Raw genomic sequence first — 143100 nt, forward strand, 5'->3', positions numbered from 1 at the left:
AAAAATAAGGTATGATGGGCAGCTTAGCAGATTGGCATGTACCAGTATATTCCAGTAAAACCAATCTCAAGCACATGCATTAATAGAAGTACAATGGACAATGTAAACAAATAGTAATGGAGACATTCTCCACATACCCTCTCTCCTCCTCACTAATCAGTGTTTATCACAGTTATTTGCAAACCTGTTGCAACTCTGTTGAGATTACACACAGTGGTACGGTCTGCTATTGTGTGGGTTTGTGTGCACATGGGTGTTTGTGTGCCAAGCCCTTGATCTTCTCCTCACACTCAAGAGTGACCTCACAAAGCTGCTCACACCCACCATCTGCTCTGGTCCGGTCTGGTCTGGTCATATGCTGCGCATCGCATAGAAGAACATGTCTGAAAAATGAATGCATTCTGAAAGCTATCATATAAGTAGCTGTAAAATAAGATAATTAAGTGTATAATTAATTAATTGCTTGCTTGCTGAGAATAGAATGGGACTGCAGACATGAACAAAAGAGAAAGACATAGAAAGACAGAGTAAAGCTCAATGACATTAAAATGAAGGAACAGATAATCCTGTTAGAGAAAAAAGATTAGTGCATAAACACAAATGCTCTGATGAGTGTACCCACACATACACACATTTACTTATACTACTGAACACAGGAGGACCTTGACAGAATTTCAAACCTGTGAATAGGAAAGGAAATAATTCATTTTATGTATACACACTCACACACACACTCACACACACACACAGGCACAGACAGTGATTCATCCCTGAAACAACTGCAATTGCGAGAGATCCATCAGTTGGCTCAAGGCTGCCTGGACAGGAACGTAGGAGAGACAGATGGACTAGTTTAACCACAGTAAGAGAGGCTGACCTTCTAAAGAGTGGGAAGAGGAGGGGAGAGTGAGACAAGTGTGGAGAGAAAGCGAGAGAGAGAATCAGGGATGGTGTCAAAGACACAGACGATACTCTGAAATAGCTGTCATCAATCTTCAGTATCGCTACAGACACAGAAATCTCAGACAGTCGAAGACGTGTGTGAGAAAGAGATAGAGGAGGAGCAGAAGATAGAAAGCAATGACACTTACAGTGTAGCTGCGTAACTCCAAAATCAAATATGGAGTACAAAATTACTGAGGCTAGGGGCATAAGGAAGCACTAATACAAAAACACAGTACACTGTTGTGTGTGGTTTTAATTTGTCCATAAGAAAGAAAATAAACTGTCATCTATTCACCCAGAATCCATGGCTGTTGTGGCAGTTTTGCCTTATTAAGCGGTGCTGTTACCAAAGACTGAGATTAAGGAGGATCAGTCAGGATTTTCCACCTTTCTGTGGCAGTGCGTATTTCTATTTTTTATGAAACATTAACAATCTAAGCTATCCTGTCATTACAAGGTCCAACACAAACCAAACACATTTCACAAAGGGAAGGATAAAATGAAAACAGCATAGAAATGAATGCAGATGTTGCAGCTACATATAAGGGAGGGCAGCATTTATGTTATGTAACGCTCAATTCAGTATCTACAAAGGTAGACAGAGTAATAAGCGTTGTATTAAAGTAGTTTTATTTTTTATCTTTTTTTTTATTGTTTTTCAGCAACCAACTCATTTGTTTCCAGTTTTCATAAAATTCTGAATTTCCCGAAACAAACCTTAATTTTTTTTACCACGTTGATTGACATGATATCTTAAATGTCAACATGGGATTCAAAATCTACTCATCCAGGTGTGCTACACACACACCCACACACACATGAAAGGTTCTGAAAAAGTGGACAAAAAAGGCTCCGATCCCATCAGGAGTAAAGGTTTCAAGAAAACTGTACTTAACATCAAGGTTTAACGTGTTTTGCTTAGTTAGTCTTCCGTTGTAGTATGCTGTTTAAAGTCCAAATATAGCGATTCATTAAATTGTTTCACTCAGAGCACGGAGCACAAATCACTCATCTTCTTACAGTGCATAGACTGTCTTACCTCACTGTTTAGTTTTGACTGATGTCAACAAACAAAAATCTGCAATAGGATTAGTCCCTCTGACACATTAAGAACAAAAAGATGTTACTCAGTGTTGTTTTTGCCACTGCTTCAGTTCCTGTGCTATAAATGTTTCCTGGCATTACATTTGCCTTTTGAATTTTCTAAAATTCTTTGTTTGTTTCATTTTTTTTTACTTGACAATTTATTACTAAAAGCTGTTGTCACTGGCAACATGTTGTGCTGAACACCATCAGCTACAGTAAATGAAACTGTTGAGAAAGCCAGAAATTTAGAGATTGCATGTCTGGATCTGTGACTGCAGGTATGTACGACATGTCTGTTCATGACTAGCGTAGATATTTGAACTTTTGAGTCACCTGATTCCAGATCTTGTGCTGAGCGGGCTGACGAGAAGCTTGTCTTTTTGAACGCAGCATTGATTTTCAGCCATTAAATTGAATCATTAAATTACATTTAATCTCCTTTTGAAGCAGATATGAAGGAAACAATAGAAGATCTGGTGAACTTCTACTAATGAGAAAAACATAAAGAGCAGACCTGCACACATGTTGCCCATGTACCATATGATGTTATCAATTATTTCTTCAGATAAAAGAGGTGAGTCTTGCGCCACTTTCAAAAATTGTTTACTGTTTTTTTACAGTCCTCTTATCTCTTGGGTGTTCTTTTGTTTCCTTGTGTTTCCATTTTCTCCTGTGAATGTGTTTGTGTGTGTGTAGGTCTGGGCGTGGCAGTCAGCCTTGATCTGCTGTGTATTTGGTCTACACATGTAAAAATCATCCTCAATTAAGGTCTGCAGCACTTCAACCCAAGCTGGTCATCCACTCCTTGCCAGTTTGTCATATCTGTGTGGAAATTTCTGTACAGCTAAGGATGGTGACCTTCTACTCTCTGGTCTTCAGTAATTTTGCATAAATCCAAACTAATTTTGTTCTTTGTGTTTCAGGACAACGGTCCATTGGCTCACCTGCCAACTCTCTACAGCAGAGCTCTGCATCTTCCAGCCTGCTCAACTCACTCCAGTGTCAGCCAGCCTGACTTTCAGCCTTCAGTTTCAAGCTCAAACAATCTGTCACCACCACCAAAAATACTAAATATTAACAGATAATAGATCAATAAATAATAAAAAAAAAAAATATTCATTTTCACAATGCAGGCTGGAAAACAAATATGGTGTAATGGGTTTGTGTCCATTATGCTTTTTATTCCCCCAAAAAAGAAGAACAATAAATAAAAGTAGGACTGTTTTTTGACACTTCTCTTGGAGAGAAAAAAATACTTTCTGCTGAACATTTTAGCACGTTTGAGGTGGAACCTTCAGTTTTTTCACAGCAAATATGTGGCCCTTGTGCTCTGTCAATACGCACTCTAAGACGTGGAGCTCAAGTTATTAAGATAGAATGATGGATGCTTTAAGCTCCTCGAATATTTGCATGTTTGATCTTTGAAAACAGACTCTGAGGCCTGTAGAACCCACAGTTTTACAGGGAGCTGATACTTTATTTAGAGCTCCTCATATACCAGACACATAATAGTCTTTTTAAAAGTCCAAAGTAGGTGAATTTCTTCACAAATACTAAAACTTGAATAAGGGAAACAATTTTTCCAACTTACAATATTCCCCAGATATGACACCATGTACCAAATACAAGTTAGCTTTATTAGAAAGAGCAAATTGTTAGTATTATATCCAAAATGTTTGATGATAACTTTTTTGCCTAAATGAATTTTTGATATAGTCATATTTACGTATGCCATTCAAACACAGGAGACCAAAAGGTTATTTTTTCTGTCTAAGTAGAGAGGATATGTGGCATTCCAATGCATTCACTGGTAATGTTATAGAGCTTACTAGTACCGACTTCCTTGGATCCAACTTCCTTCAAAGCTGTCCTTAATCTGTGTGGCATAGATTTAACAATGCGCTGGACACGTCCCTGAGAGATTTTGCTCCATATTGAGATGACTGCATCAAAAGTTGCTGCAGATTTGTTGGTTGCACAACTGTGATGCAAATCTCCTGTTCCACCACATTCCAAAGGTGCTCTATTGGATTGAGATCTGTTGACTGTGGAGCCATTTGAGTACAGTGAACTCACTGACATTTTCAAGAAAACCACTTTGAGATTATTTGAGCTGTGACATGGAGCACTAGCCTGTCGAAAACAGCCATCAGAAGATGGCTTACATTGTGGCCATAAAGGGATGGACAGGGTCAGTACCAACGCTCAGGCAGACTGTGGTCTAAACAATGCTCACTTAGTAAAAAGGGGTTCGAAGTATACCAATAAAATATCCCCCGCACGATTACACCAAAACAGCACCCTGAACTGTTGATACAAGGCAGGATGGACCCAAGCATTCATGTTGTTTATGCCGAATTCTGATCTTACTATTTGAAAGTCAGAGCAAAAACAAAGACTTATCAGGACAGGAAATGTTTTTTCAATCTTCTGTCGTCCAGTTTTTGTGGGCTTGTCTGAATTATAGTTTCTGTTCTTAGCTGACAGGAGTGACACCTGGTGTGGTCTTCTGCTGCTGTAGAAGGAAGGTGGAAGGTGGCTGAAATGAATAGCTTGTCTCAGGCAGATGATGAACTGAGAGGCTGTGCCGAGGCCTAGTAAAAAGTAAATAAGGATCATTTCTGAACTGTGAATCATGAAAAGCTGCTTTAGCAGAGTTCAAGAATAAACGTTGTAAAAGAAATTGTAAATTAGTATAGGTATCCTCTCTGACATCTTCATGAGAGTCCCATATTATGGTTTGTAGTTGTAAAGCATATGATATTCATGGCCAGTACACCATGGATGAGGTCACTGCCCTCAACAAAAAAAAAAAGTTTAAAGCTTGCCAATAGACATGTTGTAAATGTATAACTGGTTCAATAAAGAAACATTATTACCTTCTGCGGTGATGTAAACACACTATATTTGTCTCATTGCAGCACAGATGAAGCTCAGACTATAGAACCAAAGGATGCAGAAAGTTGACTGGATCAGCGTCCAGGCTTGGCATGCTTTTATATATCTTGTATCTTGAAGTTTTATTCAAAATTAACACAATTTCAGAGACCCAGTGAATCTTTATTTCTGCAACCATTTACTACTACTACTAATAATAATAATACATTTTATTTATAGGCGCCTTTCAGACCCTCAAGGTCACCTTACAATAACATGAGAACAACAGCAGCAATAAAATATAATAAACATGGCAAAATAAAAATTTAGACAGAAGGTAAACAAAAAAAAACCCCCACAAGCATAAAAGTATAAAAGCAAGTATAAAAGCTGAACAAGGTAAAAGGTACTACCTGCTAGTTCTTCACATATGAACAGGGTGTTATTATTTGCACACCTCTTGATGCAATGCTGAGGCATTCACATGCTATTTTAACAGTATGTATCGAGCACTCTTTCTTTATTACTTCCCATCACATATAATGGCGATGAAACCCCATTACATGTTTGTGCCAGGAAGCAGAATGTCTTGCAACTCAGACCCAGACTGGAACTCCCTCCAGCTAGCAGCCATCCATGAAATGAGAAAATCTATAATGCACTTAATTTTCATCTCTGTAGATCAAGGTAGTGTCTCTTAGTGGTACTGAAGGGACTAAAAACACTGCATCAACCTTCATCAAACCCTCCTGCAATATTCAGACATACAGTACCTATTACTCACCCTGTCTTTCCCTGTCAAACACCCACTATACACATTCTTGCACGATTCCTTCTTTCCTGCTCTAAATACATTCTTATCTTCACACATACTGTGCTGCTGCAGTGGAGTCTCAGAGACCTCAGTATGATTGGCCTGCAAACCAAAGTTACTGAACAACATCTCTGGTACCAATTCCCTTTTTCCTAATATTCTAAAGCGGATATCTTCCATTATCTCAACATAAGATGCAAACATGTGCATTAGTATAAACAGGTTAGACTGCTTTTTCAGTCACTCAGATTCATCAAGACTTCATCCTGAAGGAATGCACTCAAGGTTTTAGTCACACTTCCTCACGGCAATCTACCCTCTAAAATATTTCAAAAGCAAACAAAAGAGAGCATTTTTGGTAAGATCTCACAGAATTTAAAGCTCATGGATGGCACTCTGGGTTATGTAATGCTAGTCATTGGTGAATTTGTTTCTAATTTACACAAGCTTATGAAATGCTGTTACATTTAGTTTGAACAGTGTAACCTGATGTTGGTTAAACTGTAAATGCAACTCTTTTGATGGAGGACTTATGTTCTTTGTAGGACCTATTGCTAATCATCAGTCATTATGACCAGTCGCAGAACAGCTGTAAAGTCTGACACTTGAAGTTCAAAAAATGGTAGTCACCAAATGCTAAATGGACAGACACATACTACACGATGAGTGTGCCCCGCCATTGTTGTTGACACTGTTTATGCGTATGTGTCACATTCTCTCTGGGCTTCTGCCTCACAATATTCTGTTCTGCTGTCCTGTGTGTCATGGTGGCTGGCAGGCAGGCCGTGCTTGATGATGTCAGTGTGGCTTAAATAACTAGGCCAGTGCCATGATGGTAGGTTGCATATCATCCCCCACGGATCGTTCACATCATTTTTCTACAAACAATGAAGGAGAGTGTTACAACAGATATGTAAAAGGGAGTTTAAGGGGGAAAGAGGATAAACAGCATTGTGCTGATGCGTTCTGCTAAATCTCATCAGTGAGATGAATTGGAGCAGATAAACAGATGTGGAACAGTCAGGGGCGATTCTAGGATTAGAGCTTTGGGGGTGCTGAGCACCCAGAAAGCTGCCCAGCCAGGCAAGATAAACTTTACACGTCACAATGAGACTTCTTCCCTGTCTCTGTCAGTCAAATTCAAATCAAATTCAAATTTTATTTGTCACACACACACGACCATACACAGTATGACATAGGGGTGAAATGCTTGTAGCTGTACAATGCCCGACCATTAAATGACAGAAAAAAGTTTTACAATATTTACAATTTACAGGTTACTACAAAATTTACAAATTAACTTAGAAATTTACAGTAAAAAATGTGCAAATAGCAGAAAGAGATTATAAAGATTATAAATTATAGGAAATGTGTGGTGGTGCGTGTGTTAATGTGATGTGTGTGAGAGTCCAGTCTTATAGTGATGTGACGTGTGTGGGAGAGTCCAGTCCTACACCTGGTTCAGGGCCCGAATAGCCTGGGGGAAGAAGCTCCTCCTCATTCTCTCTGTTTTGGCCTTAAGGGAGCGGAAGCGCTTCCCAGACCTCAACAGTGAGAAAAGTCCATTGTTGGGATGGGAGAGGTCCATCATAATCTTCCTAGCTTTGGACTTGCACCGCTTGGTGTAGATGGACAGCAGGTCAGGGAGCTCTGTCAGTCCCTGCATCCTTAAACGTCTCCAGTTGTCCTAAGTTCCCTCTGACTGTCTCCTGGGTGCATTTAAACCCCTGTTCCTCCCTGTCCTCATCGTCTGTTGTCTTCATTTCCGTTATCAGTCATCATAATTTTACCATCTCTGTGCAAGTCTGCAAATTTCTTTCTTAAATCATATGATTCTTAAATTCAACAAGTCTCTCTGTGCCTGGGTCCTCGTCTCAAAACATGACATCACTGTTTTGTACATTTTAACACAATTTAATCCCCACATTTGAGAAAGAAAGGCAAAACACTTTTTTTTGAAAAGTCTGTAACAAAACCATCAAATCTGATAAAGGTTATTTAAATGCTGCAAAAGAAGAATGGATTGGAATAAAAAAAAATACATATCCTAACCTTAATTACTGGGGGAAAATGATGAATGATGCTCATAGTGAGTAAGAAGTAAACTGAGTGCATTTGGACAGAGATTCACTTTTAATGTGTATGTATAATATAATACAGATACATGAAAAACACTCCCAAAACAGAATAAATTATTACAAATAAAAATCTTTACTGCAGATACTAATTTTACTAATTTAATAATACTAATTTTGTGTTGTAAGATTTATGAGTTTCATGCTTTCATAGTGATACTTGGGAGAGCTTGACATTTTTCTCAGGTGGTACACACTGTAAAAAGTTTGAGAAACACTGATAAGTGTATGTGTGCTTTTGGAAAACATTTAAAGCTGCTGTACAGAATCTTTGAAACAAGCTAGCTTAAAACACTTTTAGAATATAAACAGAGCACTATGCTTCTCTTTACAGCTCCTCACTCCACCAGGGCACCGTTTGGCACTTTCTGATACTGTACTGCGGCAGTCATACAGACAACTGGACGGTCCAAAAGTTGGCCTACCTATTACTGGCTGAGGTTTTAGTAGAGTTGTGGCTGAACCACATAAAAATATATCATTAATTTTAATCTCCCCAATCAATGATAATGTTATGTTGGAATGTTGTTAAAGAGGGTCAAAAATGTTTCAACCCAGTTTGTTTTGCAGATTCTGTATAGCAGCTTTTATATAGGGAGAACGCAACTTCCTGATTGTGTGAGTAAAATCAGGTTTTTTCTCTTTGTCAGTTTAACAGTTTCTGTTTTGCCTGTCACTGTTCCCATCTATACTTTTGTTGTTAAAATGTTATGTCTCAACCAAGTACTGTATGGTTTTTATATTTTTAGCAGTGTGTCACACAGACAGCAAATATTGTCCAAAAAAAGTAAGAAATCTTTGGGGGTGCTTTGATTCATTTTGGGGGTGCTGAAGCACCCCCAAAAATGGGCTAAAATCGCCCCTGGGAACAGTTATGCTGAAGCTCAGTCAGGTCTTGCTCACCTCCCTTTGTTCTCTGTTAAATGGTGCCTGAGTGAATCTCAAAATCCAAAAAGTACAAACAAGAGGCAGGACAGTTGCATGTGATCCTTTTATTCATTAGAACATTTCTTCATTGATTTAATATTATACTTCCACAGTGTTACTGGACCTACAATGGTATGACCACCTTTATTTTTCAGCACAGCCTCTCTCAGGCAAGCCTTTGTGCCATTTCTTTAGTGTTCAGGAATAGTTCTCCAGGCTTTTTGAAGGACATTCAAATCTCTTCTTTGGATGTTGGCTGCCTTTTGTTTTGTTCTCTGTCAAGATGATCCCACACTGCTTCAATAATGTTGAGGTCTGCGCTCTGGGAAGGCAAATCCATAACTGATAGTGTTCCTCTGTGTGTGTATGATTTTACTGCACCGGCAGTGTGTTTGGGATCATTGTCATGCTGAAAAATGAAGGTGTTGCCAATCAGATGCTTACAGATGGCATTGAATGGCAGCTCAAATCTTATTCTGTTTTTTCTTCGTTCATATACATACTATCAGCTTTTCAGGTAATATCACCTTGTTGGTGCAAAATAATATCAAACTGTTGCATTTTTCATAGCTTTAACTAAATAATTGGAAGCTTTTGCAACAGCCTGCTAGTAACAAATTGCCTAAATATACAATTTAAAATGGGTTCTTAACAAACACAAAAGCAGTCCATCTTTTGGGTTATGTGCTTCTTTTATGCTTGAATGATCCATAGGTCAGTGGCTTAACAAACAAACAGGCAAAAGCACACACAAACAAACATGCGTTTAACCCCCACCCTTCCCCCCAAAACAACGTACAGGTAAAAAAACTGGACTGAAAATGCATGAAATGACAGTCTAAAGAAAAAAATTGAAAGGCCTTGAGAAAACCTGAAGAACTATTGCTCAAAACCACTTTGAAAATTTCAAGATGTGTGCTCATTGGAAGCAAAATATCATGAAATAATGTGTGACTCAAGACTTTTGTACAACACTGGAAATTCTAATGTTAAAGAAATTGTTTGTGACACTGAGACCAAAAGACAAATACATTTTACAAAACTGAAGTGAAATTAAACAGGAAAAGTCTCAGTTTGGATCATCTGTAGATGTATTAGTTTTTGTCTAAAGAAAAAGCAGGGGTTTCACTGAAACATTGTGCAATATGCATCCTAAAAGAAACTAACTGCTATTTCCGTGACCAGTATGTCACGGAACCTTAAGTCACCTTCTTTCAGCTGGAAGTGGCGAACCACAAAGGAGAATAGCCGCAGAGCTCTGTGAATGTGTGTCTGATCAGTTATAAAGTGCCCTCACTGTTGTAATTTAATTTTTTTCTGTCCGCAGTATACACATCCTATTGTCATTTTTCTGTCTAAATTAAAACCCACCCTTTACCACTTTTGATTTAACCCGTGCAATTTGACCCCGGACCATACATTTACAAGCAATAAATTGAAATCCACAAAGATGGAGTCCCATACAGAAGAGTGCTACTAGAACAGCTGAACAACGTGACAGATAAAAGTATGGTTGATTACTGATATGAACTTTACGTCATTCTATAACATAGATAGGAGGACCTAAGCACACAGCTTTCTGAGTGAGAAATACGCCCAGTGATGCCTCACACACAAATCCAGCAGTAAAGATTTCCAGTCTAGGTTGAGCTATCTAGGGCTTTTCAGTCGTGCCTGGACAACGCTGTGAACGCGCATGTCAGGATCGCTGCAGAGATCCTGCTGCCTCGGCTCTCACGATTAATCGTCGGGATGGTGTTGACAGCGAGAGGCAGCAGGCGGCCGTTTTTACACGTTTAAATAGATGTCAGGACCTGATAAAATTTATTTATTCAAGTCCAAGTCAGGTTCTCCGCAACAACACCGTTTGTGGAGGAAGACGGTGCTGCCAGTCCGAGGACAACGTTAATGTTAATGATGGAATTCCCAGTCGCTGCTGCTAGATGGAGAAACCGAAAGGGTGGACTCGTTATAAATAATTAAAAAAAAAAGAGAGCCCATCTGCTGCTAAAATAAAAGGAAAATGCATCTGCACCAGGTGCTGACGGGAGCTGTGAACCCAGGAGACTGCTGCTATTCGGTGGGAAGTGTGAACGACATTCCGTTCACGGTAAGATTTTATTTTGATATTGTTTGCTCAAAGATGACACCCATTGAAGCTAGCGACTAAGTTAGCTAGCTGGGTAGTTAGCTAACCAGCGTTATATTGGCTGTAAATGGGCTGGCTAGCGAGCTAAAGCACTGGCTAGCCGGGTAGTGTGCTAGCCAAACTGCCGCACCGAGTGATTCACAAACAGTGGGTTGAGACTACGCGGGGCATCCGTGTCACGAGCTCCTTTTTTTATTTACCGTGACAGTCAGTCACTGACAAGCAGGACCCCACGAGTACATGGTCCGCTGCGGTGTTTGCATCTGCTATTTACGTGGAGGTTTTTGCCATTATTCGCCCCAAGACATTTAAAGACAGCCACTCAAATGACCTTTAGCTGCATCTCCTAACATTAGAATTACTGCAAGGGAATCCCTTTGCGCAGCCATAACATTTATTGGCAAATATTTGCAGTCGGATACGCGCCGGTGAAATTCGTTTGCAGTGCAAATTAGGGACGACTTGTGTGTCAGGGTTTGACGACATTGCGCACCGTCACAGAAGGAAAACGCTGTGTTTGGTGTGGTTGCAGAACTAGCTTAGCTTGCTCCCATTTGGCGTTAAATCCTCCTCACAGATCGTTAGCTCGCTGTCATCCTGGCATCAGCTGCGCCAGCCGTGACGTAGAGAGCCTTATATGGATACATGAGCTAGGCGGCTGAATGGCCGTGTTTTGTCACTGGGGAAAAACATAATCAGAAGACATCTGCCATTGCTTTGACTTGAATAAATTAGTTACATTTTTCATGACCAAGTGTTTGATGTTCTTTAGAGGTTTACAGTTAGTCTAACATCAATCACATAGACTTGATGGGTTTTTAGGCATCTTGATCAAACGCTATTACCTTGAGCTGAGACTGCCTTTGTTGTGTGTCAAAGATCTGTTAAGATCCGTCTCAAGTCGACCCTGAATACCTAGAAGACAAGTCAATATTTCGCTTTGTGCAACAAGACATGGCAAGAATCTATAATGTCACAGTACACAGTGCTCTTTCGCCCCCAACAAATGGACAGGCTGAAGTAAACGTGCAGCTGAATCCAAATCTGTTGCTCTCTGTGTTGGTGTTGTATCAATAGCAGAAATGGAATGATGACTTTACTGATAGCCTGATGAATGTACTTTATTTTGGATTATTACGGCTGCCAGATCTCTGCTTGGTCTGTTCCTGCTGCCTATTAATGAGGTGGTGTTTTGTCATTGTGCTTTGTTTTTAATTTTTTCAGAAGCATGGGTATGCTCTTGTCCTTCCCTTCTGATTGCTGCCATTCTGTTAAATTATAGTACAGTAGAGCATCGTGCTGTTTTTTACAGTTAAAATGATCTGTTTTTTAAATACTGGCAACAGACGAGGGCATTTTAAATGCAAAAAAAACCAGGCGTCTTTCAGTATCCTCAAATCGGCACTACAGCAAACGACAAAGATGATTTTGAAGCTAAAGCATTGCATATCGCTTTGCAGAAAGGGCCCGGTTTCTGTGCCTGGTGTTTTCTTTCAGTGTCTGAGAGGGTATTTGAAGAACACTGGGCTTCATGTCCAGCAAACACATTTACACTCCCACTGACCCTTAGGGCTTGGAGGCCAGATCCTGACAAAACGCACAAACACATACGTACATATCTAATCTAGAGCAGCCATGAGGGCACCAGCTTCAGCGTGGCGTCTGCAGTGTTTCATTCTAAACTATCTGCATTGACATATTGACAGAAATCAGAAGAGATATATTTAAATGGAGTTGGAGAGTGAAATACAGAGATGTTGCTTTCTCTCTGTGCAGTGGGCTGATAGATGGTGGTTATGTGCTGTGAACCCCGAACAGTTTGATCTATAAGTCGGAATTAAAAGGAACAGTACATACGGATTAAAAATCTGCCAACATTAAATATAATGTTGGCAGATTTCTGTGGCTAACACACAGCTGTAAAGTTTGGTTAGAAAGATCATTTTCATGTCTATTAAAGTAATTCTTAAGCCGTACTCGGTGACTTAATATCTGTAAAAAGCCTAGTGGGTTTGATATGCAGATCTGCAGATGTGTGATCTGCTAAAAATAGAATACATCTGTAAACCAAGCACAAGGAGAGGAGGAGCACCTACTGTCTCCCAAAGCTCCATATTTCTGAAAATGTTCTTATATTATAATTACTGCAATAGAAGATGGTGCTGTGCATTGACCAATTAAGATGGATGGGATTGTCTGAAATTACATAAATCTTGGCCAAAAAATGTTTGTTAATTATGTATCTACGTAGTAAAAGTGTCACTAAAACCGGTCCCCTGTTGTTCTAAAAGCAACCCGCCTGGCTTGCTACATTGATTCAGTTGAATATGCTATGACTAACTGAGAGAATGAAGAATGATTGAATCCAGATGTTGTGTTTGGTTTTAAAACACTCATTGTTTTCTTGCAATCTTGCTGCAGAGAACAGTAAAGACCATGCCGTGTGACTATAGGTGGAAGAGTCAAAGTACAGGTCTGTGCCGTAGGATTCGCAAGGGTTAATATCTTACAGACTGATAGACTTACCAGGTTACTGCAAGTCAGAATTGATCAATCCTTTAAAGAAAACAATGCACCAAAAGCTTTTTACGTTCACTGTAAGTCCTGCTAGCTTGCACAAATATGCCACAGATGGTAGCAGCTGGGGCTTTGGAACATGATCACGTGATTATGTAAAAGTGGCATTTGATGTAATGAAGGCAGAAGTGATCTCTCACTTTGTTCCTCATATCTACTTTCATTACCACAGAACGCAATTACATTCACTCCTTTATTTTAAAAGACATTAACAAATACCTGCCTGTCATTATGCAAATAGCATTTAAAATGAGACTGGCAAAATGTCCCTCATTTCTTTAGCTCTTATCAGTAATAACGCATGTTATAGATACCTGCGCTGTCTTTCATGAGGCTAGAAATGGAGTTTGCTGACTAACCCTTTAAATAAGGACACTGGGGTTTTTCCAGAGCTGGGTTAAGGAACCCAGCCCAGAGGACTGATTCAGGGACAACTGTTTTTAATACAACACACTGTACTATTTATGTCCTTTTTTCCTCACAAACTGAAACTTAGGCTAACGTAAAAATGTGTTATTGGGATAAGGGCTTTAAGGTTTAATTAAATAATTAGCTAATAATTGACCTTTGGTTGTTTACCAAAGCTCTCAAGTAAATGGTGCTCAAAAATACATAGTCTATACTCTGTATTTAACAGAAAACTGACAGTTTATTGTTTCTTTGCTTGATTGCAGCTCTTTCGTCAGTAGACAGACGATATTTATCCAATGGCGGCAACATTCTTCATATAAGCAGCTTATATGTGTGACAGGGAAGAAATGCAGCTCCAACAGGGTCACACTCGTTAAGTCAGTGGATTTAGAAGCTGTAGATACTTGAGTGTGATGATCCAAATATATTCAGATACAATCAGTGGCCGCCTAATTTAATCTTTTACTGAATCAAATTACTATCCTAAAAGTTAGCTGGACATTACATTGATTAGACTTTTCAGCAAACGGTGGTGTTTGCAGTAGGCTGCCATTTAAATAAATGTACTGTTGACTAAGTCATAGTGTTTCACATCTCTTAGTTGATCTACTTTAATCTTAGAATCTGTCTCGCTGCCTCTCTAATATCCTTTCCCTTCTGCACACGAATAATGTCGTGCAGACAGGTCTTTTCAGAGGTAATGCTTGTCAGAGGCCAAAGATGCTATAGACAGGAGATGTGATTGTCTAGAAGTGACCGTGGAATATGTCATTCCTTAAATAAATCCTAAATAAAAGACAAACCTGAGGTATAATCTGACCAAGAATCTCTTACCTGATGATGGTGACACTGTTGGATTTTTATCTTATTTATTCATTTAAATCTTCTCTCGGTTTGTTACACAGTGCCAGTCTTTGTCATTGGGTAATGATACATGTATTTGTCCCAAACCAGTGTGGGACCTTCAATTCAGAATGAGACCACTGTTTGCTACACCATCTATTTATGTCTATATACTCTAGAGTCAAGTTCCACCTGGATCATATTTGGCAGTGCATCAGTTGTCAGTTAGCAATAGCATGTGGGTAGGTTTGAAAGCTGAGCACACACTGTGATGATTATTAATCTTGTATGATGTGCTAACACCATGTTTTAATAGTGTCTTTCCACACAGACTATCACATTACACAATCACAAAGCAGTACAAAACACCATATATAACAAAAATATTATTTGCTTAGCACTCTATATTAAAATGTATCAAGTGTTGGCTTTTTTACCATGAATTTCAGAATTAAATTTCTATTACTAAAAAATGCACTTCGTTGTATGCCAACCCACTATGTGGATTTGAGGATGATTTAAAAAAACAACAACAGTGATGGGTTACCCTCTTTAAGTTGGGTATATTTAAGCTTACTAGCTCAAAGTCCTGTTGTGTCTAACTTAGTTTGCTGACAAAGATAGTAGAAAACACTGCATGTGTCAGTGTGAATGTGAGGGAGAGGGTGCAAAGCAGTCCTAGACAGCGCGTGACGGTGACCGCTTTTAATTCCAGCTGTAATGTGCAGAGGGAAGTATCGCAGTAAGAATGAAGTACACATTGCACCTCCCTTCCTCCTTTCTATGTGTCACTCACATTTTAAATTATAGTATTTAAAGTATGGTCCTATGACAGATTTCACTATAACTTCATCCCCTGATCGTCACTCAGTGTTATACCACTGGCTATAGTGTGTTATTGTGTGACCTAGTGGTTCTCGGCGTCTCCTCCTGTTCTCCTGAATAATGAAAGACACAAGCCGTCATCCTGACTGTACTGCTGCTGTGAGACCAGTTTGCTGGTGTCCCAGGTGCCGCTGCCATTCTGCTCATGTATGCCAGCTGCTGGCAATCAGCATCGTATCAATTTACCTTCCAGTCGATGTTCCAAATCTTTATGTTGTAGGTATTACATTGAGTCTGCACAAGTGTATAAAAATCCTTGCTGCCAGACTGTTGCTCATGCACCGTCCTAAAACACAAAATGTAATTATTTTGAACATGTAACTTTTTCAGCTCCTCTTTGGTTTTATTTATGAATGAGACTGAAAGTGTGACAGTTACAGTGTAATATTATTTAGTTTTGTTGCTCGCTCTTGTTCATCTGCCACGATGAGAGCGGAAGCAGAAGTTTTGTTCATGAGAGTTTGTCTGTTCAGCAAAACTGAAAACGAAACAAAAAATGCACACTATGTGGAGTTTACACCATGGATATCCTCCCATGGTTAAGTATTGCAGATGGAAAGGAACTTGTCTGGAATTGGTTTTATTTGATTTGTATGAGAAGTAACTAAAACTAGTCTCACAGCAGTTATTCGGCAATAGGACAGCATACATGTAATGGTGAATGTGATCGGTGGAATTTTTGTCTTATCAATGTTTAGCAGTTTTCTTTAAATATTGTGTGAAGTATGATCCACAAAATGTGTCTTAGACTATCTTAGATGCTGGGAATATGTGCCTCATATGCTTTTCTGTTTTAGAGCCTGATTGATTTATTGGCGGGATGATATTAGCTCCTTGCAGTTCAATCAGTATTGGCATTTATAGCTGCAGATAAATGAAAATTAAATGACTTAAGAAGAGATGGGAGAAACACCCTTCACGTATGTGGAGATTTGTCCACCAGAGGGCACTCTGCAACTTCCCTGTTTGCAACGTCACAAAAACAACAAGCAGCTGTTCTGAGTGCAGTCAGGCAGAGCATAAACGAGTAAATAACTAGCCAACAGATGTCGGGAAAATGTTTTGTTTCATGTATCTAAAGAGGGAAAAAAAAATGTTGGCCAGTACCAAAGTGTTGGATTTTCAAATCCCCAAACATTGGTCTTAAAAATCCTGAATTGGCAAGGCTCAGGTCTTTCAGATGCAGTGTCACATGTGCTGTTAAATGCTCAGTTCTTCATTTAGTGCCACATGAGTGATGTTCAGAAATGCTGTTTTCAGTTTTAATAAATCATGTGAAATCATGCTATAGTGCTATAAAATTACCACATATGTGCATTAAATGATATTATGATTGCAGTGGCTGATCAGTCCTGTGTGTATGCTTTATTTTCAAGGAAAGGATTTTTTTTTTCAGTGTGATAAATGGTAAAAACAAAAATGACCAATATCGATGTGTAATAGAAACAGATCAGGTTGTTTCAAAATCCTACAGCGACTGCAGAGTCACGCTGTTGTTTTTCTTTCTCCCCACCATTCTGCTACGAATGTAATTTCCTGTAGACGCCTCTTTCCAATTGTTGAGCTGTTCTTTCATGCCTCATGTGATTGACACAGCTTTTTCAGATATTGTGATATGCTTGGTCATATAAATATTTGAAGTAGTAAAAATAGCATAGTGAAAAGATTGATCTCCAGCTTCCAGACACATTTTAGAATAGAATAGAATAGAATAGAACAGAATAGAATAGAATAGAATAGCCTTTATTGTCATTGTACAGGGTACAACGAAATTGGAGTGCCACTCCCTTGGTGCAAAATGCAATAATAAATATAAATGTAAAATATAAAAGGTACAATAAAACAAACGTAAGTACTCAACAAAAGTAAGTATGATATTTACAGGATAGCAGCATTAATATAATGACAGTATGACAGTATGAATAGCAGCATAATATAATGACAGTGACAGTATGGTATGGCTAAGCAGGTTCAATTGTTTTTGTGCTTATTTACAACGGTGATAGCTCTGGGAAAGAAGCTATCCCTGAATCTGTTTGTCCTGGTTTTATGTGACCTGTATCGTCGGCCTGACGGTAATAGTTCAAACAGTTGATTGCTGGGGTGAGAATGGTCCTTGATGATATTGCCAGCTCTGCTGAGGTACCGAGAGTTTGCAATGACCTCCAGGCTGGGCAGAGAGCAGCCAGTGATCTTCTGGGCTGTGTTGATGACCCTCTGCAGTACTTTCCTGTCTGCAGCTGAGCACCCTGCATACCATGTTGTTATGCCGTACGTTAGGATGCTCTCTATGGTGGCTCTGTAGAATGTCACCAGCAGCCTCTCCTCCAGGTTGTTCCTCCTGAGCACTCTCAGAAAGTGGAGACGCTGCTGGGCCTTTTTTACCACCGCAGTGGTATTTGCAGTCCAGGAGAGATCATCAGAGATCTGCACGCCCAGAAACCTCATGGAGTGTACCCTCTCCACACGGTTCCCGTGAATGTAAAGTGGGGCCGGGTCTGCTCTGCCCTTCCTGAAGTCCAAGATGAGTTTTTTAGTTTTCGTGGTGTTCAGTTGGAGGTTGTTAACTGAACACCACTCAGTCAGTCTGTTGACCTCATCTCTGTAGTCCGACTCATCCCTGCTTGAGATGAGTCCAACCACAGTGGTGTCGTCCGCAAACTTTATGATGGTGTTTGAGAGATGGGTAGGGGAGCAGTCGGATGTGTAGAGCGTAAACAGGAGGGGACTCAGAACACATCCTTGTGGAGACCCGGTGCTGAGTGTGATGGTGCTGGACCAATGATGATGGTGCTGGACCAATGCAATGATTGTAATTTTAAATCTCAGTGGCTTGATTTCATTTGTTGAATGACTTAAAATGTGATTTTGTTTTTCCTATACTCTGGTATTTTCAGGCCTATGGCTCAGGATGCGATGTAGTGATCTTGGCTAGTGACTTTGAGTGTGTTCAGATTATCCCGGGAGCTCAGAATGGAAACATACAGGTGGGCTGTGTGGAGTGCTCCCACCAGCTTGGCAGGGTAAGTGTTAAATGCTCACAGACACACACTCCCACACACAGCTTTAGTTTTTTTGTCCTGTGGCTAAAAGATTTTATCAATTATGCTGAGCGGAAAGAGGTACATTTTGCCTCGTTTGCATTTGTCTTCAACTTCTCGTGTTCCTTTGCCATTTTGCTCTCTTGCACCACACCACACCTTCCTTTTTCCTGTGGGAGTGACTGTGCAAAAGCACTGATGGGGTGAGTAATGTTGTGATGATGAACACAGCTCTTTATTTTTAGATTGCTGCATCCTACGGAAACACAGTCTGCATCTTTGAACCTCTTTCTATCAACCCAAATAAACGCCACAAGGTGAGTACCAGCGCCAGCTTTGTAGGCAGATTTAAGGATTTAAATCAGTATGTAGCAGATTTAATTACACCTTTGTTCCAGTAACACTGCATGGTGTGTCGCTCTCCCACCACTAACAGCAGCTTAACTATCAGTGGCAAAAGACAGGACAGTTCTTCCTTGATGCCATCACCTACAACCTGGCCTGGGACCCACAAGGTACACAAATGCTTTCTATGATTACCAGAGAAATCATTGCATGATAAAGGCAGCTCCTTCTCCTACCACCCTTTGATTTGGCTGAAACAGCATGTGCATTATGTAAGAGCCACAGTTTGTATGTGGCTTTGCGTAGTGTAGTAGTCAACGTGGGACATGAGGTGTGTAACACAGTGCTTTTGTGTCCTCAGGGAACCGTATCCTAGCAGCAACCGAGCGACTCCAGCTGTGGGCACCTCCACTGACGGATGCCCTGATAGAGGAGGAGGATGGGCAGATGATTGACGACAAGCCCCACCCTGTCCTCAATGACTGGAACTGTGTCTGGCAGTGCAAGTGCGTTTTGGCTTACATACTGTTTAATTAAAAAACAAAACTTGCTGCTTCAGGGTGATGCACCTTACGAAGCTACAGTTTTAGGATAATACCTTGACATTTAACTAACCAGTAAATTAAGTGTTGAACAGACCAGATACTTTTTCCCCACCTCCTCTTATCTCTTTCTGTGGAATTGAAGAAGCTTTCTTCAGCCAAGTTTGTCTAATTTTAAGTGGAATCTAGAAATTATTTAAAATCAGTTTTGAGAAAGTTGAGGTGGATTTTTAGACCTCTGCTCTGACAAGGTATTATATTTTTGGGTTCTGTGTCTGTCTACCTGCCCCATCCTTCTAAACATGATAACACTCAAATGCAGAAAGGGATTTTCTTCAAATTTGGCACCAATCTAATCAGGAAGGAAATGATTAGATTTTGTTTGTCAAAGGTCACAAAAAAACCCTTTCTGGCCGTAACTGAATTAAATTGTCATTGATGATAACATTTAACAGGAAAAAAAAAATAAAATTTTTTTATATATATATATATATATATATATATACACAAATGTTCACAGGCCACCATGTTCTTCAAAAACACTTTACAACACACAGTGTAATATGATGAGCATGCCCAGACATGGATGTCGGCTGCAACAAGGCACTTATTCTAGTTTGTGTAGCATTGAGGCAACAGCTGAATATTTTGCATACATTACTTTTTCACTATTACTTTGGAACTAAACTTTTTTTTCCCTGACTGCTGATTGCTTGGTCATTTTCTCTTATGCAGTGAAGAGTTAATCACTTCATTGTGCAGAAAACGTCTAACCTGAAATCTTCCTTTTCCCTCATAAAACCTATAGTCAGTTACTGATTATTCAAACACATCTGGCCTCACACGAAGACTAGTCTTCTGAGTCAGCAGGCAGTGCCGCTCTCACACCTCTCACAAGCTGTGTGAGTAGACACAGACATATGAAACCACATTCATAACTGTCATATGATGACACACAGAAAACTACGAAATGGTGGCGACCAACAATACCTTGTGCACAAAGAAACAGACTGTTTCCATGGAGAAGTGGGTGTTAAGGGTTTTGCTGACGCTTGACCACTAACCATGTGAGGTTAACTTTTTGCTGCGTTGAACGTGTGAAAACTATGGTGACAGTGTAGGAGCATGTGACTAGAACGCCACTCACACAGGAATAGAGATCGATCCTTGGCCATTTGGCAAACACCTGTGCGAAGGGGGGGAAACGAGTATTTCCCAGAAGGTTGGAAGTTGTTGCTGGGGAAAATAACGGCTGAAGCCCTCAGTTACAGTTGCAGTCCTATAGACTGCTCAGTGACGTCTTGCTGTAGCACTTTCTTTGCGACGGATTTCACTCAACGAGAGCTTTCGATCTGATGGAGCTTCCTTATGGATGGAAAATCTTATTCCCTAACAACCATTGATTGCATTATGTCCAACATGGTGAACAGCTCTTGAGGAAAGTGTGTTTGGCATCTCATGAGAAACCTTAATAGCTGATATTGTTTTTGTTTCTTTTTCCTTTTCTCTTAGGACCGCTGCCTCTGTCCACACAGCCAAGTGGTCTCCTGATGGAGAGTATTTTGCCACAATTGGAAAGGTTAAAGATTCATGTTAACATTTTTACAAATGGTAAATTGTTGAACCATTTTTTGTAACTGAGTTTGCCTATATAATGATTCTCTGTACATGTACAGGATGACTGTTTACTCAAGGTTTGGTATCCCACTACTGGCTGGAGATCCGCAGTGGTGGTCCAGGACCTGTCTGATAAAAAGCCTCTTCCTGTTCACTTCTCCTTTGTTTACTTGGCTCATCCTCGCTCCGTCACTGGTGTGTCCTGGAGGAAGACCAGCAAGTACATGCCCAAGTAAGAAAGCACACATGATCACACAAATAATATGCTGTAAATGTGTTTATTTGTTCACTTTTGTTGTACGTGCTTGTTGTCTTTTAAAGCAAGACATAATGTTTTGGCTATAAAATGAGGTTTTACCTTCTTTGAGTGATGCGTTACTAGGCCAGAAAGATATTCAGCGCACTTGGCTAAAAATGTGGTTCAATAACTGGGCATCCAGCAATAATTTCATTTTAGTCATGGGGTATGCATACTTAACTCTTGTTATAAAAAATGGTTGTTGTGTCCCTAAAATGTGTTTTGACTGAACGTTTTTAATAAAGGAAAAATGAATCAAAAAAAGAACTACTGAAGGACAATTACATTCTTCTGTTATTTTCTAGGGGTTCAGTGTGCAATGTGTTGCTGACATCTTGTGAGGATGGAGTGTGTAGATTATGGTCGGAGACCCTGTTACCTGAAGACAGTCTGCTTGGTGGTCAGATCACTGAGAACACACAGTCCTTCAGCTCTAGCCTGCCAGGCCTGGCAGGCAATAAGGACAAGATCCAGCATGCTTTGGAGGTACACTTAGTTCCATCTCAGCAGAAATAATTCATAAATGACCAAAAAATTGAATATTTCTCAGAAAGGAATAACACAGACCTGTTCTCTTGCCTTTATTCCTGTGCTCCCTCTCTAATTAGTCAATCCACCACCTAAAACATCTGCGCCGTGGCCGGCGACGGTCCTCTGCTTTAGTGGCACACAGTGAGCTGCTGCCCTCTCAGTTGGGCACACAGGATGCACACACTCACCGCCACATCGCTCATCATGCCAATGCCCTGTGTCACTTCCATATCTCGGCCAGTATTAATCCAAACACAGGTAGTGTGTTTTTGTTGGACTGGGTTTTAAAATGAATCAGTGTGCACATTGAATGGAGCTGTAAACTTAATCTAAGCTTGTGTAATATTTGTGCTCCTGCCATGTTTCTGTCTGTCAGATATCCCATCAGTGCTAGCTGACTCTGCAGTGTTTAACCCAGACGATGGCACAGGTGGCGGAGGCTTTGTGGTTCACTGGCTCAATAATAAGGATCTTAGCTTCACTTCATCCATGGACCTTTTTATGCTGCAACTCCGTAAATTCTCTGAACAACAGCTGGACCAAACTACTGAGGACCCCTTGGATCCTGAAGGATCCCCAATGAAATTTGACTTTGGTATGACCAGACTAACAATATATAATACTGCTTAAAACGTACCATGTAAAAGGAAATGTATAAGACTAAATTATTCTTTGTTTTTGTTTGTTTGTTTGTTTTTTCCAGACCTGGATGAGATGTCTGACAAAGCATCCTCAGAGCAAGGAGAAGAGGGTGAGTCAGGGGAGCAGGGAAGCACCAAGGCATCCTCCCCAGGATCCAGCTCTAGCATGCCTCTGCCTTCCATGCTGCTAGAGAGGAAGATGGAGACTCTGATCACAGAGTGGAACAAGAGCCCGGACATGCTGTTTACTATCCATCCATTGGATGGATCTTTCCTGGTTTGGCATGTGAAATACTTGGACGAATTCAACCAAGGCATCTTCAGACAGGTTCAGGTGTGCACAAAAATTCAGAATATGAAAAACATTTTTCAAGCAAATCATAATCTCTTTTCCTAAATTGTAACTTTTCTGTTTTAAATTGAATTCAGTCGTTTACTTGCTCGTACACACCTAGCTCATAGCACAAACTGTGTGACTGTTTTTTCTCAAATATAAATTGACTCAGCATTCCTCCAGCCTTATTTGACATTCAGAATATATTTTTTCATTTTCTCCAATAGAGAATTATGGAGTGTACTCTGTGCTTTATCAAGTTACCCACAGAATTAATGTTAATTAGCAAAAGGTGTTATAACTTGCTGAAGGAAGTCTTTGTCATTTTAATCAAGTTAGAGCCCAAGTAATTTTTCACCTAATTTTCACTTTGATATGCAGCGAGAAGCTTGCACTGTAGCATCCGGCTGTCCTAGAAAGAGCAGCACTTCAGCACTCCTCTAAGGACGACCAAACAGGATATTAAATTTAAAAGGACTGAATTTTGGGCTTCAGCTGCACAGATGTTAAAATTTGTTCGAAAATATCCCTTTTGCATTGACTGCAAAAAATACAGTAGAGTATGCAAAGACTTTAATGCTCTAATATTAAAACATATCTACACAATACAAGTTAAATAAGCATTTGAGTTGGTTTAGCACAAAGCCAAAAAGAATATCGTTAGAAAGCTGAACTATTATGTTGGTTTAAACTGATGAGTGGATCTTTTAAGGGTTAAGACACTGAAGAAAATTTGTGCAACTCTTTCTTATGTTTTTTTTTTAATTTTCCTCCAGGTGTCCTTCTCCTCCCGTATTCCAGTAGCATTTCCCACAGGAGATGCCAACTCACTGAGTAAAAACATCCTCATGTACGCCTGCACTTTGACTGAGGGTGTAAGTGCTGGAGTAGGCAAGCAGGGAAGGATAGTCCAACATGTGTCCCACTCTGCTTCAGCCTCAGCTGGCCTTAGTTCTGCTGCTGTGACCTCCCCTCCCAACCCTCACATTAGTCCAGCTGTCATGATGGTCTCCAAGCATGTTGATGGATCTCTTAACCAGGTACAAAGTTGAGGTTAACCTCGGTCTTCTTTCTGAGGGCATTGCTCACATGTTTTGATAAATCGCTACTTTAGCCCAAGATGTTCCCACAGGCTTGACGTAATTGTCAGACAGTCTGCCATTTTGCAGTTCACACTATAATTTGATGTTTTTTGCATATTCTGTTTCCCTCACAAAAAGTTTTGATTCCTCTGTCTGCAGTGGGCTGTGACATTTGCAGAGCGTTCTGACTTCTCCAATGTACTGACAGTATCTCATAAGTTCCGGTACTGCGGCCATCGTTTCCATCTGAATGACCAAGCTTGTCACACAGTGCTGCCACTGCTGCTGACTTCCTCTCACCACAATGCCCTGCTCACCCCTCCCTCAGCCCCTGGAAGTCTGGAAGGAGAGCAGCCTCCTACCTTTCCCCTACCAAAGGGTCTTCCAAGGTATAGCATGGAGTAGAGGTAGAGAACTGAAGCAGTCAATAATGGGTTTAGCTTGCTGGTGATAGGCTAGTAATTGTAACTGCTATCCATTATTAAGGAAGCAGCTTCGTAATGCAGCTACAAGGACCTTCCATGACCCCAACGCCATCTACAGTGAGCTGATTTTGTGGCGAGTGGATCACATTGGACCCCTGTCCTGCACTGGAGGCGTCTCAGAATTGGCCCGTATCAACTCTCTGCACACCTCTGCCTTCAGCAATGTTGCTTGGCTACCCACGCTAGTACCCAGCACTGTACTTGGTAAATATACCGTACTTTTTTATATAAAGCTGATTTTTGAGTTACTATTATTATAGGTAGCTTAATAACAAGAATTTTGATTAAGAGGGAAAATGTCACTCTTGCTGAACCATCAGTTATTTTTTTGTCTAGGTGGCAGGATGATATTAAGTTCAGAATTTCTCAGGAACTACTAAACAACTGTCACAGCTACTCAGTTCCAGCAGTAGTAAACAAATCAGCAGTATGTTCCAGCTTTGCAGTCAAAATGCAGTTTTCTTCTGTCTTATTGATACTGATGCCATAAGTCTTGAAAGAAAAAAAACCTTTCTAATTCAAACCCATTCTCAATCTAGTTTGTCTAGATTATTGCTCTCTGAAGAAGTTTTCTTGGATGGCTCCATTTATGAGTGTCCTTCCGAGTTATTTGCATTGCCCAATATTAAGCCTGCAATCTTTGTGTTGTATCTATCAGGAACTTACTGTAACAGTGCCAGTGCCTGCTTCGTGGCGTCAGATGGTAAAAACCTGCGTCTCTATCAAGCTGTTGTGGATGCCAGGAAACTACTGGATGAGCTGTCAGATCCTGAAACATCTGTGAGTATATGCAGTTTTGTTATTGCTCACTGCAATGTGATAGTTTTCGTTTAAGGTTTATGTGAATGTATCTGGGTTTTCATTACTCACACTGCGGAACTTTAGAATTTGTCATGAGGGACCAAGAATTGAGTTAAAATCAGGCTTATGTGTTGCTTTGTTTGGCTTAAAGGTGTTCACCAACCATAAAACACAGCAGCTGTCAAATACACACATTATTCACAGATGTTAACTTTTGCTATAGGCCAGCTTTTAAATAACCTAACACCTATTACATCAGTCACACAGATCCTGAATTTATAGGAAATGTGGCTATGTTGTTTTTGAAGCAAAATATTTGTTTTCCTCATGCCCTTATAACAATTTCCAGACTTCATTCCTCTGTACAATATAAAAATATTATGCAACACTTTCTACCACTCCAATGGTTTTAAATGAAATGCAGTATGATGAAATACAAAGTAGATTACGTGTTTTTGTGTTTTATTTTTTCCTTGTATGTCTCTTTTTAGAAACTAGTGGGCGAAGTGTTCAATATCGTCAGCCAGCAGTCCACAGCCAGACCCGGCTGTATCATAGAGTTGGACGCTATTACAAACCAGGTTAGCAGCTGCTCTGCATTTTTTCTCACCCACTTCAAATCAATGACAGACCAAAATTCTTGGCATGAACTACTGAAACCTCCTGATCGATAGCATCACACAGTTTACTATATCTATGTCCATGTGCCTCCAGTGTGGAGCCAGTACACAGCTGCTACACGTCTTCCAAGAGGACTTCATTCTAGGTTACAAGCCCCAGAAAGAACCAGAAGCAAACACACCAGCCTTTCCTCCTGGGGGAGGTATAGCACACTGTTAAACTCTGTGTCGGTCTGTTTATTCCTATTTTACAACCCAGTTGTCATTAGATGATGATAATCCTGCATTTTACTCTATCCAGATTACCAACCTCCTCCCTTCTCTGAGAAGTTTTTCCTGGTGGTGATAGAAAAGGATCTCAACAGGAACTCTGTTCTGCAGATGTGGCATCTACATCTTAAGTCTGTGCAGGCCTGTGTGGGTAAGTGTATTGGTGCATGAAGCAAAGCATTTATAGGTGAAATTGAAAAATAATGTGAAGTCTACTTTTTTTAATTTAGATTAACTTGTCTCTTCTGATGTGTTGCCTCTGTGTGCAGATGAGCCAAGACCAGATTACAGCTTCCAGAGCCAGCTGATGGTTCCCAATCAAGTTGTGAATGCTGACTCATCTCCAGAGACTTCTCCTGTCAGACCCCTGCCACGGTCAACTTCAACAGCTAACTTGCAATCTGCTAGCAAACTGATCCTCAGTTCAAAGCTGGTTTACAGCAAACGCCTTGACCTTCCTCATGGGGTGGAGGTTACTCGGGCGACCCCATCAGCAGGTTGGAATATAAACATATGAGTATAACCATGCTGTTGTTGCTGATGTGTGAAAACATTTCTTTTTTTTCCAGTGGTTACTCAAAACATACTAAAAATCTTTACACATACTTACTGTAATAATTCAATGCCTGTCGACACAGTATATTCAATAGGTTGTGTGTCTTTATCATTCAGTTTTGAGGAAATAAGTTGCTTAATTGGTTTAAATGAAAGAATATGCTAAAGAAAAATATTCTTAAATGTCATTCTGTCTCCTCTTTCTACCAGGACATCTGAGTTCCTCCTCTATTTACCCCGTGTGCCTGGCTCCATACTTGATTGTTACAACCTGCTCTGATTCCCGAGTGCGGTTCTGGCACTGTGCTGTGGAGGGTGGTGATGGTAATGGTATGGATGGCGAGGACAACTGGGTATACCGCTGGGAGCCCTGGGCCCTGATGAATGAAGAGGAGGACAACAACAGTGCTGTGTGTGTGTCAGGCCGGCCTGTAGCTGTGTCGTGTTCTTACATCGGCAGGCTGGCTGTGGCTTTCAAACAGCCACGACAAGGGCAGGTAGGAAATTAGAATTTGGCTTTGTATTTGTATTCTGAATGTATTATACCACAAAAAAAGCAGCATAGAAATTGTGGAAATTACCTTGAGGTGAAAGAAAAATGCAATAAAAATGTAAATTGGGCAAAGAAACATCATTTGGCTGGACCCTGGATTTTCCCATTAATGGATACTAATGCCCTGTGTCTGCATATTATTTGACTTTTATGTAAAGTGGAGAATGATCAAGTTTTGCATTTGGGCTGCGTCTAGAAATGGTCAGCATTAGTGAGAAGGGATTAAAAACTAGCTAGATGTCACTGAAGTGCAAATAAGTTCAGGTTTAACATCAGCAGTCTGGCTTACAAGCAAGTCTGTGTATTTACTGTTAAGGTGCATGTAAAAAGTATTACTAAGAGCCTTACTGTCTTACTGATTTGTCACAGCAGTCATGTTAAATCAAATGGTCTTCTGTTGTCCTCAGAGTCTAAGTTCCAGAGAAGACTTCTCTATGCATGTGTCCATCTACGAGTGTGAGTCTACTGGTGGCTCAGAGTGGGTTTTAGAGCAAACTGTCCACCTGGATGATTTCGCCAGACCCTCTTCCACCCTGGATCCAAGAGTCAGTGTGGACTCGAATCTCTTTGTCTACAGCAGGTCAGGAACTATTACATTTATCATATTATGTCAGACTAAGTGTTTTGCTTGTATGTCTGATAAGTTATTCATTTTCTTCACCTCAGGTCTGACTTGTACATGAGCAGAGACCATAGCTCACCCAACATTAAGCACTACGTGCACTTGGACTGGCTATCAAAGGAGGATGGATCGCACATCCTCACTGTGGGAGTGGGCTCCAACATTCTTATGTACGGCCGTATCTCTGGCGTGGTCAATGAGCAGACTAGCAGCAAGGAGGGTGTGGCTGTTATCACCCTTCCTCTAGGGGGCAGTATCAAACAGGGGATCCGCTCACGCTGGATCTTGCTTCGGACCATTGACCTCCTGTCATCTGTGGATGGCACCCCATCACTGCCGGTCTCCCTTTCCTGGGTGCGGGATGGCATCCTAGTGGTGGGCATGGACTGTGAAATGCATGTGTATGCACAGTGGCATCAGGACAAGAAGCCCGGTGAGGGAGAAGAAGGCAACCTTTCATCAGCAGACATAGCCGGAGGTCAAAGCACAGTGTCCTCCTCGATCTTTGAAGGGAGGGCCAGGTCAAAGAGTGTGTTTGAGGGGAGTACTGCAGTAGATGAGGCCCTTCGTGCCCCGGCAGGACTTCAAGAAGGAGGACTCTTTGAAGCAGCTCACTCGTTGTCCCCAACTCTGCCTCAGTACCATCCAACCCAGCTGCTGGAACTCATGGACCTTGGCAGAGTTCGGCGTGCCAAGGTGAGTCCATTTCTACCTCATTCAGTAGTGAAAAACATCCAAGTGAAATCTAGTGAGTTTTTACTCAGTGTTTTTCACACGACGTGACGCGGATTAGCTGATTTTAATAAAGTCTTGGCCTTTTTTTGTGTTTGTCAGGCCATCCTCGCCCACCTGGTAAAATGTATTGCTGGGGAAGTCGCTGTGGTTAGGGATGTGGAGGCAGGTGAGGGCGGAGCCAGGAGACATCTGTCTCGGACAATCAGCGTTACTGGCAGCACAGCAAAAGACACCATAGTGTCGGGCCGTGACGGAGGCAGGGACTACACAGAGATCAACTCCATCCCTCCCTTGCCTCTGTACTCCCTCATGTTGGCTGACCTAGACACCTCTTATAAAGGACCTGAAGAGAATGCTAAGGGAACTAAAGGGACTGATGGTGAGGCAGCCCAAAAGTCCACAGAGGACCAGTATGCTGACCTCTTCCAGGTAGGCAGAGTTGAGACTTGAACAGATTTTGTTGTTAAAGGTTTACCTGCGTTGCGTGTAAGGACTTTAAACTCTTCTCTTCCTGCATTAACAGGTGCCAACAGTTACCACAGATGACTTTGTAAACTTTGCCACAGATAAACCAGAGAAGAAATCCCGAGTTATTAACCTCTCTCAATATGGGCCTACCTATTTTGGGCCAGAACATGCTCAGGTAAAAATAAAATAATCTACCTATGGAGAAGTAATATTTGTTTATCAGTTCTCTGCTTCACTTGCTTTCTTCTCATTTGTGTCCAGGTGCTGTCCAGTCACCTCATGCACTCCAGCCTTCCAGGCCTGACCCGCCTAGAGCAGATGTTCTTGGTGGCCTTGGCTGATACTGTTGCAACCACAAGTGCTGAGGTCGCAAGCTCCACTGATCAACAGTACACAGGTCTGTCTAGTTTGTGTGTGTTCCAGTCATACTTATATGTACAGGAGACTGTGTACAATATAACACATCTGACATGTGGCATAAACACTGTATTCCTTAAAAAGAAGTCAGAACAGCATCCTTACTGATATTGCACTCCAGCAGTAAGTTGATTACGGTCCCCCTCCTCAGTTCTGCTATACATATTTTCAGCAAGCAAATTGGTTCTAAGTCTTGGTATTTTAATTGAAACCTAGCAAATTGGTCCAATATTGCATTAAAGTTAAATAAATGTTATTAACAAACAGAATACGAATACTTTTCTTGAGTCATTCGCCAGCTATCAAATCATTAACATAAACAACAGTGGTTAAACTGTTCCTTTCTCTTTTTCAGTATCTTTTGCCTTTTTTACTTCAGTTTTTCGGTCGTTTTTATTTAGTCTTTTGTGAGGAAGACATTAGCAGCTTGTTCCTGTGCTAAGTAAGCAGAGAAGAGGGTAAGAAGGTTCAAGGACAGGAGACATATTGTGTGACAGGATCACATGAACTCAAGTGATACTTGAGTTTAAAGGTCTTTGCCCTCTTGTTGAGTGGTCTGTGGGGGAAAAAAACTGATCAACTGCTGGTATTTGTGTAGGTGGCGAGGCTCTTGATGAGTGTGGACTAAGGTACCTGCTCGCCATGCGTCTTCATACCTGCCTGCTCACCTCTCTGCCCCCACTCTACCGCATGCAGCTGCTCCACCAAGGTAAAGTACGCTGCTCATGGTGCTGCTGCTGTGACATGAGTATACAAAACGTTTTGTATGACAGTTATGGGGTATATTGCCCTTTTCATTATCCCTGTTATTCACTATCCCAATCCAACTATCTGCTTCTATTGCAGGCCTTTCAACGTGCCACTTTGCATGGGCGTTCCACTCAGAGGCAGAGGAAGAGCTGCTGAACATGATCCCAGCAATGCAGAGAGGCGACCCACAGTGGTCTGAGCTCCGGGCCGTGGGTGTGGGTTGGTGGATAAGAAACATCAACACTCTGAGGAAAATGGTGGAGAAGGTAACAGGATAAATATGGATATTTATATTCATAAAAATCAAAATGTAATGCTGATGATGGCAATATCTGTATAGAATGTCATTTTACTCAGATTTTGCCTCAGTTTCTAGTATTATAAACAGTGAGGTGAGTATAGGAACTAGAAAAGGAAACTTACCATCCAGTTCACTCTGTAATGTAATTAATTTCCTACAGGAGTTTTCCATTTCTAATAAATATCGAACCGCTAGGAGTTACTGTAAAGACTTTATGAATCAAAGCAATTGTGAAATATTGATAACTCTTTAGAAATAACTAAATAAGGACTATTGCTTGTTTATAATCAGTTGGGAAAAGCTGCATTCCAGAGGCAAAATGACCCTTTAGATGCTGCCCTGTTCTACTTGGCCATGAAGAAGAAAGCTGTCCTGTGGGGACTCTTTAGGTTGGACATTTTCTCTAAACGCATAATTAATTTGAATAGTTTTTACAATGTTCAGAACAAGAAGTTTTAAGTGAATTTTCTTACTAAAGCAGAATGGGATACCAAACTCTGTGGCTTTGTTCTTTCAGGTCCCAGCACGATGAGAAGATGACTCAGTTCTTCAAAAACAACTTCAGTGAAGACCGCTGGCGAAAGGCAGCTCTCAAAAATGCTTTCTCCCTACTGGGAAAGCAGCGCTTTGAACAGTCGGCTGCCTTCTTCCTGTTGGCTGGTTCCCTCAAAGATGCCATAGAGGTTTGAGGATTTTCAATAGTTCACAGACAACTTGCTGATGCTGTGTTTACTCCAGCAGCATATTTCAGTGTAACTTGCAGCAGCAATATCATAAAGTTGTCTCTCTTTAAGGTGGTATTGGTGCAGAAATCTGTGGATAAGAGAAGCCTAAATTATACTGATAAGATGCAGAACAGTAGCACATAGTCTTTGTTGCCCTAGATTTTTCTCACCACACAGTCAAAATGTACAGATAGGCAGAAAAGGGTTATGAGTTTCTGTTTGTACCTTGCAGAAATCATTAACTTTTTGCACTTGGCTTGTTATTTCTTTAAAAAAAAAAACCCTGCACTGTTAACTCATCACGCTGTTTCATGGTGTGTAGGTGTTGCTGGAGAAGATGGAGGATCTCCAGTTAGCCATGATAGTAGCAAGGCTGTATGAAGCTGATTTTGAGAATTCATCCACCTGCCAAGGCCTCCTTTATGAGAAGGTCTTGGGCTGCAACAGGGACGGGAGTGGTTACCACTGTTCCAGGTTGCACCCCGATCCGTTCCTCCGCAGCATAGCCTACTGGATCATGAAAGACTACACGCGAGCCTTGGACACATTATTGGAGCGAATCCCAAAAGAGGACGATGAGAACCCTGGTTAGTTGGTTGAAGAGATTTTAGTGATTTTTAAACAGCACCTTCCACTGAAAGCGGATTGTGCATTATTCATGCTGTTTTCAGCTGAAATAAATATTTTCTCCCTTTTCTTTCCACTTTTGTGCATCAGATGTGATGGTAAAGGCTTGCAACCCTGTGGTGTTTAGCTTCTATAACTACTTAAGGACACACCCTTTGATCATTCGCCGCCACTTTGCAAATCCAGCGGGCACAGCAACAACAGTAGGCCTCACTGCTGAAAAGAGCAGCGCAGACGAGATCAACCTCATAGAGCGCAAACTGTTCTTCACTACGGCCAATGCACACTTCAAGGTGAGTCCATACTAATCTAGCTATTTACTCCAATCCAGTTCTTTTGGTGGAGTTGGGAACTTGTACATTATATGTGTAAGTATAAATATGTAGTATAAAGTGAGCCAGTTACAATTGAAGTAAAGAGTAAGTAAAGCATTAAAACAGTAAGGACAAGAGTAAAAGATTAGTGAAATCATTGCCTTCTGACACAACTAGCAAAGAACATTTTAGTCTATAAATTCAAGTGCACTTTGTTGCTTGTGCCTATAACTGATGATCAATTTTTAATGTCCAGACTGCTTCCTCTGAAATCGCAGGACTAGGGTAAACAGGATAGGGTGAAACCGTGATGTTCATGAGCTTCATAAATAAATCACAAACACAGCAAACAGCTTTACACAAGAATCAACTTCCACTATCAAAGGATGCAAAATTTGTTACACGCAGTTTACTGCAGTCGCATACAATTTCGCAGGGAAAGAGAAAGAATATTTTTGCCTTGTAGTTTAGCAGAAATGCAGTAGTAAGTCATGATATTGTTGTTGTGCTCGATCACAGAATATTATTGTATTTTTGCTCCGTGAAGACCTGCTGAATTTGCTCTCTTTCTACTCCTCTAAAGGGAAATGAAATGTAGCAGTGTTATAACAGGAAAAATTAGACTGGAGTAAAAGCTATACTCGGAGGCTCTCAATTACATGTTGCATCATTGAGTGTGATATGAAGGAAGTTAGATAAGCTGTAACTAAGAAACTAACGTTTTTGATTGACCCACAAGGGTTCGTGGATTTAAGATTCAGATTCAGATTTAGGTCTTAGCTGTCGCTGTTTGATGTCATACCTTTTACATAATCATCATTGTAGACAAAGAAATCCACTTTGTTACAATAAGAAAAATAATTGTAATTTATCACTTCCATCCCCCTGTGTATCATTCTGATAACTACAAAAGCATGCATGCAGAGATTATATGACAAAAGTTCATATACATATTATATAATCTCTGAATCTTGTAGGTGGGCTGCCCAGTTTTAGCTCTGGAAGTACTTTCCAAGATCCCCAAGGTTTGCAAGAAGTCTGGCTCATCGCCTCTCAGCGAGGCTTCATCCAAGGCCAATTTAAACACAAGCCAACCCTTGGAAAATGGCACTCAGGGAGGTTTGGACTGGGGCTCTCCAGCAGCACCAACAAAGGCCTGGGGAGGAAATGATGGCGTTGGTGGGTTGGACTGGAGCCAGCCTATGGTGAAGGTAGAGGAAGATGACCTGAAGCTGGACTGGGGAGATGACAAGGAAGATGACGAGGATGAGGACGATGATGGTCTGACCATGAAGAAACCAGAGCTTGAAACCAAAGGAGAGGAGGGTTCAGGAAAAGGCAGCCAGAAACTGCAAAGCGAGGACTCACAGGTAGCAATAATATCTAGAATCTCCTTGAGTAATTGTGGAGATCTCAGATTTTATTTTATTGTGTGTTTTTTCTTTGGTTGCACAGTTACAATACCAAAACGGGGGGAAAAAAACTTCATTTTGATGTTGTATGAAGGCACATCCTTGTCTAGTTTCTGTACTGTCTTATCTGGCATATAGGAGACGACAGATACAAACCAAAATGTTATTTTTAAATGATTTTTATTTGGAGTTAACACATCAAAGAAGACCTGCCTGAACACTCAGCCAGCAGAGGATAACGTTTATTAGGACATGTAATTTAATTGTTATTATAAATAAAAAACAATTGTGAGGGCTCGACTCTCATTCAGATGTAGTTTTCTTGAATGAGAAAAGAGAAAAGCAAAACATGTTTCTTTTGGTGGGGTCTTCTCCAAAAGGTGGAAACCTGCAGCAAAGGTGTCTGAGAGTGTTCTTGGAGTTGATTTGCAAATTGAGTCGGCCCCAAATATAAATTTCAAGGAGACTACAAAGCGTGGTCTTTTTCCTTTAAGTCACTCGCGTGTATTTCAGGGCGAGTCGGAGGTGGACGTGATAGCAGAGCAGCTGAAGTTCCGTGCCTGTCTGAAGATCCTCATGACAGAGCTGCGTACGTTGGCTACAGGCTTTGAGGTGGACGGAGGGAAGCTCCGCTTTCAGCTCTACAACTGGCTGGAGAAGGAGATAGCAGCCATGCATAAAATCTGCAACTACAAGGTGGACTTTAATATTATTTGATGTTGTTTTAGCCGATTTTAAAAACTGCTGAATGTTTCTAAAAATGTTTTTCAGTTCTGGTTCATTGTAATTTATTTTTTTAACCATAAACGTTATCAACTCAGGTGGAAGGAAAGGAGGAAGAGTCAGAGGTGGAGCGCTGGGGAGAACGCTCAACATCGGTGGACATATCAGATGACGTATTGGAGCGTACAGATGCCGGAGCCTATGAGCGTCATCAGATGGAGCGCCGCCGGCTTCAGGCCAAACAGCAGCACTCTGAGAGGCGCAAGGCATGGCTGAGGAAGAACCAGGCCCTGCTCAGAGTGTTTCTATCCTACTGCAGCCTTCATGGAGCCAAGGGAGGCGGAGTCACTTCTGTTCGCATGGAGCTTCTGTTCCTTCTGCAGGAGAGCCAGCAGGTATGCATGTACATTTATACATACGTCATTATATATATTTATGTTTTTTATTAGTACAAAACTGTTTACAGAGAAGGCAAATTCCCTTTTTGTCATACTTCGTAGGAGACCACAGTGAAGCAGCTGCAGTCCCCTCTGCCTCTGCCTACTACACTGCCCTTGTTATCTGCTTACATTGCCCCCACCAAGACGGTCATAGCCAACCCTGTTCTCCACCTCAGCAATCACATACACGACATCCTCTACACCCTCACACTCATGGAGACCCCACCACATCCGGACATCATGGACGATCGGGTCAGTACTTTTAAAAAAATCTCTAACTTAACTTTAAGTTGACTGAAAGTCTTACTGTCTGGTTGTTCAGTTTGGGGATGAATCACGAAAAGTGATGTTCATGTTTTTAGGTGAGCGCTCTGCACACGCTAGCAGCATCTCTGTCTGCTTGCATCTATCAAGCACTGTGTGACAGTCACAGCTACAGGTAAGCACGTGCACTGTAACATATCCAGAAACCAAAACTGGCTTCACATTACCCTTGTGCTCAAAGTACACGCTCATTGCTATTTAGTAGTTAAGTATTATTGTTTTTGATCCTGCACTTGTGTAGCCTTAGTCTGACTCCAGGTCTGATCAGACATTTGTATCTTTGAGTTTCACACTATGAAAGAAGAATAAATATATTTAACAAAATGTTGAACGTGCATGTTTTGGACTATTGTGACTTTATCGGTTAATGTTTTGGTTGCTTTGCAGCTGTCAAACAGAGACCAACCAGTTTACAGGGATGGTTTACCAGGGCCTTTTGCTCAGTGAGAGGAAACGACTCCGCACAGAAAGCATTGAAGAGCATATTACTCCCACCTCTGCCCCTGCACAGTGGCCAGGTAATAAGACCTCTTACTTTACTAGCCAGTTGTGTTTTTTGGGAGTTGGTTTGATTCTGACTGAAGAGAGAAATTTGGATTAGAATATAATGTTGTATTAAACACATTTCCTCTAATTTGTAGTTTTACAAAATGAAACTGAAGTCATATTTCACAGATGCATAGGATGGGGAAAATGGCTTTATGTGCGAACATCACAGACAGTATTTTGTGAAAAATGTGAATAGCAGGATGAGAGAGAGTGCAGAGCAAAGCAGGCAGTCTGTGTTTATGCAGAGAGGCAGATGGTGTTCTATAATAGGAGCTCAGTGGCCTCTGGGAAGGAAATGGAAAGAAAGAGACTGATCACGCCATCCTGAAAAGGTTTCTCGATGGTGCTGAGATCGTGTTTTTGTTTGCCTGTGGAAGTTATTTGTGTAAATTAGGGGTTAATCTGTTGCTGGTTTATCACGTCGGATGTGCTTCCCCTCTCTGCAGGTGTGTCGTCCCTGATTTCTCTGTTGACGTCCGCGAGGGACGAGGACCAGCCAAAGCTCAGTGTGCTCCTGTGTGAAGCTGTTGTGGCAGTTTATCTTTCCCTGCTAATCCATGGCCTGGGCACTCACAGCAGCAATGAACTCTTCCGCCTGGCAGCACATCCCCTCAATAACCGGGTGTGGGCCGCAGTCTTCGGAGGAGGGGCCAAAGTCATCATTAAGCCAAAGAGGCCTGAGGCTCCACCAGGTAAAATGACAATTTGGAAGTTAGCGATCTAAAACCTTTATCTTTACCATGTCAACATTGTTCATGGTTTTAATTATTTGCCTTTATCCCTTGATTCAGCACATGAAGTTGACCTTTTTCCTCCCACGCCTGTTTTCCCTTTAACATCTCTGATCACTTCCACTTTTGGTATTATCGCGTAGATATTTACTTAGCACTGTCCTGTTGATGCTCCTAACATGCTGCTGCTACTCGTGTGTGGCGTCTTGTGTGAGTGTGCCCTCTGCCCTGTGTCCCAGTGCCAGCTGATTTTGAGGCAGCCAGGCCAGAGGAGTCTCAAGAGACAGGAAGACCAGAGCAGAGCAACTTCACCTCAAACCCCACTGTCACCCCTACTGAAACCCAGCGCCCTAAACGACCCCCTCCTCCTGTTTTAAGGGACGAGGGGGTGGGCACTGTGGTATCTGCAGCTAACACCAGCTGTGAGTAACTGGGCTGGTGGATTGCAGTGCTGGTTTGCAGAATTGCAGTGCATGGTAATTGTAAAGGTTTGCATTGTTGCAGCTGCTTGACTGACCCACCCCTCTATCGTGAAGCTACTGCTGAATGAGCATTACAAACAAAATTTTTTAAAAAACCCACTAGTGTTATGACAAGCCAACAGCTGTGTGTGTGTTTGTGTGTGTATACTGCATTGCATGTACATGTTGTAACGTCCTCTGTGCTCATTTTGTGTCACTGAAGCACCAGCTGGGCCTAGCAACGAGTATTCAGAGGCCAATGCTGAGCAGCCCACTATATCTGAATCTGAGACTAAACCAGGTACACTTTCAGAGGCTTCCTGTAGCGTTCAGGCTAAATATCTACTTGTGTGTTGTCCAGATTTTAGAATGAAATACAACCACAATTCAAGGAAACCACTGCGGTGCTGTGTTAAATCTAAACAATAACAGAATGTAATAATTTACACATTTCTTAAACCTATATTTTATTTACAATACAACACAAAAACCCTATCAGATGTTTAAATTGAGATATTTTACTCTTTCATGGAAAGTATTCATTCACTTTGAATTTGATGACAGCAACAAATACCAAAAGATGGAACAGGGTGACAAAAGGCCTAAAAAGTAACATTTTGCAATTAATCAGGTTCATTTACAACATGTCACTAACATGATTGCTTTGTAAAAAAGAGCATCTCGAAGAGCTGAGGGTCATCGGTCTTCTTCAGTGTAAAACTTTTAAAATCTCATCATCTACTGTCCATAAATTCAAGAAAATTCATTGGGTCAAGTAACCTGGAGAAATCTTCCCTGTGCGCAAAGGACAAGGCCATTGCCAGAGAAGGCAACACCGTTGTCTTCTCTGGATCAAACTTCATTTCAAATGGACTAAGACAAAGTGGAAAAACTGATCTGTGGTCAGATGAAATTCTATTTTTGTTAAAAAATGGATGCACCATCCTCCAGACTAAAGAGGAGAGCGCTCAGTTCAGAAATGGTATGGAACTATATTAGTGCCTAGGGAACTAGCAGCTTGCACATCTGGAATGGCACCATCAGTGCTGACTGGTATGTACAGGTTTTAGAGGAACATGTGCTCCCATTCAGATTAGTTTTTTCAGGGAAGGCTTTGCAGATTTCAGCAGGTGCAATCCCATATCAGATAAAAATGGGACAGCATTCCTCTCCCAAAAGTCCAGCAGCTGGTCTGCTCAGACATTCCTGACTTCTACAGATTAAAATAAGGTTGGATCCTGCACAGTGGGTAAACATGGCCCTGCCCCGACTCTTTTGAGACATGTTGCTGCTATCAAATTGGGAACGAGTTAATATCTTTCTTAAAATGGTACTTAATCTCCCTTCGAATATTTGATATGGTTTCTATGATCTACTGTGATGAAAATAGATTAGCAAAAATTGCATTTTGTTTTTAATTTGCATTTTACACGGCATCCCAACTCTCTTGAAACTGGGATTGTATTTTGAAGTAACGCAAATGGAGTTGGTGTACATAAGTAATTTGTAGTTGAGTTAGTTACTGCATTATAGATTTATACTAGCGCTTGTGTGACATGATTCAGGTCTGTTTATTTCAAAAACTAAGCCATTCCCTAAGTGCTCACAGCTCTACTGTGTCACTGTTGGCTGAAATTGACACTGTTCATCCATATTCATCAGGCCAGAGTATACCGTGCTCACATTGTGTTTATGAGGGAGGAAGATGGGGACTGGCATTTAGACTCCACATCTCTAGAGCTTGAGGCAGCTCTGAGCAAGGCCAGGGGCCCTTTGAAGAGCTCCTTTAGAGGACAGGCCATCTTAAATGCCAGCCTGTTGATAAAAATCACTTGTTAAAATTGTCCTTTTGAGGGCCGCGGCAAACCTGCATGCATGCCACAGTCACACAGCTTTAGAGAAAAGGTACATGCTGATGCCTAACTGCCATGTTCTAATTAACTCATTTTAACCTTAACATACTGTAGTTGCCAGTCTCATCGTGTTTGCCTATTAAGTGCTGTGGATATGAGGAAATGCTTAGCACATGATCGCTAAAGAAATTTGCCATCATTGTTTGATGTGTTCTTTGTGCCCACACATGAAATATTCACTGATTCTATTATGTAATGGACTGTGCAGTATCTGTGTGTCTAACTGCACTGTCTGCTCTGGTTTGTGTCTTGTCTTGTTTTGTCTGGTGCGATGCCAGAGATAGTCATCCTGGATAATGGTGCAGGTTTGTGTACTAGCGAGTGTTTCTTGCCCTGTGCGTACATCCCAAACGTGTGCTTTTTGTGCCTTTTTTATATTTCTCCTTTCCAAAAGTGTATGACGTTTCATTTGTGACTGAAGTTAGGTGCAGACAGGAGCCTCCTTTCTCAGGTATTATGTGTTTTGTGTAGGATGTGGATGCAGTACTTTTCCTCCTGATCTATTTCTTTTTCTTTTTTGGATTTAAAGTGATGCTGATCTTCAGCCTTTGTGTAAAATGCAGCACACTGCAGACCTCTTTTCAAATTGTCTTGTGTTTGAAATATACCATTTCTTCTTCTGCTACAGTGGCTCCCCCTCAGCCCCCAGCAGAGGATGTGGACCGATACAGACGCAGATTCAACATGAGGATGCTGGTTCCTGGACGCCCTGTAAAGGAGACACCTGCCACGCCACCTCCTGTTCCTGCTGAAAGACCCACCTACAGGGAGAAGTTCATTCCCCCAGAGCTGAGCATGTGGGACTATTTTGTGGCCAAAGTAAGAGAGTAAAGCCGTCAAACTGAATTTTTGATTCAGACTTAAGGTTGAAAAAAAATAAACAATATACATATTTAAACCTTTTATTTACTCTTTGCTAATCATTTCCCCTCTCAGCCTTTCCTGCCGCTGTCAGACAGCAACGCCTTGTATGACTCAGACGAAAGCGGTGCCGAGGATGACGAAGATGATGATGACGCCTTCCTTTCTGACACACAGATGACTGAGCACTCTGACCCCAACTCTTACAGGTATAGCCAGCATGCCTCTTTTTCTTTATTTCCTCTGAGACTCATTGTGGTTCATATTTTAATTATTTGTGTGTTTGTGCGTTATGTAGCTGGTCTCTGATCCGCCTGGTCATGGTGAAACTGGCTTATCACAATGTCAAGAACTTCATTCCTCTCACTGGCCTGGACTTCACAGGTACGTCCTCGCCAAAACACCGATCCTAAACGTAAGCGATGCATTCTTTATGAAGGTGCATTGAAATGGTTTAGGACATTTCAACAATAATTTGTTAATAATATGGAATCCACAGATAAACGCTTCATAGCTTTTTGCTTCTGAATATCAAATTTGTGTATGTATTTGTGTCACAGAGCTGCCAGTCACGTCCCCTCTGAGCAATGCTGTCTTGAAGACTTTAGAGACCTGGGAGCAGCTTCTGTTGGAGCGAATGAATAAGTTTGATGGCCCACCTCCCAACTACATCAACACTTACCCTACTGACCTCAGCACAGGAGGTGGCCCTGCAATACTGCGACATAAGGCCATGCTGGAGCCTGACAACACACCCTTCAAGTGAGTATTAAATCATCTATATGTCATTTTTCTCTTTGTATTTACAGCAGATAAATTTATAAGGCCTCAGTAACACAGATGTAGACACCAGTTAGTGACCACAGGTTGCTGGGGAAAAAACAGTATTCTCTCCAAACAGCTCACTAACTGCTCACAAGTGGTAGTGAAATGAGTGTAAATTGACTGGAAATGGAAAATATTCACCTTCACAGTAAAGTTCCACCATTAGAAACATGTTGGTTTCAGCCGGAAGGCATAACTTTAATTCTGAAAGTGGCTGTTCTTTTTTTGCATCACATTAAATCAAGCTTTAGTTTTTCTCAGGCTTTTATTAAAGATTGCTGGCAAGTGTTTGCAGACAAGACAGTTTCTTCCATGCAGTCTACAGGAATTTGCGTTTGTCTGTTAGTTTTTATATGCCATAGTTAGTTTGGAGGTTAGTGTTTTTGGTGCAGCACCTTTGTTGCAACTGGTTTTACACAGTGACATTCATTTATTACAAACAGCCTGCTTGTGATCACCTTGTTTTCATGCACTTTTTTTTTTCTTTAGGACAAAGAACCACCAGTCCTTTCCAGCACGACGTCTGTGGCATTTCCTGGTCAAACAGGAAGTTCTTCAGGAGACATTGATCCGTTACATCTTCACAAAGAAAAGGAAGCAGAGCGAGGTCGGCACACACCATTTAAAATATTTATTTATTTATTTCCTTAGATGAAGTTTATAATTTCTTTTATGAATTTTAAGTACTTGAACGTCACATTAGTCAGCAATTGTATTATGTTGGGGTTTTTTTCTTTTATTCTTTTTTTCCTCATCATCCTAGTGTATCATGTTATTGTCATAGAAAACACATTTCTGAAGTGGATTTGCTGACATTAGGCCAGGGTAACCACACATACAGACATGACATCTATAAACATGGAGATTTATGATCTATGACATCAAACAGCTAGCCTGCCGAAGTGAAGTATCAGAACAATTTTTACAAAGATAAATTAAAGGCATATAAAATATGTTAACTTCAGTTCTTAGTGTGCCGTGTGTCCACAGTAGGTACCCATAAAAATGGAAAACAGTATCCAGATGCTCGGTAGTCCAGATATTTTTTTAATTTTTTTTTGCCCCAGATCTTTTTTGGAATATTTTTGCAGTCTATTAGTTGGAAATGGCAATTTGGTCATTTTCTTAGTCATGTATCTAAATTCATCCCTTGATAAATTTTTTTTTATTATTTTTTTAAAAGCACTGAGTGAGCATTTTTATCACTATTAATATTTTTCTTATCTTTGCTTTGACTCCTTTCACATATAATCAAGTATAAGAGAGTTCACTGCCTTCTGTGATGTCTGAATCAGTCACTTTTATGCAGCTCACAGTCCGAACTTAAAAAAAACTCCTATAGATTCTTGTCCTCATGCATAGTTAATAATTAAAACCTTTGTCGCTAACTGGAATAACATCATGTCAAATTCAGCTGTAATAGTCGGATCCAGAGTTCATATCTCCATACCTGCTGCAACATGTCTGACTTACTCCCATTTTATCACCAAGTATACAATATCCTGTCAGCTTTGTTAATTTTTTTCATTTTCATTTCATGATTTATTTTTCTGTTTGTGCATGTGTGTTGTGTCGTGCTGTGTTGGTGTGTCCTGTGTCTATATTGCCTCTGTGTGTGTGTAGTCTGTAGAGAACCATACGGACCGTATAAGCCCACACTGCAAAGCAGGAGCTAGCAGTTCCTATAAGGTAGTATAATTTACTGTACCAGCCCAGGCCCTGGCTCTGTCTGAGCATCTGTCTATCTTGTCTGTCTGGGAGAGTCATTGGGAAGCCAAGCTTGAAGGAGCAAGTGCATTAAACACTAAAAGAAATCTTGCACCAGTTGCACAGGGTTTGGTTTGCAGTTTGTTTTGAGATCCCGCCATGCTGGGGTAAAGCACTGCATGTCTCCTCTCTAGCTTGGCCTGATAGTGACTGCTCTGGTAATTTTTTGGCATAAAATCTACTTGAAGCTCTATGGCTTAGATCTAATGTCTAATCTCTTCCTCTCACTGGGACACTTAGGACACTTATCCACTCACATAACCTCATATCCAAACCTATCAATAACACATCTCCCTGTGTAGCTCACATCCTTTCTAGCTGGTCTGATTCTGCAGGACTCAAAAGCACATAAATGAGATGGCACATACTTTAAACCTACTAACTTGCATGCTCACTGTCAGGGTGTGGTGGTGAGGCTTTCTAACTGGAGGGTGTCAGCCCAGAAGCTCAGTAGTCATACTTGTCAATATTTTCTGTTTTCTGTCTTTATCCTACTAGAGGGAATTTTTTATTTTTTAAATGTCCTTCTTACCATTAATCTGACCCAGGAAAACCTTATTTTAGTCTTTCTCGCTTCAGCTTTTATGTTTTCCTTTTCTTTTTGCCTTTTCCAGGTGGAGGCTGATTTGGGCTACCCAGGAGGAAAAGCTAAAATTATCCACAAGGAGTCTGATATAATCATGGCATTTGCCATCAATAAGGTCAGTTGTGGGTGTTAACTTGTGTAAAATACTGGGGAAAACTTGTGGTTCATAATTTCCTTGGAGGTTTCCTGGAAATAACCAAGTACTTTGATTCTGAGGACACTGTACATGGACACATGATTATTAGATAGATTTCTATTGAATGAAGGTTTCTAGAAATCCTTTTTTTGAGTAGCAAATACATGTCAGTTACTTTCTAGGAATTCAGAGAAGCTAGTGCTATGTGTTATCTCACCTTATCCACCGTGCTTCCTTACTTTCCTAGGCTAACTCTAATGAAATAGTGTTGGCTTCCACCCATGATGTCCAAGAGGTTGATGTGTCTACTCTAGTGGCTGTCCAGCCCTACACGTGGATTGGGGAGGACTTTGATAAGGAGTCTCGCAGGTCAGACTAGCAGCAGATCATATAATTTCCTTCAAATCTCACCGAGCCCAGACTCCACACTCCCGGGCTCCTCTCCAATTAAATGATGGCTTGTGTTTTGTTTTTTTGTTTGTTTGTTTTACAGCTCTGATGATGTAGATCATCGTTCTTCGCACACCAATATTGCCCAGGCTAGCTCCGTCCCCTTTGCACCACCGCAGATGCCAGTCTCTGCATCCATGCCATGGCTCGGTAGTGGTCAGACCAGTATGGGAGCCAGTGTGGTACGCGATTCTTCACTGCAAATCTACACAGCTGTGCAACCTGAATCCAGCAAAACCAGGCAGCAGTATTTAGTGATAACCAGTAGGGGGTGATTAAGTTCTGTTTCAGGGCTCATAGAAAGGGTGGTATGACTCTGCCGTCTTTTCATTTCATAATATTCATTAGTAAAGATTTAGATGTAGTTTTACAAAATGAAAACGCTTCATTTAAAACTTCTGATTCTGGAAAAAAATCAATTTACTGTGGGGATTTTATTAAGCAGTCTGCAGGGCTTGCACGTTTTCAGGCAAAGTTTGTTTTTTATTGTTATCGCTGCTGAACCACGCCGACTAAACAGCTGGCCTGCTGAGTCTGTAGATGCTGATACAGACTGGGGGTGTGTCTGCCTGGCAGTGATGGCTACATATAAACACAGATATCAGAAAGCCCTTTCAGCCGGCTAGCCAAGGTACAGATTTGCGTCAGACTAACACACAGACAGGTTCTCCGTGTCCCAGCCATGGTGATAAATGTTTAGTGTGATACACAAAGGAGGACAAGACAGAGGGTGTCACAGAGGTTCAAACGTCTGTGGAAGGGGTTTTCTTAAATGTGAGGGTGAGGAGGGTTCTCTTATCATATTCAATTATCATGTTCTGATGTGCAGCAAAATTAGTTGCACTTATATTTCATGTAAAAGCTACTATCTGTCCAGTTTTAGAATTAGTCTTAGTTTACGGCAGTGGTCAGTGAAAAGTTTTGTCAAGACGAAAATCTTCTGAAATTACATGCACGTAAAATACTTTAAAGATATTGTTGATGCTAAAGAAGTCATGAAAGTGCAGGAATGAGTTTTGACTAAAAGAGCTGAAAGCTCTGAATATTGAGGCAATCTGCAGAAATTTGCTTGATGTTTGATTTGATGTGTTGGTGTGTAATTCACCATAAGTCTGAACGAGTGTCATGTGTGTCTGAGTAAAAGATTTGATAAAAGTGATTTAAACTCACATAGACAGTGCCTCAGTCAGCCCATCATCCAATCACGTTACTGCTGAGGTTTGCATAAGGCTCCAGTTAAAAAGCCTTAAAGACGCCTTGATGACCTCTGATGATCGGCGCTGCACTGAGTAGCTGTTTGCGATTGCTTTGGCTGGCAGCAGATTGATATGGTCGCCTTTGATTAATGTGTAAACCAATTTGTCTGCAAAAACTTGCTAAATGCACGCTAAGTGGTGGTGACACTGTGACGAGTGGGACCCAAATGGGCAACAGTTATTGTTCAGGGGGTCTCCAACCACTCACTAGGCTTATGTTACTGAGGCCTGATGTTTTCAGATAGTTAATTTAATTGTTTGCCCAATGAATTCAAGCTAATTACAAGATAAATGTATGTTTATATTGATGTCTTTCAGATTATGAAGAGGAATCTAAACAATGTGAAGAGAATGACATCCCATCCCATATATCAGTACTGTGAGTGCTACTTTGAGAGGATTCACCAGTATACATGTTTAACATGTAAAAGTAAATGATATAGCTTCTTCTACTTTGTATTCATGTTTTTTCCCACCATCTCTCTCCCTTTCTTTTCCTGGTTCGTGTGTGGGGCTGTGTGTCAGACATGACTGGGGCTCAGGATGGTAGCGTGAGGATGTTTGAATGGAACAGACCTCAGCAGCTCATTTGCTTCAGACAAGCAGGCAACGCTCGAGTCACCCGGCTCTATTTCAACTCCCAGGGCAATAAGGTACACACACAAAGTAGCAACTGTGTTTTGTGTGCACAGTGCTATTGTTCTGATTCCTCTGAAACCTTCTTGTAGTGCGGAGTCGCTGATGGAGAGGGCTTCCTCAGCCTCTGGCAGGTTAACCAGACATCGTCCAACCCCAAACCGTACCTGGTAAGGTTCCCTCCCACCTCCTTATTTACAGTCGCAGCACACACACAGCATGAATGGTCTGTGTAATTTAAATGAAAATGTGCTTTTATTTTCCTGTTCTTGCTGTCAGAGTTGGCAATGCCACACTAAGACCTGCGGGGATTTCGCTTTCATCACATCCTCCAGTCTCATCGCCACGGCCGGACAGTCCAATGATAACAGGTCAGAATTGGACTACTAATCAAACACTGCTCTTTTTCTCTTTGTTTATTTTTTTTCAGCAGCCTAATATTTTGCTTTATGTTATTTATAGAAATGTTTGCCTGTGGGACACTCTGATTTCACCTAACAACACTATGGTGCACGGTGAGAAATCCATATTTATTCTAATAAGTCAGTTTTGGTGATTTTCTTTTTCCCTATATTTCAAGTTTATCCACTTTTACTTCCTTCCTCCCCTTTCAGCTTTTCCCTGCCATGAGAACGGGGCCACTGTGCTTCAGTATGCTCCTAAACAGCAGCTGCTGATCACTGGAGGCAGAAAAGGCTTTGTGTGCGTGTTTGACATCCGCCAGCGGCAGCTGCTCCACACTTTCCAGGCCCATGACTCAGCCATCAAGGCCCTCGCATTGGATGCCTTTGAGGACTTCTTCGTCACTGGCTCTGCAGAGGGCAACATGAAGGTGATGCATGCTCTTTCTCTCACTCACTTCCTTGCTGATGCATAGTCACACTCACATTGTGTGCTGAGAAATAATATCATTTGGTGTCAGTGAATGTTATTGAACTTAATTACTGTGTAAAGCATTCAACATCAAAACTAGTGAGAATTATTATACATTTAAGCCAACAGTTTTGTTTTGTTTTAAGTTCATAAACTGGAGTATTTGGTGCAGCCCTCTAGCCTTCAAACAACACTTTTGTCCCTGGATTTAAGATTCCAGGTCTAGTTTCTCAGGCTTTGCTGTTGTGGTTTGTTTATTAAGTATTCCGGTATACAGTGGGCTTACCAGCCTGGTGAGTGGGTCCGGAAAGTTAAGCTGACCCTGAAGCACTGAAAAGCACGGCATTTATACTGGTACACAAGAGGACAACAATCAGTGGAGGGTATGATTTACATGTGGGTGTTAAACAGAGAGAAAAAGATCGAAGACTTAAAACACAGAGGTGATCTGGTCTAAAGGTCAACACTGCACTGCCGAGGTGACTGCGTTCTTGTTATAGATATTGTAAGCAGGAACAAGAAAATGTTAAAGGCAAAAGATTTAGAGAAGTGAGTCTTTCGTGCTGCTTTTAGTCATCTCAGATTCTTTTATCTTTGAATGTAAACTCAGACTGATTTGATGATAAAGCCTCTGTGGGTGCCATACTGTCTGCTGCAGGAATCCTTGTTCTTCTTGTCACTAAAAATAGTTCGTTATGACTTTGGCTGAACTAACTAAAACACAGCCAGACTACTGTATGTTATATATTGAAATCTGACTTAGGATTTATCAGTGACAGTCAAGGCAGCAGTGTGTTAATGTTTGGCATAATCACGTGGAGTACTGGTTGAAATTACTGTCCTGAAATATTTGATAATTATTTTTATTACTGATAAATGTGTTCTCTGTATTCTGACTTAGTTGATTGGCTAATAAAAATTGCTGTGCTCACCTGTAGTTTTCATGGAAGACACCAACTTGTCTGGAAATACTTGCCATTTACTCTACAACATGTTCTGAAATGTAAAAACACTCAAAGGAAACCAGTAATTAAGGCTGTTCACCTTCGAGGTAAAATGTGTGCCTGATCGCTGTAACTAACACATTTGAAAGGGTGCAGACGGTCTGTTTTTTTTGTTGTTGTTTTTTTTGTTTGCATCAGACTTTCAATCATTTCACTTCTGCTTGGCGAGTGTTTACAGACAAGTCAGCATCTATGCAAACTACCGGCAACTACGTCAACCTGCAACTGACAAAAGCAAACACAGATTAGCACTCTATACCCATGTCCAACCTCTTTCTCTTTTCCTGCTACTGCCATCAACCTCCAGCAACCTTCTTTTTTGGGGGGGGTTGTCTGGAGCCTTAAAGCACATTTGTCTCTTTGTAGAAACAACATGGAAAAATGCTAATTGATCACAAATGCCAAACAAGTGGTGTCCCCAGCCAAATTTCATTATGTAAAACATGCTTTGTTTGGGGGTTTTTTTTAGTCCTAAATCAAACTTTTTTTCTTTTTTATTCATCAAGAAAACCCTGGGAAAATAAACTAATTATATACTCTGTTCTCGCTCTCTCTCTCTTCCTTTATATCCAGGTGTGGAAGCTAGCCGGCCACGGGCTCATGCACTCTTTTAGCACCGAGCACGCCAAGCAGTCCATCTTCCGGAACATCGGAGCAGGGGTCATGCAGGTGGAGACGCGACCCGGAAACCGTATCTTCACCTGCGGAGCAGACGGCACCCTAAAGATGAGGGTCCTCCCAGACCGCTACAATATCCCCAGCAGCTTGGTTGACGCCCTGTAATGCCTTTTGTAATTCTGAGGGTCCTAAGAGGAAAGGGTCAAAATGTGGAGGAAAAAACCGAAATGCTTCTGTAACACTCTGTAGGCATTAATAGAAACGCTGCTGGGGGAAGAGTTAGTCAAAAGATTACCACGCTGTTGGCATCTTTCAACATGAACGGTGTTCATGAGTTTACTGTTGGTCGTATCCAGAACGATTAAAAACGGAGCTGCAAACATTTTATTTTCCCAAAGGCTGAAAACAAAGTTACAAGCAAACGGTATCATACTTGATTTTAAAGCTAGTTTTATTGTAATTTTATCGAAGAGTCTCTACTCTTAGAGTGTGTCCATAGGGAAGCTATGCATGTCCTGTTCTCGTTATGCGGTGCAATCACAGGTCTATTGATAGTGCTCTGTAAAAGTGCTCAAGCAAAAATTTTAAAAGTGTGTAACTGTCGTCATTTTGTGCCCACAGCTGAAATCTCTTAGCATCTACTGTAACCAGCACTGTGGTTTGTTATTAAGTCAGTGGTTTCCAGTGTGAATCGAGTTGTTGGAATCTGCATTTTGTTTCAATGGTTTTTACCCCCCACCCTCCTGCCTTTTATTTGCCCAGCTTTCTCAGCTGCGTGGAAGAGTTGATGGTGCATTTGCTCCTGATAGTGACACCTGTCTGTATCCCCCCCCCCTCTTTTTTCCACTGGCTGCCCATCACTCACTTGGCCTATAATGGTTTGGGTTCAGCCCGCTCCAGCTTGGCCCTCTGCGTGCGTGTTCACTCTGCTGTGTCTGCCATCTATATGTCTGCGCACCCACCTGCCCTCAAATGCCTGTTTGTGCGGCAGACTCACTGCTAGAACATTCCTGTTTGGAAGACGGTGTGTTTTACTCCTGTGACTGTGATTTCAGTGTTTCCATCTGTCTGGTACAACGCTAAAGATCTACCCACCCGCCCACCCCAGAGCAGAAACACAAAGGTTCACTTCTGGTTTTATCACAAAGATTTTTTTTAAAAATTGAGTTGATTTTCTTATTTAAATTATTTATGTTTGTTCATTTGGTTGACCATTCCTTTGTAAAGCTATTTAACTTATTGCCTTTTATTTTAGGAATGTAAGGGGTTTTACTGTAATCTGACTGGGAGATGTGCAACAGTCTACTGTATGTAAGTGCGTGTTTACCTCACTAGTTGTTTTTACTGTTTCATCCATAAGGAATAGATATTTGCACTCAAATTCTGGAGACACTAAAAGTTTATTTCAAATAAATAGGTTATTAAAGAGGAAACGATTATATACAAATGAATGTCTGGCTTTATTTGGCCTACTAGTACAACGTTTGAAATAGTTTTATTATATAAATTATATAAATATATATATATGAACTATCACAACAACCTTGTACAAACATGAAGGCATTTCTTTATTTTTGGTTTGTATCATACCAGTTGGATTAGTTGTAACTTTTGTTAAGTGTATGTATGGTATTTATTAAAGAGATTTGTGTTTCTCTCCCTCTCTTTCTGCCCTCTGTGTGTACTGTATGCATCTTAAGTGTTTCCCCAATGGTCCCACTGGTGTCGTGTGTGTGTGCGCGCGCGTGCATGTGCGTACGTGCACATCAAACAATCCAAAAGAAGCCATTATTATGAGTAGAGGCCTATTAGGGTACTTGAGCCTGAAGGTGTGTAAGAGAACAGGTCATGGTCAGTTTTACCTTTGTAAAGTGAATAAATTCTTTTTATTTCATCAGGATGATTTGGCGCTTTTTTTTTTATTTTTTATTTTATTTTTATTATCTTGTGCAGCCAGAGAGCTGTGCTGCTTCCTTACAAAGGCAGGTTTGTCTATATGTACAGAAAGAGGGGAAAGGGACATCACAAGTTACATCTGTATAAAAATCAAGCAGTGGTGACAACCATGCAAAAACGCAAATGGCAACAAAAGTTGAGTTATAGGTTTGTTTGGCATAAACTGCCAGCTGATACAAAATGATAAGTTTTCACACTATTAGTAAGTCTTGTGTCCTTTGGAAACTCCATGTACAGTAAATACAGCACTTCCTTCATACATCCATTCATACATTTTCTTCCACGACAGGACGGATACACCCTGGACAGGTCAGCAGTCGCTGCAGGGCTAACAGACAAACATTCACACCTATGGGCAATTTATAATTGCCAATTAAGCTAACCCCGCTAACTGGATGTCTTTGGACTGTGGGAGGACTACATGGGGAGAACCCACACACATGCAAATTCCATACAGAAAGGCCCTGGCAGTGTGGCAGACTCAAACCCAGGACCTTCTACCTGTGAGGCAACAGCGCAAACTTCTTGTTAACTAAAACCATATTTACTTTAGTGAAATAGTTTGACGGTCAATTACAATTTCACTTAACACAAAAGTAACACAGGACAATAAATTTAAAACAGTGACACACACACTGTATGTCACTCTTGTGTTATCAGTTTCCAGATGCAGTGAATAGATGAAAGTGCAGGCATTTTGTTCTCAGTATTTACTGTAAAAGTCGTGTTCGGACATCATGTTTCTCACTCATCAGAGATGAAGTGGACCACATAGAGCCTGACGTAGCTGTGGTCCCAAACATACAGGTGTCTGTCCTTTGGGCTGTAGGAGAGCATTGCCAGCACTTCACCAGCAGACCTCAGGTCAAAGGTCACATTGACCGGCTTTCCCTTCAGCAGGTCAAACGCAAAGGTGACTCTGGTGTCCTTGGTGTCGGTGACATACAGGACGCCACAGGCGATGAAAGCATTGCCGGCTTTGGTGCGAGGATAGGTGGTGTTCACGTAGGATGTGACGGAGAAGGTCTTCTGGTCCAGCTGGGCCACCATGATGCTCTCGTCAACATTGGATGCAAAGATCAGCCACAGGCCATTCTCATCTGCTGCCAGCTTGAAGTAGGTCTTAGAGTTGGGGAGCAGGTAGGCGAGGTTGTTGTACAAAGAGTTTTCAATAGTGAGAGTCTGAAGTCTTTTGGTGCTGAAGTCAAATCTGTGAACACACAAGCAGGAAGCTGCTAAATGAAGCATGTGGAAGTCACAAAAAATCACCTTGATGTGAATCGAGTGGCTTTAAGGCTTACTTGGCAATGCTAGGAGTGCCAGCAGCATGATAATAAAAGAAACCATTGTGAACGATGTGGCCGCAGCCTTGATAGTACTTTATAACGTCTATGGTGTCGCTGCTGTTCTTCTGGAAGGAGGAAATGCTTTTGTACTCCTTCAGCATGCGACCTGGGGAAGAACAAGCAAAATCTTTACTGCTAAAAGATGTGGGGATTAGAAAAGTGGGGACAGGAGCACCTGCGCGACACTCCGTAACCAGCCTACCAGAAAAGTGATCCGCCACCCATATTCGCTCATCACTGAGCTGAGCGGTGTCCTTCATCCATGTGCCAAATGTGGTTTTCATCTTTGTCACATTTCTGGGGTTGATCAGAGACTTAATCAGGCAGTCTGTGGGAAAAAACAAAAGATCTCAGGTGATTTACTCACAGGTCACATGACTGCACATGAACACAGACTCCTCTGGAAACGTACCGTTCCTCTTGGCAGCCTTCTCGTGTAGTTTTTCTGTCTCCTTTACAGGTGAGGTTTCATCATTTGGAATTGCATGTAGCAGCCCTGTTAGAAACAGTTTTATCCTGTTTTAGTCACGTCATTGATGGACTAGTTTGTCAGGAGGTTTCGGGGGGGGGGCGTCTCAAGCAATGCAATCAAAGCTCTCAAGTTATTGCATTGAAAAATATTTTGTCGATAACTGTTTCCAGGATCACAAATGTCACCTGCAAAGTATGACTGATCTCTCACCCTGATTATGAGAAGCTTGGAGGTGAGCTCTGCGGTGCCCTATTCTGGGAGGCCCCTGAGGCCCAGGGGGGCCAGGAGGACCCATAGGCCCAGGTGGTCCTGGAGGCCCAGGAGGACCTGCTCAGATGGAGAGAATGTTAAAATGTTATCCATTTACATGTATTTTTATTTCATGTCAGCTGCAAAATGGTTCAAGTCAATAAAGTTCTGCTTGCCCTCAATAATGGCATCATTGGATGGTTGGATATTCTCTCCGGGTGGGCCCGGCTCTCCTCGCTCCCCTCTTTCTCCTGGTTCTCCTTTCTCACCTGGTGGCCCTGCGGAGAACACCGTGCAAAATAGCTAAAACATTGTATTCGTAACCTCAATACACTTTGCCCCATTGTTAAAATGAATTGTCCCATTGAATTGCTGGCATGAATCATGCCATCCACTGTGGAGGAGAGCAGAGTGAAGTGGGAGAATACTGGAAGACAGTTTTCCAGTTCATTCAGCTGAAGCCCAAAACCACAGAGATGAATAATATCGGCAAGGGAAGAAAGCTGTTTCAAACTCTTCACTCATTCATGAAGCAAAAATAGAATCGGCTGTGAATAAATTCTGCTTGCATTGTGATACATGGACAGAAAGAAGTCTGTGCGTGTGTGTGTGTGTGTGTGCATGCCAAGGATTTTAAGTGGCTGTTTCTTCTTTTTTGCTATTTTAATACTTTTCTCTGCAGGTTATACTCAACCTTTTGACTTTTACACTGTACCAGTACTTCTATGCTTAAATGGCCAAGATTGCCTGAGGACATAATAAAGATGGATACAGAGAGAAAGCACTAATTCCTTACCTTTTCTTCCTCTTTTCCCATCAGCCCCAGGAAGTCCATTCAGTCCTGGGATGCCATCAGTCCCATTGTGTCCAGGCAGGCCATCTGCACCAGGCAAACCTAGAGTAACACAAAAAAATCTTTACTGTGGACTTAATAAAAGAATAAAATTTAAAAAGATTTATCAAGAATATGGGTCACTAAACCACAAAGGAGACATACCCGACAGCAGGTTTTAAATTTGGATTAGGAATTGTGGGTTGACTTACCCGGCGGACCTGGAGGGCCTGTAAACGAAAGTTTAGAAATGTTAGAGAATTTTTAAAAAGTAATATTCTGAACTTGATCACATGATTCATATGAGTAAAACATACCAGCTATGCAGACTCCCCTGGTGCTGTTGCAAATATCAATCAGCACTTTGATCTGAAGTAAAAGAGGAAAAAATATATATATATATTAATGCAGTAAATTTAGCAGCATACTTTACCTAAAATTACTCTATTAAAAATAAAAACCCTGCACCTTTTAACATGTCAGTCAAAGTTTGTCTGTGTAGACTTCAGAAACCCCTTCTTGTTAAAAGACACCAGCAGCCATTAAGGAAACTGCAGTTAGCATCTTGTTAATTGTGTGGTGTTCACACTCATTAGGTAGGAGTCAGCATTCTGTGCACAGGCCAGAACATGAGCCTGGCATACACATTAAACTGACTGACCAACATCATTTTAGTAGAGGGAAAAAAGTAAATTAACACTGTTACTACAGTCTGAGTATTAATTGTTTTACATTTGACTCTGAGCTAGGTTATTAAAGAGCAAAGAGCAAGAGGAGCTAAAATATTGCATGGAGATTAAGGGCTTGTTGATGCTGACCCTAGTTCCTGCAAGGCGGGCGTCACCTTTTTAAAGTGCAGGTAGAATTTTGGCTGTGTGTTGAAAAACTGACTGTTTGCTGACATTAGTGAATTACTAAGTCTGACTGCTGCACACTGTTGGCTCTGTAGGGAAGCACTGAGGCAAGGTGCTCTAAAGGAAGATTAAATGTCACTTTCTTTGGATATATGGGGTAAATCTAACTCCAGTCTTTTTATATGATATTCTCTAAAATAGAATAGCCAGTTTCTGTTTTGCAGTTCAAAAACTACTGACTAGTTTTACTCGTCTAGGCTTTGATGGCAGAAGGGTAAAGGGTTCATGTTCAGAGCAAAAGGGGACTGCACTGACTAAAGTGCTAGCTTGAAATCTGATTTGCTCTTGTCTCACAGTTGAATTTGTGGCTCTAACTTCATCCATTATGCATCTTGAAATCCACCAGCTACACATAACGCCCCCAAACCCTTACCGTTACCCTCTGAGTCATCAGAAGATAGTTAATGAGTTTCACAGAGTGTTTCCAGAGAAATCAGACTGTTCAGTGTTACTGAGAATGTCAGGAATGTTTCCTTTTTTAAGTTACATTAACATTCATTGGTTCAAATTCAGTCATTCACACTGGTTGAAATTCTTTTGTATGGTGCTTTTAAGTCAGTATCTATAGAATAATATTTAAGATATATACATAATTATATGTGAGGAATATTATTATTATTATTTGACACGTAATAATATTGACTTTGTGCAGTCATATTCAATGAGATGAGCATGATTTGAATGCAGAATCTCAGTATGTTAAATAACTACAGTTTTTCTTTGAAATGTAGCTGAGTAGAAGCTTAAAATGGTACAAAATTAAAAAGCAAGTGTGTTTAAAAAAAAGTAGTTTGATAAATGTACATATTCTGTTGGAGTTTGATTAGGACATCTAAAATAAAATGCCTGTAATCATATTACCACAAACAGGATCTGGAACCTTCGGCGCTGCTGGATCGTCAGGCTCCAGGAGCGTTGCAACTTTCAGCCATTAGTCCAGTGAACCATTAGCAACAGCATTATTAAGCAATCACAAAACAAGGAAGCAGGCTGAGCTGCTCTAAATGTCCTGGCCTGCCTTCTCTCTCTCTCATTCAAGGATGTAGACTCACCGGGACCATGGAGTAAGTCATCATCATCATCATGTCGTCCTGCATGTGCGCCTTGTGGTAGTGCTGGCTGTGCCGCTGCCTGTGCTTCTCGTGCTTCGTCCTCTTCTCGGTTTCCTCTCCGACCTCCTGGCTGGCCTCCTGCTCACTGATCTCCTTTCCCTCCTCCTGGCGAATCTCCTGCAGCTCCTGCTGTAGCTCCTTTTCCACTTCTTTGCTCCTCTTGTTCCTGGAGTATTGGAACTGATATTGTGGCTGTTCCCCCACACTCGCCCGCAGCCCCGCTGCTCCTCTGGGCACCTCCTGAAGAAACTCCACCACTGAGCTCTGCTCCACCTCCATCAGCCGTGCCTCTGTCTGCTCCAGCCTGGCACACTGCTCATTCTGCTGGACCAAGAGCACCAGAAGGCCTATAGAGTTCATCAGTGCCACGACACACGTCCCATACAGCACCATCCGCTGAGGGAGAGTCATACTGGGTGTGGGAATCCACATGGTCACCACTTCACCTCCTCTCTTCTGGGGGTCAGCCACTGACCTCAGCATTCAAAGACAATGAAAGAACAGTGAAACAGCACAGAGGATGTGTTAGCTCTACGACCTTATGGAACAAGATGCTCCCACCAAAAATCAAACCATCTAACATTCAAACTAATCCAAGAAATTAGTTTGGAAATTTAAGCTCCTGTTCAGCTTGTTTGAAATCTCCAAATAAAATCTAGTCAGCTTCAGTGTCTGAGCTCCACACTGGTGGTCTGTCTGAAGGCAGACTGGTAAATACAGTGGTTGTTCACCAAGTGGAGACGGGGTTATGTATGTGTGTGAGTGTCTTTCAGTGTGTGTGTGTGTGTGTGTGTGTGTACATGGAAACCAGTGATGTAGGAGTGGGCATTACACAATCTTCTGAGCTTGTCTGGGGAGAAACCCCCGCCTGTTCAGTCACCTGATTTATATTCATCTGAACCCATTCTACTGCACCGCCGTGGGCAGACTGACATCTCTCTCTCTCACACACACACATGCACGTGCACATATATGATGAACACACAAGAGGACTCAAACACATTACAAGAAAGCCCGAATACACCAGAAAAAAACAACTGTTCACTGGTACAATTACATTATTACATAATTACATTATTATTGTTGTTGTTGTTGTTAGGCCTATATGGCATTAAAAGAAAATACATTACATCATTATGTATTACCACTAATATAGCTCCACTGAGTTTTCTCCTTTTTCCCACCTCCTGTATCCTTGAATTTCTCCCCCCGGCTCTCGTCCTTGTCACATCCTCACAGCCTCCATTCACCAGCTGCAACAATGGCCCATTTCCACAGCTTTGATTTAGAACTGAAAAATGACATTTAACTGGAAAGGTGACAATTCAGCAGAAAAAAAATTAAGGCATTTAAAGCTTTTCTCCCTGCAAAAGGTAGCTGGTACTGCCTGCTTTGGCTTAAACAAAGATGTGACTACCTTAATAGTGCTTTAATGAGTAAGTTAATTGGCCTCTGTGGTGTTTTAGAGCACTGCTGACTTCATGTAGCTGACCTACATGCTCTTGCAGCCGCGTTAAAGCGCTTTTACACAAACACACACACGGGTTCAGCATAGGAGGAGGTAGAGGAAGAAATCAGCCAAGCAACATAGATTCAAGCCCTGAGCTCACCCTGTAGTGTGTGCACTGTGGCCTGAGGGTGTGGGTCACTGATGGCCAGTGGTTGAACAGCTTGAACTGCTCCAGCAGATGTGTACATGTGTGTTTTTATAATAATTTTCTTTTCTTTTCTTTTCTTTTCTTTTCTTTTCTTTTTTTTCCAGATATAATTTTTTGCGAAGGCTGATAAATTATTTCAGACTAAATCTATATTTTGACATGCCCACGTGTAGCCTTTTCTCCTTCCTAAGCTGCAGCTGCTGGGAAAGCAGCTTTATCTCTGTTCTTTCCAAAGGTCCATGTTCAAATTCTGACTCCTGCCCAAGGACAGACAGATGGTCAGCCTTCCTGAGGACTTCATCCACCCTCCCACTTCTTCCTGCTCAGAAATTTAAAATTTATTAGGACTACTACAGAAATGAAAGTGAGGGATTACTTGTATTGCAGGTAAGTCCTCTCATAGTGTCAACAAAAAAGAATAAAGTGGAGTTCGGCGTGTAATATCAAACAGTAAAGGCTACACTCTCTGTTGCACTAGCTTGTAATGTGCAGTGGCGGAGGTGGCTGGGGAAGCAAGTTCAGCTTCACAGCGTTATCATATCTCATGGCCAACTCTCCAGTGCTGCTTTAAATGTGAATCGTGTGATAAATTCCCCAAGGTTGCTCGGGCAGCATAAAGCTGAGCGTCTGCTTTCTTTTGCTGCCGGTCAAAATCATCAGTCTCTCCTTCTGTTCTGTTAGTTTGAAAGTGAAACGTCACCCTCTTTAACTTCTGAGGTTTTACATCAGGACGTGATTAAAAAAATAAATCTGATTTTAGCAGGCTATTTAAATACAACCTCAGAAGAACAACAACACGTGGCATACTTCAGCACACTCTTTTTTAAAGCAGTGTTTGAGTTCATTGAGATTTGAGGACATTTCTCTTTCAGAGAGACTGATTTAGATGTGCCGTTGATCTTTCAGAGAGAACAGCCTTTCACCTGTGGACAAAACAACAAGTCTATTTCTAATTGTACTGTCTTGAACTTTGATGTTTAACATGCTAGCTGAGGTTTCCAGTTTCTCTGAGCACTGCACAGTCTGAATTTGCTGGGACGTCCACTCCTGCGATGACTGTGGATGGCGATGACTGTCATGAATCACTGTACAGTAGTGATAAATTATAGGTTGTATAAATTGTGTATAACCCGTGTGCAGTATGTAAAGCATTAGAACTGAAAGAGGGTGTACTTAATTTTTTATGCTTATCTAAATATGTGATATAATAATATAATCCTACATATAATACATATTCTGACATTTAAAACCTTTTTAACAGCTCGTTTCTGAATAACTCCCTAAACATGTACTAGTGATAAAGATGCGGTTGACCACAACTCAGAGCCCAGAGACGAGGTTACGCACACTTCTACTTTTCAGGAGAAACAAAGGGGGCTGTCGCCGCTTAATCATGCAGAACAATCTAGGTCTACGCCATCACACAGGGCATCGTTATCGAGGCAGGGACACAGCACACAGTCAGTCATTTGAAGTGTGCACATTCTTGGACTGGAGTGTGGGCGGTGAGCTTGCAGGGTTCTTTATGCAGAATGAGCCAAGGAAACAAAGGCAGGCTCAAGAGCAGACAGCATGGGTTATGTTGAGGATTTTTAGAATTTATAATACTCAGCGGAGAACCGAAAGTGGCTAAAAGTCACAGATAATGTCAATGTTCACTGAGTTTTTCTGTTCTATTTTTTTAGTTCACAGACCAGCTTTAATACTGATGACCTCTTTTTTTCTCCACTTTGTTTTCTGGCAAGGAAAATTCGTACACGAGTCTCTCCATTAGCTCCAGCTATCCACTCTTTCTGCAAACTGTCTGGGGGCTGGAGATTAACAGATCAGTCTTTACTGTAGAACATAGAGCATATTATCTTCATTTATTTGTCTGATAAACAAATAAACAAATACAGTATGGTATCTGCATTTAACACTGGTATTATGTGTAACTTATGTCCTGGCTTCACTGGATCTGAGAGCAACGCCAAATAAATTAAAACACAGGAAGCCAAGATTAAATGGATAGCGTTTGCCTTTTTTTAAACTTTAAATTCATTTACTGTAATATGATCACATTTGTGAGTACAATATGAATACATAGCAGCTCTAATTAAAACAAATAGCTTTGATTTTGAATGAAAATGTATCACCTAAAATCCAAGTCAGCTTTTGAACATAAATCTGGAATCAATGTAATGAAGATTATAATTCAAATGCATCTACATATGTAAATATTAACATTTAATCCATTCCCTTGTCTCGCTTCTTTATTAAAAACAGATGAAAAATTTCAGTTTATTGAAAAGCTGATTTTTAACAGGCAGCTAGAGCAAATAACACTGATGTTCTCAAACTCCCACAGGCAAAGCAACTTCTTTTGAAGTTTAAAGGAGGTGAAAACCTTATCATCAACAAAATGCCAAATACAAGCTCACGCCAACATGCAGCCATTGAACTAGGTCCTGTAAACCCAAGGGCACGAGCACAAACCCAATCCCTCAAGGTTGCCACAGTATTGTTTACCTTTTTCCTGCAGTGTTGTGGCTTTTGCATTACCCTGACCTGGCTCGTAACCAGCTCAGACCGCCTATAAAAGGCAGATGCAACATTTGGACCCTTTGGGTCTGTGCAGGCTGTTCTACATCATCACCCTTCTCATGGAACTGATCTCTGCTTGTGAACAGGCGATGAATCCTGTAGGCTTAGACGCCGTGGTGGCAGATCTCTCTGTGACCTCAAATGCCATCCAATCGCATGGGATATCAATGGCAACCAGAACGCTGATACTGCTCGTCTGTCTGCTGTTGGTTGCCTGGAGTCACACGGACAAGAAAATTGTGCCAGGTTGGTTCAGGTTGCCCTGATTAGGAGTTTGTTTGTTTTTACAACAGAATGTTGTGAGAGCTGAAATATATTTACTGCTTTTTTAATACAACAGGTCCTTCTTTCTGTTTGGGTTTGGGCCCACTTCTGTCATATCTGAGATTTATCTGGACTGGCATAGGCACAGCCAGCAACTACTACAATAACAAGTATGGAGACATTGTTAGAGTCTGGATCAACGGAGAAGAGACGCTCATACTAAGCAGGTTGGTTGCACTCGATCTGTCAGTGCTGATGCTACTAAACAAGCCAGTCAAGAAGTAAAATGAAAAGCTGTAGTGTATTATTTGTTATTGTTTTTGTTTTGTTTTTTTTTAAAAACAGATCTTCAGCAGTGCACCATGTGCTGAAGAACGGAAACTATACTTCACGTTTTGGGAGCATCCAGGGACTCAGCTGCCTCGGCATGAACGAGAGAGGCATCATATTCAACAACAACGTAACTCTGTGGAAAAAGATACGCACCTATTTTGCTAAAGGTAAAACTGGAACTCTTTCATGAACTTCAAAAAAGAGTCAGCTATTCAAATGTGATTTTTAAACAGCAAATATTTGTCTAAACTAAATCATAAAACCATCTCATGTTGTCAGCTCTGACAGGCCCAAATTTGCAGCAGACGGCGGATGTTTGCGTCTCCTCCATACAGGCTCACCTGGACCACCTGGACAGCCTGGGACACGTTGATGTCCTCAATTTGCTGCGCTGCACCGTGCTGGACATCTCTAACCGACTCTTCCTGGACGTACCTCTCAATGGTGAATAGGATGCATGAATATGTTACTTGCGTTATCGTGCAAGCTGTACATAAAGAATTTCTTGTCTCCAGAAGTGGATCAAAAAGATATGGGAACGATTTTAGCATGCTAATATATTTATGTTACCTTTAATCCAGAGAAAGAGCTGATGCTGAAGATTCAAAAGTATTTTCACACATGGCAGGATGTGCTTATCAAACCTGACATCTACTTCAAGTTCGGCTGGATTCACCACAGGCACAAGACAGCAACGTGAGTCTCTCAGTCTCATACATAAGCCCACCTTTAGTTTCATCTTTTTAAATATGTGTTATCTGTTATCTCACAGCCAGGAGTTACAAGATGCCATTAAACGTCTTGTAGATCAAAAGAGGAAAAATATGGAGCAGGCAGATACGCTGGACAACATCAACTTCACGGCAGAGCTCATATTTGCACAAGTCAGTCTACGAAGTATTCTCCTTCTGCAAATATACTTTCATTTAAAGTAAAACCTTTCACTTGTGCTACTTATTTTTTTCATTTTCAAGCCGTCTCAGCAGTTCCTCTTTGCATGTGAAATGCTGGATTTCTTTTCCGCCTGCCAAGTAAGGTCAGACAGCATATTTGCATTCAACTGTGTTTTCAGAACCACGGTGAGCTGTCTGCTGAGAATGTGACGCAGTGCGTGCTGGAGATGGTGATTGCAGCTCCGGACACTCTGTCCCTCAGTCTCTTCTTCATGCTTCTGCTCCTCAAACAAAACCCGCACGTGGAGCCGCAGCTGCTACAGGAGATAGACGCTGTTGTGGGTAAGAGGCTGCAGCAGTTAAGAAAAAATGCTATTATAACTGATTTGCTGCACATCAAAGATACATTTAGACACTTGGCACTGTTTCACTCTACACTGACAGCTCTTACTATTACGCTTACACACCCCATTTAAAAGAATAAGTAGTGCAACAGGGCCCAACTATATCACCAAAACCACAAAACCTGGCCACAATAACCTTCATGAACTCGGGAGTATTGCATTTCACTGCATTTGCTCCAGGCTGAAGAACTTGAATTCACAACAGTCTGTTGCTGCTACAGGTGAGAGACAGCTTCAGAACCAGGATCTTCACAAGCTGCAGGTGATGGAGAGCTTCATCTACGAATGCTTGCGCTTCCACCCAGTGGTGGACTTCACCATGCGTCGAGCCCTGTCTGATGACATCATAGAAGGCTACAGGATCTCGAAGGGCACAAACATCATTCTGAACACAGGCCGAATGCACCGCACCGAGTTTTTCCTCAAAGCCAATCAATTTAACCTGGAACACTTTGAAAACAATGTGAGTAGTGCTTTCATTGCTTTTCTTTTTCTCCTGGTTAGAAAGAGGTGGAACTTGGTTGAAAAAGATGATGTCACACTTATTCATTCTTGTCTGGCACATGTTCCAGTTGCACCAGTCAGCAATTAGAAACTCATCAATCAGAATCTTTCAATCCAGCCTGATGAAGCCACACCCACACAGATCATCTGAGCTTTGTGTTCTTGAAAATACATCTTTCCTTTTACTTTTTATCTCATCGGTCCTCTTGTTCTGCCTCCAGGTTCCTCGGCGCTACTTTCAGCCGTTCGGTTCAGGCCCTCGCGCATGCATTGGCAAGCACATCGCCATGGTGATGATGAAATCCATTTTGGTGACACTGCTGTCTCAGTACTCTGTTTGTACTCACGAGGGCCCGATCCTGGACTGCCTCCCACAAACCAACAACCTTTCCCAGCAGCCTGTAGAGCACCAGCAGGCGGAGACTGAACATCTCCACATGAGGTTCTTACCCAGGCAGAGAAGCAGCTGTCAAACCCTCCGAGACCCGAACCTTTAGCTGTACCTGCACTTTTGTATACTTAATTTGTATAATCTTATAACGACACACAGCTAGCCTTTATATTTTGATAGACGCAAAGATTGTATTTGTACTCAAACTGTATGCATGATGTGAAATGTACATTTAAACCTGCTAACACTGAAATAAATGTAAGTTATTGTGTCACAAATGTGTGTTGTCGTCTCATCATTTTGTCTGCATGTCATACATATTTAGTTTTGTATTCTTTTTCATTGGACCCAACATTTTTCTCACTTTCCTTTTTTAAATCTCTTACACCTAAATTTAACTAATCACATGATTAAGAATTTATTAAATGTGGTACAAATGTGCGTTTGTCATTTAAGAACACAGAAAATAAATAAAGGAGGATTTCAAATTTGTCCTTTTATTACAAAAAACAAAAACAAAAGCAAAGGCAAAGTCCAATGGAAGCAAAGGGGAATGTAAATACAAGTTATTACAAAGAGAATAAGTAGAAGAAAGCGATGCATTCTAAGTCTACTCCAACTTTGAGAAGTAAGTTCATTTAAATTTTTATTGCACATGAAAAAAAAAGGGAGAGAAAACCAGGCATTTTCCTAGAGTCCCTCTACACCCACACACTTTAATTCCAAACAATGACACAACAGCTAACTCCCCTACTGTACTGTGCAAAAGTCTTCAGCGAGCCTTTATTTCTTTAAAATTTATTTCTTCCAAAGAGCCAGATTTTTTTTGTAATTTTTAAAGTGCTCTTGAGGAATAGTTTTCCAGACTTTCTGAAAGTCTTTGAATGCTTTTCTTTGGACACTTCTTTTTCAGTCACAGTTCTCTTTTCTTTTGTGAATCTCTGAAAAATGCCAACGATAACACAGTTTGACAGGCATGAAATAGTACTTTTGCACCAACAAGGTGATTCCCAAAGAGCTATAAGGCAAAGACTTGTCATATTTCAGCACCCTGTGTCAGGCTTAAAAAAAAAAAAAAACTATGTACAGCAGATGAACAGTATCATCTGCTGTACATTACAAACAGTGCCATTTTATAATCCACAGGCAACCACTGCAAGTCTGATAACACCAAAGTAACCAGATCTATCTTTTTTGTCTAATTGCAAAACAAGCAAGAGACGATTCACTTACTCCAGTAAACAGTGCATTATGGCGCTTTTCAATAGATCTAACATGTGTGACTTTAAGGTCTAAAAAGCATCGTTAATCTCCAGATTGTTCTGAGTGGGTGAAAAAACTGCCCTTGGACAGCCACAGGAAGAAAAAAAAAAGGCATCTCTTGATGTAATTATGTAACACTAACATTGGTCAGGAGAGGGCGCAGTAACACCTAATACAATGATTTGATCTTTATCTTCAGCGTCTAGTCTTTTCATTATGTTCAGTTGCTCTGCCTTTGGGCAAAAGTGGCTAATACATTTCATACTTAGATGCTTCATCCCGTATTGCTTTGCTAGAAGCAATCAACAAACACGCTGAACAATCACGTAACCTTGCTTTGCAAACATGTTTCTGCTGTTCAATGAAAGAAAAAGGGCTGAGAAAGAAACTGTGTTCAAACAGGCTGTGTGTAGGTTTGAGTTTCAGCTGCGCAGTGCAGTTACTGCATGTCAACAGTCAGCTGTGTGTCAGTGATACAAGAGAGTGACACGTTCAAAATAAGAGTATCTGTCTCAGCTTGACTGACGCGACCTCTTGGGGCCTTATGGTGCTGATCACAGTGAGATGAGAGGGTATCAAAGGAAGGGTAACGCACACACAGCTGCTTGGTAGGCTAATCAGTACCTGCAACAAATCATTTCGGCACCTCTGCAAGAAGCAAAGTCACTTGTCTGTGTGACTGTGTGTGTGTTTGTTACTGTAGAGAGACTGTGTCTTTCTCTCTGTAATATTGTTTTCAGTGCACGTGTGCATGTGTGTGTGTGTGTGTGTGTGTGTGTGCATCACAGATCACAGGCTGTTCCTTGCAGGTGTCCTGGGATATAGCAAATGAATCATAATAGTCTCATCAACCCCAATCTCATTTCTGCCCTCGATCAGGATGGAAAACATTTTACATGCAGCCCAGACAGATCTTTATGAGATATATCTTGCAAATTTGCGAGGAAAAAATGTTTCGTCATAATAATCTCCATGACATCTGTGAGCTTAATAACATTAAGAAGAGCTAGAGAGAATTAAGTTATTAAGATGGATGTAAATGAGTGAATACTGACAAACATCAAGCTAAAAATACACTGAAGCTGCTGTTCTTGAGGTTTTTTCATATGCAACCTGCTGCTCATCTGTCAATTTTTTTTCACAGATCAAAAACCCTTAAGGCGAGCCGTGTTTATCTACCTTAGATTTATGTTAAAAGAGAACAAAGCCTGAACAGACAGATTATCGAGCAGCATGCGACAATTTAAATTATAATTTAAAATAAAGATCTGTATACATTCAATTTCCAGCAGCTTTTGACAAATGTGTTAACAGTCAGTGCAGTGTAAAGTAGCCTCAGGGTGTAATAGTGTTTTAATTATCACATCCTCATGTACGGGCCTAGTTGAGTCATTGTACATCACCATCAGCAGGAACTGCAAAAACTTTTTTATAGTACTGATAACTTTTAAAGAAATCCCCCCTCAATTTTTTTTCTTTAAGAAGTTATTAGAACTTTTATTTATAGGGTCTATTTTTTACTTCCCTCTTTAGGGTAGCTACTCTTTAGAAATGAGAAATCGCTCTAAAAAACTAAGCAAAACAATAATTAAAGAAATCAGCTTCTCTGTGTGTCAAAGGAAATGCAACGTGACTCTAGTCATCAAAGTAAAATATCAAAAAACTGCAATAGCATTTCCTTTGACATCTGCACCCATCATAGCAGTGGAGAAGCTCAAGTAGGGTTACAGGAAAGTAAAAGTCAACAACCAAAGCAGATCTATGTTGTTATGGTTTTCTGGCTTCTGTACTGGTGATGCTACAGTCACAGTAGGAAAAACAGTGGTTGGAGACGACGACACGCCCAAAACTAACAGCGTGCTCTGAACTTGGGTTCTCGCTGCCTTTGAAATGTTACTTCAAAGGCAGGGACCCGGCCTGTCACCACTCACTGTAAGTTGCTGTCCTCAAAGCAACTGCAAAGAAACAGAGTCAGTCTGCTAGAACTTTGCATTTGGATGGGGTCAGGCTGGCAACTACGTGCAATCTGTAATAAAATGGTGATTAACTGTGATAAATCAGGGAAAATCACAAATCTGTTTCCTTCGTTCGCAAATCTATTGCTGTGTACATACAAATACACTGATATTAAACAGAAATTTGCTTACATATAGAGTCCAGCCAGAACCTGAAAGATCAGAAATAGTGACGGTGTTGCTGCAGGACAGCAATTTTATACAGGAATATAAGCAGAATATGAGCAACCAACAGCTGAGTCAAGTTCTCTATTGCAGAGAGACACACTGTAGACAAGTTACACTCATAAGCACACAGATTAACTATGATGTGTTGGCACTCTGTCTGCATTTATAAATTAGATGGCAATTACTTGCAAACCTTCGCCAAACTGTCTGAGAGTAACTGCAGTCAGAGCAGGATTGTTGGGAGACAGGTTGCCTCCCACCAGGCAGCTTGTGCAATCCCCTTGTAATGGGAAGTGGTCGTCCAGAAGCCGAACAACTACCACAACTACTTGCTATTGGTCACTGAATGTAAAAAAATTCAGTGCAAACACCAGGGAACCTCTGATTTTTCTAGTCACAAAGAGGTTACTCGGGTGTGCTGAGCCATAATGATTCATTCATAAGTTTTTGGTGGCTTTTATTAGCACTAGACACTGTAGTCTATCAAACCTTAGGTACTAAGGTACTTACTGTAGTATACCAATGGCATAGTCTAAAATCTCCTTTTAAATACAATGAACCTGAAATCATGATGTCCCCCATCTTGTTGGCTTGCTTGTAGTTGTTGCTATTCCAGCTACAGATGGGCTATGTCATGTTACTGACTGTGGATGTATAATCTGAAAAAAGGGTGGAACCAGTGAGTCCCCAAAACATTTTGATTTTACAGGCCAGACTGGACAGAGATACAGCACTTCATGAATCCTTGATAGAAGTCTGCACTAGAATTCTTTAACACCAGAGGTGAGCTGCCCAGAGACAAGCTCTAATTTATATATTTCTTAACAATTTAAATAAAGCAAAGTTAGCTGATGAAAACCTCAGGGGGCGAGTTTGCAGAAAAGGAGAAAAATAGTGAGCAAACTCTTAGCCGATGGTGCTCCTAGAAAGGAATTCAACTGAATACATTACATTTCAACCTCAGGGCAATATTTGCAGCAAATTGCTGTTTATTCCAAATGAATCATGCATCACTGAAGAGTCATCATCTCCAGACGTTGTCTATTCCAACAGTGTACCAGACTTCTTAGCAATAGCCAGAAATCTACAGCTAATAGCCAGAGATACTTGACTGTGAACCAAAGTGGCAGGCTGATCAAACAAACAAACCAACTCTGCCATCTCTTAAGCAACAGTAAGCCCTGGAAAAAAAAACCTAATGTGTACCATGAGTGTGGTTGCACAGTAACTATTAAGGCAATAATAGGAGAAAGTAATAAGAGAAAATGTGGCCCCAAAGCAGATGCCTGTTATACCACGCATCTGCTATATGACTTTGTGATGGCTGTGTGTGTGTGTGTGTGTGTGTCCGTATGGGAAATATTTTTAAAGAAGAATTGAAAATTACTTGTGGTTTCAGATTGTGTCAGCCTTGTCTGCTTTAAGCACAAAGATGATCCACAGTAATGTGTTTTGAGATTTTACACTTTGTAACGCATTTTTGTGATTTCATTTAGGATGAAATCAGAGCACTTAAATGAAAATATGCATATTGCAAATCCACTACACTGGACTGTATTACACTTGGGCTAACTGTAATCTGATGTTCTTTCTCTTTAGGAAGTCCATGTTTCTTCATTTGTGGTTTTCATTTGTCACATGAGGTACATTTTCCATACCCATCTATTTATTTTAATTCTTCCATGACAGGTTTACAGAGGCAGACAGCCAGACAGCTTTAAAATAACTCTGACGCAATAGCCTAGCACCAACTTGAGACTGTCCTGCCTCGAGCTCTGATTGACCATCTGATTGATTACATATTATTTACTGCCAAGAAACACACACACACACACACGCGCACAAACACACACATTATGTCGTGCTAAAATTTTCAAATGCCAGTGGCCATATTGTCTCTCCGTTTTAGTCCCCTGCTGGATTCGTGTTTCATTAAAAGAGAGCCATGGTTGCCATGGAAACATCTACCAGAAAGGGTAAACTGGCAATGTACTCGTGTCTCTACATTGTCAGAACGCTGTCAATGTGAACGGTACCTCCTACAGTCAGCTATGACACTGTTTAACATGATGCTCGGAGTAATTTGCCCTCGTGAGTGTTTCTCAGCCTCGCTGACACTGTGCTCATATGAGCAGCGCATTTCAGGCCTTTCAGTAGTCACAGGAAAAATTGTGCAAAAGAGGATATGCAGCGCGACTCTCTTTGAAACAGGAGAGACTCTCTCTCATCAGACTGGTCTGTCTGAAGAAGCCCAGACTGGGAGGCTTTCTGCCAGTAGAGGCACTGGATCAAAGGCAGACTCTCACTTCATGGCCTTTTCATGGCAGCCCATTTTGCAAAGTCAGCCCATTTGTTTCCCATTGAACATCAGAAGAGAGTAGTGGCACTCATCATTGAGGGAAGCTTTTCACCCTCTTCTTCTTCCTATTATTATTTTTGTATTCACCCCTCCCTTTCCTGCTTACTTTCTAAATAAGCCTGGAGATTTCAGAGTTGTGCAAAGTATGGCACCACAGAGGGACATACAACCACGGTCTGTGTTAGCTCACTCGACAAAACCTAAAGCCCCAGTCAGAGATAAAGGATATCACGACGCTGGTTATCATCTCTCTTTGTTAAATCTGGCTTCAGGCTCTGAACATGCTAATAGAAAAAGGGGAGTTTCACAGGTCATATGACTCTTCTTCTACACAAAATGATCCCCATGAGTGACGCCTACTTCAGAGATGTTATCAGATGATGGTGATGATGATTAAAATTCAATATCTATATATAAGAACATAAGAAGTGCAATGCTGCAGAAAATCATTAATCTTGGGATTTATCACGCAGAGCAGTAAAACGATCATATTAATTCAAGTTAATGATTTAAAGCTGAATGCGCTCTCTGTTCTGCTGTTTAAATGTCTCATTAAAAGTTACTGTCCCACAGCCTAAAGGACACTTGGAAATATCTTCAGTTTGTTTGCAGAAAAAAAAAAAATATTTCATGGTACACGTTCTGTGTTCTAGTGTAAAATATTTGAATCACCATTTAAACATTTTTTGCATGACCACAGTGCATTTATGTGGCAATGCAAGACAGTTTGTGCTTCATGCAGAGGTTTTTAGTAAGGTACGGCTAAACATTTACACACATTAAATGTATTTCCCCAACAGACAATCTATAATGCACTTAAAGGAATTAATGAAAATGTGGTGATCCAGGCAATTTTGAGTGGAAACTCAAAACACAGCCTGCTCCTGAATAGGTTATGTGTTCAGCAAGTTACCATGGTGATTTATCCGGGTAAAAAGAGAGCCAGTTTTGTGATACAGGAAACTCTGACTTTAAAGGCTTTTACACACAAAGCACGTTGCAAAAAAATGACATGAAATTCAAATTTTTCCGTATGCAGACACTTAACGTATGTAAATACTTGACGCATTGCGTTTTTGTGCAACATTCATCCTCAAAAAAAAAATGTAAACAAAATTGTCGACACCAAGCCACGATAAGCTGGTGTTTCTAAACAAGAAAAGGAGGAAACTGAGATTTCATGGTTTGATCCCACAGTTGAAGCTGTATCACAACTGCTTTCATTCATATTTCAGGATGTCACTGGGGCAGTTTGAGTGTTTGCTGGCAGAGTTGGAATTACATCTGAGGAGTCAGGAAAATAATTTCAGACCCGGAGCAGTGTCTAGCTCTGTGTCTAGGGTAAAGCAGTGTTATTTCACTATTTACTTTTTGAGCTACAGTGCACTTGTTACCAAATACATTGGTCTGGTTGGTCAGATCTGTTTATTTGGAACTGAAAAATTGAGCTTAGTTTGAAAAAATATTTGTCTGGGGAAATTATGCAGTGGGAGTGAACGGCTGAATTAAGAACAGGTGAGTCTGAAAAACATTTTAAAAGCATGAAATATTCACTAAGCCATTCATCTGGCTTTGTAGTACACCTCTGACACCTTTTATGTTAGCTTGTTTGGGTTTAGCTGCAAACAGTGTTGCCAACTCCTTAGTAAGGAAAATCGCTATTGGCTGTCCTAAAAGTCGCTAGAAGTCGCTAAATGACGTCATCGTCTAATTTGCATAATTGGTCATGCTAATGTAATTGTAACCTACGTTGCTGGAGAGAGAAATAACATAGTGGAAGAGACATAAAGTGAGTAAAAAACGTCCTAAATGCAGTTAGAATTTATTTAGAACTACAAATTAAATTTCTTTTAGTAATTATTGTTTTTTAATGTCACAATTCCAACCCTGCTCCTTCACCCGGGTTTGGACCGGCAAAAGTGACCCGAAATAGGCACTCTGGTGGAGTTACTTTGTGTGTGTGTTTATAAGTAGTTTTAAACCTTGTGATCCACAAAACAGCATAAGAGTAAAAGAAGAACTGACTGCGTTACAGTCAGTGCGGGAGCAGCGGCTTCGCTCATGCGCGATTCATTTGCAGTTTGGACGCATAGGTGTGAACATCTCCTGCCCTGATAGCAGCTGTGGGACGACTATCCTCCACCCGTGAGCGCTTTGGAACGGGCGAGGTGCCCACGGCAGCACCCGCTGCTTGTTGAGAGTAAAAGCAATACGCGCTTTCACGTCAAAAAGTCGTCATAAATAAGTTGACAATAACACCAGAAAAAGTCACCAGATTTGTCGCTAGTCGCTTTTTAGAAAAAAAGTCGCTAAGGCGGTCTGAAAACTCACTAAATATAGCGACAAAGTCACTAAGTTGGCAACACTGGCTGCAAAACGGCAGAATGCAAAAATTTCAAAAACATTTTCATTGCCAAGGTTAACATTTTAGCATTTGTTGAATCTCTGACCATGCACCTAATAGAATTTCTGATACACTGAAGAAGACAAGTTAAAATGCATAATCAACAACTAATGCCATAACATGTAACGATGCCTGATCAAAATTCACCACTGTAAGCTAGCTTGCTAACATTGGTGTTGACCAGTGTTGGCACTGGAGCAAAAAAACTGGAAGGTTGATGGTATGAGGGGGCATTTAGCTCATGTCACACTCGTGATTTATAAAAGAAATACTGTGACAGAGAGGTGTACATCCTTAGCATCACTAACTGCGTCCATAAAACAAAGGTTGGCATAGCATGCAAAAAGCTAGCCAAAAAACACAGACTGAGGAAACCGCACACCAAGCAATGCACAGTCAAAAATGTCCTACAATTCCAGTGTTTGTTATCTTAATCTGAATGTCTGCACATATATCAGTTTCTGATGTATAAAATAATTTACATTTAACATTTACATTTAAAGCATATTTGAAATAGTTTAAAAGCAGCAAAAATGAATAAAAACTGCAGGCTAGACAACATATTCTCTAATATTCATATTATATCATCACAAAATTTTAAAAAAGTACAACAATTAGCTTGAACTGCTTATTACAGCAATGTGTTTTTGTCACCAAACTGTGTGATTTCATTTTAATTATAGTTGTAAGAGTATGTCAGCTGCCTGTTTGGACGGGAATGGATCCCTAAGGCCGACACATAGCACCAGCGCTGCCGTTACCATCAGCCCTCATTACACTAATAGTGTAAGTACAGAAGAATTAAATTGTATCCTCGCCAAGATTTTAACAATAAAATCTGTATAACTGTAGGGTCTTTACCTTACAATATAAAGCGCCTTTTAAACTGAATTAACAAAACCTTACTTTAAATCTCAGAGCTTTATAGTACAGCTATTCTATTTGTTACAACTTTCCAAAATTACCTCTACTACTTTAAAAATTAGACACTTTTGCACAGTTATTATCAGAAATTTTGGATTAACGTCTGCTTTTTTCCACACTCACAAGTCACAGGCTGGATAAACTTGCACTGTTTGGTTCCCTACAGGCAACTATAATTTTAGATATATGGGTTACTTTGTTAGCTCTGTAAACAAAGTATCTTATCTACATACTATTAGAAGGTCCAAAAGCCCATTTAGTTTGTTCTTCCTGAACATTAATTTGAATACTAACTTAGTAATGACGTACATTTAAAATCGTTGCTAGAGTGAATTATCTCATATCAGTGGTTCGTTTGTCCTGTCCAAAGAAACAGAGATGAATTTTCAGTAGCATATAGTTATAATACTAAAAGAACCTAATAACTAGATGGCCCCACATTACCAAGATCAAATGTGTGCCAAACCCGATGAGGTATTCAAAATTCCTGAAACTTAACGAGTGCTCACATGCAAAGTCCAGAGAGACTAACCTGTGCTCAAGACTGAGCTTTAATTTTTATGTTTTGGTTTCTTGTAAAAGCCAGTTCACTCCTGTAAGCAAGCAAAGATAGTGCAGACTCTCTGTTATGCTTTTCAGTCTCAGGGCATGAGAATTGTATGTTTCTATTCACGCTCACACAGCCTACACAGACACTCTCCATTTCACATCGGGTCAAAGGAGTACATAGCTTCAAAGTAGTTCAGCTTGTTGTTGTTACTGGCATTATCTTTTTTCACTGGAATATTGCACAAGAGAGTTGCAATTGCTCACACACACACACACAAATGCAAATGCACACAGGGTCAGAGATAATTGAGCCCTGGGCTTTGGAAAGACAGCCTTAATGCCATCTGGTGCCCAGAGTTCATGCTGGGAAACCGTGAGCTCCACACCTGGGAAACGCTAATGCCTGCAACTGTTGTCGGACCACCAACTGCACACCCACCTGCCTCCACACCAACCGCTTTAACTCATTTCACAAAAATTCATTCAAACATGAGGCCCACATTTTACACATTTAACATCAGTGGTCTGTCGGGTTCAGAGACACTTTGTTATCATGTGTATCTCAGATGGGGATTGTCTTTAGACGGCTGTTTTATTTCCCGTTTTCAGCTGTGGAAAAAAAGAGTAAGATTAAGTAGTGGGAGGAAGTCATATCAAAACAAGCCCTGATACTTTAAGAGAGAGAAAGTGCTGTAGTTTCCACTGCATCATTACCAAAAAAAGAATAAGGGGGAAAAAAAGGAAAAAATTATTAGACTTCTTTTACAGTTAGGTACAGTAGGACATATGATTTGCATTTGTGTTTCCACCAAAATGCTCTAGATTCAGGGTACTAACACCACTTTCATGGTCAAGAGGGCCAGTTCAGTGACTTGGATTACCCGAGGTGGTACCTAGCATCTAGTTAGCAGCCTAGCTAGCACCCACGAGTCACTAAACGTGGCCACAAACTTAACACAGCATAACTTTAAACTTTTAACCTATTTAAATTCTTCCTACCAGCCTGTGAACATGTTTCTCTGTGGTTAAGGTGCACATTGTAATATGGAAATCTACAGGGATTGACGTTTGGAGCCAACAGTACTTTGTGTTGGCATCCTGTTTCAGCTCCACAGGTTACGGAGCGGTGTACACCCTGGACAGGTTGCAGTCCATCACAGCAGTGAGATTATATCACATGAGGACGGTGAGAGTGAACCACCGCAGAAAGAAATCCATTGTTTTAAACACTTTTCCAGAGATGATTTGTGGGACACCATGAAACCACAACAGTATGCCAAATCCACTTTGTGGGTTGAAACTGCACAGAGTGGTGACATTTTACTTTTCTTTCAGTTTACTACAGGTTTGAAGCGTACACTAGCTTTGCAAGCGTACAGCGAATGCTACTTTATAAAGATGGTATAACTATAAACTATTTTCAAGAAAGTTAACTTAAGTTTCTTGATGGAGTTCTTGCCTTTCAGCCTTCCACCGTCTATCTGAAGGCAAATATGTGATCTGCTCTTCAAGTGTTATATTGCTGGAATGTTCATGCATTTCAAAGCAGGGAGCGCTCTTTAGTGTGTTGCTCAAGGACACACCACATTCAGAACTTCAGAATTAGAGATCAGGAAGCTAAGATGAAAAAAATAAAAAGACAAATGAGGGCAATACGAAAAGAAAGCTGCGAATCCGTTTTCTTTCAGAGTGCTTTCAAAAATAACAAGAGCATTGAAAAAAAAAAGCTCTCTGCGGCAAATTGAAAAGCAAATAAATTACAGTAAGGAAGGGCGGCAAATAATATTATTCTTTTGATAATGATGATATGATGGTGAAGCGATTGAATGCACAAAAGTGTGAATCATTGTGGGATCCATAGAAAAATCAGCTTTCCTGTTGCATAGAAATGATCCACAACTTTTCACGTCTAATCAGTCATTACCTGGTCTGTGACAGTCACAAACCAAAGCCAGTTTTGTTTTGTTGTTGTTTTTTACAACAGCCAGAGACAAGAGGTCATGGGATTTTTACTGCTGGAGATGAATTTCAAGTCGCCGTGAATGAGTCTCTCCCATTGCTCTGCTAAAACACAGGCAGCACTCTTACCCAGAGACAGGGAGAGGGAGGGAGAGAGGAAGAGCGAAAGAGGAAGAGACGGCACTTACAGCATACAGAAAGAGGTAGAGAAAGAGTGAGTGGAGAGAGCGTGAAGAGGCTGAGTGTGACAGCGCCGAATGAGAGAAGGAAGAGGAGGAGGAGGGACCGAGCGGCAGGGAAAGGGTGGGAGAAGCTGAGAGGGGGACGGACTCAGCGAGTGAGGGGAGGGAGCACCAGAGGAGGGGAAAGTAGATGAGAGGGAGAAGTAAAGAGGGAAACTGAGGGAGTCAGGAGAAGAGAGGAGACTAAAAGGAAAGGAGCGCAAAAAAAAGGAGGACAGATCAGCAAATAAGCCTAGTAGCATTCCTCTCACAGCTGCAGTGATCCAGGCTGGGAGGGGAAGTTTAGCTCACCGGGAGAAATAATAAAAAACAAACAAGAATTTGTATATATTTTCTCTGAGCTAAGAAACCAGAAGCTACTGTAAAAAAGGAAAGGGAGCAAGAAGAGAGCTTCTGCAGCCTCCGAGTGTCCTGCAGGGAAAGATGGATTCAGATTCTGGAGAGCAGAGTGACGGAGACCTCTCTCCAGGTAAGGCCTCAAGACTCTTACAGGTCACCACAGCACTGGTTTCTGGCATGTCCTGCTAACTAGACTTTAAGCAGACCAATCCAGGAGGTCTACAAGCTCTTTCTTCCTTTGTGTTCCAGTAAATTTTCAGCATTTTCCAGCATTTTCTTTACTCTCAACTTAAACACATTCAGTACGTCTCAGTCCTCTCTGAACCATTTCTCTCATGCATGCAGTCTGTTTCTAGTGATCAACAGCTTGCCTGTAAATCTGAACCCTTCTTTAGCGCACCCAAATGTAAGAATCGAGTACAGTATTTAAAGCTTTCAAAGATGTGTGACAGGCAAGCAGCCGTGAGCTTGGATGTATGTACAGTGATGCTGGCAGAGGCTCCCTGAGTGCGTGGAGGAAAGCCGGCTCAGTCACCACCAGGAGCAGGCAAGCTCCGACACGTGCAGCCAGTTTGTTCATCAACACGTCCAGCCACAGAGAGAGACAGACAGAGCACAGACTCCCCGGACGCTGAAATCAGCTCCTTTTCCTCGTGAAGCTCGCTGCTGTTTGCTGGAAGTTAGAAGGAAAAAAAAGATTTATGGTGTCAAAGTACAGGGCAAAGATTTATTGCACAGATCAGAGTTATACATTAAACACACAGGTAGAGGCACAAATGCTCCTTAAAGTGAACTCGCTTATTGGAGATTTCACAGCACCACATGCATGTGGGCGACTGATTCTGTGGGAGAAAGGAGGGAGATGAAGCATCCTTGTGGAGATATGTTTGAGTTTAAACAGTCAGATTGAAATGTGTCTCCAGGAGGGTTTTTTGTTTCACAGCAGTGTCAGAATACAGAAACAGTCAAATAGCAGCAAATAAAAGTCAAACTCACGCTGATGCTTGAAATGACTTTATTGCTCTCCTATCGTGGTTTCCTAAGACTAGTACTATTAGTAGATCTGCTTTAGGTGTCGGAGGGTTTTATCATTTAACGTTAGATAAGGTTGATGGCGTGGGTGTTTGCAGTTTTATTTGAAGTCACAGAGCTCCGTGTGCCTTAATGATGCTCTGCTGAACTCTGGCCATCTGCCTGTCCATCTGGACCATTGTCTGTCTGTCCTCTCATCCATTTGCAAGTGGAGAGGAACCTCAGTGTGAGGGTTGGAAGACCTTATACATATAATGAGAAAGTGATGACATATTCATATCATCTGCTGACTTCCATAAAAGTCTTTCATATGAACCGATGCTTTGTGCGTCACAGTTAAGCCGAACCATAAAGGAAGATGCTTTATTTCTGTCACTTGTGATGTGAAGTGGTCTACAGTGTTTTCCAGAGACTCCAGGTAAAGCATCCTTCAGCGTAACATAACCAGGTCTTTGTTATGTCAGAGTAATAAAATCATATAGATTTATCGACCGGACACCAAAAAAAACAAACCGTTGTTGCACATGTTGAATATCCAGGGTGATGCGAGAGCTATATTTTTCCAAAGTCAAGAGAAAGCAAGAGCCTGACTCACACTCATAATGCATCATGCTTTGTTGCTGTGCTGCAGTGCCTACTCTACCGTGGAAAAATCTGGTTTGGCTCACTTGATAAGGTCAGTGAAAGCTGAGATAACATATTTGGGAAAACAGGAGTCTTTTGAAACTCTGTTGTACACAAACACAACCCTTTTCCTTGGATATGTCGGTGAGGGATGTGTGATAAATCTACGCTTTACACATACACATGCATATTTTCAGCAGTGTAAATAGTGAGGTATTATGTTTCAGCTGGCCTTGACCTTTCAACCATCTCCTGTGCCCTTGGGCAGTTAATGGTTGTACTTTTTTTTTTTCAAGAGAGTGATGTTTTACATTTCTGTGCTGCATTAATTTTTACCACAAAGTGTCCTTTCCATGAGCAATTAGTGATAGTTTATTTTCTTCATTGCCTGTCTGGGCTAACCCAAGAGAACTAGCCTGACATGACCTTGGCACAGATAAAGAAGATATAGTAATATCTGTGTGTGTTTCTAACATGCAAACTCATAAATAAAACCACATAAAGATAATATCACGACTGAACTATGAGTAGCTTTCTAGTAGTTTGAGCCATGAGAACACTGTTGGAAGGTGGCTGCTAGTAAACAGATAGAGAGATAAGTTTGTTACTACCCCCAGGAGAGAGCTGTTTGGTCACCCATCTATAAATCAAACTCAAAATAGTGGCCTTGTGATCCCATGTGTTTTGTGTTTTATAGTTATGCCAAGAACCAGAAAATAGTCTAGAGGAAGGAGAGGGGTAAGGAAAGCCTGCTAGTTAATTAAGGCAGGACTCACCGCAAACAGCACATGGTGAAGGTGTAGCTACCAGGGCTGTGCGTGCCTTAGCACACTGCTTACCCGAAAATGCTGCTGCTGCTTCTGCTGCTTGGTGCCACCACAGTCACCCCTGCTGTCAGCATTTTAAAGAAACACTTCCACCTCAGCACCCAACTGTAGGTTCTTAGCTTTCCAAAGGCAGTAAAGCAAAAAACTAGTCCAGCTGGAGGGGGATGTAGCACACGCTACAATATGTAACTGACTGTAGCTGACTTAGATTTGGCTACGTCATTATATATTATCACTCTATGGAAGGTTAGCTGTTAAAAGGTGCTATTACCTATTTACGCCCAATATAATAGCATTCCTTAGCTTTCTTAATGATTCATTTTCCAATGTAGCACATTATCAGATGGGTTAACCTAAGTTAGCAAAATTTAGAAAGCCTTAAATGATATTTGATATTTTACTTATAAGTGAAAAAATGCTTTAGACCTGCTGCTTAATGCTTTTACCATTCTTCCCAGTGATGGCGCCTCACGTCTTGAGCCTGAATCCCATTTTGTCTCCTTAAAGACTCAGTTTTTCCACCCTGATAAACTTGTATGTTTTTTAACCCGTACGTAGGGCATCCCACCTCAGCTTTTAGGCTCATTTTTGCCAACTACATCTATAAATCTATGATTTCTGTGGGCTTAAATAATAACGTTTCTCCATGTTTTCTTATGAGAAGCAAGAATATTTATGCAGCACATTTTTTGCGTTTACTTATAACACACTCCATGTGATAATTTATGGATATATTTTAAATAAGCGTCGATAGCCTTTTTTTTCATTAAAAAAGTAAAAGTTTCTCACTATTTAAAGTGTCATAAAAACATTCTCAAAGTTTTTCAAAACGCTTACATGAAGCAAATTTAAATAAGTTCTGCTGGGGAAGATATTTTACAACATGGGAGAATTAGGACAGAGCTTCATTACAAAAACTAATATTGTGCTTCATTGTGTTTTTCTGGCTTTGCTACAGCGTTCTGCACACAGAGCACAAAGAGCTGTGCTGCAACGACTCTGAAAAAAGGCCATAAAAAAAACACAGCTCAAACAGAAAGGATCATAATCATTTTCTTACCCATAATCATCCAGTCATGCGCTGAGCATGCCTCTGACCATACCAATATCCACAAACTGATTCACCCAGTCATCCTGTCCCTCCTTTCTGTGGTGGAGCGGGGATGACCACACCTAATTATGAGTCAAAGCAAAGCTGACTGTCAGTACACCTGTTCCCCTGTGTATGTTGCACAATAGGTGCAAAATAGAGGCTAGACATTTCACTAAACTGTAATGCTTCAGGGCTTTCAGACACTCCTGTTTTCCTCTTTGAATTATTTTTTTATATATCACTATATTATATTAAGTTATATTACTGTGGCATTATGTTTAGCTATTAACCACGTTCTGTTTTTGGCTGATTTATCCTGGTAATGCGATTCTGTCTCCATCAGCCCTGTATAGATCTATTTCCAGGCATTTGTGTTTACCTTCAAATTCACAGGAAAGGCAGACTTGTTGAAAAGGGGAGCTTTTTGGCTGTTGTTACAACAGCTGTGATATCCATAGGGGCGTGAGGGCTGTTTCTGTGCTTCTATTAAAAACACAAAACTGCAGATGTTGTCTGATGACACAACTGAAATGCGATCTTGGGCCAGTAGATTATCCCCGCCATTCATTCACATGTTTGCGCACCAACAAACCTGCTTTATTTTCCCTGTTAACCACCACTATTCCAAGCTTCCACAAACACTTGAGCTATCTCCGACACATCAGAGCAGGCCAGATGCACTCGCCAATCAGAGAAAGGCTTCTGCCTCATGATTGCCATGTTGGCAGACTGGCCACATGCTTTGCACATGTGAGCCAGCCCTGGATACACTGCAACTCACCCATAGATATGCACAGACATACTGAACAAAAGCAAGCGCTCTTCTCGCTCATATCCTTGGTCTCCCAGCACATGCATCCCTAAACTCTGCATTTAATCTGGCCCACAGATGGAGAGTGCTCACTGCACTACACCCAGCCCTCTGTACACACGCGCATACACACAAACACCCACACTCAAGACACCAGGAGCTGGTTCTGGAAAATTGTAACACGAACTGAGAGAAAAAAAAACACAGGAGCGAAGCCGTAAGTGGAAAAGACGACTCAGGAGAAAATAGTTTTTCCTACAACTGAAGCAAAAGACAAAAAAACCCTTTGGTCACTATCTGTGTGTGAGTGCACTTCCTCTGTATGCACATGCATGCATGCATGCACTGACACAATAATACCGTGAAATTTCACAGTGTTTGTAGGACATTTGGAAAGAGGATTGTCTCCCCACGGCTGAGCCATTACTGAAACACGGAGTCAGACCGCAGAGGCACTCTGACAGGCATTCTGGTCAAAGGCCTCATAGACACACATTCATAAGGAGGAGATGGCTGTGGTTTCACAGGAGGGCCATCGAAGCAAAGCAAACAGTCAGTAGTGGCGCCTGAAGTGAGAGACGATCTCTTTGGGGAGAGCAGTATGCATGAAATGAAGGCTGGACTGGTGTTTGAGAACCACTGAGCCTGTGCAGATGCCGGCTCTGTGAAGGAGTGTGTGTTGGTTTATTTTCTCACTCGAGTTGTTCTAAAATCACAATCTCAGTGTTTCAAAGTGTTCTTTAGGTTTACTTTGTGGTTACAAGAGTTTTCTGCATTAGTGCCAATAGAAAGCGATGTCTGGGTTTTTCTGTCTTTCTGAGAATTCCCCAAAAAACTAACAAAAAACCCCAAAACTTAACATGCAGATGGTAAAAAGCTAAATACACTTTTCCTCTCTCCCACTCCAAAAAAAAAAAAAAAAGATAGAAAATAATGTGGAGTGGGAGGCAATTACACACACAGCTTTTCACACTTAACTCTAGGAGAACTGAACAAACTGTGCTGATTATAGCATTATAGAGTTGTGGTAGGGAAAAGCACCCGTGTTCATCATATTTCATAACAGTTTAGCAGTGTGTCATGTTGAGCCTGCTTTCAGAAAACCTTTAAAAACTATTTCTAGTAAGATAGGAGACAGCCGCGCAGACAGAAGCAGCCCTGGCAGCTGTGTTGTGGGCGTAGACATTTCACGAGCCTTATTGGTAGCTAAAACTTTACTCTCTGTTATCCCTGGAGGCTGGGATTCGAATTAACTCATGGAATTATTCGGTTTAGGCTCGTAATAAGGAGTCGAAAGAAAAATGCAGTCAATAAAAGTCAGTTAGAAACATACGAATATGAGAAAGAGAGGGAGCGTTGTGAGTCTGCGTGAACCACAGTTATTTCCTGGTCATTAGTTAGTGGTGTGTTGGCAGCCAAGACGGCAGAGGCCCTTTGGCTTCACACTAACGCGCGTCGTGCGCAGAGAGGGAGGGCCCGCAAGGTCAAAGCTCAAAGCATATCCAGTTTCATCACTTCAATCAAAGCAGGAGCAATCTGAAATCCTGAAACCCTGATCTTAATATCCTTTGCTTGACTATTCATGACTCTGTAATAGTTTATTATTATTGATGCTTTATTTCATCTGTCCTGTGGCTGTCCTGGCAGTAGAATTTGTGTGAATATTAGATAGAAAGCACTTAGATAGAAAGAGCATTTAAAAAAAGTGCTTGTGCGAAGGGGTGTTAATGGGTCAATGAGACAAGTTGTGTAAAGTGTTTTGAGTGCTCAGAGTAGAAAAGCGCTACATAAAAACCAGTCCATTTACAAATTGTCTGAATCAGTGTTCACAGTATGTCGAGCTGGTCATGTTTAAATCTTGGGCTTGCATTCCTTAAAGGATGCTAATTAAAGTGCACAGCACACATCACAATTTTCCAAATTACAAGCATCTCTGCAAGATGACAAAATCAGTGAGGTCATCACATTTTACCAGCAAGTACAGGAAAAGCCTGTGAATAACAAGGATAATGGACAGAGAGGCCTAGCAGGATTGTTTTTTTTAATGGAAGAGAGAATGGCTGAGGGGGGGGCTTTCAGCTCTGTGTAAGGGCAGTGACAGACTGAGCTCCTCTGTGAGTGATTCGAAGCTTCTCAGTGCCTCATTTTTATTTATTTTATTTTATTTTTTTTACGTGAACTCGAAGTGAGTGAACTAGTAAACAAACCAGGAGGCCAAAGTTCTGGGAAGGGGGGAATTCGGGTGGGCTGTCATGGTCTGGATGATTTTGCATGCGACTATCTGTGTGTGCGCGCATCTTCTCGAGCACCCGTGTGTCCCTTTGTGAACGATGCCACGGCATGCTGAGACTTGGCCGAGGTCTATGAGAGGAGCGACTCACCCAGGGCCGGAAAACGCTTACTTCCTCGACACTGTAGATGCGCTGAGAAATGGAGAGAGAGGAGCAGATGAGAAAGACACAAGAGCTTCGTGTGTGTGTGTGTGTGTGTGTGTGTGTGTGTGTGTGTGTATGAGACAAAGACATTGCAGCCAGTTCTTAATACAGCTGTACAGGGTAGAAGGTGGAAAAGAGAATGAGAGGGGGGGAGGTGCTGTTTGGTTTTTTTTGTTTAGCTTTTTTTGGTGTTGTGCGCGGCTATGTCTGACGTTAAGGGATTTTGACAGGAGTTAGGCAGTCAAACTGTGGACATATGATCTCACCTCTTTTTCTTCGACACCCCCACCTCCTCCTCCGTCCTTGCTTCCATCACTCCTCCACACTCCTTTATTCAAATGACCTGACACATCTGCAGACGGTATAGATTGCTGCGACAGTCTATTTGTTTTGATTTTTTTCTTTCATCCGCAGTAATTCAGAGCATTTCTCAAGCAAAGATAGTCAGTTTTTCTCTCTTTTTTCGACCATCTTTAGCTTAGACTGAAAGGCGTGAAAGGAAAAGGTGCATTCCTCTTTTTCTTGCCCTTTGATTCTGTAAAAGGCATAACTAATTTATTTTTAGACGGAAAATGGGAAACTTGTAACAGAGAGGCTGAATACATCATACTCCCCTGTATTTTATTAGGCCTCAGCCCCACAGTCTATCATTATAGTTAACGCACAAGCCCGCACACACACACATACACACACCCTCGTTTTATGAATCAGATTATTTGGTGCACAGAAGCAAATTTGTCATTTCTTCGCGTAGAAATGTGGAGTCTTTTTCTCCATTCAGTCAACATCATCATAATGAGATTTGTCAGCTGATGATGGTGGCAGAGTACTTTTCCACAGAGGCTCCCAGAGGAGGGAAATGGAGGGGAGACAGCCTGCAGCCAGTTCCCATACCAAGCTAGCCAGATACCCAGTTCACTGTGGCCTGGTGCTTTACTGTAGTTAAACAATGGTACAAACATGGAAACCACAGCTGGTGCAGGTATTTGCTTTGCAGCAGCGGAAAGGTCAAATGGTTGGAATCTCACAGGACCCTGCAGTCCACGCTGGGTCCTAACAGGATGTCCTGGATGCCGCTTCTGATCCTCAGCGGACCAGGAGCTCCTTTGGTCTTCATAACAAGGAGTGACTGTGATGAAACCCAAGGGCAAGTAGAAGGTGGGGGTCAAATAGCTGCTATCTTTCACCCTCCCTCTTTTCCGCCACCCATTTTTTGGGTTTTTTTGGGTGGGGGTGGGGGGTTGTGACAGGACATCAAGCCAGCGGCGCATTAATCAATCAGACATCTTCTGCAAATGCTTCATTTCGCCCAATCTCTTTGGTTCAGCTCTACAGGGACGTGGCCATTAAAACTAAGAGACGGAGAGAGACAAAGAAAGAGATGAGGAATGGAGCATTAAATAAGGCTGCGCGGCTGCCAAAGGCAATCTGTTCTTGTGTCCCTCATGAATCAGAGAGCCCTCCTAAGTGCTTTTCCCTGGACCCTTCATCACAGTGGACATTTAAACCAGTCCCAGGATAAACACACTTATAGTTTCAAACTCTGTCGCAAGCCTCTTCATTACAGCTACATTAACATCAGTCCTTTCCCCCCCCCTTTATTTAGAAACGGCCTTTAAAGCTTTTCCTGGTTGATATTCATCCATTATGCAGTAAGTAACGCTGAGTGAAACCATTTCTGAATAACACACAGAGGACTCCTAACTTCAGAGGCCAATTAGCTTCCATTTTCCTTGATTAAGAGCGTTTTTATGCCTCGTTTTGTTCTTCGTTCCGCAATTTCCTTTGACTTAAAACTATTTGATTGCAAAGCCACCAAAGAAAAAGTTTGAGAATGGTTTATTTTTAAGCTCCTCAGAGCACAAAATAATTTGATAATGACCTCACCGATCTTATAGTTTCTGTATCCTCCGAAACAAACTGTTGATCCAACCTGCTGTTTAGCCACACTCAAGGAAAAACATGTTTTTTTTCTTTTCCTGTAGCTGTACAACTATATATATACAAAATGCTTTGGAGCACACACACTAAAAATAGAATAATCATGCACATATGCAGCGTGACGTCAGCTGATTTTTCTTTTTTAACATAAATATATCACAAAGCAGCTGTGATTCAGTGGTTTCTGGTTATTGGTTATTTTCCTGCAGCACATGAAATGCGATTAAATGATCCCCTCCAATACAGAAGATAGTACAGATCAGTGATAACAGACATGATATTTATTAGGTCAGAAATAGCATGACAAACATTAGCTTGCATGGAGGTGGGTCGGCAAAGAGGCTTGCAGGGGCAGAAGCAACTGTGTGAGCAGGCTAAAGCCAGTTTTTATAAAGTGCACCCCGCGTGTTATCTGTTGAGCCATCAGATGAGCTGTTATGAGTCGCTGAACGGGGATACCAGGCTGAGCTTGATTCCATGACCTGCCTCAGCTAATGCTATATGCTCAGCCACTGGCTCACACTCATATGCTGTTATCTGCACTGAGAGTATATGCTGATCGTCAAGTTGAGTCGAAATCAATCCATCAAAGGAAAGCACATAATAAGTGTCCCGTCGCATCAAGCTTTAGCAAACCATATATTTTTACTTTTAATAATACAGGCAGATTGACTGAATATATACTTTTTCTTTCCACTTAACTGAAAATGCATCCTCGGTGAAAACAGTCACAGGATCAGTTTGTTTGCTTTATTAGTCAGTTCTCCAATTTGTGATGTTTCCATCACGTGCGCTGTCTTTATGACCTTTATCTCACTAGCACTCGTGTGTAACCTTTGTGATGATGCAGTCACTTTTGTGCCTCATATTATCCATAGCACCCATAAAAAGCAGAGACAGGTAACGGCTGCACAAAGCATTAAGAAAAGAGCAGCTTTCCATTTGTCTTGTTTGTCATATTTTTGCACAATGTTAGCAGTATTAAAAGCCTCGGGGTCATAAATCGGGACGTATTTTTTGCCATTACGCTCATTAAAGCGTGAGCTGTAACCTACAGCATACCCTTCGGTTTCAGCCACACACACTACATTTATACTTTAAGCTCCATAACCCCACTTTGCACGAATGAAAGTCATTAAAGTATTAAAACTGAGTTATTTATTAACCCTAAACTTCCGAATGCCACTCTACATCCTGAGCAGCTGTTAAAGGCACAGTGACTGACCTCTTTCAGCACCAGACTGCCCTTTGGAAACTGGCTCAGAGTCAGATTTTACATGTCATGAATAATGCACATCATTGTGCTTCACTCCACTGAATCGCACTGTTTTTTTCTCTCTGCAGAAATCATAGCTTTTTCAAGTTTTATCAGATGAGAAACAAACACATACATTGCAACAGACAGAGTGTGCAGGGGCGCTATGTTTGAGTCATCTTCTGAGGAGCGTTGTGGGAGTCCAAAAAACGCCTATGCAGAGACTTTTGCACGTCCAGGGCGAGTGGAGGAGGAACATGAAATGACAAAAATTGGTTCCCATTCGACAACTCCTTCCTTATGTACAAAGGCATCGTGATGTGTCTTTATGCAGCCTTTATCTACACGGCGGTATATTAGTGAAACAGCGAGTCTGACAAACAGCAGCTCAACAAGTCAGAAGCCTCGAGACTGACAGTGGAAAATAAATATGTCCCTCCTCCAGCTCCTCTGTCGAGGTACCAGCTGGCACAGTCCACCGGCCTCTTGGGCTCGCTTAACACCAACCCTGTAGGCTATTAAAACCCCCTTTAAGATCACTGAATGACCCACTCCTTTGTTTTCCTAAAGCCTTGTAAATACAGCCAGAGAGAGTCTCACTGCAAATCCTTATTGGGAACCAAAAGCAAACGAAAAGGCCAAGGCAAAAGAAGTGGAAGTCAAGCTGCCACCCTTGTTTACGTCTGCTGCGTGAGGAGCGTTCTCCCTGACATTTTCCTAGTATTGATACATCGTTGGTGCCTTTTTTTGTGCTCCGAAATGGCATCGCTGATGGATGGCAGACTTTATTATCAAAGGCTTTCCCCAGATATTTTACAGCAGAAAGAAATGATGTAAATTTTTCCAGTGAAATTCATTCTATTTATGTGCATTTGTCACATAAATAGAAAATAGAAACCATATAAAGCTACTATATATCATATATATGAATCATCATATATAGCACAGTAATGTGCAATTGGTCTTATAATGTGTCCAGCGAGCATATGAGTCGTTTAGATGTGGTAGCTCGGAATGTCTGTGTCAGTCTCTTTCCATCTAGCTGTAAAGCTATCATCACCCCAGTTAATCAGTGGTCAAAGCTGGTCTGCAGATATACATCTTTTAGTTGTTACATTCCATTACATTTTTATTCGTTGGCATTCAGAGTGTAGTCTATCAAATTTGGGCTTTTTTCCCCTTCTCAGTATTTTATTTATGCTACGTAAACCCATTCTGTAGACAGTTTTTGTGATATTGGTCATTAAAAAAAAATGCATCCACATTTTCATTCATCACATGTATCTTACTCCTGAAATCCAGACATCTTCCTATATCCTCTCTCAGATACTGGTTGATCCGATTACCTGTGGCACCATATGCCACTGATATTGCTTTGCTATTTGATTAACTTTGAATCTCACTGAATATGCTTGATCTTTCCTGCAGGCACATATTTGAAGAGGAAAGTTTGAACACTTAGATTCTGCACAGTAACTCAGTTTCTCTGTGATTCTCATCATCCTTAAAAGGAGGCATCTAAATCCATAAAATACATCATCATGTCATCCGTGCAAGGGCTAATTCTATGATCCCTGTTCCTTACAGCTACTCCCCTCAGCTCCCTGTCCTGGCAGATAGCTTGGGCCAATGGTTTGATATAAATAGCAAACACTTTAGGACTAAAACAACATTCCCATCTTCTTCCTGTTTGTAACACATATCTCTGATAAGGAGCCACTTACCTTACCTGTGCAATATGATCCTGATACTTTGCTTTGATGCAACATTATATATTCAGTAAAACCAGATGTTTTATATAAAAAGAATCTCAATTAATTCTGACACTGGTCACTAGCTGTCTTATAAAAAAAAGTAATATAAAGTAAAATATGACTTTGTGCAACTCCTGCAGAAGTCGATTTTTATATAACACGTGAGGCAGAAGGGTATTTACACTGTACTTCTGTTCTCCTATAAAAGAAAATACCTGAAAAGGAAAATGTCTGGAAAATTGTTGCACTTGCAGAGTGCCAAGAATGTCCTGGAAACCACTCATTTCAAAGAGGCATACAATACATAGCTGCTGGTGAATAGAAAATTGGTTGCAGATGGAAAGTCACCGTACACCAGGAGGTTTTTGGTGATGTTATGAACAGGCAACAAGGAAGCTTTGCAGAGCTAAACTGTGTTTTTGTTTGCTTTGGACCTTTTTTGCATCTCACTAGCTGTGAGATGCAAAAAAGGTTGTGTGTATATATATATATATATATATATATATATAGATATATGTACACATTGAAATTCATCTATTTCTCTGGACGTTTAGACGTTTAGAAAATCCACCTTTTCCTTTTCATTCCTCTTCTTTTGCTTTTTTGTTGTCACATGTTCATCATATTCTGATATCCATCTTCACTGGAAATAATTTGTATGCTCACCCGTGTCTGTTGCATAAACACTAAGTCGTGTGCTGTCAGTGTATCAGTGGCTAGTTGTCTTTAAAAAAAACAAAAACAAAACAAAAAAACCCTCTGCACCTGTGCTGAGAATGTGACCTGGTTTGTTGTCATTAGTAACCCCGCACGGGGATGCGCTTATCAAGTATTATGTTTCCTTGTGTGAGCGGATCTGTGCGCCTGTATCACTCACGTTGTGGGTACATTAATGTCACGTTATAGAGCCCTGCCTGCCTTTTAAGCACAAAAAGCAAGTCCACTGTGCATCAGTTATCGCAGTTTAGACCAAAGACGAAGTTAATGTTGGGGTTAGAAAAATAGTAAAGTAAGGCTAAGACCCCAAGGAAATTATTTCAGGTCATTATAATGTTTTTGGAAGAGGAAATAGAATTATTGTGTGTGTGTGTGTGTGTGCATGTAGTTACCTGACAGGATCAAGATCCTGAGTATTCAGAAACTCTGAATGTTTCAGACTAATAACACCCTAATGGCTGCACCAAATGACTCATAGCTCTCTAAAAACAGTCCAGACGATATAAAAAACCCAAAACTGCTAAGACAGCTCCACTTAGGAAGCCTTTTTTTAGAACAACCTCTTTCCCTTTAGGTCAGTTACATCTTTGATTATGTCTGTAAACAGGTAGTATTTCTTCAGATTGTCATGAAGCTTTTTTTTTCTGGTCAAAAAAGGACAGACACAAAATATACACGCCATGTATCCACACTCACACAGGGCCGCCTCATATTTGTGTGTTCCACACTTCCGGATGTAAAGTGCCTCCAGTGTTGACTCAGTAAAGGCCAGCCAGCTATTGTCAGTCTTAGTTGCTGGCTCTGCTAATGGCTCATTCTTCTCATTAGTCTGGAACAAGACCAACACAAGCCTTTTCCACCCCCACCGCCTCACAGCTGGGTGTGCTACAGAAAATGTCCAGATTAGCAAATCTTGCATCCAGTGTTGAGCTTTAGCACTTTACACAAATAGAAGCAGCTCACTTTTCATCCAAAGAAGACATTTATTTTCTTGGATTGTCAGTATTCAATGATCAGTGATTCCCTTTAAAGTGGGACAGTTTAAAGAACGCAACAGCTGAAACAAAGTTGACTGCACTGTTGGTATTAACCATCCTTTCACTATTGCTGACTCATTCCTAGTCTGTTTAATGTCTGCTCATTATATCCTCACACTGGAGCAGCATCTCAATCCATCACTCCAACTTCATTTAAAAAGCTTCAGGGTCAGTATGGAGAGGAGGACTAACTCATGCTCATTATATATGGACATATCTGTTCACTAGAGCCAGTGGCTCAGTGTGGTGGTTTAAACATGTGCTTAACAAGCAAAAGATTGCCCACTTGATCCTGAGAGGATATACAGATCCCATAGGGGTTGCACCAGGAAGGCGATCTGTCATAAAAATCTGCAGAATTAAATATACAGTGCTACCTGCTGCAGTCACCTCTTCCTCGGACTGCCCGAAAGCAGCTAGCTGTTTGCAAGAGCCATGACATTTGCCCTTTTCAGGTTGTGAAACATAAGGTTACAGCTTCACTTCACACAGGGACCCTTAAACTGACAAATAAATATTTTTCCATCTCATTCTCAGTTGCTTGATGTAAGTGTCTCTGGCTGCAATCAAAATAATTTCGTCCAGATGGATCTGTTTTTTTCACTCCAACACCTTGAGCAGGGCAGGTTTGGCCGGTCTCCATGATCCACAGTGGATGTATGTTCTGATGCAGTGCAGCTGAAACTGTTGACTCAGGCCTCTGAAAACACCAGGCGGAACAAAGAGAGACTGTCTAGTCAACAGCCGTGGCCAGAGAGCAGCAAGCACCTTACTAATCCTGATGTTAAAAGTAAACTTCACCAGCTCCCAAAACACGCTTATGTAACCCCTCTGAAGGGCTTCTGCGACTGGCCCCGCGTTAGCAGTTTAGCTCCGCTCCCTGTTTGTGTTCAGCAGCGCATTCGGAGCAACCGCTTTGTTTAGTGAAAACTTTTACAGTGGAGAGTGATGCAAAGGAAATAATAAGCAGGTAGGGGAAGAAGTGCCAGTGCTGGAGAAAGTTAGCATACAGTTTTTTTCTGGCCATGTCTCCTCTGACAGCTTGCACTATTCCTTAACTTATTCTGACACTGTGGTTCATGCATGTCACTCAGCACAGCCTCTGGGTGACAGGCTGTACGTGTGTGTGTGTGTGTGTGTGTGCGTGTGTGTGTGCGCGTGTGTGTGTGTGTGTGTGTGTGTGTGTGTGTGTGTGTGTGTGCGCGCGTGTGTGTGTGCGCGTGTGTGTGTGTGTGTGTGTGTGTGTGAGCGAGAGAGAGAGAGAGAGAGAGAGAGAGAAGGAAAGCTTGGACTTCTCACTGTCTTCTTGTTCACTCCCATAATCATCCACCCTCACTTACTCTCTATGTGCTAAAATCTCCAGTCAGTATCTGAATCACCCACCTCCTTTACCAGCACTCTGACTCACACCTCAAGCAGCCTCATGTCCAGTCTTCTCAGTAATTTCCCCCCGCCCCTTCCACCACACTCCTTCATTTTTGCTTACATTCTTCATCACTCTGGGATGCGCAAACAGACTTGAGACAGGGGTCAAGGCGAATGAGTCGATAGCCACCTGCTGTTGCTCAAAAAAGAGGCTCCGGGCTGCGTGTTGAGGAGTGACAGGAGAATAATTAGTCTGCTTTTAGCTCTGCAGAGAAAAAAGAAAAGAAAAGAAAAAAGACAGTGAGAAAGTGTCCAGTCAATTCCAGCTCTGCTTTGAGTTAAAAGTTCAATAAATCTTTGGCATAATCACAGCAGATGTTGTTTTTATTTTTGTTTGCATCTTTTTTTTAATTTAATTTAGAAATGGAGTCACTCGCACATACTGGTGGGATCCAAATCCAAGTCGCCCGCACCGCCATCGGTCTGACAAGGCCGGCTTTATGGAGCAAGCTGTCACCTTTATCAGTGTGCCAGGGTTTCAGAAATCTATCCAGTTGGGTTTCTGAATATCAGAGGCTCGCTGGAACAAAGAGCTGCTTCAGAGGAACAGGAAATGACTGTGACAAAGAGAGTCTGTTGATGAGAGGCACAGACACAGATCTGCCTAATCAGAACCAGTCATATGTATATTATGGTGTGACTATTCAAATATCATGGAAACTATGGTGCAGCTGCCCAAATGTTTATGTGCATGATTCTCAGTTATTTCCTAGTTGGTTTCTTGGAAGTCTTTTAAGTGGATTGTTTATGAAGTTGCTGGAGTCCTATTGTAGCTTGTCTGTGGCCTCTATGGTAAAGAGAGGATAGATGGACGTCTTTAATAAATGGAAAATGTAGCAGCCCTTTTTTTTAACAAGCAAATGTTTAGTAATTTTGCTCTGTACACACAGTGTGGTCCCACCACAAGCAAGGAAAACAACATACAGTACATTTATCAGTAGGAAAAGCTGTGAAACTTGTGAAAACACAGTGAAAAGTCAAAAAATTAATGTCCTGCTTTACAGGCCCATCCAACTGGTCTGATTGGAGTCCTCGCCTCTTCTGGCCCCCGGGCCTTATGTTTGACACCCCTGCTTTAACACCCATACAGCAGAGCGGCTGCTGTATTTTTATGATAAGTGATATTTTTAGGCTTGGTTTTACTCTCACCACACTCTTCTTCAGTTATAGTTTCAATACTGTAGTCCATCTTAAGTTAAAAACTTAGGTAAACCTGCTGTAAGCTGTGCAGCACCAAACAGCAGGCAAACATACTGGAAAGCAACATGGAGCATTTAGCTGCTAACAAGCCATGTGCTTCCCTGAGCAAATGGTAGGAAGCAAACTGCAATATTAAATTTGCTAAATTGCCAGAAACGTGACTCCAAACAAATGCTGACGTTGCCCCACAACTGTTAGTTTAGCAGCACCTCCATACTGTCAGGTTTATGTGGGGATAATTCATCAAAGCTATGCTCACAGCTTATTTTATGCCACGCCAAACTGGACAAAAAAAAGAAAAGAAAATCAGGACGTATAAATCCATCATGAGATATTGCACTCTTCCAAAATCTGAAAGAGTAGGAAATATGCCATGCAACTCACTTCCTCGGAGACCACAAGTGAAACGAGAGTTTTCATAGTGATTACAGTCAGGATGACACACTTATCCCTGTTCCCAGTAAAAATCTGCCTTTGTGCTTTAACTGAATTCATAGAAATACCAGAAATATTGACACCTCATGATTTAAATAGCACTGGGAACTTCTGTGTCCTCATGCTCACCCACCACACGTTTGTCAAACGCACAATAGGTCTCGCCCCCGCTCTCCTGAGGCTCTACAAAGGAGAGGTGAAAAGAGACATCAGATTTTTTTATTATTTTTTTTAATGCGATGAGGGAAAGGACTGCAGACAAAGACATCTGCTGTTAAATGTCATGGTGGGCTAATTATATATACATGAAATGTCATTTAGCTGCAGACCAACACAGGAAATGTCACTTCTGTACATTCACATGAAATGCCACTGATTAGGTTTTCCCAATTGTTGCCCACCCCACCCACCCCCCACTTCCCCCAAATTCAAACACCTCCTTTGTATTGAAATAACAAACAACCAGATGATGTGACAATGCTGTGAATTCTAAACAGTCACATACAGGAGCTGTGTGCTTAAATGAAATTATAATGACAACTAAGCAGGTGTTCCTCTTCGAATATGGGCTCATCTGTTGCTCTGCGTTAAGCCCACTGGGCAATGGCACACTCATCCTCACTTTTTCTCCCCTCTCTCTCCCACTCTGGACGTAGATGTGGAGGAGGGAGCGGTTGACAACGTGCCCAGGGAACAGGGGGTGGGGTGGGGGTAGTGAAGCCTCTTTGCTTGGCTTTAATCATAATAGGAGTTATCTGGTGTGTAATTTGAAGCTGGGTGGCACCTAAATAAAACCCCTTTCCATCCTCCCACTCCTCACATTCACACACAGACACGTGTTTGGCTGCTCGCATTGCTTCATGAGGACACAAGGAGCCTTTGATGTTCGCTGTGAGATAAACTGTGGCTGCAACAGGACACAGACTAACAAATGTGATCAATCTGAACTTGTAAAAGGAAAGTGTGCGAAAAGGAATCTTATCTATCTTCAGCTGTTTGAAGTTTTCCAGGGAAGACAGTCATTCCTCCCATAGCCAGCCCGCTAAACCACTGCCAGCTCCAGGAAAGCCGCCGCCCTGCTGTAGAATGTAGATGCGTCTCATTTTATCCCTCATTCACTTCTTCAGACTGTTGTCCGTACCCTTTTTTTTGCCCTTGAAACAAAATATAATCTTGTTTAGAAAAAAAAAAAAAAACAGAGTCGTATATCTGAATAGACTGATTTATTCAACTTGACCTTTCATCCTAAGAGGAACTTGCAGCATTGCCATGTCAACCTATGTACTCACATAAAACTGTTACCAGTTTTCTTGTAACATAAAAAGAAAAAGAAAAAGAAACTTCTGCAGTGTCATGTCATGAAACGAGCGACTTGCAAAAGCCTGCTCGTCCAGATGGATTTCAGCTATTATGTACATGTAAGCATGTAAGAGTGTGTAAACAATGACTAATGTGTGCATCATTTATTTTCTTTCATAATTTCTTTTATTTCTCTTTCATTTCCCACCTTCCCACCTGGTCATGGCAGATGACTACCCTCCCTTAGCCTAGTTCTCCTGGAGGTTTCTTCCTGTCAAAAGGGAGTTTTTCCTTCCCACTGTCACACACTGCTTGCTCATAAGAGGTCTTTTGATTTTCAGAATATTGACGTGTTGTTATCCTGTATTCTAAAGAGCTTTGAGTCGATTCTTGTTGTGATTTGGCGCAACAAATATTTCTCACCTCTGAAAGGTTCAGCACACATTTAACTTTTTAACTCATTTGTAAACCTTCTTATTTTGGATTGGTCATCACGAAGTGCAATATATGCTGCAGATTAAACTCACATGTCTTTTCTTTTCGTCTCCTTTTTGTTTCTCTTCCTTCAGGGCAGGAGAGCTTTAACTCTCGTTCCCTGGCTCTGCAGGCCCAGAAGAAGATCCTGAGTAAGATGGCCACCATGGTGGTGGCTAACATGCTGACGGATGATACCAGCAGTGAGATCTTGGACGAGCTCTACAAGGCGAGTCGGGAGTTCACCAAGAGCAAGAAGGAGGCCCACAAGATCATCAAGGACGTCATCAAGATTGCTCTGAAGATCGGCATCTTATACCGTAACCACCAGTTCAGCCCGGATGAGCTGGACACAGTGGAGCGCTTCAAGAAGAAGATGAACCAGGCGGCCATGACGGCGGTGTCGTTCTACGAGGTGGAGTACACCTTTGACCGGAATATTCTGTCAGAGCTTCTGCTGGAGTGCAGGGACCTGCTTCACACCTTGGTCGAGCAGCACCTGACCGCACGCTCACATGGCCGCATCGATCACGTTTTCAACCATTTTGCCCACGGGGAGTTCCTGGCCGAGCTGTACGGAGACGGAGAGGAGTACAGACTCTCTCTGAGGAAGATTTGCAATGGCATCAACAAACTGCTGGACGAAGGAACGCTTTAACCTCTTGCACTTGACCCCTTTCACCTCAAGCTCTTTCTCCCTTTGCTCCTTTTCTCGCTGGCCTCTCCTTTGTATGTCCTTTTCACTTGACCGCCACATCCTCTTATTGCTCTCGTCTTCCTGTTTCTTCCGCATCGATTTCCAAGGAGGTTGTTGTAACATCCTGCTGTTATGGTTCAATGAGGGATTTTTTTTTTTTTTTTTTGGACTGTCTTTACACTCAGTGGAATCCTTTCTGCACGCTAAGACAGCCTGTTTCACATTGTATGCATTTTACATCCTCTTTGTGTGCAAAAGTGTACTGTACCAATGGCCAAAAAAAAACTTGCAGTAGGTATATTTGGATATGGAAGATAATCAGTTGTAGTAATCAGTCTTTCTATGTGTGGTTGCATGTGTGCTTGTATGGGAGGATGGCTGCGTGTGCTTGTATGGGATCCGCTTGAATAACGTTGTGTAGTGTTTGTACATAAGACCAATTATGACCTGGTATGTATTATGTATCTGTGTCAATCTTCTCAACAAGGGTGTAACACGTGTCCTTTATTAAAGATTTCTTTAAATCATTATTTTGCATTTTTTCCTGACAACAATAGCTCCACGTGGGCTGGGAAAGCTTTTAGGAAACACGAGTTTGTTCCCTCGTGTTGGCAGTCATAACGCTAATTTTCTCCCGTGACTCACGTCGTAGTCAACTGAAAAAGGAAAACAATGATTTGCTTGATCGCTAACCAGTTACTCTCTTTTAAACTAGAATAGCTCTTTTAAGGGGAAATATATGGGCGGGGGAAACTCACAAATAGCTCATTAAGCTACTACTTTCTTGTCCATTTGACCCAGATGCATGCCAGACGTAAATCTGCACATGTTTTGAAATGTCCAGAGAATTCAGTGATTTGTTATTTCTGGTTCATTAGATGCCCTCTGCCTCTGTTCTGCTCCCCAGGCCAGGAAAACATATTACTGGTGGCTTGGTGTGACTCCAGCAGCGTAACTCTGGCAGCCAGTAGAGAAGAAGTCCAGTTTTGTGTGTGTGTTCTCTTACAGAAAACACAGAACAAGGAGACCACCCACCCAATGTTCACCCGTTTGCACTCACTGTCAGTCAGATGCAGACGTCGAAATAGTCATGCAGCTATTGTTACTGGACACTTACTTTCATGTCATTCACTGTAAACTTCCATTACATCTATAAATCTTTGTTCTTCTAATTCCCGGCCATTGCACAAAACCTCCAGCTGTTTCCAGATTCTTAAATCAAACAGTCTGGATATGAGAGCGGGAGATAAAAGTGGACGCATAATTTATAATGTTGACTAGTTTGAATTAAAGAACTGCTACAGGAAAAAAAGACCGCACACACGTACGTGCACGCGCGCCTCTACTTTTTTCTGGATTTCCTTCCATTGGCTCATAGAGGCCGATTTATAATAATCAGTCATCTCATGTAACTCTCAGTAACAGATTTTCTTTTTAATTCTCAAAATATCTAACGTGTCCTTTAACCCTAATTCAAACTTTATCTTAAACTTTAAGTAGATCCTGTGGTCCAGACTGACCCGGCTGTAACTGGGTCAGTTTTGACTTTCGGCTGACTTTCGGCCCCTTGTGCGGGTCAAGCTTTAAAAACATTGAATCTGACATTTCCCAGAATGCCACCAAAATGTTCCTTTCTTTGAACCCGAACCGCCTCCTATGAATTCATATAAACATCTAGCAAAAATGAAGTTTGTAATGCAGTCCCCAAACCCAGGGCAAAAAAAACCCCCTTGTAATGTCATTTCTCAGACTTTGATAAAAACCTTCCAGAACCACAGACATACTACTAACTGCCTCAGAAGAGCACTTGTGTTAAATTTATTAATATGCAGAAGAAGAGTAAATGTAAGCAAAACCTCAAAACGAATGAGATATTCTCTCATTAGAAGGTTAGAAGTTCAAGAAGGACACACATACACGAAACAGAGGAGAAAACACAGAAGGCTTGGTGATCTAAAACGCCCTGCAGCTTAATGAACTTCCTGAGCGCCGTCTTCAAAAGGATCAGAGGGTGAAGAAGAAGTCAGCAGCATTATATCTTAATGTCAGCTGGTTAAAAAGAGACCCCACAGCTGTTAATTCCACTGGAAATTCACATTTTTGATCTCCACTGAAAAACATATGACCCTTCAAAATGTTTATGAGGAACACATACAGCATATGCAGTGACATTTCACCCACAATTACCTTTCATTACCAGAGATTGCTTCAGGTTTTCTGTGCCTTTTTCTGTCCACTCTTGTCGGTCCTCCCCAGCACTTGTGTGGATGGAAGGAAAGCGTAGACCTCTAGTGGTGAAATAACTTCTTACACATGTTAGTACTTTTGCTAAAGCTGAGGGCTGCCAGTTACAAAAAGCAGTGCAGCTAATCATCTGTCAAAGCTTTTACTCAAATGGGACAACGAAATCCCTGTTTGCACATGTCACAGACGGGAAAGTGAATTAAAAAAATATATTTGAGACATGTAACCAGTTGTTTGTCCCACATAACCACAGGGGGGTTTCTCTTAAAAATAAAAAAGAAAGAAAGAAAGAAAAGATAAATGAAGTGTTTCCCTGGCAGTCTGTTTGAAAGAGGCTGTAAATAGATGACATATCAAAAGCAGTCCCTCCGTGGATTGGACTGAGCTGAACTGACTTTGAAGTCTCAACAGTTTCCCCCTGGGTCTTACATGAGCAGAAACTTCATGTCTTTCCATCTTTTGTTCTCCAGAGAATGCCTCTGTTCAGGCCCTCACAAAAGAGAGTCAGATGGCATTTGCAAACAGAGGAAAAAGACAAATAAATACCATGTCAGCTTGCTCCTCAGCACCTCTTCTCCCCAAACACAGGCTCAAACAACGATGTCAGATCCGGCCTCTAGGCACAAACGTGCAACTCCAACTACTGGCTTTTTTAGAAATGCATTGTAATAAACAGCACGTTGAATGTACTCAAGAGGAATCTTTGATTCAAACCACAGACGGTTTAAAGGATGAATATTGCATGGGCTAAGGCCTTTTGATGCCCTGATAAACTGCGTCACATGATTTTACTTCTGTCAGAGTAGCTGGCTCAAGGATGCATTAGCAGCTAAACATTTGTGCCTGTAGTCCCAAGGCAAGGAGACGAAATTCTCAGAAAACTCTTTGAATTATGATGTTTTCTGAGAATTTCCCCACAGTGTTGAGAAATATAACAGTTATTTAAAACACATAGCTCATAACAACAAAAGGTGGAAAAACTATCAGGAGCAGAGAAGAGAACTTTTAAGACCTTCACTCTTCGTACAAAGTGGAGAAAATTGTGGATGATGTGCAGTTGGTGAGACCGTCGAAATAATGGTTTTGATAATTTCTGCAGAGAGGCTCTCACATCTCTCTCACCCAGTGCAATAACACTACAACACTAAAAATGGAAGCGATCGCAGCAGTGAGATATTTGGCAATCAGAAAAATATTCTGTGGACTTTCTCATCAGCGGAGTGATTACACAACCAAATACAGACTTTAACAGTCTCACATTGTCACGCCCTTCACTTTACTTCCTCTGGAAGTGCATGCCTTGCACGCTTATAAAAAGAGGTATGTCATGGTCCCAGGTCAGAGATGTGATATTTGTTTTTGTTTTTGGTCATTTTTACTTTGAAGCTGTGTTTATTATTTCGTGTTCTGTTTGGTTTTCAGTGTGTTTATTGTTTTCCATTTGATTTTCCTGTTCCTTACTATCTTGAGCCTTCAGTTCTTTGTTTCAGTTCCTGTTTTTTTCCATTAGTTTTCTGGTTGGTGTTTTCTTAGTACAGTTTGTTTCTTCCTGACCTTCTGTCCATGCCTTTCTGTGTCAAGGTTATGTATGTTAGGGTCTTGCCTCTAGTAGGAGCTTTGCTAGTTTTACTACTTTTCTACTTTTACTTTCTCTGTCTTGCTGTCCTTGATTAGTTTAAGCTGTTTCTTGTTAATCAGGGGTTTCCAGTTTCCTTGATTGCCCCGGATGTCTATATATAGCCTTACCTTTGTCACTATGTCTGTTAACCTCCCCCCGGTGTGTTCTCTGTTTCTCTTGAAGTGTTGGAATTTATTGTTTGTGTTGTTGTTTTGGACTTTGGAATATTAACTAATAAAAGGTCAGCCTATCAGTGAGTCTTGCACTTGACTCCTACAACTTGCACGCAGAACTATTTTCCACGTTGATATCAAAGTACTAAGTTTTCGAAGTATAGGACAAGGCAGTAGCAGTGCCATGTACTTTGAAGGACACCGCACAAGATTAATGCTCCATCAGCCAGTCACAGATGTTAGGGAGAAATCCTCAGTGGTGTTCCTCAGCATGATTGGATGTTTCAGCCTTTTGGTCCATTACATGCTGATCAGACCTTGGTTTGTATCCCTGAAATACCTCAGCTGGGGTCTTTTCTCTTCATCCACAGCAGTTATCTACAGCACCCACCAGACACCAGAGATTTCCCCAGTTAGTTGTGCCTTCAGGTAAACCTGCCATGAGGGTGGCTCATGTTGGAGGCAGTGAGGATGTGTCTAAGTGTAGCTGGGGTTGAACACAAGGGGCATGCGAAGCTACCAACATTACAACTGCACAGTAAAAAAAAAATGTAATCATAATCAATAGCATGTAAATAGATAACTGTGCTGGTAACCCCGTGCTGTCCTTTTTTAACCAAACAGCTGAAAGAATGAATGTGTCACAGGAGTTTCAGACCCTTTCTAGTTCAAAGTTTCTCTGAGAATCACTTGTAGGCGAGGACTTCTTACTAGATTTATATTTAGGCTGTTTAAAAAACTCCCCGTGATGTTCCTCAGAATGTTTGTGAGCCGTGGTGGACTCGATCCACAGGAACCAAGAAGAAAGACACTCCGACTCTGTCACATTAGTGTTTATACATTTATACTTAACCATCGTTTGTGGGTCCAAGATGTTGAGTGCAGTCCTGAATTGGAGGGCAACCCACACTGGAACTCACCTTAAACTTCTTTACTATTTTAAATATTTATTAGACAGCAATATTGGGGTCATAAAGTATACTCCAAATTTAAAAGCAAGAAAAAGATTTCATTTTTAAACACTGATTTTAAAAATTGCATGATTTTAGGACTTTGCTACAGGTAATTCAGCAGAGGTTAGTTACAGGGAGTGCAGAATTATTAGGCAAATGAGTATTTTGTCCACATCATCCTCTTCATGCATGTTGTCTTACTCCAAGCTGTATAGGCTCAAAAGCCTACTACCAATTAAGCATATTAGGTGATGTGCATCTCTGTAATGAGAAGGGGTGTGGTCTAATGACATCAACACCCTATATCAGGTGTGCATAATTATTAGGCAACTTCCTTTCCTTTGGCAAAATGGGTCAAAAGAAGGACTTGACAGGCTCAGAAAAGTCAAAAATAGTGAGATATCTTGCAGAGGGATGCAGCAGTCTTAAAATTGCAAAGCTTCTGAAGCGTGATCATCGAACAATCAAGCGTTTCATTCAAAATAGTCAACAGGGTCACAAGAAGCGTGTGGAAAAACCAAGGCACAAAATAACTGCCCATGAACTGAGAAAAGTCAAGCGTGCAGCTGCCAAGATGCCACTTGCCACCAGTTTGGCCATATTTCAGAGCTGCAACATCACTGGAGTGCCCAAAAGCACAAGGTGTGCAATACTCAGAGACATGGCCAAGGTAAGAAAGGCTGAAAGACGACCACCACTGAACAAGACACACAAGCTGAAACGTCAAGACTGGGCCAAGAAATATCTCAAGACTGATTTTTCTAAGGTTTTATGGACTGATGAAATGAAAGTGAGTCTTGATGGGCCAGATGGATGGGCCCGTGGCTGGATTGGTAAAGGGCAGAGAGCTCCAGTCCGACTCAGACGCCAGCAAGGTGGAGGTGGAGTACTGGTTTGGGCTGGTATCATCAAAGATGAGCTTGTGGGGCCTTTTCGGGTTGAGGATGGAGTCAAGCTCAACTCCCAGTCCTACTGCCAGTTTCTGGAAGACACCTTCTTCAAGCAGTGGTACAGGAAGAAGTCTGCATCCTTCAAGAAAAACATGATTTTCATGCAGGACAATGCTCCATCACGTCCAAGTACTCCACAGCGTGGCTGGCAAGAAAGGGTATAAAAGAAGAAAAACTAATGACATGGCCTCCTTGTTCACCTGATCTGAACCCCATTGAGAACCTGTGGTCCATCATCAAATGTGAGATTTACAAGGAGGGAAAACAGTACACCTCTCTGAACAGTGTCTGGGAGGCTGTGGTTGCTGCTGCACGCAATGTTGATGGTGAACAGATCAAAACACTGACAGGATCCATGGATGGCAGGCTTTTGAGTGTCCTTGCAAAGAAAGGTGGCTATATTGGTCGCTGATTTGTCTTTGTTTTGTTTTTGAATGTCAGAAATGTATATTTGTGAATGTGGAGATGTTATATTGGTTTCACTGGTAAAAATAAATAATTGAAATGGGTATATATTTGTTTTTTGTTATGTTGCCTAATAATTATGCACAGTAATAGTCACCTGCACACACAGATATCCCCCTAAAATAGCTAAAACTAAAAACTACTTCCAAAAACATTCAGCTTTGATATTAATGAGTTTTTTGGGTTCATTGAGAACATGGTTGTTGTTCAATAATAAAATTATTCCTCAAAAATACAACTTGCCTAATAATTCTGCACTCCCTGTACTGGTTAGTTGAGATTAGTCACTGATCACAGTTGATAAGGCCTGTAAGGCTTTCAGTGAACAACAAAACCATACATTATATTTTCATACTGAAAAAATCAAAGTGAAAAGCTCACTGTATGATTATATGATATGACATGTAGATTCTGCCTTAGTCACTCAGGTTCATATGTTTCATAGCTCTGTTTAGCATGAATGGCAAAAAAAAAAAACATGAATTGTGTTTTATTCAACAAACACACGATGGCAGCATATTCACTATACATCACTGAAGTAATACAGTAAAAAGCTTTTGTATATCCTTAATATAATCATATGCATTGTTCAGAACCAGAATCAGAGTACTTTAGTGATCCCAGAGGAGATTATGTGGTCACAGTTGCTCCAAGAAAATAAGATAACAGAGTAATAAAATGTTCAGCTATACTTGCATTAAGTCATCTTTACCAGTTGTACTGTTATTGTACATTTGGAGCTAAGTCAAGTACAGTTTCATTTTGTCCTTCTCTTCTTGGAATAATAAGTCAGAAATATGGACATAGATATTTTTCCTCCTAAATATTTTCCATAAAGGGTTGAAAATATTTTGCATCACAAAATAAAATTTCTAATAAATGTATTCAATCACTTTCTGTTTAGTCACAAAATTCCAATCAGTTTTTTTCACATACAACCCACTTGTGCTTGTTGTATTTCAGCTTCTCAAACACACTTTGCATATTTTCACAGGTTTCTTTTAATTGGACAGAATGACCAGCTGGCACAGACTGACACAGTAATTGCCATTATGCAGAAGAACACATTAGGCTGGCTTTTGACCTGTCAGCCTCCACTCATCTGCATCATGCTCACAACCCACTGACCACAACAGAACCTCAGCTATAGACAAAGACATCGTCCATTTCAAATAATGGAATTAGATCTTTCTAACGATGCCTCTAAAAACAAACGTCAGTCTTCATTACTAGATTGGTGGAGACAAAAGATCTTTGGATCTTCGGGTCTCAAAGCTGATGGCAAGTTAGCAGAATTGGCAGTCATCACGTGATTCTGTGTCTCACTACCAAAATAAGCAGAGTATAGCTTTTTTTTAAAAATAAAATCTGTCACTGTCCCTGTTTTAGTGAAGCATCCAGAAATACAGCAGAAAACATCTGGATCATGTGTAAAATTGTCTTTTGTTCAAAAATCGTGCACAATGAATAGTGTTTCTGAATCAGTAACTCGAAATTACTTGAAAGCGAGTGCTGAGTGTCAGAATAGTTATGGGTGGTAAAATTTATTTTCTGTTTTTTTTTGTGTGTGTGTGGGGGGGGGGGATTAAGAAAGGTCGGTGTAATTACAGCTACCACACACAAGGTGTCACTAGTGCACTACTTTTTTTGTCCATGCCAATTAACAGACAGATAAAAGGATAAAAGGTTTGTTGGGGAAAATCAAATATGGGGGATTGTAGAAAAAATTCACAAAGAAATAACTGTTGTTACTTTCTTTTGCTGTTATGAACAAAATAAAGTGATTGTTGTACATCCTCAATCTCTTCTTTTCATTGCTTAGATGATTAAATCATATTGACTGGGGGGAGGGTCTGTTAGACTGTAGCATACTGTCTAATCTGGTGTTGGCAGTGCTCCTGTTCAGAGACCTGCTGAGGCAGCCAGAGGACAGGAAGTGCAGTCGTCCCACAGCAGGTGGCAAACATCCTATTTTGTGCCGCAATGAGCACCGTGATGTAGCAGGGTCAGTTCTACAGCTTTAAAGCATCTGCACTGTGATGAATAAAAGTGATAAGTAAAACTATTAAGATGCATTCAAAGTTCTTCTTTGGACATTGGTTGCTTTGTTACTCGTTTTCAGTCCGGTCCTTGTACCTGATCATTTTTTTGTTTGGTTCCTTGGACTATTAGCTGAAAACTTGGCATTTCTCAATATGGTGTGCAGTGTGTCCTTGAATATTTTGAGTAAACTGGACAAGTGGAGGACAGAAGAGGAAGTAGCACACTGACATTTACAGTAAATGAACAGTACCTGAAAGTCATGTCTTTAAGAGGAAAAGAAAGACCTGAAAAATACCTGAGAGATGCTTCCTTTGATTCATCTACTATTTGCTGAAGCTTTGTCACAAATGTTCTCTGTGGAAGGACAACAAGGAACAGATTCTTTTTTAACAATGATCCCAAACAAAGTATCAATGCAGTAAAAGCATATCTTGATAAAAACACACAGTCACGAATTGGCCTCCCCAGAGGGCAGACCTCAACATTATTGAAGCAGTGTGGGATCATCCTGACAGATAACAGAACAAAAGGTAGACACGTCCAAAGAAGAGATTTGAATGTCCTTCAAGGAGACATAACGAGTAAGCTTGTCTAAGAGAGTTCGCAGTGTGTTGAAGAAAAAAGGTGGTCATACAAAATGCTGACTTTTAAGCTTTTTTGAAGACTTGTACAAACTCTGTTTTTTGCATCAAATGCTGTAGTTCAATGTATGATTTCATGTTTTAATAAACTATGGCACCTATTTCCTATTTTCCTAGAAAAATATGAAGAACATATGTCTTTGCACAGTACAGTGCATACTGTTTACTGTTAAAAATTATTCCTCTGAGTTTAAGCCTAAGAAAATTAAATATTTTATGAACACAAACTAGATATTATGTTTACCTTTTGATAATGTTGGCAATAAATTAACACCTGCTTTTCCCAACAAACCAATATGTGAGAGGAAAAGAAAAGAATATTGACCTATACCACGTCATATATTGGCATTACTGTGTTGTATTTTTATATATAATTCAACGAAAAGCAAACAATTTTAACAACAGACAAACACATAAAGTAGCACTAAATATTAACAAGGAAGAGATCTCATAGGTTCCCTCCTAATGTCCTGTGAGGGGAGAAAGGCAGCTGTTTGCCAACCTAAAGAATAATATTGAAGCTTGTCAAACCAACTAATATGAGAGATGTGACATGAAGAAGAATTGTCCAATTATTGACCGGGATGCACTTTAAGCTAAAGCCGGAGGATTAGCAGTGACAGGCCACATCATCCAGCTCATACGCTCCTAATGACTGTCTGGTTACATCCAGACAGCCCGCTGCTAAGGACTCCTGCACTCCACCTCTTTGCTTTCACACTGTGACATGTGAAATATGAGCGCGCTGCAGACCGACAGCTTTCTCAGGATGACATCTGATTTTTGGATGAACCATTTGAACCATTAAATGCAAAACGAATGAAGTTTATCCCCTGCACTCATTTTTTTCTTTTTCTTTTTTGCGCAAGAACTTTAAAATCCAAGTATTTCATTTTGTTATGCCACTTCAAACCACCCCTGATAACACCTGCCGGTTCCTTCATGAAACAAGCAAGCCTAAATCTAATTAGCGACACGCGGAGCCCGTGAAAGGACAGCGGTCATAAAACGAGCCTGATATGTGTGTGCACCCTTTGTTTATGTGCTCAAATGCTGTTTTAATAGCGGTTGCTATTGACAAGAAGAAGATCTACAACCATGACGCAGGTTGTGGATGACGCACGGAGTGGGCGGGGTCCCCCCCCCCACTGCTCATGTGCTGCAAAAAATTCATACTCAGCTTTACGGCTTTGCTTCGTCTTCTCTTCAGTTTTATGTGTTATCAATAAATTAGCTGATCCTGCATAAATATTCTTTACTTTCAGCGCAGTCTCGCGTGTTTTAGATGATTTTTCCCCACTAAAAGCATCACTGCATGGTTGGTGATCATAAACATCCTCTCATCAAATATCCACACAGCTGAATCTTAACCTGTTCTCACGTTTTGCAGCAGTGAGTGTGAAACTATCGCCCTTGCTTCCACGCATTATTAATGGAGAACTCATAGGATATGTAGGTGGACTTCACGCGCACATCAACACTTTTTACAGTGTTTAACTCCTCTTCCTCCCTCCCTCTCTCTCCCCCTCCTCCTCCTCCTGGGTAAAGGCAGGAGGGGGCAGGTCTTGTTGTAGTGGGCTCTTTTACTGCCGTGGCAGGTGATTCTGTAGCTCACACGGGGCTTGGAGAGCCTCCCTGCTTATCTGGTTATAATTACAGAGACCGTGACCTGTTTTCAGCACCGCGGCTCGTCAACAGCTCCAGTGGAGAGAATTGAACAGCCCCAACCCCACCCGGTACGTCAGGCAGAAGCGGGTTCCTCAGGGCGGCAGTTTCAGCACCAGCGGCCGGCCGAAGCGCAGCGGAGCTGTCCACACATTCAGCACTTTTGTTGGGGAGGAGGAAACCGGACAGCAGGGACACCGAGGAGGGATAGACAAGTTATTATCAGCATGGCGTCAAAACACGTTGGCCTTTTCGTCCTTTTCCAGCTTCTTGCCCTGAATGTAGTGAGCCAGACATCTGCCTTCCCCACACCTACACCAGCCTCAGCGGACGGTGAGATGAAATCAATCGTGGAATTCTTGTAGAATAGTCTGCGGGCTGGTGGAGAGACCGTCAGTGATTGCTTAGGGGATTTTATAAAATGCCACAAAGTAGTCCACAATGGAAGTCTTTATTTAAGCACATGGTTGTTGAAATGTTTTTTTAAAAAATCCAGCTAAGTTGATATTTCTGTGGGTTTTATCCGTTTTAGAGCTCCAGGTTAAATTCAGCTTTAAATCTGTTGATTCATAAATCATAAAAGCACAATAATGAGTAAATAAATAAATAAAAAGCTGACTCCCTAAAGTTGAGGTCCAGCTCGGCAGTGCCTGACCGGTGGTGTTTTTAAAGGCGCCTGGCTCTAGGCCGCTTGTGGTCTATTTTCGCTGCAATTTAATCTTTTGTTTGATAATCCGATTAAGCTGTGCTTGTGCGGTGGCGAGTTAGGAGAGCAGGGACGCATGAAGGCTACGCATTTATTCAATAAAGTTAGTTAGACATTTTTTAAACTATCTTACTGGTTGTACAGTTGTTAGTTATCTATTGGTTTGTATTTTTTATTTCGTGTTGACCCCTGTACTGGGTGACTTTTCACTGTTCTGGGGAGACCTTTAAAAGGTCAAGAAGTCTTTTGTAACACAGTGACCTGTCCTCTGTTTTTCACCTTTTTTTCTCTTGTTCCAGTTTTTTGGCTCTGAGATGAGCCTCGGGGACAGCCAGGCTGCTTATTTGTAATATAGGACAAAGGGAGTATAACAAAATCTATATGGGATTATAATTTAAGAATAGGATGAGCATCACTATAATATTAAATATATCTATTTTCTATACTGTTCATTTGAGCCTCCTGTACAAGTATTTCTGCCTGATCACAGCATCGATTTTATATTAACATTTGAAATCTGGCTCTGTTTGTCAGTTATAAAGTCTTGGCAATCCAGCTGTTTAGTAACTGCATGCATTTTTTCCTGTCACAGATAAAACTGTGTACAATAGACAGCTGACAGAAGAAAGACCTCTGCAAGAGCAGGTAAGCTCCTCTTTCTCCTCCAATATCCGGACAAATGAGCTTTATGGCCACTTGGCAAATAACCCGGGTATTAACCCGGCAAACATTATTAATCAGAGCTTATATCCTGAGTGGAAATTATTTTTTGAATTTCCTCAGATCGCGGAGGCGGACAGCGTGAAGGCTGCAGTACAGTCAGCTGGTAAGGGGAAACCTTATTGCCAATCAATTAATGACTTTATTTCCGCCTGCCGAGTGGAATCATGTTGCAGCACTTCCAGTAAAACAGAATTCATCCGTACTGAGAAGAAAAACTGCTGCAGCCACAGTAATGTAAGATGAGTTCATCTTTAGCGCTCACTTTTCTTTACCCCCCTTTTTTGTTTCCTCTGCCCGACAGAGTCAGAGCAGAACCACGATGACTTCACCATGCTCAAGTCGCTGGCTGAAGGCCCCAAATCAAAGGAGACCACCGAGGTGCCTGCCAAGAAGAGGGACGATCAGTACATTCCCGACGAGTCAGATTCCACCAAGAGCCGACGTCTCGCTGAGGACTATGACTCCACCAAGAACGGGATGGACTATGGCAAGTACCAGGGTACACGCTGTCATGATTTAATGTACTGTAACTTTGGCCCCTTTGCTACGGGCAGGCTTCACGCTGCGTGCTTCTGTCCTTTCGCTGGCAGGACACCGGGCAGGCGTTTTAAGGAAGAGCAGGCAGAATAAACACATGAGTGTGTGATGGGGATGAGCAGAGACAAGAGTCAGAGAGAGAACATGTGAATGCATGAAAGATTATCCTCTCCCTGACTGCGTTTGTGAACGCTGATGTTCAGCTACAGTGCTGGCTTCTTCTTTAATCTCTTCACAGGAAGCCGTGTGAACACATAGCCTGGCATGGTTGGATATTACTGCGGTGTCTCATCTCTGTCCCATGTAAATAATGCCTTTGTCACTGCTCTAGCTTTGACTTAAGACGTGATGTAAAATGCATTCATCCCCAGTTGCTGTCATTGCTCTTTTAATATTTGTAAATTTAGCCAAAACACATTTCTCAACATTTATATTTGGGGGTTTTTTGTCTCACTGGACTTATCAGATGTGCACACATTTGGCTGCATGTAATTTTATCATCAGCATAAGAGCTGTCTCTGAGTTGAGGTGACTCTGACACAAACCACTGAGCGCCGTCCTTTATTGATTTGTGCATAAAGTCCAGCAATGACAAGTGGCTATATTTGGCAAGTGTGGTCTAGATTTTATTTCTCATTTTGTAGCGTGAGGCAAAAATAGGTTCCCGGTGTTTGAAGGCTAAATGCATCAGCGATGATTCAGTCAGGCCAGTGCAGGCACAAGCATCCTGTCAATGCTTATTTTTATTGTCTTTGGACTTTGAGAAGCAGGAGAGGATGTTATGTAAGAGAACAAGCTGTAAAAATTGCACATTTCGTGCTCAGTAATAGAGGCAGAGATATGGTGAATGTGAGGAGAGGGAAAACAACTTGTTACTAGCAAATCTAATAAAAGAGAGACTTGTTTCCGGGTCCAGGTTTGACATTTTATTGTGAAAATGAAAAAAGAAAAACAGAAAAGTTGAATCAAAGTAAAGAAGCGAATCGAGAAAAGGATCTTTAGACGATGTAGTGCACACATGAAAGCAGCTAAAAAAGCGTCTCAAGAAAGCTACCAAACGATAACACGAGTGTCCTCTCCTTTCAGACGACCCAGAAAGCTTCCGCCAAATCGACGGCACCCCGCTGACGGCTGATGCCATTGTTCAGAAGATTGCGAATAAGATCTACGAGGAAGACGACAGGGGAGTGTTCGACAGGATCGTCTCCAAACTGCTCAAACTGGGGCTGGTAAGTTGTAAGCTTCCATCATTCGGTTCAGCACAGCACGCCGCATGGCATTTTCTCAGCGGGAGCCCTCTCTCTCCCTCCCTCTCTGTGCGCTCGCTGCTTCCTCATGGGTTAAGATTTAGAGACGTGTGAATTGTTCTGTGTTTCCACCATTATGGCTGTGAATTGCTTTTTTTTTTTCTTTGTTTGTTTGTTTTTTGCCAGTCAATAAAAACTTTTTTGGTCCTCCCTGAGATGGAGAGCTCAGTGATAGTGATCAATAAGTGATATATGGAGTTTTATCACCAGTGTACCAGTATCCATCTTACAGTCCATTTCTTACTGCACACAATCATTCTCAGCCTGCCTCTTTCACTTTGCTGTCTTATAGATCACCGAAAATCAGGCAGATACTCTGGAGTACAAGGTGGCAGAGGCTCTCCAGGATCTCATCACCAAAAACGCCAAAAACAACGAGATTGAGGACGTTGACCAAGAAGCTAGAGGTGCTCAGGATGATGAGGATTCTGACACAAATGTGGTAAAACCTCCAAAAAAATGGTGAATGTAATGATAATAAGAATAAGGATGACAACAATAACAAAAACAACACCCTTTCAGGACACATGGGAGCCACCCAGGAGGCGCTACGAGGAGGATGAGGACGAGGAGGATGATGAGATTGAAGACGAGGTGGACAGAGATGCGGAAGAAGATGGGGACAACATCTGGGACAGGGATGCTGAAGACGGCAATGAGGTGAGCCCTGAAGATGGGCTCCAGGACCTGCAGTACTTCCCAAACTTCTACCGTCTGCTTAAAAGTCTCAACTCAGGTACAAAAACAAATATGTCCACAAAGTCTCTGTGACGCGTCAGACCACACCCAAAAATATCTTTGTTACACTCATTTCCACCCCAAGATAGCAGTTCTTCAGATTGAGAACAGGGTTGGATTGTTAATCTTCGTGATGTTGTTTTCAGAGATCGAGGTGCAGCTTGTTTTGTTCACCATTTTTCCCTTTACAGATCTAGGAAGTGCAGATCAAATACACACACACACACACACAGGCAAAACTAATTATTTATAATCCAATCATTATAACCCCTAGAGTCAAACACCATGTGGTCACATAAAGGCCATGGTAGGCAGTTACCATTATTAGACACCGGTTTGCGATTTGTCTTCTGCTCTGCTGTTGCAGAACAAGACACCCAGGAAAGAGAGACGCTGATCACGATCATGAAGACTCTGATTGACTTTGTCAAAATGATGGTGAAGTACGGCACCATCACGCCAGAGGAGGGAGTGTCCTATCTGGGTAAGACATAACATAATGCTAATGTTGTGTAACGGTTGGAGATTCTCAGTGATTTAATGGGAGGCATAGGATTGTATAATAGATGGCAGAAGTCCTTGAAGACCCTGCTCCATTTGTGGTAAATAATATTATTTACATGCAGGACATCGTCATAATTCAATAATGTTGATCTTGACAGATCATTTTTCATCTTGGTAATGGTAATGACAAAGTAGCACAAAGTCTGTTTATTGGCTTTTTCCAGCTGCAATTCAAGGTCTTAATGTGGTTGGCATGTTGAGTGCTATAAAAAGTCCCATGGGGCTCCTAATGTAAGCTTGGACAACATCATTACTTGATCAGATCAGCAGCACTGACACAGTGATGTTTTACTTTTTCTTCTTTCTTCTCTGTTTTTCTTCTGTTGGATTCAATCAGAGCTCTAATGCAGTTTTAACATTTGTCACGCTGTTTGGGGACAGAGTCGTGCTTGCATATCGAGAACTCATGTTCGCATCTCCACAGTGGCACCTGTGGATCACAGCTATCAGTTCAACTTTTAAAAACAATTCATTAACTTAAGCTTTGTTTGAAGAACCATATGGTTTCCATTTCCCATCCTTTTTTTTATTATTATTTTTTAGTTTTTACTGGAAAGAGTTTCACTAAAGAGTTTCTGCGTTATTTTATCAGCACACAAACAAACAGCAGAAACAAACTGGTCATTTGGCATGGAAACAAACATGTTTTGCCTAATAACTGTTGATCTGTTTGCCTTAAAAACACAATACAGTTTTTGTGTCTGTTAAAACTGTTGGCCAAGAGTCAATTTCTAATTTTGACCATAATTTTGATGAAGATCTTCAAAAGCTATTGAGTGGATTCACTTGAAATCATCGATAAAGCTGCCAAATCTAGATTACTGACCACCAATGTTTGAACTTGTTTTGCTTACATGTGTAGCTAACGTGCGGATAAAAGGTGTAGGTTTTCACCCATCCGTTGCATTAACCAGCTGGATGTACATGCGCACATTTCTCTGTCTCTGAGTTACCTGAGCTTTCCCCCTGTGCTCTGTTTGCGTTCAGTCAAGCTAATGTTCGCTATCAGCCGACGCAGTGGAGCGTAAAGCCTGCAGAGACAGATTAGTGTCAGGGGCACCCTGTAAAACCAGACTACTTTTTTTTTTTTTTAATGGACGTCCATCACATCACTGGCCAGTGGAAAAGTCAGGCACCTTCAAGGCACAGCTGTCATCTCTGTTTGACATTCAGTCATAGAAAGAGACAACGGAAATAAAATCCTCTTTCATGCATACTCAGGACCGAGTTCGACTTTAACATCAGGGAAATAGCTATGGCCTTGTCTAGACTTGCATAGTTAATATTTTAAATAATAAATGTACCTCCTTTAATATTGTTCTATTCTTCAAGCTTCGAGAATTCTAACATATGTCTTTTTGTTGCTTGTTCTCGCAAAGCTTAAAGATATTTACAACACAGTCCTTAGATCCTTAGGTCTGGGAGGGCTAACCTGTCGTATGTCGGTTATAAAAAGATGAATCAATCCTCCTTTGAGTGACCCCTGACAGCAGCTGGCCAGTGTTGTTTCTTACACAGAGGAAATGACCACTGCTGATGTCACTTACAAAAGCAAACAGCCATATACCACGAGAGCGGATGTGAGTTTCCTAGGCAACCCCTCTGGCTTTATGTAGCATAGGTTGCAATAAGATAATGGAAAAACAATACGTAAATGCTCCCCCCCCTCCCCACCTCCATGCCCATCTGCCTGTGGCGCTCCAGTGAGTCACACAGGTACACGAGTGAATACACACAGCTGTCAATCTGCCAGCGGGTGATGCAGGACTTGAGCTAGAAAGTAAGATGGGAGGGAGAGAGTGGGCGAGTAAGAAATGTTGTGTGTGCGTGCGAGCACAGAGGAGAGAGTAAAACAGTGGGCTTCCACTGTGGCACAGGTGGGAGGAGGTGGAGTGAATACACAGAAAGTGCAGAGCAGAGTGAGATGGTTGAATAATAAAATAGAAAAATGGAGGAAGGAGGCCAGAGCGAGCAAAGATGAAAGAGGAAATTGCAAAGCTCTACGATGTTCGGTGACAACAAACAAACTGAACCTTTCTGTTTGTCTTACATCTTTATCGTCCTTCTGTCCTAATATCCAGTCCACCATCAAAAACTCTTTTGCTCCTCTGCTCTCATATGTGGTCATATTTTATTCACCAAACTCTACCAATCCATAACTAAATCTCCCAAGATATTTATTTTAATCCAGCATATATTACCTCTTTCAGACAGTGAGGTGCACTTTGGGAGTTTGAGTAAACATTTATTAACCAAAATAATACAACTCTGTGGGGAACTTAATTACGCTATGAGGGAACCATATCTGCAGACTTGTAATTATATCAGCTGTGTCTTCATAGAAAATAATCTTCACAGAATACATAAAAAAACACTTAAGAGTCCTTGTACCTGCTCATAAATGCACTGTAGGGATTAAATGCGTAAATAAACCTTTTAAATGCTAAATGAGGGGACTGTGAGGTACATCTGAGAACATCTGCTTCCTTTATTTTTGAACATGAGGTTCACCCCTTCGTTAATCCAGATAGGACTAGATGTCTCATTAAGCCGCATTACCAGGTTGTCTCATTCCATGTTTTCTAACACCTAAGTAAGACCATCGTGACCACATATGCATACCCGGTATATCCCCCCCCCCAAATAAATGCAGCCATTCTTTTTTAGTCTTTATGAGTGATTAAAAGAGAGGATAAATAGATTTAGCTCACTGTTAACTGCTTTGTACATAAATTATTTCTGTAAGGGCTCTTCTCATACTGCATGCATAAATAAATCAGTGGAAATAATAGTGGAAAACACAAGATTATGTTTATCCCTTTGTTGTACTCCTGAGACTTCTTTTCAGTAATTAGATGACACTCGATTTAAATGATAATCAGGCTCTGAGTCACACAGGAACAGTGCGGGTCACTCAAGCACTTAAGAGGCTTTCATTCACTGTGCGGCAGCAGCGTGACGCGGATTGAAATCTAAAGTGAAATCTAAATTGTTTGTCGTGTTTTATACACCTGCAGAGAACCTGGACGCTATGATAGCCATGCAGACCAAGAACAAGCTGGGCAAGCCTCTGCTGCCACCTGAGTTTACTGGACCAAACGGTAAACAGCTGCACAGACTATCCTCCAAACATGCCAGACATTAATGAAATTATTAATAACATATATTATTAAAACATTAATAGTTTCAGTTCAGTTATTTTACTTTTTTTCTATCAGGAATGTCCTTCTGCTTAAGCTAACCGGCTAAAGGCAGGAATGCACTTCTAGCCTTTAGCCAGTTAGCTTAGCTTAACACTAAAAAAACACCAGACTAATCCACCTAGCAACACCCCTAAATGCAGTGAGAACACTGCATCATGCTTAACATTTTCTAAAATGTGGACCTGAAAACAGTAACTTTGTGTTTTCTGGGGGGTGTTACATTGTTACATGCTACTTCTTGTGTGCTATTAAGCAACAAGAGTCTCAAGAAAGTTACTCTTCTAGACATACAGCCTGCAGGACAATCCACCATTTAAATGTATTAATCTTTTACAATATTAAATCAGATTTTTGTAAAGATTAACAAAGTATACAATGTAAGTTATTTAAATAATCAAAGAACAGGTTCACCTGTAGCTTTAGGCATCGCTGTCAGCAACAGACCAGAATTTTTTTTAAGGATTCCTGTCCTGTTTCTTTGCTGTAGAGAAAAACCTGGATGAGGATGACAACACCAAAGCTGAAGCTGCCAAGATGCAGAAGGAATATGAGAACCTGAAAGATTCGACCAAGGAAGAGCAGCCATCAGCTGAGACCAGTCAGTCCACTACCTAATCATCAACTTTTTTTCTGTGATTTAAAAAGAAAATTCTAAAATAATTTGATACTATCTCACAGTTTTGCTCTCGCAAAGCAATAAGCTATGCTCCTGTAATTCTTTTTTTCTTTTGCATTAATTTTTAAGGTATGTTTTGTGGCAAACATCTCAAATAAATACATGAGTCACAAGTATTGCAAATCCCACAAGATTAGCTCCGTGAAGCAAATCATCCTTTCCTACCTGACTATTAGGCTGACTACAATTTCAGACATTTTGTTTTTCAGCAGAGCTGCCACTGAAATATATAGCGCTGTGTATTCGAGTCCCTGAACTAGGCCAGTCCAATAGCACTCGAAGGAAAGCTTGTCACAGCTGCCATTATTCTGTGTCCCTGTCTGCTGTACTGTACCCACTCATCAATCTAATCCACGCACGTATGCATACACAAACAGGAGTGCATAAAGAGGAAAAACAAATGAATCACAGAGCAGGATTACCACCATGACATTTCAGCAGGAAATATGAAGTGCTGCCTACTAAACTCTGGTTTGTCTGCATGTTAAAGACTGAGTTGCATAATATGATATTTACGGAACAAATTGGGTTAAAATACAAGTTTGATGTGTGATTCATCAAATCATTGCAAGTTTGCTGAAATATGTAACTGTAACTGAGCTTTCTGTGTCAGAAAGTGAAATTATGTCTTTGATTGCAAGCGGGGAATGTTACAGGGAAGAAAACAAATACATCATCATTATCTCAATGCAAGCCAACACTTGAGGCCTGCTTTCAACCCTTGCTAAGGTCTGGCTTTTGACTCCAAGGGGAAAGGGTACAACTGTCATTCAATCCCGGGTCACGTGACTCTGGAATAGCCATTTATCAGGCCCAGCTCTGATAAGCTTTGAAAGAACACATCACACTTGGGTGGACATGCTAATTTCAGAACCCTTTTCCAGTGCAGTGCAGTAATGGATGTTGAAGTTACCGCAGCCATGAGTAATTTCTGCAGCTGTTTGTCACGTCAACCCAAAGATCAACCAGTTGAGTTTAGAAAAGAAGGAAAAGTAACCACTGCAACATTGTCACTATTGTGGCTTTGTACTATTTCCAAAACTTGTTTTCCTGCTGGTTTGTTCATGATGAATGAGGAAAACAATGGTTGAGTCCTGAGTGATTTCCTACGATTCAGCACAGCAAGGGAGGGGGTGAGTAACTCAAATGTGCTGTTAGCATGTTAGCTGAGCGATGGTACTATTGTCTTGATGTGAGCTTCTACTCAGGGTTTTTTCTTCCAGTTCAGAGCAGAAATGTTTTTGTTAAGAATCTGGCTGTTGTTTTCCCCCCCACAATTTTAATTATAAGCTAGATATATTTCTACTAATGGAATTAGTTTGCTAACAGCAACAGGGATGAGTCAGTGAGTCAGTTGCGCTTGTGAATCATGATTCACGAGTCAGTAAAGTGATTCTCGAGTATTGAACGATTCGTTCATGAATCGAACATCACTAGTTGTGTCACACACCTTTGTTTTGTTTGCTTATCCTTCCTGTCTTTAGAATATTAAAAACCATCACTTCAAAACAAATGAGCAATACTGAGTCAAACCCCATAATATGGGGTTAGTAATCTAACCAAGCCCACACCTAAACTTCTGTCAAAAGAGCCTGACTTGTCTTATGATGAGAGAGTATAGCTAATGATACTTAAAGGTCCAACAACTAAGTTGTTCAGCCTTTTCATTCTGAGATTTCCTGTCTTCCTGTCCTCTTACTTTGGTCACCCGATTTGTTTTCCTAACCTCTTTAGCGACTTTCTCCGACAACTAGATGAAAACACACTCACTGTGTTTCCATGGCTTCTGAAAGAAAAAGTAAAACTAATCAAAGTGTGCTTTTTGCTTTAGAAATGTTTTGAGCTATAAATAATTGACATGCTGTCAAGAGATGAACTCTAAGACACTTCTTCAGCTGAGAATCAGAGAGGAGAAACACACAGTTTTACTTGCATGCAAGGGCAGCCAGTCCGAGACTCGCACTCTGCTACTGCCCTGGTCTTTATTTATACACAAGAAGAGTAATACAACAGTGAATACGTTTGTTCAGTGGAATGTTGATGCGTGAGCATGTGCGAATATGTGTGTGTGCGCGTGTGTGCGTGTGCCAGGAGAGGCTCCTCTACCTGGTACAAAGTGAAACTGCTTATTCAGCTCTTATCTAGCAGGTACTGCTCCTTCCCTGCATGATAACGGGTCACAGTGAATTAAAAACAGTCTGAGTTATAAAGAGGTCATCATGCAGTATTCTATCATATGCAAACTTGTATTATTAAAAGATTATACTGACTACTAAGTACAATTTTCTATTGACACATGCCAAAGATAGCACAGACTGATTCTTTGGTGAAAACAAGGCTCATCTGAGCTGAAATGTTTTGCATTTTGTAATATCTTAACGAGCCGGTTCGTCGCCTGCCTTTCTCTTCATTTACTCCTTTCCTCTAACTCCAGATCGGCCTGGCAAATCCGAGACTTATCTGGAGGCCATCAGGAAGAACATCGAGTGGCTGAAGAAACACAACAAAGAAGAGGGCAAAGATGGTGAGACATGTCCTCGTGTTTCACAGTAGATGAGAAAACCTCATTCTCGTGTGTCTGCTTTTTGTGCAAAAGACACACAAACATTTCCACGCTGAGTCCTGAACGGCTTTGTTGAGGACTACGAGCCAGAAGTAGAAGCTGTCCTCTCCTTACTGAACAGCTGTAGATCACAGGTCTGAGGCGACAGGCAAAGAAAAGGAAAAATTGAAGCCTCTTTTGTTCGCCTTGATTTGCATTTTCAAAGAGAGTGGGACACTAACATAGACGCTCCACTCCAGATCTCATGAATATGGATAACTGTAAATGAGTTGTCCTAATTGCTGTGATACAGCTGGCTTGTTCAGAGACAAAGGTCAGTTCATTTATTCCCTCCTACCTGTTCCTCATCATTGATGGCATCTTTGAAGAAGAAATATATTTTATGATACTGACCCTGCTCCACAACTCAGAAATATCAGGCATCAGCATCTGTTTTTCTCTTGGGATTTTGTCATGTTTGTGTATTTTCAAATTTATTTCCTTTCCTGGAACAATCGGTTTCCATAAAGAAAGTCTGCAGAGCTGTGGAAACTGTGGTAGTTTCACACACTACGGTGCACTCGTCTAACAAGAGGAACCTGCTGTTGGGCTCTCCACAGAGTAAAATCGATGCCCAGTGGTGCTTAATTAAGCAGAGCAGAATGAAATGTTAATGAGTTCTCACTATTGAGGCCATCCGCCCAATGGCGATCATCTCAGTAGGAAATCCCAGACAAAAACAGCAAAAAAAGAAAAAAGTAAACAGTTCCAGCTAAGTGAGATTTATATCTGTTGTGCTGGCAGGCTTGATCTAATCTGAGCTGATCAATAGGTGAACCAGACAAACGGCTCAAAAAACACAGGAATTAAAGAAAGCAAAAAACAAAGTGTGACCCAGATTCTCGTGCGGATCTTAAACACGGAAGAGAAAGAGAAGAAAAACAAGAGATTGACAGTGAGCTTAAAGCAGTGAATAGCAGAGAGGAGCAGAGCAGCGGGGAAGTTTTTTGTCTGGAGCTCATCTCTGACCTTGCTCTATATAGGACGCCTCATTAGCATTCAAGTGCGTGGAGGAGTTGTCTGGGACAACAGAGGGCCTCCCTGCCTGCCTGTCAGTGATCTGGACAGGAGACAGACTGATACTGGTGTAAGAAAGGACAAGTTCAGGCTGAACACACAGAGGGTCAAAATGTGCCCGAGAATCACCCAGTTTTCCCATACCGAGACACTCGGTAACTAAAATGACACACCGCCAGGCCCTATTTATCTAGCACAGCTTGTACCACTTTAAAGCGCTCTCTAAAGTTCTCGTCTTCCTCGTCCTCTCTTCTTTCAGAGTGTTAGACAAAAAAAACACCCTCATAGAAACAGAGAGTGTAAGATGGGCCATTTATTGTGCTCACTCTGCCAGAAGCACCCATTAGAACAATCTCAGCAGACTCTGTGTGTGTTTACGCCTACGCACCACAGAGATTAGCCAGAAGAGCAGATGGACGTAGAGGCCACATCCTGGTTTGGGCTCTTGGCTCCTCAGTGCCAAGATTGAGAGAAGTAGTGCTGTCTCTAATTACATCCTGCTAATCCTTCACGCGCATCATGTCCGTCAAAGCAACTGTATCTTCGAGCAGTTTAATAATTTGCTTCTGTTAGAAATGTTGTTAGGAAGACGCTCAGGAGTGACTGTGGGACTTGTTGGCTGTCCTCTAGCCTCCTGCTGCCACTTTACTCAGAGTCTGTTAGCACAGAGAGGGGTGCTGGTGTTGCGGCAGCTGTTTGCCCGCACTCATTTGTTACCATGATGGATAATACAGAGTTAGGCTGTGTTCAACTCTAAATATAGCCACAGCCATATGGCGCAGTTTCAAATGACAATTAGTTGTCTAGAGCATTGTGGAAAACAATGTCACAAAGTCTTTTAGTTAGCAGTTATTTAACTGGCAAGTGTGTTTCGCTCTGAGATCTTTTGACCTCATTTCATTTCGGCCTAAGACAAACATGACCTTAATCCTCCTTGAACCCTGTTTGGGTGTGCCATCTTAAAAAGACAGCACTTCTAGAATGTCTGATCTTTCCTTTAACCTCACGATCTTCTCACAAAACTCATCCTTTTCCGCTTTCCTCATCTTTCCAGATTATGACCTGTCCAAGCTGAAGGATTTCATGGACCAGCAGGTTGATTCATACATCGAGAAGGGCATCATCGCCAAAGACGAAGGCGACACCATCAAGAGGATCTACAGCAGTCTGTAACACTATCATCCATCCTGTAACCAGCCCGGCCTAAAAACCACACACACACACACACACACATACACACACACACCAGGGCTCAATCTGATATGAATAATGCTCAAAAAAGCCCAGATTACAACTTATTATTACCGAAGGCATGGTAACGTATAAATGTTGTATTCAAACCTACCTGCTTAGGGGAACTCCCAGAGATTCCCAAATGTATTAAGAAATGGGAATTCATAATACTGTCAACACAATTAAAAAAAAAAAAAATCCTTAAATTATTCCTTCCAGCTACTGAACTGATTATATTTGCACGCCAAGATCAGAGTAATAACCACTAGAGCTAAAAGGAAAATCACTTGTCAGATTTTAGTGCTAGCTTTTACTCCAACCTGACTCCAGCGGGACATGAATGTTATGGGTATAATGCCGTAGTTTTGTCATAACTGTTTTCCATACAATTTTGCAGCAAAAACATGCATATATCAAGTTATTCTCATTGTATTTAACCTGTGTTAGCCTACATTTATTTTTCCCCCTCCAGTGTATGTGTAAGCTCCTAATGTACTCTCGCTTTTTACTTTACCAAAAATATATTTGTTGTGTATCATGTCAGTGCCCTATGTACGCCTGTTCTGTTGTAATCCCTCCAGAGCCCAATAGGGGGCGGTGTCTGACTCAATCAGTTCTCTCTGCATGTCTTTTGAGTTCAACATTTCTATCTCTGTAGAGGCAAAACAGATGAAGTATTTTTAAATGTAAATATTTGTGATTTTTTCCTAAAGTTGTAAAAGCAATTAAAACATTGCCTTTTCTTTACTCGACTGTGCTCGACTGTGATGAAGAAGCAGCACTGGAAAGGAACATCGAAACAGTCATTGAGATTTTTAAAAAAAACAAAAAACCTTAATCTTAATATCTTGCTTAAATATGCATTTATTCTGTCCAAATAAAACCCAATAGAACTTAAAAGCACAATAAAACAGTTGATACAGACAGTTCTCCACACATACATAATGCAATCACACTCACAAAACAAAATAATAATAAGAGCAGTCCCATTTGTTCTCAAACAGGGCAAATGGAACTGCGTTCAAAGGCTTGAGTCCATCCGCCACCTCAGTGTGGGATGAGCTCATACCGAGTAAACACTGATGAGGAAGGCCTGAATATACTTTCCGACGATCCTATTCTAGGAGGAGATTTAGAACATCAGAAGCGGTTAGCAAGTCTAACAAGCTAATCCTTCTGGCATTGCTGTTCGCCCTGTGTGTGTGTGTGTGAGATTGTATCTGAACATATGCAGCAGGTAGGTTCTGTACAGCAGCTTCGCAAGCATATCATATGTGGACGGGCACGTGTGCTCAGATGCTCCTCCAGATGAGACGTGTGCTACCTGGTGAAACTACAAAAAATACCCTCAAACTTGCTTCCAGAAGATGTGCCGTGTAAAATGGAAATTTAAAAAATACACATACATATATTTAAACCCTAGATTTATCTAGAAGTATCACGAGCACACCATGACAAATATGAAAACTCCAAACATTGTTTTAACAAGAATAAATTATCGTTTATGAATTGGATGCCAAAAAGCTGAGTCAAGCGCACGTCTCTCACTACTGTGTTATATCACCTCCTTTTCTTAACGCAACAGTCTGGAGCGTCTGTTGTGAGATTTGGTTTTTGTAATGTGTCACGAGCTTTCAGTGGGTGTTTAGCACCCAGACTCTCCAGAGCCACGCTGTTGGAATATGTGCAAAAAAGTGGTCTGGCCTTGTCTTGCTTAGACCTTCCCTGTGTGGCGGCAGATCTATAGGAAGCTCGTTTCTGTCACAATTTCTCAGATGCCTACCTTGAAATTTTGAAATGACTTTGAAATGATGACTTGTGGATTGAAAAACTTTTTTTCTCTGGCAGAAACGAGCTTCCATAGACATGAGCGACAGGGTGGTGAAATGCTCCACATCTTCGCTTCTGATAGTGGCAAGTATAAATTAACTATAGGTGGGAGTGGAAAAGGTTGCCCTGTGATAAACTGGCAACATATCCAGGATGTGTGTTGCCTTTTGACCTATGACCACCAGCACAGGCTCCACCCCCTTGTGACTCTTTACTGGGTAAGTGAAAGAAAAAGGATGGATGGCAGTTAGCAGTTTCACCATGAACCAGTTCTTGGCATGAATCCCACTGAGCTTCTACGACATGTTTTCAATTAAACAGTTAATATTTACATCTCACACAGCACAGCAGCTCTCTTGAAATGGGCTTGTAATGTACATCATAAGAACTGCATTTCAATAAATAAAAAGGCAGAAATGACACTTGCTGAACGCGGTTCAGTAAACATGAAAAGGTAAAAAGAAAAAAGCAACGAGGCTGCGGTAGTGTTTGTGTGCATGGGCAAGCATGTCCGAGACTTTGGGTAAACAGATTGCTCTTTAGATCTCCTGGTATGATGTTGTGGGAGCTGCATAATTCTCCCCGCTGCTCCTGCAAACGAGAGGAAATGGAAAAAAACATGTTACGGCCTTTAACTCAATATGATTACAGACACATACTATCTTTTACTCATCTTCAGTGTAGGTAAGGATGTGAATATTGGACGAGGCTAACCAAGTCGCTGCCTTGTTCTCAATCATAGCTCAGAGCTCACATGTTCAGAAAAAGTGGGCCAATCAGTATAAAACATCAACGTCCCGAGATCCATCATAAGTGTTAACATCCGCTTTTACAACTACTGCAGCAACAGTGAAGCTGCTGAGAGTTTATTTAACTAGAGGCTGAAATATGAGAGGATGAGGATGCAAAAAAGGTTTTATACCACAATTTTGAGGGTAAAAAGCGAAATGACCGCTAATGCGATGTGGCGGATTTCCTTTAACTTAGGATAAAATCAATCTTTTAAACCACAAATAACTCACTCTCAGTGTAGTTTGGCTTTCAATAAACCCTCACAGAAACCTAACTGGTTCACCAGATTCCACAGTTATTTTGTTTATTCAAATGAGGTAGTGGCGGCCTACAAAATATACATATATACACACAAAGTTCTTAACAGATATATCACACCTCCATCTAACATTAGGTTTATCCCACAGCTGTCCTAAATTAAGAGTACTGGTAATTTAAAAAAACATTTTATTGACATTGTTTGTGTTTCTGTAATGGTTATCTCACCAGTATGCACCAATCAAATTTATGTATTTTTATTCAAACCTCTGGAGACCGTTCTAACATGAGCTGCCTAGTTTTGAAAATTTCAGCGAGGGTGTCTGCGTTCTCTTGAATGTTACTAATGTTACCGAATAGCACCTGTAGTTGAAAATACTTTCATTAAAACATGACCCACTTACAAACAACACCAAACCACAAACCTCTTTGTGAGAAGTGTCCAGTAGAAGCAATTTTGTTTCCCTCTCACTGAAGCTACAATGTTAGCTGGAAGCCATGCAGACAGTAGAATAAAAACAGTTCTTACAATTTTTGCCCTTTTTTCTGAGAAACTGCATTATGTTGTTTTTTTTTTTCTAAGCACTTTGACTCCTAAAAGGAGTACCAGCTACTTCCATTAAATTCAAGAGAATGCAGACAGGTGGGACTACAGGACAGAGGGAAACATGCAAACATAATTTTACAGATTAAACTGTGCTGTATTTCTAACTTGTTGTAATATAATAGCCACGGGTGCACAAATGATAGAAGGTCTTCTGAAGTCAGAACCGGGCCTGTCATTGGTTTAGCTTAAGGGGGCTTGTGGTTCATTTCATCCCAGGCAGTAAGTCAAGCAGGCACGCTGCTCGTGTTTGCCCTAGCACTCTGTATAAACAAGGGAGTGCGCCTTTGTTTGTCTAAACACACTACAGCTTTATAAGGCAGCCTTTTATGTGACTGAAGTCAGAAGCGGGACTAAACACAGAGCACAGATTTGACAAAGCCAGCAGGCGAACTCTGAAAGACAAATTAAAAACTCTCTTTACTCCAAGCTGATGCATTTTGTAACACCAAACCACAGATGTAGAGTTAAAAGCAAAGATCTGTACTTAAAAATAGATTCATAGGAAATGCATATGAGCTGAAAGAAAGATAGAAAGTGTGTAATAATGAAACGAGAGACACAATTTTGCACTGTAATGCATCTAGTAGGCAGCATCTAGTAGGGGATGATATATATTATAGGAAGAGAATGCAGTAATGGTTATTTTTTCAAATGTAGTATCTACTTTGAGCTGTTCCCTTATTAACGAGGGGGTCAGTGCATCGGGCAGCTCCACACATTTAATTTTGCTTTTTTCTTTTACACCGGATGCCCTTCATGACACAACCGCCCCCCACAGGATACATATCTCCTCCAGGCATCGAACTGGGGGATCTTTTGCTTGTTGGGCGAATGTGTGAACCAAATATTGAAGTTAAATACTAGATAGTGGGAGCAATGTGACTCACAGCGTGACTCAGTCCTACAAAGTGATAGTACCAACAAAGCCCGTTTCTCTATGAACGCTGTACGCCAGGCATTTACTGCTGCTTCACTACTGAGCAGACGCGACCGGCTTCTCTGCCTCAGCACACAGAGCTAGAAAGACGTGTAAGGGCAAGTCAGATCTCACACTAAATACCTGACTACTACTGCAAGGGCAAAAACCTGTACTCCTAGCTTCGATCTTTTCTCTGTGAGAACATTTTAAAACAGCTTATTCCTGCTGACTGGGACTTCTGACGAGCTCCTGCTGAGCTCAAAGAGAAGATGAGAGCGGTTCACTTCAGACGACGCTGCACCGTAAGCCGTTTCCGCAAATTCACTGCAGCCCTGAACTTTTGTGGACTGCGCCCATGTGAGAAAAGAGCAGGAAGCTGTCTGGAAAATTAAAAGCGAGCCCCTGCAGTGACATATGTGTGGGGCCACGTGAGAAGGTGAAACATTGGTCAAGCGAGGTCAAAACACACAAACATTATGCTGTTTCCTGTCTACTACACTCGATAAAAAACATGACTTGGCATTTATGTCGTGTCATTGGATACCAAACCAAGACACAGTATCAGTTTTTGCATCAGACCATGAGGAAAGGTCAGTCAGAACAAAGTCTGATTGGATGCAATCCTTAGAAGAAAGCCCCAGTGTGAGAAGCAGTGGCCCAGAGGAAAGAAACTGAAATGAGCAATGGTGCTCACAAAAATATTGTGAAAGTGGTTACTTATCAACACACATAAAAGAAGAAGCAGTTCGCTGGCTGTTGTTTAACACCTCACCTCACTTCTTCTTCTTCTTTCAGTCTGCGCGCAGCCTGCTTTGACTGTTTAATTTGCAAGTCCAGTCTGTGTAAGAAGTCTTTGGCTGACAGCTCCTCTGGCTGAGGCTGGGCAGGTTTGGAGTGCTCACGGGGCGGGGAAGGGGGCGGCGAGGGTCCCTCAATATCCTGCGTGATAATACAAGGTGCGTCTGCCTCCTGGCATGCCGTGTCACCATCCCCATCAGGAGACTCGAGAGACAGTCCATTAAATATGGAGCGCTTCTCTGACACCACGGGGATGTTGAGGCTGTTCCTCAGGAAGATGCAGTCATTGCTGAACAGCTTATTGGCTCTCTTGATCTGCTCCATCTGGAAGATGACAGCAAAAAAAAAAAAGAAACAAGAAAAAGAAATGTTAAAACTCTATTTAATCAGTTCTGATGAAATTCTGACTACACACTTTACTTATTTTCATGGCACCCCTGCCTCTCATCTGAAAAGAAAATCCTCTTATATCTGCTTATCTATATTTGGTAGCAGTATTTTAAATACAATCACTGACCACATGGTTAGTTATACCTTGCTGGTACCGGTTTGAATCGCCTTTTGCCTTCATGTCTTCATGGCACTGAAAACATTCTTTAGAGATTTTGCTCCATATTGACTTTATAGTATAGCATCATACAGTTGCCGTGGATTTATCGGCTGTATGTCAATAATGAGAATGCCCTGTTCCACCACATCAATATGATGCTCCGCTAGATTTAGATCTTGTGACTGTGGAGGCCATTTGAGTAGAGCAAACTCACTGTCATGCTCAAGAAACCACTTTGAGATGACTTGAGCTTTGTGATCCTGCATTAAGCAGCCATCAAACGATGGTCAGCAACAATACTCAGGTAGATGTGACATTCAATCTGATGTACCGTCCACAACCACTGGAGACAAGAGGGACATAAGCTTTTGTGTTGTTTATGATCAATTCTGACCCTATCCACACATCTCAGCAGAAACCCAGACTTAGTTTTTGTGAAGACCACTAAACATTGTTTGAAATCCTCTTTCGTCCTATTTTGATGACCCTGTGCAAACTGTAGTCTTTGTTTCTTGTTCTTAGTTGACAGGAGTGGACTCCGGTGTGGTCTTCTTCTGCTGCTGCAGCCCATCTGCTTCAAGATTCAACATGATGTGCAATCAAGATGCTCTTCTGCTTCTTCTTGAATGTAACAAGCAGTTATTTGAGTTAATGTTTCCTTCCTATCAGCTCGAAGACGTCAGGCCATTCTCCTGTGATGTCTAGCAGCAACGAGGCATTTTCTCCCTGAGAATTGACTCGCGCTCTATGTTTCTTATTTTTCATTCTCTGTAAACCCCAGAGATGATTGTGCGGGAAAATCCCTGTAGATCAGCGGTTTCTGAAATACTCACAGCTGCCCATCTGGAACCAGCAACCACGAAACGTTCAAAGTAACTTATATCATTCTTCTTCCCCTTTCTGATGCTCAGCAAGTCATCCTGACCATGTCTATATGTCGCAATGCACAGAGTTGCTGCCATGTGAGTGGCTAATTAGACATTTGCTATAACCAGCAGCTGATGTATGTAATTAAGTGGCTGATGAGTGTATATGGTATTTATTCATTTTACACAAAAGCCCAGGCTTTAAACTTAAATATATTAGTAATATGATAGAGGAAAACTTCACTCCCTAAAGTCACAGCAGTCTGAACATCAATCGGTTCTGTCAGCAGCCCTTCAAACAAAGTAAAACTTATGTTTTACATTTGGGAACCACTGAAGAGACTAGCAGGTTATTTTTTGGCTGTTTCAAAGGTCATTTTGGGTAAAAATGAACAAGAAACAGGAAGTGGTTAACTCACGGCAGGTAAATATCCTGCATGTGTGTGCGTGTATTGGTTTTTTGTTTTGTTTTTTTATTAAGAGAATATAGCATTGCATGTGAGCCAGATTACTTATTCTAACCCTGGACAGGAATCATGCAGTCACTTCACAAACTGTGGACTTTCTGAGGAAACTGGAGATGTCGACACTCAGGTAGAGCCCATTTTTGACCAAGTGATCATCCTCACAGCAAGCTTGTCAAACTTTTGCTTTTACCCGTCTGAACTCAGAGTGGAAACTCTGAACCCTCGAAGCAAATATTTCAACATCTTTCAAATTGGAATAATCTTGCTGCATTTCGGGGGGTCCTCAGAACTGCCTAACGTTTGCATTAGGAGTAAAAGCGAAAGTAAAATATGGAAGTGAGCTTCTGTTCTCACAAGGTGAACGGAAACAGTCCCCAGGTGTTCTGTCACAATCCAGAGAGTTTACGGACAACTTTCTGGGCTCGGATTTCTTAGTGCGTGACATTAAGTAGAATCAGAGAGCGGAAAGTAAGAGCAAATGTTTTCCCTTATGTGCGTTTCAGTGTTTGCTCCTCTTATCTGTCAGTGTGGTGTATTTAATGCATCACCCCCGATCTCTAGTTCCGTCAAGGTAAACATCAACACATACACTGCTATCTATGGCCGAGAAGCGACCTTACCGTGACACCGTATTTGAGAGCAATCCCTTGCAGAGTATCGCTGTCTGTAACCCGATGCTCTATGTATTTCTCCCCCAGGGAGGCCGTGACGCTGGCTGTGCTGCCGTACGAGCGGATCTTGGTCCGGGCCAGACTCTGGGACAGTTCACTCTCTGACTCGGAACCGGACCTGGACCGAGGGAAGATGGGCTGGGCAAATCGTCCTCCTCCATCCCGCATCGGCAGGACGGGCGAGAACTCCGCCATCTTCTCTTGAATAAATAAACAGACCGTTAGCCTCTGTTTGTTTTAACGCTCCAGCTCCGTCGCTTCAGTGAACTAAATCGCTGATTTAGGCGGCGGAGAGAGTCCCATCCCGGGTCATATGGAGCATACAACCCCGGGGAAAACAGACATGTTTAGGGGGGCACTACCACACAGCCCTCTTTTGTCATTGATCCGCTACATTGACGTATAAACGTAAAGAACGTGCAGGGGGGAGACGATAACACAATTTCCGGTTACTGCACTTTCAAAATAAGTGAAGCAGAACCAATTTAGGGCACGGGCTTTATCTGTTCGCTGTTGGTGTGAAAATTACACGCAATGACTGAAATATTTCTAAACAATAAGCTCACCAAGAGGAGGAAATTAATTGATCAAAGTATTTTGGAATACAATGAGGTAAATTTAGATGTCCTATTTCGCCTGAACGTGCTAATGTTTTCGTGGTCCTTCATTTCCTGTCCACAGACAACCACGGCATTTAAAAAATCCCGAATCGAACGTCATGGGAGAATTCCACGGGAAAAAAAGAGGAAGTTAGTAGTAGGCTATAATTTCCGTGGGATTTTTTAAAACATTACAGTAGACCTTTGGGTTTTTTTGTTTTTGTTTGTTTTGGGGTTTGTTTGTGTGTCTGTGTGTGTCTCTGTGTGTGTCTCTCTGTGTGTGTGTGTGTGTGGGGGGGGGTCTTTGTTTTTCTACATTACAAATTATATTATAAGAATAAAATACTTTATAATAATAGTTTTTTTTTTACAAAAATATTATTCACACATAGAAAATATGTGTGAATCCACTTAAAATTTTGTATTTTTCCAGGGTAAAAACCAGCGAATTCTATTGTGAATAGTGAAAAGGAGGAGATTCTCTGTTTTTAAACTAAGTTACTAGTCAGTACTAACAATAAGACTAACAATAAGATATCCAACATATATGTTTTTTTTCTAATTTTGTAATATGGAAGACAGTGGGGTGATGTCTTTGCCATTAAAAAAAAGCTGTTTTTACATTATTCGTAGTAGTGGTATTACTATTATTAAATGCAGACATGTTTGTCAATTTCACCACTAAAATGAGACCGAAAGCAAAGACCAGTGCTTTTATCTAATCTTTTAGCTTCGTCTTGTAGAGGCCCAGGATAAGAATCTTGCGCTCTGGGGGGATGGTGCATTTTTTCCTTTGTTGAAGCTATGTGGGTATGTGCAATGAGTGTGCAAGGACTACTAGAGCAAATTTCATGGAACTTGTTTGGAGGTAATGTATGAGGAAAGAGGAAAAACGAATTACATTACATTGGCACAAATCAGTTTCTGAAAACTGGAAAATACAGCACTGGCTTTGGTGAAAGATGTGCTCTGCAAGTTTTCTGCTAAAAAAAAAGAAAACTTTTAGTTAAAAAATATCAGCACAGACTGATCACTGAGTTTTGATTGGCTGCATCAGTCATGCCCTGTACTAGAAAAAAAGACTGAACTAACTCACTTTTCTCATGTGTGTGCGGTGCATCAGGAGCAATGTTATTATAGTCAACTCAAAAACAGGCGTAGAGAGAAAAAACATTTGAATTAAAAGAAATACACTTTAGCAATAAAAAAGAATGGACTATAACTGAAACAGCACTTACAAAACTAACTTGGTTAAATGAAGCAGAAAATGTCTTTAGTTCTGGTCTCTAATCAGGTCATATTGCTCAAACCTGTCAACACATCCAGCACTGAGACTGAGATGTGCACATGACTGTGAATCATGCGCCTTCACAAACCTATTCTGAGCTTCTTTTTCTATACATATATGTCCCAAATTATATTAAAACACTAGAACTATAATATTAAGCTAATTAAAACTTAAGCGAAAGAGTGAACCATCATGGAAAAAATCATGGAGAATCCAAACAATAATAAAGCTGATGTGCTGAACACCAATGAGGACTGGAACGATACTTTACACTGGGTGAGAACATTTGACAGGTTTGTGTGACTACCAACCGCTGCATGTGACATCTGAGGAGGCTTCTGTGAGAAGGACATGGTTAACAGTCAAATGACCAACCATCAATGATAGCAGCATATTTTCCATCATTGCCAGACAGCAAACGGTACAAAAGCATTAGAGGGATTTTCCCAGGCTTGGAAATAATCTGGTCTGCCAACAGAGGAGCTGACTGTTTGTGGACAGAAATAAAACATTGCCATACTCCCTGCTATTCTGTTGACCTAAGTTTTTGGAGACATGGAATGTAAATATGTCTGTCTCTGAAGCACTCAGCTTCTGTTGTTTAAATGTGCTATAGGCTATAAATAAAATGAATTTAGCAATCAGCACAAAAACGCTCAGATATTTTTCATAGTGCTTTTTCAATATTTGAAGTACATTTTTTCATAATGTAAAAATAATAATAAATGTAACACAATTCAGTGGGCTACATACTGAACTTAGAGGATATAAACAAAGGATCGATCCGGTACCAAAACCAGCTTTGGTATCGATTAGCTTTAGTCATTTCTGGTGTTTGTACAACCACAATGAGAGCTTGGCTGGCAGACTGGTCAGACAGGTATTATATCATGTTATAACAGGCTTAATGTCAAAATGTGGGTAAACAATTGTGTTGCTAGGCAACATGGTGTGCTGCAGTAGTGGTTTTTACATTCATTTCCATCGGGTCAAAAAGACATCCGTGGTGATTCAAAGGATAAATGGGCATAATTATTATTATTTTTTTTATCTCACACAGCCAAAGATTCAGTGTTTGATGAATGAGGCCATAGGAAAAGTCATGAAATATGAGAATTTAATTTAACAGAGTTACACTAGAACCACCAAGGGGGTCAAAATGACACAAAATGACCCGTTTGGTGGTTCTAGTGTTAAAGAACAGAAGCTGACCCAAATGCTTTAGAGACAGGCACATATACATTCTAGATCTTCATAAAAACCCAGTTTTAATACACATGAAAAGCTGAAAGGTGTGTTTTTTCTGTTTTATCTAATTACTGTGGAAAGTAAAAATCACAGTGTTTTAGTGGTCATTAAAAATGTGTTCAGAATTTGCAGATTGAAGAGTATTCATTTCATAAGTCAAGACACACTGCTGTCCCCTACATACGCTGCCTTTATATAAAAAAAAGTATTAGTATTGGTATTGGTATCAGCAATACAGGTACTGATTTACTTGGTATAAAAATTTGCAGTATTGCAACCGGGATAACTCCTGGGTGAGGTCCCCAGGGGCCCCAGTCGGTGCTGCATGTATGTAAAATATGTCAGTAGAAAGAGAATTAAACAGCCCAATTATGTGAAAGCCAATCTGTGGATGAACAGAAGTCTTCTCATTGTGCATTCATTCGCTGGAAGCCGGATGGAAAGTTTCACTGCATTCTGTCCCTGCTGTCTGTGCACGCCGTGTGGCTCGTGGTTATTAAGAATTCAGAGATGCAGTGAAATCTGTTGTTTGTCCTTTATCCAGTTTCCATCTTGGGTAGTTAGTTTTCACTTATTAGTTGATATCAATACAGGAGTGCTATAATATAACTTTCAGGAACGGTTCTAGCTACATTTTGGTTTAAATGCAGATGCTATATGTTGCATTTCTTTCAGGCTCCTCTTCTGTGGAACAAGTTCCCAGTTTGCATTCAAGAGACAGATGCCCTCTCTAGTCTTAAGATTAGGCTTAAAACTTTCCTTTTTGACGACACTTATAGTTAGGGCTGGATCACGTGACCCTAAACCCTCCCTTAGTCCTGCTGCAATAGGCTGCTGGGGGCTTCCAATGATGCACTTAGTGTCTGTTCTTCACTTACTTCTTTTCACTCTCCATGTGTTTATACACTACTCTTTATTTGATCATTAGTTATCATTAATCTCTGGCTCTCTTCCACAGTCTTTCTGTCTTTAGACTGCCATTTGACTCATTGAATCTTTTCTCTTCATGACAGTATAAATATTTTCTTGTACTGCACTTTCCATGAAGTACTGCATGTATTGTCTAGACTACTGTCTGTCACACAAAATGCCTTAATAAAGTTTTACTGTACTCTCCACTGTTTGTTGCTTGCAGCTAAAAAAGCTGGCAGTGGAAAGCATGGATGGTGTAAACATTATTAGCATATTAAGTAATTTCAAGCTGTTGCTTTGAATACGTTATCTAACACAAAGGGTGCAGGTGCTATTCTGGGATGCACAGGATGTACCTCTATAAAACCTAATTCACCGAGGAACAAATCCTGGGAAGCAACAAGTGGATCGACGATCTCCCGATGATTAATTTATTCAATTAGCCTCTCTTGGTTAGAGAGACGACGCTGAGGTAATCTCACGGGCTGACATTTTCTAATGGAAATCATGTCATTAAACTTGGAGTACAAAGAGAGAGTGGGAAGTAGGAGCTCGGGGCATTCATTATTCATGTTGCTGTCGTTATGAGATAACACTTTTTTTTTTATTAAACGGCTCGTTGTTTTCATATTTGCTCCACATCTTTCTCTGATTCAATGCATAATACTACAGGACGGAGAGACGGTTTTATTTTTTTTTAATGGTTGTTTTGTTGCGGAAGTAAAAGCATCACAATTAAAATATAACCCAGCTTTTAATCTAAACTGAGCTCTCGGGATTTACTGAGAGGTCAAAATAGCAATAGCAGATTGACATTGCCTGGCCTGCAGCAGGAATCGGATTGCATCACTTGCTTTGGGGCAGGGAGGGGGGGGGAAACAAAGCAAACAAAGGCGACTAGAAAAAGAGGATGAGAACCAATAGCAGTGGGTCATCTGTCACACTGTAACCATGACAACAATGTCTGTAGCCGCCTTACAGTCTGCACTTTTCACAGCAACATTACTCTTAAAGTTTACCTGCAAGGAGGTTGGTGCCCCTATTACTTTTAGCATGTGGGTTCTAGTTTTAAGGTGGTGCGAGGGGCTGAAGTCAGTTTTACGTGTCAACTCATTAAGCTTCACTACTATCTCGCGTTTACCATCAAATGAAACGTTTGCGACCACAAAATACTGAGAACACGCTCCGCTTGAGACCCCTACAGGAGCACTTTGGATGATACCCAAAGAAGTGCATTTATTCTGACCCCTACTGGACTATTTTAAATATTGCATCTACGCCAAGTGCCTAATATTTTCAACCACCAGGGGGTGTAAGTTAGTCACAAGAGAAGCCTACGACTTTTTGAAACCAAAAAGGGCGTCTGTGACCTCTGAACCCCTGCATATACACCCCTAATTCATTCTGCATTTCTTAGAGTCTTTTCGTTAATGAGATCTGTTTGGTTTGGTTTGATAATAAACAGATAATAAACAGATTTGGTGCCCCAAAAATCTCTAACAGACAGAGTGAAAGACAGATTAACAACCACAGTTCAAGTAAAAATGATATAGCACTCACACTGAGAAACACAAATAGCCAGGAGGGTGTGTTCCTACATACAGTGTCTCCCCCATAGCCCTCTCAAACCTTTATTACAAACAACCCACTGGTTTATGGCACTGCTTATGATTAGTTTTCCACCCTGAACATGAATTGCACTGGCAGTCTCACTCGGCAGATTGTTCCTCACATTATGAGGCTGACATAACTTCTATTTTTAACATGAAAGAGAAAGAATCTAAAAGTACACTGTTGCTGTGGCTACAAAGCTGACATTTATGACAGGATGCACTTTTTATTTTTCATTAGAGCTATTTTTACATAAGTGTTAGTAGAGATGTAAAAATATTCTCTCCAACATCTCTTACATAACCTGATCTGTCTGCTCCACCTGGAGATAAGACCAGATATGGATTTTTTCTTGTCAAACATGTACTCGCACATGTTACTTATTTCCTCGCACTTAGTTCACAGACTTTCAGTTGTTACATAATCATGTCAGGTATGAGCCCGTGTTGAAGGACAACATCAAAGCCCTCTTTGTTCTAGTAACATACAGTATCAACTCTTAACTTGCAATTAAGATTAAGAGGGCTTTTTTAAGCTGTTAGTAACTGAATATGGTGTACTCTAAAATAAACATATTATAGTGGTAGGTAGCACTTTATTCAGTGTGCCTATCTACAATAAGTTTGAAGTTTGTGAATGCAGTACAAGTGCCTCTCCTGTTCTCTCCTCTCCGTTGTAATCTGCAGGCCTTTGTTTACTGACTGCATGAGGTCAGAATGGATAAGGACTTCTGAGAGCTTTGTTCCGGGCTCGCAGGGCTAATTACAGTTCTCATTCTGGTGGAAAATCAAATTGACAACTGCAGGTGAACACACCTGTTTAAAGAGCAAACAACAGAGCGTGTTTGTGAAAGATGAGGAAGTCTGAGGTTGAAAATATAAGCATGAAGTGAAGACCACTGGTAATGCACTATAATAGAGTGACATCCTTCAGTGTCCCGTGAAGGAGGTACGTGTACAGGCCTATCTTGAGTTTTCCAGTAAACATCTAAATCTAATCTAAAGAGAGTCATGGGAAAAGTGCTGTGGTCAGATGAAACCAAAATCAAACTCCACCTGTCATGTTTGCAGGAAGAGTTAAGTAGGACATGGAGGTGGAAACGATATGCTTTGGGGCTGTTTTTCTGCAAAGCGTACAGAACAACTTCAGTAAAAATCTACCTTTAAATCTTCAATGAGAGCCTCCTTCCATCAGCCAGAACACTGAAGATGAGTTATGAATGGGTCTTCCAGAATGACAATGAGCCAAAACATACCACCAATGCAAAACATGAGTGGCTAAAACAGAAAAGCAAATTAAGGTCATTGAGGATTGGCCTCACCATGAGATCTGTGCAAACCTGAAGGCCACTTCAAGAACCCTCCTACTGCTCTACTCGCCAACAAGGGGTACTCTGCCAAGTACTAAGTCATGACTGCTTGTTGATCAAATGCTTATTTCACTCAAAAACATGTAAATCAATTTTTAACTTTTATGTAATATGTGTTTTTATTTCTGTCTCTCTCAATTAAAATGAAACTGTCATAAAAATCAAAGACTGTTCATTTCTTTGAGTGAGCAAACTTACAAATTCAGGAGGAGATCTAATCATTATTTCCCCCACTCTATATTCATATATATATTATAAGCTGCAAACTTTGCTTTACCAGGCTTTGTTAACCAATAATGAGTGTGACATGGAGTGATGGATACTTGAGTCAGATTTCGAACCAAGCTTGAGGTGACAGGTAACATCTGCTTTGGGGTTTTATGTTCATGGCTTGCCAGAAACTAATACCTGTATTTGCTTGAAACTAAACAAAGGCGTTTTTCAGAGCAGTACTATCTGAACAGCCTCTGATAAAGACAGAGAACAGAAGCTGAGTTTTAGATGCTATTTTTTCCACGTGCGGGGGCAGCACATATTAATAGTTATGGTCTGAGGGAAGATTTTTACTGTACTTACATAAGAGCACAACTGTACAGTTAACTTTGAGATTCTGATTCTGAGTTTGAAATAAAGCCTTCTACTTTGATTACTAGACATGCCGTAAACCTGCTTATTCCCTCTATCCTCACATAGTGGAAACACTTAAGTCATCCCCCCCCCCGGCCACACTTCACTGCCAGCAGTGCAGTTTTCTCTGAAAGCAGCTCACCGCAAAACTCTGGCACAGGAAACTCAGAGAGGGATGGAGTCATATACTAGCAGATTACATCATCTTTCGGGCATGTGCAAACAGTCTTAAAACTGGATCTTATTAAAGGGTGTATACCTCCACACCACCCAGAGTTCCTCCAAAACCAAAAGGCCCATCTGTCAGTCATTAAAAATACTCTTTGAACATGAGATTTTGGCATGTCAGTTTTTAATCTGTGATTTAGTAGCAACACAGAGAGTTATGCAGTTTAGTAAATGTGGTATCCTTTTTTTGTGGTGATGGTGGTGTGTGTGGGGGCTCTGTGATGTCAGGATATGTTTTGGTTGATCTGTCAGAATCTTTTGCTCCCCAGAGAATAAATTACTGACTTTAGTAATTTAGTTTGACGGCAGATCTCAAAAATAGTTGCATGGGCTGCCCTGAAGACACTGGGCCAACCAGAGATGACTTGCTGACTTTGGTAATCCCCTGTTCTTTTCTCTGGTGCCATAATCAGGTCAAATTTTCATGGTGCTGTACTTACAGACCACCGCATTTCACAAAAATTGGGTGGACTAAGATTCACTTGGACTCACTTGGATAACAACAACAAAAAAAAGATATCCAAAAGGTAGAGGTGACATCATAATGTTCTGAAATACGCACACACAATGTGGAGATTTAGTCTTATTTCGGAGGGCCTCCAGTAACACTGTGAATAAACTTGGAGTTGTTATTCACCAGGATATGTCCTTCAATGCTCATATTAAACAAATTTGTAGACCTGTCTTCATTCATTTGCACAATATCACTAAAATTAGAAACATCCTGTTACAGAGTGACGCTGAAAAACTAGTTCATGCATTTAGTACTTCTAGGCTGGACTACTGCAATTCTAAAACCAGGCAGAAGGCTTTTTATTGTATAGTATTGTTATTAAAAGTTAAAATAATTAATCGTTGTCTGAAAATAATATTGATATGAAGGCTATATGCATTTCCAGGAGCTGGAGCCGGCAACTTTTTTTTCTTTGCCAAGGTCTTTAATCTTGAAAAGTGCATGACACACTGGCAGAGAGAAAAGACCATTGGGTGGAAATATCAATTCTGGGGATCTGGAACATGGAAAGTAGAATATTTAAACAAATGTAACCAGATAACCACAAACACCGGTTATACTTTGCGTATGTCCGGTGTTTTTTACCACTCGTTAGTACACACATACAGAAAGACATTACTATGACATCCACTTCAAACTGGCCTACAGGATGATGCTATGATACATTATATTGAGACACGCGATTCTAATCTGATATTACAGTCTTAGCAAATTTACAACAAATGAAACGAAGCACAAATTAAAAGTTTTTTTCATGTTATTTTATTGTTTTTTATTTTATTTTGTGGTTTGGTGCTGTTTCTTAACTTAGAATGTCCTGTTGTAATTGGACATTTTGAGTTAAGAAACAGTGCCAAACTACAACAACACTTCCCTCATGGTGCTTTATATTGTAAAGTCAAGACCCTACAAAAATACATAAAAACTCCAACCCCCTATCAGCAAGCACTTTGGCGACAGTGGGAAGGAAAAACTCCCTTTTAAAAGGGAGAAACCTCCAGCAGAACCAGGCTCTGGGACGGGGTGGCCATCTGCCGCGGCCAGTTGGCGATGAGGGAAGGAAGATGGTTTTAAAATTAAATTTAGATGCCCAATTTAAATAAATATTTTAAGCCAATTTAAGAGTTTTGTCACATAATCGCATGCACGTCTCAGTTAAATTTTAGCGTGCACATGAGAAAGCCCTAAAGATGACATCTTGGCTCTTTAGTTTGGCATGTTTTTTGAAGGTTTTGACGATTACTTCGTCAACCACTGAGTTGTTTGACCTCATTGAGAGTACTGGAGAAGGCCACCTTTTATAGAGTTCATTGTATACAGTTAGGCTGAGTTGTTCAATGTTCTCTAAGGACATTTTGTAGTTTTTGGAAAAAATCTTGTTCCAGATTTTATGGGAAAGCCTCTGTATAATTAACTCAGATGTTCCTGGATGCCATGTCGCTGTCTCATTTTATTCACCCATAGCGTGCATTAACAGATCTTTAGTGACATTTTTCACAACTACCTTGTACTCTTTCCTGTTTTCAGAGCTGAGTACTCTTTTTGGTAATGCCAACAAGTTTGTGGTGAAGGTTGGGACAGTAATATTATCAAGCTGTTCCCTCAGATTAAAAATCAAATGTTTTTCTTTGCAGTTATGTGTTTTGCAAAGATCCTTGAGAATGGCCTTGTGTAGATTTATCAGCCATGTTGGGGATAGATCCAAATGTTTCTGCTCAATTTCAGGCCAGATTTTCTCAATCAGCCGATCGCTGATGCAGTCAGGAGTGAGGCGCTCTGTGAAGAGCTTGTATTTAGAGGAGACTTTTTCTATGGCCAACTGAATAACTTTGTTGATACACAACTTTTACCTCACTTCCAGTGTTTTCTCCACTCTTGATATTTCAGCCTTTGTCTCCAGTATTTGGTTGATCGCATCTTTAAATACTATCTGCACTTCTTCTAACACTTGTTTTGACTGAATTTCTTTCTTTGCATCTTAAACATATTTCTTCTTGACTGACAGTGCTGTCTGCACTTCATTCAGGGCTTTTTTTGCCTCTTCGCCCTGTTTCTTTGCAAGTCCAATACATTTTGTCTCTTCTTCAAGTGCCTTTTTCACTTGGTCATCTGTTGGTGGTCTTTTGAGACCGCTCTTCTCTGCACTCTGATACACCTCGAGGATTTCTGATGAGGAGGAATCTAGGGTTGCCGTGTGTTCTGTCTCTCTCTTAGCCTCTGCTAATTCTTTTCTCTGCCCATCCAGTTTGTTCTGCATTTCTTTTGTGTCCTTCACCACTTTCTGCTCTTCCAGAACTTTCTTATTTTCTTCCTCCAGGACTTTTTTGTCCTCCTCCAGATTCTCTCTCTGAGTTTTCTCATTCCACAGAGTTTCTTTCAAAGAGGCCTCGTGTTTCTGAAGCTTTGCGAGCTCAGCAGACAGACTGTCCTTCTCCTGTTTCAGGATCAGGATTTCACTGTCCCTCTGCTGAAGCTGCTCTTTCAGACGGTTCATCTCAAGGTCAGAGTTTCTGGTCTTTTCCTGATCTGAACAAGTCTGTTCCTCTTTGCGTGACACTAAGTTGTCAGTGAGTTCTCCATCTTGGATCTCACACTGGTCCAGCTTGGTGCGCATCAGTGAAATTTGGGCCATCAGCTGTTTGATTTGCTGTCTGGCTGTCTTTACATCCTCTTTTAAAGGTTGATTTTCAGACACAGTGTTTAGGAAGGCTTTCCTAACCTGAATAAGGTTGTCCAGCGTACTTTTTGGCAGAGTGCACACAAACTATGGTTTCTCGTGTTTCTGAAGCTGTGCGAGCTCGGCAGACAGACTGTCCTTCTCCTGTTTCAGGATCAGGATTTCGCTGTCCCTCTGATGAAGCTGCTCTTTCAGGTGGTTCCCTCCTTCCTTACTCACTGTACACCACTATGTAGTTATCATTCATATCTGACTCTCTTCCACAGTTTACACTATATTTTTTATTTAAGTTACAAACTTATATACAGAATACAGTGCAACAAGGTCAACTTCTTTTATAATATTCATTTTATTTGAAAGAATACTTAACAGGGACTGTACACATTAATAAGCTATAATTTACATATATTCAATTTTTTCCTTCTATGATGCAGTCCCAATTTGATATTTTAAAGTCCCAAAATATAGATCAAAATATAGATCTGTAATGACAAAATTATGAACATTTATAGGCATTTGGAACAATAATATAAAGGAAATACTGTAGATACTGTCTATTGACACAAAGTAAAGTAAAGATGAGGCAGTTTTGCTATAGAAGAGATGCTAAACAAAATAAATGAGAGATATTAACCTCCTAACACCAGAGCTCTGATTTTGTATTCATGAATTCTGCTAAATCTTCAGCATCTGATAATACTTTATTTTTTCAAGAAAGTGATTAGTGCAGTTTTACTTTGTTATAAAGACTTAGACATAAAGCGTAACAAGACTGAAACTGACTAGTCCTTTTACTAAGAGAAATTTAATATCACAGGATCGCATACCTGATCAAATTGATGACTAAGGTGAAATTTAATCTCTATCTCCAAGTTGTTCTACACAAGGATAGTAAACCTCCTCCTTTGAGTACCTCTTTGTTTTTTAACAAATCTTCAGCGCTTGACAGAGAAACGGACTCTGAAATCTGTCAGATAAAACGGAATTCAAATCATCTAAATGTTGTGAAATTCTTCTCTCTTCTCTTCAAATCTTTTATAGGTTTCAAATAAAATTTGACATAAAACTTGCACTTTTCTCCTGATCATTGCAGCGAAATACTAATTAGGTTATTGTGCTTCTGCTACCACTAGATGGTGCAAAAAGCACATATTAATGAGGACACTAATGAGACATTAATAATATATATATTTTTTAAAGTGTGGTACTGTATTTTCCACTATAACTGAACCTCAGTTTGCTTCTTTCTCTCTTTGTCTCTATGTCACTGTGTACCTTCCCCATGTGAGCCTCTGATTTTTGTTTTACTTTACTTTTATCTCCTTTGGGTTTAATTAAATAGCTTAAAACACATGCTAACCATTACTCTAATTTAGGTGATTTTTGTAAGATGGAGCCAGCCTGTGGAAGCACAGTATAAACAAGATGGCTGGAATATATTTTATCTGTGAAGCCCGGTGATCTCATGCCGGAGAAATCCCACCTTTGAACTGAAGCATGTCTGGAGGCCAGAGCTCCCTGCAGCTAGCCGCTGGCTTAATTAGGAACTCTGTACATGAAAACAATGTGCAAGTCTGATCTAAATGCAGACAGAAAATACAAGGGATCTGATATTGCAGCTTTCTTGAAATGTTGTGCAAATGTTTTGTAATTTATGCCGAGGAAAAAACAACAACAAAAAAAACCCAGAACAGACAAATTATGTAAAAACATTTATTATTGAAGTTGTTTTATATTCAGCAGTGCGTTTTACCAGTCTTGTGGTTTTCTTATAATACAGAATCCTTGCGTTAACACCTGGGTTTTGATTTAAGGTACAAAAAAAAATCTCAGCAGTGACTTTTGTAGGTTCACATGGTGCACATATAATATTATGTGTACGTGCACACTTTGAATTTGAGATGGCATTTTTTATAATTAATATAGCTTTTATGAATCAGAGTATTATTAACAAGCTCAAGCAAGGAAGCAGTTTTCTTCTTTAGCAGAGCGTCCACCAGGAAGAGAAAAAAAACAGTAATGAAAAAAAAAAAAGCAGATATGCTCATGGAAAAAGTGCATGAATATAAAAACAGTACAACTCTTGTGAGGAATGTGAGGCTGATGAAAACATTTTTGGTCAACAGAAACATGATGTTCACAGGTGATGACTTCATGCCAGGATATTGTTCCTATTACACATAAACAGTATATACAAGTTTCAAGTAACTCCTGAATTAGTCCTGTTATACCCATCTCGAGCTAAAGAAGGTCTACTTGATGCGCGCACAGCGTGGTGTCATCTAATATTTCATAAGTGACATCTTACTGCTGAGAGCATGGAAGTTTTAGTGGAAAGTTAAAAGTGAGATGTAGCTCAAAGAAACATTTCACGAGCAGTCGCAACCTGAGAAGTCAAAGTAGAAAGTTTCGTGCAAACCTTTTGCTAAACCTTCCTCGCACCTCATTGGACTGCTCGAAGAAGATGCCGCTGTGAACATCACACATAAAAAAACCAAAAACCAAAGTAAAAACATTGTACGGCATGATGTAAATCTCTCTGTCACAAAGCCAAACCTGAGCCAGTAACCATTATGTCTACTATCGATACTTTAAGCACTGCATGTGTTAGTCTTTGGCATGGTTAAGCATCAGTGAAACCAAGTATGTTAAGCAGACATCTGTAGGGGCAGGTCAAGGCCTTAATAGCCATGACTGGCAATAATATCACGGTCCATTAACAGCACAACCGCAGCTTTGCTTACTCCAAAATATCAAAACAGCCATAACTTCCTGTCAAGAGAATAAAGTGATCACAAAAACTAGCAACAGAAACTGAACCGTATCAAAACAAGATCGTAGAATAAAACAGTAAAGCAATATCGCACTGATAAAGTATACATTTTACATGAGGGGCGAGCCAACAGCTACTGTAGGGTGTTTCAAGTCAAACCATAGACTGTACACGTAGATGGACACAGTGAAGAAAGCCCCCTAAACGTGCATTCTTTTTAATGACCAGCAGGGGGCGGCGACCCCTCTGTTTTCAAAAAGATCTAATTATACGAAGCCTATGAGGAAAATGACCCTACTGCCTACGGGAGCTGAAGTTTGTGGCCTCAATGGCTATGTTAACGTCCTATTTAATAAAACACAATTTTTATTTAGTAAATTTGCATCAAAAATGATTATAAAATAAGGATACAACTTAAGGTGGACCCTCCTTGTGACTAGCCAGTTGTCAGGTTTCAAAAAATATGAGACTGCATAAAACAATAGGTAACGTTGCAGTGGCTATATCCATCTTTGATATACAGTCTGTGAGTTGGGCTGGCAGTACAGTACCAGCACTGGCTAAGAGACCTGGTGCACTTTTTGCACGCCTTGTTAGCCACTCCAGCTCAGCAGTACTTCTGGCTTTACAAGGCAGCTCTAATAAACAACACCTGCTCATGTAAACTGTTGCCAAGCGCACTGCACAACACTGCTTGTTTTTACAATGCTAACAGGCAGCTGTATAGTCAGGCATTCTGGTCAGCAGTCTGGTATTTATCTCCAAGCAATAACCACTGTGTCTCTAGCAGATTAGGCAAGCCTTGAATGACATCACTTCCTGAAGCTAAAGTCATCACTAAACTTCAGAGCTCTCTGCATCGCCCTAATGAGTGCTTAATCAATACAGGAATTCCACAAGAAGCTTCAGCCTCAATAGCAAGCTATCAGGACACAAAGGTTACCGTTAGATACCGTCTTTATAGAGCTGTTATTGATGTTGTTGTTGGTACTTGGTAATGTTGGTAGCTCACATAATTGTAGAATTGTAAAAAAGGGAAACAAAGCAAGTAAAAAGTGGGGAAAGATAATGTAAAGGCTCAAAAAAAGGGGGGAGCAGCTGAAATGAATGACTAAAAACTAAGATTTACACCTTCAATAACAACATAATAATAAACATAAGTATGAACATGTGTACGGGAGAGGGCAATTCCAGTTATTTCCCTTCTTCTCAGATGCATGTTCAGGTTTAGCTTGCCTTGCCCCGCAGTTTGGCACAAGACTAAAGTTTCCACACAGTGAGATGAGAAAGACCAGGGCATTGGCTGAAATTATTCCACAAAATGAGATGAAAAACAGGATTGGCTGGGAGACAGGTGTCACGCCGTCCCTACACATCCCCTTCCACTCGCCTCCTGCGAACTGGAGAGGAAAAGCACAATAAAACGAGAGCCGAAAGAGTTAAAGAACACACGAATAAAAACAACTGTAAACATGCTACACAATCGTAACCCTACGCAGGCTTGTTAGTTCATCATGAAGACGCTAAGTGAGTCCTCATGAGCTGTGTGGTTAAAATTTACACCTATTTATACAGTGTGTGTCAGCATGTGCAGAAAACAAGAAGTGAGATGTCGTCACTCTCAAAGCTGCATATCACGCAGTGTCAATGTTCACACAGCTAATATGGTGAACGCTCCATTCAAATACTGTGAAACTAATCTCTGTTATCACTGATGCACTGACACACGTGGGAGCCACACCCATGCATCACACCTGTGCTACCACGACTTTGTCTGGAGGAGGAGCTAAAAGAGAGAGCAGAGGTCGTCACTGCGGAGTGAGATATTGAACAGATGTTTCAACTATGTCATCACACTCCCATAAAACAGATGACTAGAGGAAGGCGGGGGGGAGCGGAAATGGCTCGCCCGACTTTTGCGAGTTTAAACAAATCTCAGAGTGTCGAGTCTGTGCGTGCTGCGTTCATACCCAGGTCGTTGTTCTTGGTGATAGCTGCGGCAGCTCTGGATCGAGGCCCTTGCTGGGTGAAGTGGTAGCCAAATTTCACTATGCTCTTGTTCTCTTCCAACATTTTAGCGATCTCCATTTCTACGGTAGTACCCAGCTGTTGTCTCTACAGTACACACAAATAGATACAGTTCATTAGAGAAAGGACAACAGCTTGTTCAGCTAAACCAAAATTACAGGTGTGAAATTTCCCCTTCCTCCTTTTTCATTACTAGAAATTCTGAGCAAATTGTTACTGTACCTGGTTGTCTATTTTGATCTCTGTGAGTGTGTCATTGTCTCGCAATGCATCAACCAAAGCCTGCACTCCTGCCCCGGTGATGAAGTTGGACTCCAAATTCAGACTTCGCAATGTTTTGTTTTCCCGCAGCATGTCGCTGAATGCCTGGGAGGAAGAAGGCAAAAATGTGAGTGTGGAGTTCTCAGGTGTGAGCAAAAGCCATGAAAAGTATATCAACCACTCACCACAGCGACTGGGTCGTTACTCCGCGTGGCTGCCAGGCTGAACTTCTTGACGTGCGTGTTCTTCTCCATGGCTTTGGCGAAGTCCTTCAGAGTGGGAATCGGAATGTTCTGAAAAAGCCGACAAAGACACTGCCATTGGTCCAGGGACTGACCAGCATATACACACACGCTCATGGTGAAAGCTTGCGTTTCTACATACCTTAATGTTGTTAAGGTTGACCTCTGTTAAGGTGCTGTCATTGCTTTTTACCCTCTGCAGAGTGTCTTCTACGTTAGTGGGATTGGGAGGCTCATCGAACACTGGGTTCATTTTCTCCCCTTTTACCACATCTGAGACACAAACGCAGGTGTAGGTCAGCAGATTTTCCTTTTCCGAATAGTTGAGTTAACTGGGATAAATTACTTTTAATACTCACTGTTGTAACCCTCTTTACTTCCTGTTCCATCATATGTCTGACTACTGGTAACCAGTGTGTGAACACCCAGGATCGCTGCAAACAAAAGCAGACGGTATTTTCAGTGACTGAGGCGAAGACCACAGACCAGAACATACATGGATACATGTATGCATGTATGTTCTCCAGTGTGGACAAAAGTAACCAATTCTAAATGGCATAGCAGACCACTGGTGTGACTTTGCTCAATGAGCCTTTTTATTCCCCCCATCAAGACACACAGTAAAGGAGTGAAAAGAGCTTGTGTTTTATTGTCCCAGCACAGACTGGGCCCAGAGAAAGTTCCCACCACTACAATACTGTGTGTGTGTATGTGTAAAGCCTTCTCTTCAATCACACCCACTTAAACACTTGTGTTTTTGAAGCCTTTCCACAAAGACTCTCTCTGAGGCATTTTCTCATTCTTACCTGCGAGATCACACAGCTCCGTATCCGTGGCACTGGAGAGCGCTTCCTCCAATTCTGGATCAAGGGTCGTGACCTCCTCCTTACGTGTTTCTATTGGCTTTTGCTTAGGAACAAACACTTTACCTGTGGGCAAACAAAGAGAACACTTCAGTCAAATTTCAAAGGAGTCGAGTAGAAACAGATACTTTTCTATTTAAAAACAAAACAAACATAACTGTTAATAAGCCCCTTTAGACCTACTTACTTTTTACTTTAACATCAGGTTTTGGGACCATGGACGATGTATCACAGTCTCATTTTAAGCCATTTCTACACAATTACTTGCAGCATATTAAGCTTTGTTTAAGAGCAACTAGTTACACTGACTGTCACTAAAGGATTTTAAAATACTGAATTACTTTTTTAAACTGGTTACATTTCTTACAAGAGGTTAAGTGTGCACAAGACTCGCTCAGCTTGGACCGGCACCGAGTGTCTGACAGTTACAGTATTGCCATGGTAACCCATCAGAGGGAAGAAACGGAAAGCACAAAGGAAGTCATGGAACAATGACTTGAGTCTAATCTAAACTGCACTGCTGGGGCAACCAAACACTTGCACTGGGCAGAGAGACCATCCAGTGGGTCCCATTTGTTGCCTCTCCATTTGCCCGTCTTCTTAAACAAAAACACCCCGAGAACAGCCCTTCATTTCCCCCCCTCCCCCTCCTAAATCAGTCAAACTGCTCAAATTGCTCAAACCAGTCCCTAGTGGGGTGCACTGGCACTTCCTGAAAGCCAACAAACATTAAATACAGTCATCAGGCAGCATCCTGTGCCAGTCCCTCTGGAGCGAAATTCAACTCGCCAGAAACAAGGAAAAACCAGGGCCAAGAGAACGACGATCCGGATGGCTATCACTGTTATCCCAGAGGAGTATATACAGCTGAGCAAAGAAAGGACTACAAATAGTATAATAATTTAAACCTTCTATAACAGTAGAATCAGAATAAATCTTTTAAATCCAGTTTGTTTTCTAGACTCGA

At 41.1% G+C, this 143100-nt stretch overlaps 7 protein-coding genes across 10 annotated transcripts in view; 4 read left to right on the forward strand and 3 right to left on the reverse strand.

The window, feature by feature from the left end:
- Positions 1–10455: 10455 nt before the first annotated feature.
- dmxl2 (Dmx-like 2) lies at positions 10456–49553 on the forward strand. 3 transcript variants are annotated; one of them, XM_005463170.3, is made up of 54 exons: positions 10456–10894; positions 18547–18672; positions 18936–19007; positions 19127–19205; positions 19397–19541; positions 21090–21156; positions 21254–21426; positions 21798–21978; positions 22101–22281; positions 22400–22618; positions 22727–22998; positions 23775–24038; positions 24240–24469; positions 24567–24769; positions 25224–25345; positions 25858–25947; positions 26081–26189; positions 26288–26407; positions 26526–26753; positions 27022–27308; positions 27772–27944; positions 28031–28682; positions 28821–29150; positions 29245–29364; positions 29451–29586; positions 30205–30315; positions 30453–30622; positions 30949–31046; positions 31175–31340; positions 31705–31969; positions 32100–32302; positions 33301–33693; positions 34249–34431; positions 34557–34853; positions 34959–35150; positions 35261–35337; positions 35610–35740; positions 36218–36463; positions 39505–39695; positions 39813–39946; positions 40036–40121; positions 40298–40499; positions 41052–41169; positions 42186–42251; positions 42944–43030; positions 43299–43420; positions 43545–43683; positions 45076–45136; positions 45283–45410; positions 45486–45563; positions 45673–45764; positions 45856–45908; positions 46008–46225; positions 47844–49553. In XM_005463170.3, the coding sequence occupies exons 1-54, from the start codon at positions 10808–10810 to the stop codon at positions 48051–48053; spliced, it is 9183 nt and encodes a 3060-aa protein (XP_005463227.1). In that variant the 5' UTR covers positions 10456–10807; the 3' UTR covers positions 48054–49553. The 3 variants fall into 3 exon arrangements, with proteins under 3 accessions (XP_005463227.1, XP_025764476.1, XP_025764480.1); XM_025908691.1 differs by having other exon boundaries at positions 19130–19205; XM_025908695.1 differs by lacking the exon at positions 42186–42251.
- A 256-nt stretch (positions 49554–49809) lies between these two features.
- Positions 49810–55510, reverse strand: gldn (gliomedin). The gene is made up of 10 exons (XM_005463167.4): positions 54710–55510; positions 53061–53112; positions 52956–52973; positions 52708–52806; positions 52088–52189; positions 51873–51989; positions 51603–51686; positions 51393–51518; positions 51146–51296; positions 49810–51054 (listed from the first exon to the last, which is right to left on the reverse strand). The coding sequence occupies exons 1-10, from the start codon at positions 55250–55252 to the stop codon at positions 50589–50591; spliced, it is 1758 nt and encodes a 585-aa protein (XP_005463224.1). The 5' UTR covers positions 55253–55510; the 3' UTR covers positions 49810–50588.
- Positions 55511–59044: 3534 nt separating this feature from the next.
- On the forward strand, positions 59045–62077 carry cyp19a1a (cytochrome P450, family 19, subfamily A, polypeptide 1a). The gene is given in 11 exon segments (NM_001279586.1): positions 59045–59130; positions 59133–59165; positions 59167–59256; positions 59351–59501; positions 59620–59774; positions 59887–60051; positions 60189–60303; positions 60380–60491; positions 60680–60842; positions 61126–61367; positions 61630–62077. Coding segments are annotated over 11 exon segments (1563 nt in total). The 5' UTR covers positions 59045–59069; the 3' UTR covers positions 61906–62077.
- Positions 62078–73748: 11671 nt separating this feature from the next.
- On the forward strand, positions 73749–93607 carry tnfaip8l3 (tumor necrosis factor, alpha-induced protein 8-like 3). The gene is made up of 2 exons (XM_003458186.5): positions 73749–74151; positions 92476–93607. The coding sequence occupies exons 1-2, from the start codon at positions 74106–74108 to the stop codon at positions 93036–93038; spliced, it is 609 nt and encodes a 202-aa protein (XP_003458234.1). The 5' UTR covers positions 73749–74105; the 3' UTR covers positions 93039–93607.
- Positions 93608–103714: 10107 nt separating this feature from the next.
- Positions 103715–117882, forward strand: scg3 (secretogranin III). Of its 2 annotated transcripts, none has more exons than XM_005463171.4 (12): positions 103715–104162; positions 105128–105180; positions 105319–105361; positions 105560–105757; positions 106882–107024; positions 107395–107544; positions 107625–107838; positions 108208–108324; positions 111422–111505; positions 112095–112205; positions 114718–114807; positions 116957–117882. In XM_005463171.4, exons 1-12 carry the CDS (start codon positions 104057–104059, stop codon positions 117073–117075), a joined length of 1428 nt encoding a protein of 475 aa, XP_005463228.1. In that variant the 5' UTR covers positions 103715–104056; the 3' UTR covers positions 117076–117882. The 2 variants fall into 2 exon arrangements, with proteins under 2 accessions (XP_005463228.1, XP_005463229.1); XM_005463172.4 differs by having other exon boundaries at positions 103718–104162; positions 105560–105745.
- A 452-nt stretch (positions 117883–118334) lies between these two features.
- lysmd2 (LysM, putative peptidoglycan-binding, domain containing 2) lies at positions 118335–125287 on the reverse strand. Its single transcript, XM_003458188.5, has 3 exons — positions 124843–125287; positions 122314–122663; positions 118335–119556 (listed from the first exon to the last, which is right to left on the reverse strand). The coding sequence occupies exons 1-3, from the start codon at positions 125086–125088 to the stop codon at positions 119505–119507; spliced, it is 648 nt and encodes a 215-aa protein (XP_003458236.1). The 5' UTR covers positions 125089–125287; the 3' UTR covers positions 118335–119504.
- A 12378-nt stretch (positions 125288–137665) lies between these two features.
- tmod2 (tropomodulin 2) overlaps positions 137666–143100 on the reverse strand; it is a 14641-nt gene continuing 9206 nt past the window's right edge. The window contains exons 4-10 of the mRNA XM_003458189.5: positions 142077–142199; positions 141630–141704; positions 141413–141543; positions 141214–141321; positions 140990–141133; positions 140710–140854; positions 137666–140139 (exon numbers count right to left, since the gene is read on the reverse strand). Coding sequence (XP_003458237.1) covers positions 140108–140139; positions 140710–140854; positions 140990–141133; positions 141214–141321; positions 141413–141543; positions 141630–141704; positions 142077–142199 — 758 coding nt within the window. The 3' untranslated portion in view covers positions 137666–140107. The remainder of the gene's footprint in view (positions 140140–140709; positions 140855–140989; positions 141134–141213; positions 141322–141412; positions 141544–141629; positions 141705–142076; positions 142200–143100) is intronic.

The sequence above is a fragment of the Oreochromis niloticus genome, linkage group LG1, assembly GCF_001858045.2.
Source record: "Oreochromis niloticus isolate F11D_XX linkage group LG1, O_niloticus_UMD_NMBU, whole genome shotgun sequence".
NCBI lineage: Eukaryota > Metazoa > Chordata > Actinopteri > Cichliformes > Cichlidae > Oreochromis > Oreochromis niloticus.

What these genes read in the sequence shown, in the direction of transcription:
- dmxl2 (XM_005463170.3), top strand. Translation starts at nt 10,808, where the DNA reads ATGCATCTGCACCAGGTGCTGACGGGAGCTGTGAACCCAGGAGACTGC. An exon ending in AGTACCCAGCACTGTACTTG is followed by an intron (nt 24,770 to 25,223) that starts GTAAATATACCG and finishes TGTATCTATCAG; the next exon opens with GAACTTACTGTAACAGTGCC. An exon ending in CACTGATCAACAGTACACAG is followed by an intron (nt 29,587 to 30,204) that starts GTCTGTCTAGTT and finishes GTATTTGTGTAG; the next exon opens with GTGGCGAGGCTCTTGATGAG.
- gldn (XM_005463167.4), bottom strand. Translation starts at nt 55,252, where the DNA reads ATGCTGAGGTCAGTGGCTGACCCCCAGAAGAGAGGAGGTGAAGTGGTG. An exon ending in CCAAGCTTCTCATAATCAGG is followed by an intron (nt 51,687 to 51,872) that starts GTGAGAGATCAG and finishes TGTTTCTAACAG; the next exon opens with GGCTGCTACATGCAATTCCA. An exon ending in GGTGGCGGATCACTTTTCTG is followed by an intron (nt 51,297 to 51,392) that starts GTAGGCTGGTTA and finishes GTTCTTCCCCAG; the next exon opens with GTCGCATGCTGAAGGAGTAC.
- tnfaip8l3 (XM_003458186.5), top strand. Translation starts at nt 74,106, where the DNA reads ATGGATTCAGATTCTGGAGAGCAGAGTGACGGAGACCTCTCTCCAG. An exon ending in TGACGGAGACCTCTCTCCAG is followed by an intron (nt 74,152 to 92,475) that starts GTAAGGCCTCAA and finishes CTCTTCCTTCAG; the next exon opens with GGCAGGAGAGCTTTAACTCT.
- scg3 (XM_005463171.4), top strand. Translation starts at nt 104,057, where the DNA reads ATGGCGTCAAAACACGTTGGCCTTTTCGTCCTTTTCCAGCTTCTTGCC. An exon ending in GGCTGCAGTACAGTCAGCTG is followed by an intron (nt 105,362 to 105,559) that starts GTAAGGGGAAAC and finishes TCTGCCCGACAG; the next exon opens with AGTCAGAGCAGAACCACGAT. An exon ending in AGGATTCTGACACAAATGTG is followed by an intron (nt 107,545 to 107,624) that starts GTAAAACCTCCA and finishes ACACCCTTTCAG; the next exon opens with GACACATGGGAGCCACCCAG.
- lysmd2 (XM_003458188.5), bottom strand. Translation starts at nt 125,088, where the DNA reads ATGGCGGAGTTCTCGCCCGTCCTGCCGATGCGGGATGGAGGAGGACGA. An exon ending in CTCTCAAATACGGTGTCACG is followed by an intron (nt 122,664 to 124,842) that starts GTAAGGTCGCTT and finishes GTCATCTTCCAG; the next exon opens with ATGGAGCAGATCAAGAGAGC. An exon ending in AAAGAAGAAGAAGAAGTGAG is followed by an intron (nt 119,557 to 122,313) that starts GTGAGGTGTTAA and finishes TCTCGTTTGCAG; the next exon opens with GAGCAGCGGGGAGAATTATG.